This window comes from Hyaena hyaena, unplaced genomic scaffold, assembly GCF_003009895.1.
Source record: "Hyaena hyaena isolate Hyena2069 unplaced genomic scaffold, ASM300989v1 scaffold_1015, whole genome shotgun sequence".
Lineage (NCBI taxonomy): Eukaryota > Metazoa > Chordata > Mammalia > Carnivora > Hyaenidae > Hyaena > Hyaena hyaena.
The window spans coordinates 1-144,179 of record NW_024081652.1 but is presented as its reverse complement, the minus strand read 5'-3'; the positions used below and the strand labels follow the sequence as shown (position 1 = coordinate 144,179).

General features: G+C 39.0%; 2 protein-coding genes across 2 annotated transcripts in view; both read left to right on the top strand.

Annotated features, from left to right (window-relative positions):
• The window catches only part of IFT74 (intraflagellar transport 74), an 83,046-nt gene extending 60,991 nt beyond the window's left edge, over positions 1 to 22,055 (top strand). Inside the window, exons 14-20 of the mRNA XM_039221802.1 lie at positions 969 to 1,022; positions 3,356 to 3,453; positions 4,269 to 4,395; positions 14,520 to 14,683; positions 16,026 to 16,151; positions 20,047 to 20,107; positions 21,750 to 22,055. Of these exons, the coding sequence (XP_039077733.1) occupies positions 969 to 1,022; positions 3,356 to 3,453; positions 4,269 to 4,395; positions 14,520 to 14,683; positions 16,026 to 16,151; positions 20,047 to 20,107; positions 21,750 to 21,868 (749 nt within the window). The 3' untranslated portion in view covers positions 21,869 to 22,055. The remainder of the gene's footprint in view (positions 1 to 968; positions 1,023 to 3,355; positions 3,454 to 4,268; positions 4,396 to 14,519; positions 14,684 to 16,025; positions 16,152 to 20,046; positions 20,108 to 21,749) is intronic.
• A 29,816-nt stretch (positions 22,056 to 51,871) lies between these two features.
• TEK (TEK receptor tyrosine kinase) lies at positions 51,872 to 144,175 on the top strand (the record flags this gene model as incomplete). The annotated part of the gene is made up of 17 exons (XM_039221801.1): positions 51,872 to 51,976; positions 52,275 to 52,395; positions 53,437 to 53,596; positions 101,339 to 101,650; positions 111,848 to 111,958; positions 112,842 to 112,994; positions 116,438 to 116,569; positions 116,890 to 117,030; positions 118,071 to 118,199; positions 121,310 to 121,461; positions 123,279 to 123,423; positions 128,220 to 128,381; positions 130,381 to 130,515; positions 135,057 to 135,344; positions 140,320 to 140,619; positions 142,419 to 142,573; positions 144,086 to 144,175. Coding segments are annotated over exons 2-17 (2,571 nt in total), but the record flags the coding sequence as incomplete, so codon positions are not given.
• Between the last annotated feature and the right edge of the window lie 4 nt (positions 144,176 to 144,179).

Here is a 144,179-nt window from a genome sequence, read left to right as displayed (position 1 = left end):
CTCTACTTCAGGAAACCTTCATCTTTTACCTGGATTACTGTGGCAACCTCCTAACTGGTCATACTGTCTCCAAAATTTATTTCCCTTTTATTCACTCAACCAGAAACATTTTTCAAACATGCAAATTGATCATTTTATTCCTCTGCTTAAAATTTGTTAGCAATTTTACTATTGTCCTTACTTCTTTACCAAAGTCCACACTTATTTTAATATGTGTCTTTTAAGATCTCTCATTTTACCTTCTCTTTGTGCCACTTTTTCACTTCACATTCTCTGCCTCTGCCATACTGCTCTTTCACTTCCTTGTGCTACCATATTCATCCTTACTTTCAAGTTTCTCTCCTTGCAATGCTTTGACTTTGAACCCCTTCTTCTCTGTTTCAACCAGGTAACTCTTATTAATTTATTCTTTATATAACACAATTTAAATATTTCTTCTTGAGAGAAAATTTCTGAGAATTCCTTAACTAGGTAAGTTGTCCATGTTCTGTGCTCTTATAAGCACCCTTTATCAGGAGGTAGCACTTAGTACATTTTAATTACATGTTCAATCTTTAGACTTTAAATTCTGTGAGGGAGCTAACTTTGCTATTTTGCTTGCTGTTGTGAGTTATTCAAAGATGGAATATGAGCTTCCTTGGGAGCTTATATTTCCCATCAGCAGTAATATTCATGTGCAGGTTGAATAGCTCCAAGTTGGGACTAAAATAGGGAACCATTAGAAAGCCTCTAAGTCCTTTCCGGTCAGGAGATTGTTTCTTCCATATAGTCAAACATACGTACATAGCTATTTTAAAAGATTCTATGTTAATTAAAAGAATTGAAAATAATGAATTTTCAGTGATTAATGGTCACTGAAGAGTAACCATTGGTATATAGAGAACCTAAGAAATATTTTATATTTAGAACACCATCTAAATATGTTGAGGAGTTTGTGAAATTAATGTTATTTTTTGTATCTCTTATAGGTGAAATGAATCAGAAGTATAAGGAACTAAAAAAACGAGAGGAAAATATGGACAGTAAGTGATCGCCTTGCTGATAATGAAAATATTCTCAGATATCTGTTTGTTTATACCGAATCAGAGATCTCATTTTGGGAAGATACAATGGCTAATAATAAGTCCAGGAGTGTGGACATTCAAAGCATTTGCCTTGAAGAAATAATAAATATCAAGCAGAGTTTAGGGATTGGTAGAGAATTTTAGAAAGGTTTTTTATGTTTGTGTGTGTATATTTGTGCTAGGGATAGATTCTGAAATTAATACTTAAATTAATTGTATAGAAACTAATTATTGATTGAATGTTGAATGTTCTTTTTTACATGTTTCACTGCATTCATCTTTAGTATCTTTCACCTTTTTTTTTTTAACCCTTTATAATACTTCTCTCATTAGATATCAGTCCTTAACTCAGATCTTGCTACTTGGTTCTGTCACTGATTATAGTTTTGGTAGCCTTCTGTTGCAGCTTTTAATCAACTTTTTAAAAATCTTAACATTGTAAGTATATCTTCACTTAAAATTGTGTTGTACATTCAGAAAATTTCCAAAATTGATTGATACTACTGGTTTCCTTTTTTATAATTTTACTAGAATCTGAAGTTTTATAGGTGTGATGTCACTTGTTATCTTCATCGAAGCATGCCATAAAGCAGTAATTGCCAATTCTGATTTAACAACATCCCAAGATTTCTTTAAAATCTCAGCAAGTACCAAAAATTATCTCAAAATTAATTCATAGTTTCAATGTAACAGTAAAGTTATTTTTAACTTACTGTAAGTTTTTATTTGAGGGAAAGCCATAGAATATATTTTTAAGAATATAAATAAGAGTAGAGGTGCCTGGTTGGCTCAGTCAGTTAAGCTTCCAACTTCAGGTCAGGTCATGAACTTGTGGTTTGGGAGTTTGAGACCTGCACTGAGCTCTGTGCTGACATCTCAGAGCCTGGAGCCTGCTTCAGATTCTGTGTCTTCCTCTCTCTCTCTCTCTGTTCCTCTCCCATTGTTCTCTCTCTCTCTCTCTCAAAAATAAATAAAGATTAAAAAAAATTTTAATTAATTATTTATTTACTTAATGTTTTTTATTTCTGAGAGAGAGAGACAGCATGAGCAGGGGAGAGTCAGAGAGAGAGGGAGACACGGTATCTGAAGCAGGCTCCAGGCTCTGAGCTAGTTGTCAGCACAGAGCCTGATGCGGGGCTCAAACCCATGAACTGTGAGATCATGACCTGAGCCGAAGTCAGATGCTCAACCGACTGAGCCACCCAGGCACCCCCAAAAAAATTTTTTTAAATATAAAGAAGTAAATTATGTACTGATTCTATATTGGACAAGAGAAGGACAGTTTCTTAGAATACTTACAATGTGAATCATTAAATTTATTTATTTGAAATTAATGCAATATTATAAGTAAAGTGCTTTCAGATAAAATAGGTAATTAGTAACTATTTTCAGTATAGAAATTAGTGACTAATTATAAACGTGGATAATTATAGATAAAGGAGATCCTATGTAAGAACAAAGTTTTTCTCTTCTTCTTTATATCAACTATTATTTCTGAGCCCGAATTTGTAACTTTTAGTTTATTTGTATTAAGATCACAACAGTTAAGCTTTAAAAGTTTGAAAGTATGTAGGGGCACCGGGGTGGTTCAGTTGGTTAAACGTCCAACGTTGGCTCAGGTCATGATCTCATGGTTTGTAGGTTCAGGCCCTGTGTTGGGCTCTGTGCTGACAGCTCAGAGCCTGGAACCTACTTTGGATTCTGTGTCTGCCTCTCTCTCTCTCTGCCCACCCTTGATCACATTCTGTTTCTCTGTCTCAAAAATAAACAAACATTAAAATTTTTTAATTTTGAAAGTATATAGAAATGTTATTACTGAATAATTTAATTACCCTTTGGTTAATAAAAGATTAAACGGATAATTTAAAATTTCCTTTGACATAGCGGAAGGGAAAGAAAAATAAGATAAAAAGAGAGAGGGAGGCAAACCATAAGAGACTTGAAAATACAGAGAACAAACTGAGGGTTGCTGGAAGAGTTTAGGATGGGGGGATGGGCTAAATGGGTGATGGTCATTAAGGAGGGCACTTGTTGGAAAGAGCACTGGGTGTTATATATAAGTGATGAATCACTGAATTCTACTCCTGAAATCATTATTATACTCCATGTTAACTAGCTGTGATTGAAATGAAATTTAAAAGTTAAAAAAATTTATAAATAAATTGGAAAAACAAACCAAAAATGAAGTTTCCTTTGAATTTCTAAAAAGTATTGTTAAGACCTACAAATCAGAGTTTATATAGTATTAACTATATTAACAGTAGCTTCTCATTGTATTTTTGAATCTGCAGCTTTTATTGAGACTTTTGAGGAAACAAAGAATCAGGAACTGGAGCGGAAGGCACAGATAGAAGCCAGCATTGTTACACTTTTGGAGCACTGTAGTAGAGTAAGTACCATGTGCCTGTCTTAGTGTTCTCATTAGTTTTACTATGATTAGCTTTCCAAATACAGCTCAGAAAATGCAGTGGTTCACTATGACGTCTGCTCATTTAATCTGTTTCCTTTAAATTCCCTTGCTTATTATTCTTTTAATTGGTGTATTTATAGCAAAATTCACCTAAGGACAGTAGGGGAAAAGGATAACATATATGATGTCAATATTTAGCAATAACTGAGGGACTAATTCAGAGTAATTATTAATGTGATTTTCTTCCATTGTTGATGTATCTGAACTTAAAGAAGTGTTCGTAAAGATAACTTCAAAATCTAGGTATCATAATGGAAAATGTTGGTATATTTTTACAGTGTAATTTGTATTATAAATAGAAGAGATTCTTTTCTTATAAGACTCTGTAAGAGTGTAGGATACCAAGGCGTATCTTCATTTATTTAAAAAAAAAAAAAGTTTATTGAGCAGCTACTAATGAGTGGTAGCATAGAAGAAAAAATGCAGTTTCTTTTAAATATTTTAAGTGTCATAAGACCCCAAATAATTCTTAAAATAGTGTAGTTCAATTTCTTCTACAGTGAAATAAAATTCAGAATTCTCTTACATTTCCTTTAGTTTCTCATATTGAGAAAGTCTGACTTTGAATCTCACTATACTCTTCTAAACATACTTAAAACATATATAATGAGTGATGTATTTCAAAAAAGAATACCAATTCATAACATCTAGTCCTTTGGCAGTGCCCTCCCAAGAGTTTCTTGAAGGGTGAAATCAGTGGAACTTTTTCCATTTTTGTTTCCCTACAAATACAGAATATAAATCGTATGAAGCAAATATCCTCTATCACCAATCAAGAGCTGAAGATGATGCAGGATGATCTCAATTTTAAATCTACTGAAATGCAGAAATCACAAAGTACAGCTAGAAATTTGACTTCAGGTGAGAAAACATAGATTTTAATTTTTTTTCTGTAACAAATTGAAACTTTAAAAATTTAGTTTTTATTTTATTTTTTTGAAAGGCTGAGAATATAATATATGATTGCTTATTGCTCCAGTCATTTATAGACTCAGAATTGTGTCTGACTTTTCACATCAACTTAATAGTATTTTATTGGGACATTCTGATTCATTTTTAACATTTACTGAATACCTGTTCTATAACATGGGTATACAGAGATTTAAAAAAAAAAAAAAAAAGTTCGCTCTCTTTCCTCAAGGAACTTTGAACAACTAAAATATAATGAAGCAGTACTATGACAGAGGCATAAGGAGCAACAGAATTACATTGGGTTTGGATCCACCCCTGTAGTGGTATCCTAAAGGAAGTAATGTTTTAATTAGAATTAGTTTCAGCCGTTATGACTAACATGCTATTAGGGCAACACTCTCCTATAGAAATGTAATGCTAGCCACATACATAATTTTAAATTTCCTCTTAAGGGGTGCCAGGGTGGCTCAGTCGGTTAAGCATCTGACGTTGGCTTAGGTCATGATCTCACGGTTCATGGGTTCAAGACCCGTGTTAGGCTCTGTGCTGACAGCTAGCTCAGAGCCTGAAGCCTGGTTTATATTCTGTGTCTCCCTCTCTCTCTGACCCTCCCCTGCTCACGCTGTCTCTCTCTCTCTCTCTCTCTCAGAAAAAAAAAAAAGATTAAAAAATTAAAAAAACCTCCCTCTTTAAAAACTTTAATAATATATTTTATTTAATCCAGTGTATCCAAAAGATTATTATTATTTTTTTATTTCTAGGAGAGAGAGAGATAGCGTGAGCAGGGGAGGGTCAGAGAGAGAGGGAGATACAGACTCTGAAACAGGCTCCAGGCTCTGAGCTGGCAGTCAGCACAGAGCCCGACACGGGGCTCGAACCCTCAAACCGCGAGATCATGACCTAAGCGAAAGTCGGACGCTTAACCGACTAAGCCACCCAGGCGCCCCTAAAAGATTACTGTTTAAACATGTAATCAGTATAAAAATGATCCATGAGATTTTGCGGTTACAGTCCATCTCAACTTGGGACTAGACATAGTCAAATGTTCAAAAGCCATAATTGGCCAATGGCTGCCATTTGGACAGTGCAGATAGAGATTAAAAACAAATACAAAAAAACAGATTTTAAAGAGTTAAGGATAGCGTTTCAACTGCACTCAAAAGAAAAGAAGAGTTTAGGATAAAGTCAAAATTGTATGGAAGCTTTGAGTTTTTAGCTGATAGATTCTAACTATGGATATTTTTTAAGCTGGTGTGTGGTGACTTTGAATTAGCTATGTTTTTATTTGTCTACTTGGAATTACACTGGCAGTTTGTAAAATTATAAGGAATAAATAAAATTTGCTAATGTAAAGATGTTGAGATTCTTGAAATGGAATAATAGATCCATAGCACTCATTTATCTGGAATCCCAAGTCTAAAAGCCCCGGGCAACAAAACCTGACCTGATCTGAACTGACATATGGCTATGTATAGTTTTTAATTATCCTACCTAACATGACTGTTCATACTTTTTGCTGCAGAAATAGTCATGTACTTGATGACAGGATGCTGCCTTAGACCCTTCTGTGGGAGTTCGCTTGTAATCATATGTGTGCTATATCATTCTCTTAAAATCTGAAGAATTCTGCATTCTAAAACACAATAACCTAGGGTTTTTTTTTAATAAGGATTATGGATATATAAATGTATACTGAATGTTATTCGTGTATAGTTGAATTTAGATTAAGGATATAGTTGGACAATTATCATTATTTTATACATTCAAGTATATTTTATCTGTCCAGATTTGTTTGATTTGTTTAGAGTTTGTTTGCTATAGTTTTATTTGTATATCTGAATATAGGCTAAGCAACTAGAGGAGGTATGTTCTAAATTTCATTTACACCTATTAAAATTTTTTTAATTGTGATAAAAACACAGAACATAAAATTTGCCATCTTAACCATTAATTGTATGCACAGTGTTGAACAACAGATGTCTAAAACTCTTTTCATCTTGCAAAACTGAAACTTACACCCATTAAACAGCTGTCCATTTCCCTCTCAATTTCTCTCTTCTGCTAACCGTATTCTACTTTCTGTCTCTAGACGTTTGACTACTTTAAATACCTCTTATAGTAGAATCATGCAATATTTGTCTCTTTGTGTATGGATATTTTACTTATCATAATGTCCTCAAAGTTCATCAGTGTTATAACATGTAACAGGATTTCCTTTTTTTAAAGGCTGAATAATATTCTATAGTATGTACACATACTACATTTTTTTTATTCATTTGGTGATAGACATTTAGGTTGTTTTACCCCGGGGCTGTTGTGATTCATGCTGTAGTGTACATAGGTGTGCAAATACCTCTCCGAGATCTTTTCAAATATGAGTATTTTTACATCTTAATTTTCTTTTTTCTGTAAGATAAAGAATTTTATCTTTAATTGTTCCATCTAGGAAATTTCTGTTTTGTGTTTCAAACTATAGATTTAATTTACCTAATTTGTCTAATAATTTTAATTTAAAAAGTTTTTTACTCCTTTAAGCTGTCTTCATAAAATGGTTGTCAAGAAACATATTTTTAAAAAAATAAATATCAATACTAGGAAATTAATTCAATTATAAGGACTTTGAATTCCTTTCATACTTTTATACTTTGTGTTTACATTTTCTTTGAAAAACTACCCATTATATTTTCTCTAGTGATGTAAGGTTGAAAAAAATGAGAGGGTTTAAAAGAATTTTCTTAGTATGATAAGAATTTTACTGAAAAAAGTCCTTATTAATAATGGTTTCAATTTTCTGGCCCCTACAATTAGTTGCATTTACTCAGTTATTTTTAAATGTTAATTTTAACCAAGCATATATAATTATTTTTCCTCTTTCCTTAATACTGTCCTCCACAAGAAATTTCTTTTATCTACCAGTCATGATAAGAAGTCTATGATAATCTCCTTCACCTTTCAGACATAATGAATTTTACATTTCCCTTTTGTGAATTGCCTCCCCATTTGCTCTTGAGTTTATGATTGGAAATCGCCTGATCTTCTTAGTGTATTCTATTTTTCAGTGGAACAGTATTATTCTCAAAGGGGTAAAATTATTTCTTGGGGGAGAGTAAAAAATCTTGATTATAATGGCTTGTGGCCCTCCAAAAGGTCATTGTTCATTAACAGATATACATTATATCTGTAATATAAAAGTTTCATGAGGGCAGTGATAAGGAAAAAAATTATTTACCAAAAGCTCCTTAGGGGGACAATAATGAAAAAAAAAAAAAAGATTGCACAACAGTGCTCTCTTTCATGAGTAAAGAGGCAAGAAATCTGTCAGCAATAGTTTTTATTTATATTTTTGGAAAGGAAACTCCAGGGAATAAACAAATGCACTGATGGCAGAATATTTCAGAAACATTTCCCCATGTCAAAGTGGTTCCTTCTGAGATTTTGCTACTATGTACACACTGCTTAGTAAACTTTGCAACTTCATAGCATATCAGAAGGAACTAGTCTGCATCCTCTTCCTGTCTCTTCCCTTGGAGAAGTTTTTAGCTTTTTCAAGGGGACCCACTGTTAAAGGAAGATAAACTTTACCTCATACCAACCAACCATTTTCTCCCTTTCTCTAGGAAACGCAGTTTCTATAGCTCCTAAATGTATGTCTCTAATATATCTTCAAATGAAACCTGTAGTTAGAGTTGAATAACATTTTCACTGAACAGTCGAAATATAGAAGCTATGTTCTTTTCCTTTTTGGAGCATTGAAACATTATAAGCCTCAGGGACTCTGATTCAGCACTTTGGTTTTTTCATTTTAACTGTTTCCAACCCTAGTAGAGACGTGCATCTAACAAAACAAAATCTAACCTGCAACATTTAAGTCCATATATATACACACATGTTTTTTAAGAACGTATATGTTACTGTGATTGAGTCTTGTGACTCTTAAAGGGACAAAAGGAAATGTTCAAGCTTAATTATATCAACTTTAATTTGGTTGGTAAAATCCTCCCCTCTCAAATCAGTCTTTTGAAGACTTTTAAAACTATTTGATATTGTAGGCCCTGTGATAATTGTTATATGTAGGGAGGCATTCCTTTTTTTGAACATGATATTTTTATTATAATGTCACCTTCCACCATTTTAATCTATAACCTTTTGGTTTTATAGGTACAGGTAGAAAGTTTAATATTTAAACTTTGTTGTATTTTAAACAACGTTATATTTTATTTTTCCATTAGAGAATCTGTATAGATAATAAATCTGAATTACAAGTAAATTTTGCTAAATTTTATATGAAGAAATCAACTTACTTATTGCCTGCCCACATATAAGGAAGATATCCTGGTAAGAGGGCAACTAAATGCCAAGATCCATGCATAAACTCTGTTCAGATCCTAATCTGACCAGTGAACTAAGTATGCATTGAGTAAACTTTAAGGGACCTAGGAAAAAGTAGCAGTTAAAAGTTGAAAGAACTGCATACAGAGATTTTTTTACATACTGTCTACTCCAAAGGAGAAAAGTTTAGAATTGAGCAAAGTTTATTGCTCATTTAATAAAAATCAACACTTTTCAAAGTAGGACGGCATAATCCAGAATCTCTACAATGTATCACTTAAAGTTTCCATTATACTATAAAATTTACTAGATATTGCAGCAAATAGGAAAATATGAATCAAGGGGAAAAGCAATCAGTGCACACTGAACCAGAGATAATCCAGATGTTGAAATGAACAGAAAAGACTTTAAATGTTTATAAACATATTTAATAGTTTAAAGGAAAATAAAATAATAATAAATGAACAGATGGAGAATCCCACAGAGAAAATAAAAATTACAAAAAGAACCAAGTGGAAATTCTAGTGTAGAAAGTATAATTCAGATGAAAAATTGATTGAATGACCTTAATAGAAGATTGAAGTCAGCAGAGTCAGTGAACTTGAAGATTAAAAAAAAAAAGTGAACAGAGCCTGTGGGGTACCTGGGTGGCTCAGTCGGTTAAGTGTCCTACTCTTGATTTTGGCTCAGGTCATGATCTCACCGTGTGGTTTGTGAGTTTCAAGCCCCACATAGGGCTCTGCACTCTCAGCACAGGATTCTCTTGGGATTCTCTCTCTCCCTTTTTCTTTGCCCCTCCGCTGCACACACTCACCAGTGCATGCACACATTCTCTCTTTGAAAATATATACATAAACTTAAAAAAAATGAACAGTACCTAAATGACCTGTGGGTCAGTTTCAGGCATTCTGACGCACATGTAATTGAAGTCCCAGAAGGAGTGGAAGGACAGAGAATGGGGGAGAAAAGATAATTTTAGAAGTAATGGCTGAAAATTTCCCAAATTTGAAAAAACAAACAAAACAAGATCTAAGAAGTTCATTGAACCCTCAACAGGATTGCTATAAAAATCTCTTAAGCACATCATACTACTAAAATGCAACATAAAGGAAAAACAGTGAAGGTGCCAGAGAAAAATAACAGAGGAAACAATACATCCCACTCTAAGATTAAGTTTTATGTTATTTTATTTTAAAAATCTTCTACCCCTAAGTCTCTAAGTAATAAAATGAATATGTTCATGTTTGTCTTTTAATACTCTGAAATCTTTTTCTGAGGCTATTCATATCTCTACTTTGAAATAGAGGTAAAATGAAAGCTAAATGTTCAAAGAGGAAAAGTGTATCACTATATACGCCTCTATCTATAAACAAGTAACTACAGGATGTTTAGGATTATTACCATACCCTGGGAACACAGGAGAGAGGAAACTAGCTTAGGCAGGTTGAATTCAGATATCTTTATCTGGATGTGCATGTTATGTATTGCAGTTCCATGTTATCCATTTTTGAGTTTGTTCTAGTCATGGTTTACTTTGATAGCTATAAGAAAAGTAAAACAAACAATGGTGCCTAGGGAAGTCTGAATAGCAAAATTGAGCAAGTGTTATGTTCCTCTTCTCATAGCTCACTGTTCCCCATTGAGGGATCTTCTTGGATAATTAACATTTGCTGTCTTAAATATGAATCTTTCATAAACATGATAATATCCCTCTGCACCAAAGCCTGACTGGTTGTATGACCTTGGACACAATACCTTTCTAAGCTTCAGTTTTCTCATAACATACCTCCTAAGGCTGTTGAAAAGTAAAAGAAATAACATAAAGTCAGGCACATTTCAGGTACTCAGTAATATTGGTTCCTTCCATACCTTTCTCTCACTTTGAAAAAGGACTTTTAAATTCAGAACCACAATGTTAAAAAGCCTCTGAAATAGAGAAGGTGGATATTACAGCATTCTTTGTGAACAGAATGTTTTTGGAGGTGCCTGCGTGGCTCAGTTGATTAAGCATCCAACTTCAGCTCAGGTCATGATCTTGTGGTTCCATTAGTTTGAGCCCAGCATTGGGCTCTGTGCTGATAGCTGAGGCTGGAGCCTGCCTTGGATTCTGTGTGTCCCTCTCTCTCTGCCCCTCACCCACTCACACTCTGTCTCTCTCTCAAAAAAAAAAAAAAAAACATTAAAAATTTTTTTAAAAAAGAAAAGAATATTTTTTAAAATATTGCCTTCTTATAGTGATTTGTATTTATTGTAGAGGATTTTGGAAATACAGAAGAGCATAAATAAGAGAATTTAAAATATTAAATTCTCACTGTCAAGAATTTGTGACTATTAAAGTGTTGGTATTTACCTTTCCAGTCTTTTTTCTTTTCTTTTTAATTTTAATTCCAGTATAGTTAACATATAATGTTATATAAGTTTCAGGTGTACAATTTAGTGATTCAGCAATTCTGTGCATTACTCAGCACTCATCACGGTAAGTGCACTCTTTAATCCCCATCATCTATTTCATCCATCCCTCTACTCACCTCCCTTCTATTTACTATCTGAATATTTTTTTTCTCTGTAACTGAGTCTGGTTTTTTTTCTCTCTCTCTTTGTCTCCTTTTCCCCCCTTATTCATTTGTTTCCTAAATTGCCCATATAAGTGAAATCATATGGTATTTGGTTTTTTCTGACTGACTTATTTCACTTAGTAGTATATGCTCTCTAGTTCCATCCATGTTATTGCAAATGGCAAGATCCCATTCTTTTTTATAACTGAATAATATTGATATCGTCTTTATCCTTTCATCTATCAGTGGACACTTGGGTTGATTCCATAATTTGGCTGTTGTAAATAATGCTGCAGTAAACATAGGGAGGGGTGCATGTATCCCTTTGAATTACTCTTTTTGTATTTTTTGGGTAAATACCCACTAGTGTGATTACTGGTTTATAGTGAAGTTCTATTTTTAACTTTCTGAGGAACCTCTATACTGTTTTCCATAGTGGCTGTACCAGTTTGCATTCCCAACCATGGTACACAGGGGTCCCTTTTTCCCCCACATCCTCACCAATACTTGTTTCTCCTATATTTCTTTTAGCCATCTGACAGCTGTGAGGTGATATCTCATGGTAGTTTTTGCATTTCCCTGACATTGAATGATGTTGAGCATCTTTTGCCTATTGACCATTTGTATGTCTTCTTTAGAAAAATGTCTGTTCCTGTCTTCTCCCCATTTTTAATTGGATTATTTGGGATCTTTTAGTGTTGAGTTTTATCAGTTCTTTATATATTTTGGATACTAACCCTTTATCAGATATGTCATTTGCCAATATCTTCTTTAGTCTTTTTCAAATATTTCATCCTGGCAAAAAAAAGAAAAGCCTCTTCCAAGTATTCTCTGCCCAGCTCTCATCCCAAATGAGACCAAATGTCTTTGGTCATTTCTTCTCCTTTATAGAATCCCTCATGTCAGTTTATTCTTTAAAAATTTGTTGTTCTTATAGGTTTTGTCATGAATTCTTTTCTTTTGATTATGTCAACTACACCCATAGCTTCAGGTGCCATCTCTATGTGGATAATTTCACAGTCTGTATCTTCAGATTTCTCTCAGGGCTTTAGATGCCTGCATATGTCTTTACATGTCATGTTTACTATCTGGGTGTTTCTGAGGTAATTCAAACAACATATCCTAAGTTGACTTGAACCCTTCATTTCACTCTCTCCTACAAACAAAAGTTTGAACTTCCCTCTGCCTCCCCTACCATCGACTCCTTTACTTTTAAGTTAGAAATGGTACTCTGTATTGACTCTTCTTGCTTAACTGCTGTGTCTGGTCAATTGCCTGTTTTGTTAAACACAGATCCCTAATATCTCTTGAGTCCCTCCACATCTTCCCTCTATTTTTTCCTAATTTACTTCCATGTGACATAACTTTAGTATTCATATATATAGTTATCTTTCACTGGAATATATGTTCTATAAAGGATGGGGATTTTCATATTTGCAGCATTTTATTTATTGCTGTATCCCCTATGCCTAGAAGTTTGCCTGGCACACAGAAAGCACTTAATAAATACTGCTTAGTGAAAAACAAATCCCCAAAGTGTTATACCAGTCTAAGATTTCTTATGTAGATCACTGAATCAACATTTAACTGGTCTTTCTGTATGTTAGTAATGCTTTTCTAATTAATTACCCATATTGAAACCAGAGTGAACTTTCTAAAATTTAATTATGCCACACTCTGATTTGAAATTCATTGATTACTTACCATTGCCCTTTGGAGAAACTTTCAACTCTCTTTTTTCATTTATAAAGCCTTTCATGAACTGAAATTCTTCCCACTTTGAACTTTGGGTTCTAGTCATACTGAAATTTTATTATTTGCTTAGATGTACCATGTTTTTTCACCTCTAGAATTAGCATATGTTGGTTGTATTGCCTGGAACACATTTGCTATCTCCTTGGTTTGGTGGATTCCGAATCCTTAAGGCCTCACTCAGTTAAAGTGGATGTATTTAGAGAGTTCCCTTAGTCCCATATGTCCTTATGGCACCCTATGTTATTCTTTTCATAGTAGTTACCTAGCTTATTATAAATGCTTATTTTAATATCTTGGTTCTATCTCTAGAACATAGCTCCTTGAGCAAAGGCAATGGCTCTGTTGATTTCCATTATATTCTTAGCACCTAGCATTTAGTAGATGCTCAATACTTTTGAATCAAATAATGAGACATACACACTTCCCCTTAAACACATATATATTTACAGTCAGTCCTCGTTATTCATGATTCTGTATTTGTGACTTTACCTACTCACCATAATTAACTTATAACCCCAAAATTAATACTTTTAGCACTTTTGTGGTCATTTGTGGACATGTGCAAAGTCATGAAATTTGAATTGTTGGAGATGCATTTTCAGTGAAGGTCAATAAGGCAACATCCTACCTTCTTGTTTTAATCCTCATACTGTTAACAAGTATCCTTTTTGTGGCATATTTGGTACCACTTTTTCCCACATTTTTGTACTTTTTATTGGTGATTTTCCTATATAATATGGCTCCCAAGCACAGTGCTGAAGTGTTGGTTTGTGTTCCTAAGCCCAGTATTTCTAAGACTGCAAGGTGACTTACAGAGAATATGTGAATTAGATTGGCTTTGTTCAGGCAAAAGCTGGTCTTGAATTCAATATGTATTAAATAAAGGTGTGTTTAAACAGAAACACACATAAAACAAGGTTATATATTAGTTGATGGATGAAAATATTGTGACCAGTGGCTCTCAGGAACCTAACCCCGTATCACCCATAGGAACAAATAATTTAGTATTTGCTAACTGTTATTTACAGTAACTTATAGAATATAACTATCATAAGTGATGAGAATTGACTGTATATGTAGTTATAAAATTTTGCTCAGCTATGTATATAATGTTTCAAATAATGGGTCTAATAATATACATTATATTATTAAGAACAAAAATCTGTGTTCTTAAATGTTTTTATGATAATGGAGACAAGTATGGTTGGTATACATTAGGTTATGCTGGTTACCTGGAGGAAGAGTATTTTTTTCTTCTTAATGTATCTTGTATTGCCTCACTGGTTACAATGAAACATATGTTTCTTTTGCAGATACTCTGTAAAACATGATTTTTTTAAAGGGTAAAACATGATTTTTTTAATGATTATATTGGATTTCTCTTTGTGAAAGGAATAAAGTTTTGACTGTGGTTTTGAATTTTCTGTATTTCAGATAGTCAACGTCTACAGTTGGATCTACAGAAAATGGAGCTTCTGGAAAGTAAGATGACTGAGGAACAGCATTCTCTGAAAAGCAAAATTAAGCAAATGACAGCTGATTTGGAAACATATAATGATTTGTCAGCTTTAAAATCATCAGGTGAAGAAAAGAAAAAGGTAAATGGCGACAGTCTTACAGAAATATAATATAAACATTTTTTCTTGATTAAATTTATTTATTATTTTTTAAATTTTTAAAAATGTTTTATTTATTTCTGAGAGAGAGAGACAGAGTACGCGAGGGAGGGTCAGAGAGAGAGAGAGACACAGAACTGAAATAGGCTCCAGGCTCTGAGCTGGCTGTCAGCACAGAGCCTGATGCGAGGCTTGAACCCATGAACCGTGAGATCATGACCTGAGCCGAAGTCGGACGCTTAACCGACTGAGCCATCCAGGCGCCCCAATTAAATTTAATATGTATGTAGTTTATAGAATTTACTATTTTCTGTTGATTATTTGATATTTAAATTAAGGAAAAAATAAAGATGTTTACATATATAGTAGGAATTTAGAGAGACGTAAGTTTTAAGCAAAAGGTAAAAGCAAGGGATAGAGCATTTCAACAGATATGAACTTTGTTAAATGCAGGTTTCATTATATTTCCCTACTTGAGACTTTTTTTGTCAGTGACTTTTCATTGCTATTTATATTAAAATAAATTATTTTTTTTTTTAACTTTTTTTTTTTTTTAATGTCTTATTTATTTCTAGGAGAGAGAGAGAGACAGCGTGAGCAGGGGAGGGTCAGAGAGAGAGGGAATGACAGACTCTGAAACAGGCTCCAGGCTCTGAGCTGGCAGTCAGCACAGAGCCCGACGCGGGGCTCGAACCCACGAACCGTGAGATCATGACCTTAGCTTAAGTCGGACGCTTAACCGACTAAGCCACCCAGGCGCCCCTAAAATAAATTATTTAAATTAAATTAAATTTGATTGGATAAGAACATGCATACACACACACACACATATATATATTATACACACACGCACATATATATATATATATATATATACACATATGATATATATATATATCAGCCTTAATAGAGTTAATAATACAGTTAACACTATTTCGCTTATTGTAACTCAAAAGGTAGGGACACCTGGCTGGCTCAGTTGGTTAAGCAGCCGACTTTGGCTCAGGCATGATCTCATGGTCCGTGGGTCCGTGTCGGTCTGTGTGCTGACAGCTCAGAGCCTGGAGCCTGGAGCCTGTTCAGATTCTGTGTCTCCCTCTCTCTCTGCACCTCCCCAGCTTATGTTCTGTTTCTCTCTCCTCCAAAGAAAAAAAAAAGTTATAAAATAAAAGGTAATTTTACAAACAGGTTTTAGAGTAATTATAATCTTGGTAGAATTTAACCAGAATATCATTGTAAGTAAATGTAAGTAAACAATGATTTATATAGGCTCACTAGACATTTGCTAAACTCTTATTATTTAATTCTATTTGCATCTATCTAGAAATTACATCAGGAGAGAACAGTACTAACAACTCGTAGAAATGCCTTTAAGAAAATAACGGAGAAGCTAAACGTAGAGTATGAGACACTAAAAACACAACTGCAAGAAAATGAGACACATTCTCAGGTAAAAAGAAAAAAAAGACTCTGAAATTTATTTCTGTTTTTAAACTGTCTGTTCTGTGCTTTTAATCTATATTTCTACCCCTAAATAATTTTTTTTGAGTTGCTTTGTTTACCTTCTAGACATTCTGGCTTTGAAGATAGCCAGACGGTTTACAGTCTCCACTCAGAAATGAGTTTACTTTTGCTCTCCTTCTATAAGCCTATATTGAAGGCTACTCTGTGCTAGGCCCTGTTCTAGCCACAGCTGTTATGACAGTAGCTTTTAAAAATTTCAAAACTCAAGCTTTTTTAATAGAGAAACTTTGCTAACTCATAAATACCACAAATAAAGAAAATAAACCTGAATGACTAATATCTCACAGAAGAAATAATTCTTGTCCTTTTTGTTTTTTTATTTATTTATTTTTAAATGTTTAATTTATTTCTAGGAGAGAGAGAGAGAGACAGCGTGAGCAGGGGAGGGTCAGAGAGAGAGGGAGACACAGATTCTGAAATAGGCTCCAGGCTCCGAGCTGGTAGTCAGCACAGAGCCTGACGCGGGGCTCGAACCCACTAACTGCGAGATCATGACCTGAGCGAAAGTCGGATGCTTAACCTACTAAGCCACCCAGGCGCCCTAGTTCTTGTCCTTTTTGTGTACGTCCTTCTAGTCTCTGTGTGTATATGTACACACTCTTTTATGTATAGATAAGTATATGTGTATATCTATATATTTATAGAAATGGTATCATATGGTACATATTATTTGGAAACTTGTTTTTCATTACTAACTGTACCAAATAAGCACTTTCCCTTGTCAGTAGGATTTTTGAAAAATATGATTCGATATAATATTTGACTTCATGGATATAATTTAATTTATGGAAGCAATTCCATATTGTTGCACATTTAGGTTATTTTTAGTTTTAAAACTGCTTAATGCTGTAAAAAGCAGTCCTGTCCTTGAACTACTTCATGTACATTTCTGATTATTTACATAGGATCCACAGACAGGCCCCCTTTTCTTATCATTCTTGCTACTGACAGAATTACCTGAACAATGTCAGAGATCTGCTAGATTGAGTGCCCTGTCTGAGAGGGAAGAGATGATTTCTTTTTCATTCACCTACATGGTACTGTAATAGGTGTTTAGAAAGTATGTGTTGAAGGATTAAGTGAAGCATGTGTGACATGTACAAAATCACTAATTATGGTCTAATAAAGATTAATCATTCTCATATGTAATTAGTATCCATTAGCAATTTGTAATTGATTTATTAACACTAAATGCATGAAAAATTATTTTCTTTATATGCTAATATGATCATGATAGACAACCATTGTTAATATTTTGGTATAATATCCTTGTCAACTTCTTTCCTGTGCAATTATATACCCATATTTTATTGTTTGTACAAAAAATCAAATTCTGTGCATACAGTCTTTAAACATTTTCTCACTTAAATATTTCAAGATCTTTTTTGATGATATTTTTATGACAGCTCTATATGGATTTACCATTTTAAAGACAAAGATATACCTTATATTCCTTTTGAAAGGAATGGAATCTCATCACAGTTTGCCATGACTACTAAAAGCTTAGAAATCACTAATTTACATACTCAAATTTATTAGTTATTCTGTCTCTACTTCATGATATACAGGTCTAGATACAGATTTGTAAGTGGCACAATTACTGTTTAGTAAAAAGGCTGTTTCGAGTGGGAATGGATGCTGGAGAAGAAATCTAAGAAAAAGTTTATGAGGCTATTGTCTTAAATGGTTCTTAGGAAAAAATATTGATATATTTAAGGAGGAAAACACTTGACAAACACAATTTCTTAGACCCAGTCAATGGCTACCTTGTTTATTCCCATATCCTGTACTAATCATATACTTAACCCTATATACTGATAACAGGAATTCATAACATAACTCACAATTTACAGTCCTTCTCTGTATTATTTCTTGCTTTTTGAGAATCCCCACTGATTACATAAAATCTAGCCCCTTTATCTTTTATAACTATCTTCTTGAAAACTTTTTTGACATCTAAAAATAATTTTCATAACAGACTTTTTTGAGGAATGGGTATTATTTATTTAATATCATTTAAATAATATTCATATTGAAACAAACTATAAAACTCCTAGTAGAAAACATAGGTATAAAGCTCCCATGGGGCATCTGGGTGGCTTAGTCAGTTAAGTGTCTGACTTTAGCTCAGGTCACGATCTCACGGTCGGTGAGTTTCAGTCCTGCATAGGGCTCTGTGCTGACAGCTCAGAGCCTGGAGCCTGCTTCAGATTCTGTGTTTCCTTCTCTCTCTGCCCCTCCTCTTCTCGTTCTCTGTCTGTCTCTCTCAAAAATAAATAAACATTTAAAAAATTATTTTTAAATATCCTTGACGTTAGTCTTGGCAGCAGTGTTTTGGCTATGATATTGAAAGTTGAAGCAACAAAGGCAAAAATAAATATGTATGCCTACATCAAACTAAAAATTAGCTTCTTCACAGCAAAAGAAACAATCAAAAAAATGAAAACAACTTACAGAATGTGAGAAAATATTTGCAAATCATATATCTGATAAGGGGTTAATATCTAGAATATTTAAAGAACACATAACAGACTGTTTAAGTAAGTTGTAGGAAAACAGATTCGTGCTTCAAGATGTCCTCAGAGGTTTAAAGGCAAGTCACTAATACAGATGTATAATACAGAAGGAAGTTGACCATTTACATAGTGTTGCTTTTATAGCATTATTCATTTAGCACTTAAGAGTTCTGCTGCATTCTAAGAAGGCCACCTCTTTGTATGAAACAAAGAGGAAAAGTTGGGCACTTGACTTTGCAAAAGGTTATTAGAGATTTATTGCTAAAAAGTGCTGACTGCTTCCTTAAGTCCATCTTAACTTTGAGTTCCCAGCTGGAGAGCTATATCTGATAAAATAGTGTTAACTCATGGTGCATACAGTTTATATAATTAATTAGTTAGGATTTATCATAATATTTAGATTTATCTCTTTAGAAGAAACAATGGGATAGATGCTACATTAAGACTGAACATATGCCCTTAAAATGATTTTAACATGAGAGTAGAAAGAAACATTAATGCTGCTTCAATTATCAGTTTCTTAAAAATGATCATTACCTCTTAGAAATGTCCATGCTCAATGTTATTTTAATGTTTCATTTTTCAGACAGTCTTTTGCTTGGGAAAAGTACTATGTGAATCTTAAAAAAGAAGGACCATAACCCAGAGTTACAAGGTTAATTAAATCAGAAAAACAATTTAATTCTATAACAGTAAAATTGTCTTCTGAGGAAGCAACCATCAATATAATATCCACATTAGTTTCCTGTTGATGCAGAAATTATTGTAACAGTGCCAGCTTTTTACCAACCCTCTTATAATCTTCACACTGCAGCTCTGCTCTTATCACAGCTTGTGGAATTAGACAGGAAATTTAGCCCTGGAAATAAGGAAGTTACTCCTATATAGTTGAACCTTTGACAGTGTTAGAATATATATCACATTTGTGGTATTAGACTTCCAGATTTCAAGGAGAGATTCCCATCATGCCCCATTTTTTCTTTCTAGTTCTTTTAGGAAAGGGAAAAACAGTAAATTGTCTTTCAGTTGGCACATTCATTGGTATAATAAATATTGTAAATGGTTTTCAATTAAAATAAACATATAGAGTAAAACCTGTTGTCAAGTTCAACATTGTATTTATTAATGTATTTACGGTTGTTTAATCTTTTCTAATTTTCTTTTTTGTGTACCATGGCTTTATCTCACTAAAATGCAAAGAGTTGATAAGACTTAAAATTGAATGCTTTTTCCTTATTCTCTTAAAAGGATATATAATTGTTTTGAATATGGGTACTGTTTAACGTTTTTATTTTGTGTTTTTAGCTTACAAATTTGGAGAGGAAGTGGCAACACCATGAGCAAAATAATTTTGTGATGAAAGAATGTATCCTTTAAAAAGCTGCAAATGAACTTGACGGAGTGATTTTTTTTCCCTAGGAATTTCTTTAAAGATTGAAATTAAATGAAATTTAACACACATCTATCAAATATCACCAAGCTGAACTATGTGATCATAAATCAATAAGACTGACTTAGTCTCTAGTCTACAATAATTAGGTTATGCCTGTACCTTAGATATTCGGGCAGGAGAGGGAGGTAAACCAAGTAGTCTCCTGAGAAATTTGACCTTCAGGCTCATCTGTGTTTCAGCCATTTCAACCTCACATTTCTACTAAGGTGGTACCTACATCCCATCTTCTTATCTTTTTGTGCTATTACATAGGAGAAGAAAGCTGCTACTGAGAGCATGTGAAGTTTTTTTTTTTTTTTTTTTAATTTTTATGTTTTATTTATTTCTAGGAGAGAGACAGCGTGAGCAGGGGAGGGTCAGAGAGAGAGGGAGTCACAGACTGAAAGAGGCTCCAGGCTCTGAGCTGGCAGTCAGCACAGAGCCCGACGCGGGGCTCGAACCCACAACCGCGAGATCATGACCTAAGCGAAAGTCGGACGCTTAACCGACTAAGCCACCCAGGCGCCCCGAGCATGTGAAGTTTTAAGAAACATTTCCGCAAAAGTTATTTTCTCTTCTCTTCCTTGACCCGTTAAGGACAGACATCTCTGCTTGGAATGTAGCTCAAGGTGGCATGGGTCCCAGCTTATCTCCAGATGAAATGCAACAGGAGCTCTATTCCCATCGTAGGGCAACTTAGGTTAAAAGTAGAAGACTCCCAGGGCACCTGGGTGGCTCAGTCCCTTAAGTGCCTTGCTCTTGGTTTTGGCTCAGGTCAGGTGATGATCATGAGATTGAGCCCCATGTCAGACTCTGCTCTGAGCATAGAGCCTGCTTGGGGTTCTCTCTCTCTCCCTCTCTCGCTGTCCCAATGTGCTTTCACTCTTCCCACCCCTCAAAATAAATTTTTTTTTAAAGCAGAAGATTCCCACACACAATATGTTTTAGTCCAGCAGTCTAGTTTTATGCAACACAAAGTAGGCAGTTTGGAAATAAAGTCTAAAGACTTCTGAAATTGTGTGGTACCCTAGAGAATATGGTTCTGAGCATTCAGTTGTTTTCAGACCAGAGTTAGATTGAGATGCATAATATACTATAAAAAAGCTTTTACAGTGTAGAGTGTAGATGTACCTTTCTTTTTTAGAATTAAATATGTTTTTTAATGTTTATTTTTGAGAGAGAGAGAGCACACATGAGCAGGGAAGAGGCAGAGAGAGAGAGAGAGAGAGGGAGACACAATCTAAAGAGGCTCCAAGCTCTGAGCTGTCAGCACAGAGCCCAATGCGGGGCTCGAACTCATGAACTACAAGATCATGACCTGAGCTAAAAGTTGGGACACTTAACTGACTGAGCCACCCAGGTGCCCCAGTAAGTGTACTTTTTTGAAACAAGTTTTGCTTGGCCTTTTAGGTTTCAAATGACCTTAATCTAATATATTTTTTATTTATATTCTAATTGTGCTTTTTCTGTGCTGTTTTTAATTTTCAATAAGAAAAATACCAGTATGACTTGGTTCCTTCAAAAGCAAAGTAGATTACTATTTTGATGAATGTTCTCCCTTAACTCATGTAATTAGTCATAGCAACCAAGAGTCAAGAGAGTGATTACCAGTCAATTATGAAGAACGTGACCAAGCAGATTGCAGAGTACAATAAAAACCTCATGGACGCTCTACACAGCATGAGCAGAAACTGAGTCTGAACCAAATGCAAGTCTCTGGTAGTGTCCTCTACTGCTAAACTTTGGACAAGCTGACTGAAAAAAAAAAGAATAGCTTACTTGAAGAGTTTTACCTAAAATGTTTGAGTGCTATAATTTTTCTGACCACTTTGAAGAGTGATATTTTAAATAGTTGAATAGTTCAATAAAAAGTTTGCATATATTAAAGTATCTCTTTATGATATATGTGTTTGTTCATGTGGGTGATAAAAATGTCTCAAACAACCAAGAGATAAACTACAAGTGGCCATTGAGATTCATTTAGTTGGTATAATCCATCCATGGCAGTAAATGACATTATTTTTTTGTGTGTCATCTCTAAGGGGGATACAAGGAGTGTGAATCTTATTTAGTACATATATCAATCTTGTCAGTTTTTGCATCTAGAAAAAGTAAGAATAGAAGGGAGATGTTTAGCTTTGAGCTTTATTTGTCAAATATGGTATATTTGATGTATTTTAAGGAATATAGTAAATATATTAACACATTTTTTGTATATCAGTTATCCATCAAGATTCAGAATTTAAAACTTTAACCTTTGCATTTTAAAAATATTTTCTAACATGTATATGCTAGGAAAAACAGGAAGTTTAAAAGAAATGGTACACTTAGGGCATTCTGCTTTAGACTATGGCTCTTGCTGTCCATTACCACTCTGGAGTATACATTTAGTCTTTTGGACTAGAAGTAGATTAATTTGTAAGTTTTGCCCAAACATTTGAAAAGAAAAACTAGGAGAGGTAGGTTTGTATAGTATAAATCTGGGAGACATTATAGTAACTAAAGATGTATCCTCTCTTGTGGTGAGAAATGAGTCATCTTGGCCAACATAAAATATTTCTTAAAACCATCTTTCTTTTGCTCTGATTTCATGTTCATCAGATATGTCCACTTCTCAGTACTCCCGAAACACAAGCAAATTGGTTTCTTTAAAAAGTGGGAGGGGAGGCTTTATTGAGATATAATTTACATAGTATCAGTTTACCCATACATATTGCTTCCTTGAAGTGAGTATCACCATAAATTCTTCAACTTTAGTCTGTTTGAGATTAGGTAGAGGGGTGAGCACTGTTGATTTTGGTTAACTCTCAAGTACTAGTATGGCTGAAGATCCTGGATGGGAATACATTCATTAAGGTGGAATTCCTAAAATGTGTTCCTCAGATCCTGAACTCCTCAGGTTATTAATAGGTGTTAGGCCACCAAAGGATTCATGGTCAAAGAAGTTTGGAAATCATGGTTTGAAACAAAGGTAGATTGCTTTCTTCTCTTTGACTGTTCAGAGACCTTAATATGGTCACGTGCAGTAAGATTCGGAAGAGTATATATTTTCTATTTAAGTTTTATTTTATTTTTTTCCCTGAGTGGCAGGATTGTTGTTGTTTTATTCTTCCTTGGATTTTTTGGTCTAAAATTTTTGGTGTAGAATCATCTATCATATACATAGAATATTTAGAAATGCAAAAAATTCAAATAAAGTTCTATATGTAGTTAGTACTTTACCTTGTGAAAAGAGATATGATAAGACAACTCTGTAGTACTGAACTAGATATGACCCAGTCTTCACCCAGAATGAAGGTAGGTGGAAGATTGACCTATATGTGTTTGAATTATAACAATGAGAAGCTTGGCAGAAAAAAAAAGAAATTTCTTAAAAAAAGCAAGGTTTCCAACCTTCGTTCTAAATTACTCATATATGATATTTGCGGAACATAATGGAGCAGGATTTCTTTAAAACGTGTTATCTGAGGGAAATTCTCACTAATGTCTCTTCCTTCCTCTCAGAGCTTTTCAACAAATCCAACAAGAATATTTCTCTGCTAGGATAGAATTAGAGGCTACTATCTGCATGAACCGGCTCTTCCTCAGTCAGTCACATTTGCTCAGTGAGTTCCATTCCTGTTAAAACAACACCTTGTAAGTCCTATGGAAAGAAGCTGCAGACTGAACAAACATGCTGAGTAGTTTTACTAATGAAAATCAACATGGGAAAGTTAGCAAGTCTTTGTTTTTCCCATCCTTATCCTTTATCAATAAATAAACATGAGTTCTTGATATTCTTTCACTAACTGTGGAGTCCTTGATTTGGACTACATTCTGATCTAATGTTAAAGTATAAAATTCAGTGCAAGTTTAGAGGATTAGGGCATAGAGTAACGCTATTCATGACCAGTTAGTAGAAGCTCCTAGGATTCTTGCTATCCCCTTGCCAGAAAATTAGAACATTTAGTCTTAAAAAGAAACCAAGGTGAACCACGAGAGAATTATTATCATCTATTTTAATACTTTTCTAAATAAAAGTAGGTTATGCCTTTAAATTGCAGATTCACAGTTTGAGAACTGATATTGGAAAAACATTTTTTTAAATGTTTATTTACTTTTGAGAGAGACTGTGCGAGCAGCAGCGGAAGGAGCGCAGACGGAGACAGAATCTGAACCAGGCTCCAGGCTCTGAGCTGTCCGCGCAGAGCCGGACCCAGGACTTGAATTTACAAACAGATCATGACCTGAGCTGAAGTCAGGCACAACTGACTGAGCCACCCAGAAGCCCCTGAAAATCTTTAAAAAGATAATTTTTTAAAGTAAGCTCGATGCCCAGCATGGGGCTCAAACTCATGACCCCAAGATCAAGAGTCACGTGTTTCACCGACTAAGCCAGGCCAGCAGCCTTAAAAGACAATTTTTATTGTATAGGTAGAAAATTTAGGAAAGACATAACAAAGAGAACAAATTACTTGTCATGTTTACGGTCTCTTTAGATGTTCATCTATAGATCTGTAACAAATATATCTGTATATTTATGAATTTTTAATAAAATTTAGATCATATTCTTAAACTTACTTTTGTTAATTTATAATTTTGTAAACATTTGTCCATGTCATTATATATTCTTATGCAACATGTCAAGTTGATGCATATTATTCTGTTATACAAATATTTTCTAAAAACAAATCCCATATTATCGAATGAGGTTTGTGGTGTAAGAGTTAAGCATAAGCTTTGGATTAGGTAACTGAATTGGAATCACAACTCCCCTACTAGTTATATGACCTTGGGAAGTTACTTAGTCTCTGAATTTCAGTTTCTTCACCTGTAAAATGAAATAATAGCGCTTAACTCATAAGATTGGGTCAAAGAGTAAGTAGAATCCAAGGCTTTTGACAAAACCAGCTTTCAGAAGGTGGCATGCTATTTGCAATGTGCAAGAGTGCTTGTTTCCCTGCACTCTCTCCAACACAGGTGTTATCCAGGTTGACAGTGCACTACCTCATTTGACTTAGTTTTTAAAAATAAACCAAACTGCCTCCATTACTATAGTTAGAAATGTTGTGTTTTAAATAATATGCAGGACGTATTTTCTTTTTTTTTTTTTACTTTTAAAATGCGGGTTTTTTTCTTGAATAGTTTATTGTCAGGTTGGTTTCCATATAACACCAGTGCTTATCCCTACAAATGCCCACCCCATACCCATCACTCCCTTCCCCTCCCCCCCACCCCATCAGCCCTCAGTTTGTTCTCAGCATTCAAGAGTCTCTCATGGTTTGCCTCCCTCCCTCTCCCCCACTATTTTTCCCCTTCTCCCCCATGGTCCTCCGTTAAGTTCCTCCTAATCCACCTATACGTGAATACATATGGTATCTGTCCTCTGCTTGACTTATTTCGCTCAGCATAACACCCTCAAGGTCCATCCATGTTGCTACACGTGGCCAGATTTCATTCTTTCTCATTGTAACGTAGTTTTCCATGGTATAGATAAACCACATCTTCTTGACCCATTCGTCCATTGATGGACACTTAGGCTCTTTCCATGTTTTAGCTATTGTTGAGAGTGCAGCTATGAACTTTGGGGTACATGTGCCCCTATGCATCAGCACTCCTGTATCCCTTGGGTAAATTCCTAGCAGTGCTATTGCTGGGTCATAGGGGAGTTCTATTGTTAAGTTTTTGAGGAACCTCCACACTGTTTTCCAGAGGGGCTGCACCAGTTTACATTCCCACCAACAGTGTAGGAGGGTGCCTGTTTCTCCACATCCTCGCCAGCATCTAGAGTCTCCTGATTTGTTCATTTTAGCCACTCTGACCAGCGTGAGGTGGTATCTCAGTGTGGTTTTGATTTGTATTGCAAGATATATTTTCATATTAAAAAACTGATTTTTAAAATTATGTTTTTAAAGTATTATAGTTTTGTAATTAAAAAAGTTTAATGCTTGATGCTGCTTTTTAAAAGATACTAGATTATAATTTGCTGCCTCGGTATCTTCTTTCATAATATATTGTAATGAATTGTCAGGAAAACCTGACTGTATAAACTTAAGGGGAATAGGAACAATCTGTGTAGAAATAATCTATTTGATAATAACTGCAGGTGTTCTGTTGGGTCATTTTCTGTCTTCCTAGAAGTCAGAGCAATTACACATAAGGACAAGCTTAGTTAGAGGAGGGATAATAATATCCATTGCAGAGTCCGGTGCACAAGAGAGTTTGGAGAAAGCACGATCCTGAAGAATTCTGTGGTCTGCTACCTAAAAATGGTTTAGACACACTAGGGAAGTCTTTCCCAAGAGAAATATAAAAACTAAAATGAGATTTTTCAAAATTCACTTTTGTTTTATTTCCAAATCTTTCTGTAAAACAGTATTCTTATTGTGACAACAACATGGTAATACCATGGAAGAAAGACAAACTTAATCTGTTAAAACTTTATTTGACACAAGGTCAAGAAAAAACTACTACTAACCAAACTGAAATATTACCTTCTTTTCTGTGTTTTCATTTTCAACAGATAAATTCACCCTATTAGAGGAAGTTCAGACTGACATGAAAGTGAAAATATTTGATATAATCCATAAATTCAACCTGAGCTTTTTTTTTTAATCAAAGGAAACTGTAGTTCATTTTTAAAGGTGTCTTTCTTTTATTTGCTTCTTGTTAAAGTGAACTTTCCCTTAGTTTACTGGAGATGGAGGGCGGATGCCTTAGAGATTGACCAGCCACACTCCACCCCCTCTGCCAAGGATAAAGCAGGTACCTGTGTCTCAGGATTAGGGGAAATGGTTAAGAAGGAGAGGAAAAGAAAATTGCTTTTCCAGCTTCTCTAACTTCCCATGTAGCCTACAGAGAAAAGCAAGCATCCCTTGGGAGGAAATAACAAAAGTGCTTAATAGTAGATGGATGGATGAAGCCTGCATCCCTGCAATGTAATGTCCCTTGCTCATGGTTCTCAGAAGGCCAAATGGATGTTTACTGCCAGTTGACCCTACCCTCCTGGGCTCCTCTACCTTTGAAGCTGTTCCTTGGCTCAGTTCCTTTCCTGCCAGAAGTGTCAAAGTCAGAAAAGAGGGTCTGGTAAAAATGTAAAAGTCCAGTTGCCTTGTTTCCTTTTCCAAGGGCACACTTGAGGTAGCTGGTTAGACCATAAGAGGTATTCATTACATACTCTAAGAGACAACTAATTGCCTGGGTGGCTCTGTTGATTAAGTGTCCGACTCTTGATTTTGGCTCCAGTCATGAGCTCATAGATGGTAGGGTTGGGCCCCACAACGGGCTCTGTGCTGACAGTGTGGAGCCAGCTTAGCATGGTTTCTCTCCCTCTCTCTTCCCCCTCTCACACACTCATGCACAAATACACCTACACACGCTTTCTCTCAAAATAAATAAACTTTAAAAAAAAGTGAGAGCTAATTGTAAGAAGTGTCAAGCAATAAAGGATAAGCCTCTTCTTACAAGACCACTCATCACTAGATTATCTTTCAGGTGCCCCCACCTCAGCAAAAAAAAAAAAAAAAAAAAAACTCCCATGAAATAAACATTCTAAATTTAGAATGCTTTCCGTTAAGCATAGATTGGTTTTCCTTACCAAATACAGTACTATGATATTTCAGACTTGATTCTTAAAATACTTCATGACCCCCCTGTGTATTGCCATTCCCCTCCCTCTCTCAACAATAACCTCAACAAACATGGCAGGTATTAATGCCATATTTGCTTAATTATCTTCTCAGTAGGAATTAGGGTGTGTCCTGAAGAAAAGAATTTTTAAGAGTTTGTATCAGTTTGTCTGAAATTCCATACCAAGCTAATGCTTTGACATTGTGTAATCACAGCCTCAGAAATTCTAATGTAAACAAAAAGGACATTGATTATGAGCTGAAACTTGCATTAACACATTATACACTCATAAGGAAAAGTCCTTGGGATCTCAACTACCACATGGGTTAGACTCTTTGACGTATAATAATCTGACTTTATTTCATTCATTGTGATAAAAGCATCCACCAAACAAATGTGGTTAGACATTTCTTTAACATTTCTTCATTGAAGGAGTTAGATAAATCTATTCACTGAAAAGATTTCCCTCCCTTACTGGAAGAGATACATTTCTTCATAATACCCAAGCTGGTCACATAATTCTCATGGATCTTTCCTTCACCACTTCCTCTGCTTGGACATAATTACTGAAACTTACCTGAAAGGGTATGGGACCTTTGAATTTGAAAAAGTTCTTCCTATGCAGCCCACCAGCTGAAGGCCTTTGGGCAACTCAGTCAGTCTTCCTGAGCCTATTCACAGGGTTATTATAAGATTCCTATGCATATAATATGGCATGTGAAATTGTTTTAATGTATCAAGTGCCAAATAAATAAAGCAGTTTACTATATTTCTTTAACTTGTTCTCATCCCCACTGCCTGCATACAAGCATTTTCATTGGTGCCCATTCTTCCCCCTCAGAAGTGTTAAATGTCCCATCTCAGAAGAAAATGTCTTAGAAGCATAGTTTCTACGTCCTTCTAAAAGAAGGTCCCTTTCTGTTTAAGGCTAATTCCTCCCCGGGTGCTTACATATCCACTGCAGTTTCCTTATGAATCTTTTTTCATTCTCTACCATCCCATTTCTCCTGTGGCTTTAGCCTCTCTTCCATTGATTTTATCCTCTCAGTATAGAAACACATTCATCTTCTTCCCATTACTTTCACATTCGATGTCTGTAAAAGACTGGTCTTCTTCACACCCCCAGTCTCTTCCAAACACGGCTCTCTCTACTGCACTGAAACTGCTTTGTTAACATAACCAATGATATTTTAATTACCAAATTAATGGACTCCTTTAGGTTGTATTCCAATAAACTTTCTATATAGGTTTTAAAATTATTAACCACTCTTTCCTTGAAACTTTTTCTTCATTTGGATTTTTAGTACCTCACTTTCACTTAATTCTTCTACCTTTTTGTCCCCTGTTCAGTCTTTTTCCTAGGCATCTCTTCTTTTCTAATTCTACAAGAGGCTAGCTTGCCAAATTAAATAAATTCTTTCCCCATGGCTATTGGAATCATCTCAAAGATCCCTTTGTGTTAGGCATATTTGATACTGTGGTAGTGATTTTGTTGTTGGGATAACTATATAATGAAAACTGGATCATGACTACTTATTTTCCATAGACTTCTAAAGTGTCACTAGATGTAGATAATTTTTAGTAACAGCTAACATGAATTCAGTTTAAGTCTCATCTAAAAGCATGAAAAACTACAGTAGCAGAAATATAAACAACAAAAACTTCATTATTAAACACTGTTTAATGCTAATTGTGTAACTGCCATGTACCAAGGTCACTTGAGTTTCTTGTCCTCATCTAGTACTACTAGGCCACAAGAATGTTCTCCCTCCCTCTCTAAGGCAGGTACCAGGTAGTAAGAACAACTCCTTATTTCTACTAAACTATGAGATTTTTCATCACACTGTGGGCTCCCTGCAGACAGGGATGATGTCTTAGTCATCTGTGTCCTCTCTGCCAGGCAGACCACTTGACATGTAAGTTCAGAGTGAATGCTTATTGAATTGATTTAGCTTGGGTGGGATACACTGAACCAAATTAAAATGGCATGGGAGATGCTTTGGAAAGCAGTTTGGAAGTTTCTTAAGAAGTTAAACATAGATTACCATATGCCTTAACAATTCCACTTGTAAGTACGTATCCATGAGATGAAACATATTCATACCAAAATTTGAACATGAAGTTCACAGCAGCAGTATTCATAATAGTCTAAAAGTAGAAACATTCAAATGTCCATCAATTGATAAAAAGAAAGTAGTATGTGTATACACACACACTGGAACATTATTCCGTCATTAAAAGGAGTAAAGCACTAAAATATTTGCTACAACATGGATGAAACTTGAAAACATGCTGAAAGAAGCCAGTCATAAAAGGCTACAAAATATTGTGTGATTCTACTTACATGAAGTATCCAGAATAGACAAATTAATAGAGACAAAGTATATTAGTGGTTGCCTAAAGATGAGAAGAGAGAGTCAAAGGAGTGATAATAAAGGTACAGTGTTTATTTTGGTGTGATGAAAATGTTCTAAAATTGACTGGAGTGATGTTTATACAACTGAATATTTAAAAAATTTAATTATACACTTCAAGTGGATTTTGTGATATGTAAATTACATCTCATGTTTTTAAAACACAGAAAAATTAAGCGAACCACAAAAAATCATAAATCTAGACTTTGGTTAATGTGGAAGTGACTTTTCATAAAATTACTCATTTTTTTTGAAAAAGGAAGGGACCTAGAAGTTGTGGAATACAGTTACTCAAGGGACCTTTGAACATTCTGTTGTATTCTGCTGAGAAACAGAAATGTCTAAAACTCCATTTTTCTTCCCTAGCATCACTATTGTAGTTCAGAGGGAACTTTTTGAAGCTTATTCAAAGATAGGCCACGTTACTGTTCCTCTGGGAATGTTTAGATAGATAGATAGATAGATAGATAGATAGATAGATAGATAGAGTGGTGATTTCACCTTTCACCTGTTGGGGGGAAAAAACAAGTATAAAACTTGCCCTTCTATAAATATAATTCAGAAAGAGTACTGTGGAGTCCATTCTGTGGAGTATTGGACTGGGTGAGAACATTGATAACTTTTCTATTATACTTTCTATTATATAGAAATAATATATAATACTATATAATAATCAGCAGCAGTTGATTGAGTTTTCCCTTGTCTTTTACTGTGGTTGAGGCAACATCTGTTGAAATTCATCATTTAAACTCCCATTTGCTCCCTCGCCATTTTTCAAGGGTCAATGAGTTGGTTATTCCTAGGCAGGTTTGTTTTTTCTTTAATGGCCAGATTGTTTCTTCTCTAAGAATGTACACAAAGGAAAGCAAATGTGAAGGCACTGTAACTTGGTCTGGGTACAGACTTAGGGCCCCTGTACATCTTGTACACTTTAATGTCATGTCAGTCATTTTAATGTCTGTGGAATTGTATTTAGAAACTGGGGGACATAACTGTCTACTTTCTGAAAGAGAGCTAGTGATTAAATAGATAATGCTTTAAAGATATTTTGAATTAAAGACATTTTAATACATAAATATACTGTAAGTCATTCACACATTCAGAAATGAAGCTCTTTGATCTTATAGGAGGAAATACTGCCCTGCTGATTTCTATTAGAACAGTACTGTCCAATAGAAATATAGTGTGAAGTACAAATGTAAGCCAGATATGTAAATTTTTAATTTTTTAGTACCTACATTTAAAAACAAAAAAGAAACAGGTGAAATCCATTTTAATAATATGTTTATTTACCTTAGTATATTCAAAGTACCATGTCAACATGTAATTTTATTTAAAAATTTTTTTTAACTTTTTTTTATTTATTTATTTTTTCTGAGAGAGAGAGAGAGAGACAGCGTGAGAAGGGAAGGGTCAGAGAGAGAGGGAGACACAGAATCTGAAACAGGCTCCAGGCTCTGGGCTGGCTGTCAGCACAGTGCCTGATGCGGGGCTCTAACCCATGAACCATGAGATCATGACCTGAGCCAAAGTCGGATGTCCAACTGACTGAGCCACCTAGGCGCCCCTTGTCAATATGTAATTAACAAACAATTATTGATATATATTATGTTCTTTTTTTGTTCTAAATCTTCAAGATTTTTATGGTATAAAAGGTTTACACTTAAAATTCAGGCTGGTCACAATTCAAGTGCTCAATAGGAACATTTTGATAGTGGCTACAAATTGGACAGCATAGATTTAGAATTTAAAACTTTTTATTCTGATTATATCAAGAGGATGAGTCATGGGAGAAAGCCAAATAGCAGTTTTGTTAAAGGAAAATTGTTTCATAAGGAAAACAAAAAAAACCTTTCCTATGTGAGATTAAAATCTAACGTAGGACTTTCTGTGTTGTTTTTGATTAGTCATAAGTTACTTTTACAAACTTATTTTCTTTGAAAAGTAACCTCAATTGGTCCAATGAAGAAAAAATATATGTGGTAGTTAGGAACATTTTAGAGAATTTGTTTTGAATGGGACCTCTAAAAGATTCTGATTGGCCGGATATTCTTAACTTCAGATATTGATAATATTAGAGGGTTTGTGAATTGTGCTTACATTTAATAACACCAATATTCAAAAACATTGTATAGCCTGTATTGTATATATTGCTAATTAATCTATATTATTAATATTTATGTATAATTCTAGAATATTTTATATCATTTCATATGATGCCATTATCGATTATAGTTCTTCATTTATCTATGTATCTAAACAGTAAGCTTTAATTGCCTGTGTCAAGAAGCTTTGAATTATAGAGCTATTCTCTAAAAGCCTGTAAACTGAGACCTCCTTTGGAAGAAGATCAGTAAAGGAAAGAGTTTTTTTCTAGTCTCTCCTCCTAGGCCCTCACGTCCCTTGTCAAACAGTAATATATTGAAAAGTCTATTTGGCCATGTATACCTTTTAATTTAAAATAATACATTGGGAACTAATAGAAGTTTAGAGGAAGCTACAGACATTTCTCAACAGGGATTTATTTTAACAACATGAATTTTGACACAGTGGATTATCAAATACTGTTATTTAACAATGTTTCAAATAGGCTGGGTCACACAAATAAACTTAAAATTGCAGTTTGCTGCACCTCTTGAGCTCTGCACGAAATTCTCCCTGCCCCTTTTCAGCCACACTCCCTCTCCCCAGGCCTTCCTCTCAACTTCACAGATCTCTGGCACTAATATCTGCAGAGGAAGGAGTGGGGATGAAGGCAAGTGGAGTAAAACAATGGGGAAGGGAAGAAGACAGAGTAGGCAGAGTACCTTGTGACCTTAAAATAACGAGCCGTGTTTTCCTGTGTGTCTGGTAAACTGTCTCTAAAGACAATTCCAAAAAGAAGCTATAAAAATGTTTAGAATAAAGACAACATCCTTGGGCTCAAAGCCTGCGCTACCAAGTTTGCTACCATGAAGCTTGTTACACTTGTAAATGTAACTGAAAAGCAGATTTTGGTGTTTGGAAGGTGAGGAATGGGCGTGACGTGAGGTCAGTGTCACTACTTGAAAGCTATTTTTTATAATGCATTACAACTTTTTGAAAGAATTGAGACAAGAAGTAGTGCTCCCCCTGCTCCCATCTGTTCTAAAAAATAATGAGGACTTCTTTGTTGAGATAAAAAGAAGTTTCCAATTTTGTTGATTCAGGGTAAAACTCTGCTGCGTGCCTCTAAATTTTTCAATTTTTTTTTTACAGTGAAGTAACAATATAGTGAATGAGCAAAGAGTGAAAATTTCTATGCAAGTAAGATTTCTAAATAGCTATAGTACATACTATAAGGCAAGTATATTGCCTTCCAAAGATATTCACATCCTACTCCCCACAACCTGTGAATATGTTACCTTACTTGTCAAAAGACACATTATATTTGTGATTAAATTAAGGATCTTGAGATGGGAAGATTATTCTGGATTATCTAGGTATGCTCAATGAAATCACAAACATCACTGTAAAAAGGAAGCAAGAAGGCCAAAATCAGAGAAAATGTGGGGAATAGAAGCAAAGGTTGGAATAGTGTGATTTGAAGACTGAAGAAGGGCTGGGAGCCAAGAAATGCAGGGAACCTCTAAAAGCTGGGTAAAGAAAGGAAACAAACTCTTCTAGAGCCTTCATAAAGATTTTAGCCTCAGACCTCTCAAACTTGTGATTTAAAAGAGCTGTAGAAACAATACATTTGTGTTGCTTTAAGGCCACAGAGTTTGTGGTAATTTATTTTAGCAGCAGTATGTGCAACATACGCCTTTGCATTTCATTTTTATCAACTATAGTTTCTGTCCTCCCGTTTATCATAATTGTTCATTGCCAACAACAGGAACTACTAATGATGTGAAGCCTATCATGGGGAAAGCAAATCATACCTGACCTGCAAGTAAGGCTCCCTATTTCCATTTATCAAATTCACTCATCAAATACATATTGAATAAAGGAGGGACCAAGGACCAAGACCAACAAAATTCATGCCCGGTTGGAGCCTACATTCTAATGGAGGAGACAGACAGTAAACAAATAATGCAACTTCATACGATGATAACTTTTCATGGTAAAAGTAAATACTGGCTGATTTTGGAAGAGTTAACCAAGTGTCTCTTTATAAACCCACCTGTCAAGTTCATGAATCCTTTACTACTGTAAGGTATTTTTTCTGAAGTATTCAAGTAAAACCTTCAGAGGTTCCTTAAGAAATGGCATTTCGTCTGTTTCATACCAATTTTCTCAAATGTTGTGGGATAATCACTTTACAGTCTCTGTCCCTATGATCCATGTCTAGCCTTAATGCCATGTTCTGGGCAACATCCTAGAATAACCCATGACTGTTGAGTCTCAAGTTGACTCCAGAACTTTTGTCTGAGAGTGTTTTAAGGATGGTAATTTCATTAAAAGTGTGGTTAAGAGACTTGTCTTAAATCTTTGTTTGAAAAGCAAGGACCCTGCCTAGAGTAGTGCTTGCTAGATACGTACCTGGTAGGTACTCAACAGATATTTTTAAACAAATTAATGATTATTTTTAAAAATTTTTTAATGTTTATTTTTGAGACCGAGAGCGAGAGAGAGAGAGAGAGAGAGAGAGAGCACGAGTGGGGGAGGGGCAGAGAGAGAGGGAGACACAGAACCTGAAGCAGGCTCCAGGCTCCGAGCTGTCAGCACACAGCCCAATGCGGGGCTCAAACTCACAAACCGTGAGATCATGACCTGAGCTGAAGTAGGACACTTAACTGACTGAGCCACCCAGGCGGCCCCCCAATGATTATTTTTATCATTGCCATAAAATCCTGTATTGAGAAACTTACGCTTACTGTTGGATGGTCAAAAAAAAAATGTTGGACAGACAACAAAACTAGATAAGCAGCATTTACATATCAAAGAAGCCCCACAACCAGACTTACATTAGCTAAGAAGATTGGGATATCACCACAACACTCTTTCCAGGAGAAGAAAGGGTTACAATACAGAGGAAATCTGGTTTCAGAACAATGGGGGAACTAGTAATATAGAATACTGGTTAAAAGTATGGGCTCTGGAGTCAGACAAATCGGAGTTTTAATTCTGTCTGCCACTTGCTAGCTGGGTAACCCTGGACTACCACCCAGTTGCTCTTATTCTCCATTTTAGCAACTACAAAATAAGGAATAAAATGTCTCCCTCATAGCATATAGATGAAATGGACTAAGAAGGATAAGGCCTCTGCACAGTTCCTGCCGCCAAAGTGTTCAGTAAATAGTAGCAGTAATATTATCAAATGGTTGTTATTATATATTCCCAGATATTCTATAATGAAAATACAGAGATTTTAAATTTTAGTGGCATTTAAGACTACAGTATGGTTATAATGTACTAAGAAATATTTTTTCATGCTGAGACCAAATTGCCTCAGATGATTTACTTCCTATTTTTACTTCTGGTTTCCACTGATTAATTGCTATATATTTCTGCAAATTTCAAGTATTATCACCTAAGCTTTTATTTATAAAAAATGTTCATTTCTTTTGAAAAAATTTTTAATGTTTTTATTATTTATTTTTGAGAGAGAAAGAGGCAGAGCATGTGGGGGAGGGACCGAGAGAGAGGAAGACACAGGATCTGAAGCAGCTCCAGGCACTGAGCTGTCAGCACAGAGCCTGATGCAGGGCTTGAACTCATGAACCACAAGATCATGATCTGAGCGGAAGTCGGATGCTTAACTGACTGAGCCACCCAAGCACCCCTTCATTTCTTTATTAGCATAGCACATATATATATAATTTTGGATAGTGCATTAATATGAACACATACATCTTTACTAGTGACTATTTTTTAAAATCTCTTCTCCTCTCTTCTCCCACTTCAGTTTCTTTTTCAGTTAACCATGTTAACATGGGTTTCCATTTCCATTATAACCCATGTTAACAGCCTAATATGTATCCATCCATTTTTTAAAATTTATTTATTATTATTATTTTTTTTATTTTAGAGAGACAAAGAGAGAGAGAACACCAGTGGGGGACATGAACAGAAGGAAAGAGAGCCCCGCTTAACCAACTGAACCAGCCAGGCGACCCTCTCTTGATTTATAATTCTATGGAGACCTATTCATAATATACTTATATACATATGAAAATACAGGGTTATTTTGATCATTAACTTAAAAAAAGGGACCATATTTTCAAGCGTGTTGCTTTTCTCACCCAACAATAGAGGAAATACCTTCAATTCTTTTGAGTATAATAGCACAGTGTTCCATAATTTATATGTAATATTATCTATGTAGTATTTCCTCAATTACTGAGCACTTATTTTGTTTCCATTTTCTGGCACTACAAATTAATCTACAATAAACATCCTTATATATCTTTATCTACTGATATGTTTATTTCTTTGGGATGGATTCACAGGAGTAGGGAATGTACATTTTTAATTTTAATAGATATTTGATACATCTTTTCCACTAGAAGCAAGAAATGTAAAACATTTTCTGTCACTTTTACCTAAAATGTCACTTGTACATAACAGTTATGTAGTGATAAATGTGAAATCGTAACCAAAAAAAAAAAAAAAGGAAAAAAAAGAACAAACTTCTGGTAAGGAAGTTTCAAACAAAGATGCATTCCACTGGGATATGTCCTCCTTTTTAATTACTGTAATTGGGAAGTGAAGTTGAGTAGGGTATGGGGGAGGGGCAGGAGACTTTAAAAAGAAAGGATACTGAAATAGAAATCTCTCCAAGTTTACTTTCATCAGTAGGTGACTTTCCCCTCTGTAAGTGTGCGGTTCTCAAACAGGATGTCTGAGAACGTGGTAATACACAATCATGTGGCTGTTACACACTTTTTCTTGCATGTTCATTGGCTTCTTATTCTTTGGGCTAAAAGTGTTGCAGTGTGTAGCATACTGATTTTTACCACTTAAACATTTTTGTTTAAAAATGCAAATTATTATTTGCTGTAGTAAGGAGTGGAGGAAGGGGAGAGAGTTCCATGGACAAAGGCTGCCTTGTGAAAGTACAGACATGTTATCAAGTATTTCAGCAAGTGCAAATGAAGTCTTAGCACAGTTAATTGCTCAGTTCACTAAGTTTACAGTGCATCTTTGTAGGGAGCAGAATAAAATACATGATTTACAAGATGGAATGAAAAAAGAATCTTCATAAAACAAAGTTATCAGGCCTTTCCTTTTAATAAGAGGAATACTAAGAAAGGCTAGTATGCATTTTAAATATTTCTTGATTAGTAATTTCTGTTAAGAAATATGAATTTTGTGCAAGGTAGATATAAAATAAGTCAGAAAGATTGACATATTTTGTACATTTAAAAATATGATAGAAAGATGAAAATTGGCTAAAAAGAAACTGTTTAGAATGGCAAAAAGCTTATAACTGCAAGACCTTTCTCCTACAGACCAACCGGAAAAGAGCCTGATTAATTCATGGCCAAGTGAGCTAATTTAAAAAGACAACACAAAGATGACATTTGAGACAAAGTAGATACAAACTTTTACATTATTTTAAGAATAAATAAAATTAAAAAAAAAAAGAATAAATAAAATTACCCTATAGATATGTTTCATTAAACAAGAAAATATTGAGAAATTTAGGTGATGGGAATACCACATTAATGTTTCATTTTCTTCTTACATCACAATTATTGTGCTTGAGATGAAAGCATTCTGAAAAAAATATATATATATTTTCATTTTTACTGAGAAATTTGTCATCTTAAAAGCTGAAACAGACTAAATGTTATTGTTTTTTAAAAATATAACTTTAACTCAAATTAAGTGGGTAATATGTTCTAAAAAGAGAGATTCCTCCTCAATTCCTGGAAAAAGTCAGGCAGGATATATAACATTCTTTTACAGTAACATTGGAATTGTCTTACTTCATCAGCTCTAGGTTTGGACAAGCTCTAGGCCTGGTCTTTATCAGGTTTTCACAGAACTGAAGAGAAGGGGGTGAAGGTACAGACCCGGCATATCTCCCAGTGTGTGAGTGACCAAGAAGTACTGTATCTCTTCTTTTAAGTCTAAATCTTCAAAGAGAGCAATGATTAGAGGGCGATTTAAACTATCAAGCCAAAGAAATGCACACACCTAATACCTAACTGTCAAAGGGATGATTTCACAACTTGGCTGCATACCTGGAAGAAAAAAAAGAAACTTTGGAATTAGGATAAATGAATATATACACAAACAGTTGTACAAGATCTGCTGAAACTCCCAAGTGGTTCCTCCCATAATTTGGAGAATTTTTTGACAAGGGTGCCCTGGAAATCCAAAGCTTATCTTGCAGCAACTCAAATTCAACACAAACCAGACAGAAACATCTTTCTCCCTGGTCTCCCTTCTGCTATTGATGTCATTTCTATATGACTGAGCCTGTTAGCTGTGTCCTATTTATATTTTGTATTCTGTTATCTTATATTTACTTTTAGAGAAATCACAACAGGAAAACCCCATTGAACTTACTCTTTAATAAATTCATGTAATATGACTTCTCCAGACTAGAGTTCTTGTTTGTAAATGAGAAATCAAACTATGCTATGTAGGTGGAAAGATGACAGACTCAGAAACCAGAGATGTCTGTTCATATCCCAACTCAGCCTCTTACCATGTATGTTGTCCTGGAAAATTTTAACAACTCATCTGCATCACAGTGCCCTTGTTCTTACCTTCTTTGACTTAGTGATTTATTTAACGATGTTTCCATATTTCCATATCCTTTTGAAGAAAGAGAACTACTAGCTTAAAGAGAACTGCTGATCCTTTCACCCACTTTCTACAAGGGTAAGTGGGGAGAAAGCCAAGGCTTGAATTCGCTTCAGAACTTTAGCTTATACTTACTGCTTAAAACTGTATGGTCCAAAGAACCTTTCTCTTATACCTCCTTCAGAGAAAAGGACTCCCCACCCCCACACCAGTCCTCTATAGGGTAGAAAAAGTATGATTGCTCCACTATGTGCAGTGCAAGAAAAATGCCTTGAGGGTCTACCTGTTGTATTTTTATTGGAATAGTTTTATTGAAATATAATCCACATGCCATACAATTCACACTTTAAAGTACATAACTCAGTGTTTTCAATATATTCACAGAGTTGTGCAACTCACACCACATCAATTTTAGAACATTCTGATCACTTCATGAAGGAGCCCTGAGTCCCTAGCAGCCACCTGTCCACCCTTCCTATCATCCTCCACTGCCCTTGACCCTAGTCCTGAGCAAGCACTAACGTACTTTATATGTCTATGGATTTACCTAGTTGGGACATTTCATGTTAATGGGTTCTTACAATATGTGGCCTTTTCTGACTGGATTCTTTCACTTTGTGTAATGTTTTCAAGATCCATCCATGTTGTAGCACGTATCACCTTTTTTTTTTTTTTTTTACCAAATAATATCCCATTGTGTGGATATACTCTGTTTTATTTATTCATTTGTCAGTTGATGGTTTGGGGTTGTTTCTACTTTGGGGCTATTATAAATAATACTTCTGTGAACAATTATGTACAAGTTTTTTATATGGACATGTTTTTATTTCTCTTGAGTATATACATACGAGTGGAATTGCTGGTAACTCTGTGTTTAGCCTTTTGAAGAACTGTTGGTCTGTTTTCCAAAGTAGCTGCACCATGATAAACATCTACACCATTTACATTACTGCCAACAATGTATGAGTACTCCAATTCTCCACATCCTAGATGACCTTGTTATTATCTGACTTTTTTATTATACCACTCTAGTGTATTGGAAGTGGCATCTTGTTTTGTCTGATTTTAAAACATACTTTAACATGGAAAGAGACTAAGTGTCCATCATCGGACGAATGGATCAAAAAGATGTGGTTTATCTACACCATGGAATACTACATGGCAATGAGAAACAATGAAATCTGGCCATGTGTAGCAACATGGATGGACCTTGAGGGTGTTACGCTGAATGAAATAAGTCAGGCAGAGAAGGACAATATCATATGTTTGCACATATAGGAGGATTAGGAGGAACTTAACTGAGGAACAAGGGGGAGAAGAAGGGGGGAAATGGTGGGGGAAAGGGAGAGAGGCAAACCATGAGAGACTCTTGAATGCTGACAAAAACTGAGGACTGATGGGTGGGGGGGGGGGGGGGGGATGGGCATGGAGGAGGGCACTTGTGGGGATGAGCACTGAGTGTTATGCGGAAACTAATTTGACAATAAACTATTCGTAAAAAAAAAATAAAAATAAAAATAAAACATACTTTAAACTAGTCTTAATTTTTTAAATATTTGAGAGAGAGGCAGTGTGAGTACAGATAATTATAATCAACTAACATTAAAAAAATACTTTAACGTTTATTTACTATTGAGTGACAGAGCATGAGCGTGGGAGGGGCAGAGAGAGGGAGAGACACAGAATCTGAAGCGGGCTCCAAGCTGTCAGTACAGAGCTGGATGCGGGGCTCAAACTCACAAACCACAAGATCATGACCTGAGCTGAATTCTGACACTTAACTGACTGAGCCACCTAAGCACCACAGTATAATCAACTAACATTAATTTAATGTGTGATGCTGCAATGCCAATTTCAGAAGTCAATTTAAATATGGGCTGTCCAGTGTCAAGAAATTTGTAGCACAAAGCGACTCCATGTTCCTGCCTTAAAGAGTATTTTGCCAAATGCAGGGGGAAAACAAAACAAAACCTTCTTACTTAAAAAAATTAGTTTCTATTTTGAGTTGTTTTGTTAAATTCCTCATTACAATTTTTTTTTTTTTGGTTTGCTTTTGTATCTGATAAGAAGGATTGCAGATTACTATCTCAGTGTGGGTGTGGCTGAAGAGATGATACACAATCTAACATTCTTTCCATGTTAATTTGCTCTCTTTCTCCATCTCTTTTCCATCTGACTAGAGTGACTAACAGCATTTACACGATAATGGGAAAACTTATTACAAAGGCCTCAAGAGGGGAATGGATTATGGGGTTATGAGTCTAGAATGTTCCAGGAATAGTGAGGAGGCCATTGTGCCTAATTGCAGAGGGCAAGGGGAAGGCAGCTCCTGATAAAGGTGGAGAGACTGGCAGAATGGCACTTCAGGCCACACCAAGAGTTCACAATACAGAGCTGATGAGTAGCCGTGAGTCACAAAGGGCAGGGCCTTCCATGTGGCCAATGCCAGGCGCTAGAGAGCACCTCATGGCCCCTTGCTCTTTTACTCTCAAGAAATCAAAAGAAAGATTTGGCCTTGAGTGTATGGAAGTTTTGCAGATAGTTCTAGAAGTCAAAGAATTACTATTGAGTTATTTTATAGTGAGATGCCTTTATGCCTGACTGGCCTGGCACAGGTAGCTTCAATTTCATCTATGGACACATACATGTGGACATCATAAATCTTAGGTACCAAAAACAGCCTCTATTCAGAGAGTTTATCCTGGACATTTAATCCATCAGCACTAACGGCACTGAATTGAACAAACCCCTGCTCACGTAGGAACTAGTGAAACTGCTTTTATTTGGTTTTTCCAAGATATTAAAATAAAGTTCTCCAAACTGGAATGTCTCCTAGATAGTGTTTAAGGGCTCTGTATTCATGTTTCAACTCTATGAACCTTTATAGAATAGCTGCTGGAGATATAAATGACGCGATTCCTGCTCTCAGGGAGCCTATGACCTGGTATGAGAGAAAGATGGGCACATCATTTTTCTGCCTTGAAGCATGGTAGATTCCCCAGTGGAGACCTGACTTCACTTTTTCTGTGGTTGTCACAGGTGGATGTTGACGCTTTTTACCGGTGAAATATATGGGTTGTATTTGATGATAATGATGATCATCATCAGGCATTATGCCAGATGCTTTACACAAATTACATGTTATTTCAAAGTAGATGTCCTTCTCCCCCTTCCTCTGAAGCTGAGGAAACCAAGTTTCAGAGAACTAAATTAGCCCAAGGCAAAAGAGCTAGTGAGTGGGGTGCCTGTGATTCCCCTGTCAGTGATTCTGCACTTTTTGCTTTTCTACAAGCCAACTCCTTGAAGACTGATTTCTATGGTGCATATGTGGATTGAACCAGAGGCAATTTGAGAACCACCTTACCACCAATCCTCTAAAGACATTTGTACTGGTTTTGTTTTCAATGGTCAAACTGATCTCTAAAACGTCAGCCCTTTGGAACGCCTGGGTGGCTTAGTCGGTTACACATCCGACTTTGGCTCAGGTCATGATCTCATGGTTCATGAGTTTGAGCCCCATGTCAGGCTCTGTGCTGACACCTCAGAGCCTGAAGCCTGCTTCACATTCTGCTGTCTATCTCTTTCTCTAAAAAATAAACATTAAAAAAAACCAAATAAACTACCACATGGGCCTCTGTATTCATTTGCCAAAACTCACTGAGTATCTGTGAGTGAAGCACTGTGCCAGTGGAGCTACACAGATGACTATGACATTGCCCTTCACTCTGAAGAGCTCCAAGTCCGGAAGGGAAACAAGGAGTGATAATGCAGAATGACAAATACTGTTAGAGTCATTTCAAAAACTCTCTTCCTACTTCTCAGCATCATGTCTCTCACACTCCTCTACTAACTCTTCCCCTTATCTGCTCCTTATGGTCCAGTCTTCTCTGGGATCCTTCTCTTTGCAGGCCGTCTGAGTGATCTCAGTCATCCCCACAGCAATGCTCAGATTTCTCTCTTGAGCTTCATACCTATGTATCCACTGCAAGCTAAGTGTCTATCCATACTTGTCTATCCAATATCTAACTTAAACCTATGTATCCATAATATAATTTTATACTGAATTTTTAGTATTTCCCCACCAATGAGCTTCATGTCTGATGGCCCTTTCACAGTATTACCATGTCCATACTGTTATACAAAATAGCAACACTGGATTTATCTTAATCTCCTCTCTCCATGTCAACCCCCAACAGTCATTATATTAATATTTCTATCACTTTAACACTTGTCTTTCTGTGTACCTCTGATGCTACTGTAGCCTTAGTTCAGACTTTCATGATCTCTAAATGCCACATTGCAATATTTATCTATTATGAGTTTTCCTAGCTTTAAACTCTACAAATTTAACATATCCATTGCTTCCAGAGTGATCTTCCTAAAATGAAAGTTTGGTCATGACAGTCCTTGATTTAAAGCTTTTTATTTCCGATTATTATAGACCTCAGTAGGGTGTACCAAATCTGAAAACAGTTTGATTAAAGCACCTTCTCTCTTGCCAAGCCCCTTGTCACCCTTATTTCATCTTGCTCAATCAGTCATTTACATTTCCTCTAACATGGTATATTTTTTCACACCACCGTGTTTAGGCTCAGGCTACTGCTCCATTTGTCAAAATGCCTGTCCTTCCTCCCTCTTGTCCTTGTCATGGTTCACCTGGTAAACAGCTCAGCTTTCAGTACCTAGACCAAAATTCCCTTGAGCTATATGGCCCTTTCTAGGGTGGAGGTATGTAAATAAATAACTATAAAGAAGAGAAAATAAGTCTCCTATGACAAATTTCAAAAATATCAAAGTTGACTTCAGAAGAGGTATTATCAGAAATGAAGGTTAATATTAACTAAAGACAAGTGAGTCAATTTACGAAGACACATAACAATCCTAAATATGAACAAACCTAGAAAATGACCTTCAAAATACATGAAGAAAAATTGATAGAATTGAAAGGATAAATACAAATCCATAATTCTAGTTTATCACTCTGCTTTCAGAAACTGATATAACTGGGAGAAAGTAGTATTAAGTAGGGATATAGAAGATCTAAATAACATTATACTCCAGCTAGCCCCAATTCTGATTTTTGGAACGCTCCAGCCACTGACAGCAGAATACATATTCTTTCCAAGTGCACATGGAACATTCACAAGGAGACACCTTATTCTGGACCATAAAACAAACCTACACAAATGTAAAACAACTGAAATCATCCAAAGCATGTTTTCTGATCATTACAGAATTAAACTATATATCACTTAAAGAAAGATACCTGTAAAGTCCCCTAAATGTTTGGAAGTAATGGCTCTATGAGTTAAATGGAAACTAGAAAATATTGTGAAGAAAATGAAAATTCAACTTATTAAAATTTGTAGGACACAACTAAAGCAGCGCTTAGAGGGAAACTTATAGCATAACATGGTTATATCAAAAGAGAAAGATCTCAATTTAGTGATATAAATTTCTACCTTTAAAAACTAGAATAGGGACGCCTGGGTGGCTCAGTCAGTTAAGCATCCAGCTTTGGCTTAGGTCATGATCTCACTGTTTGTGTGTTCGAGCTCCGTGTCAGGCTCTGTGCTGACAGTTCAGAGCCTGGAGCCTGTTTCAGATTCCGTATCTCCCTCTCTCTCTGACCCTCCCCTGCTCATTCTGTCTCTCTCTCAGAAATAAATAAAACATTTAAAAAATTTTCAAGACAAAACTAGAATACAAGGAGCAAATTAAGCTCAAAGTAAGCAGAAGGATACAGAGGAACTAGAACAAGGAAAACAATTTTGAAATAGAAGAACAAAGTTAGAGGACTCACACTACCTGATATCAAGATTTACTATAAAGTTCGGGGCGCCTGGGTGGCTTAGTCGGTTAAGCGTCCGACTTTCGCTTGGGTCATGATCTCGCGTTCGTGGGTTCGAGCCCCGCGTCGGGCTCTGTGCTGACTGCCAGCTCAGAGCCTGGAGCCTGTTTCAGAGTCTGTGACTCCCTCTCTCTTTGACCTTCCCCTGCTCATGCGCTCTCTCTCTCTCTCCTAGAAATAAATAAAACATTAAAAAAAAAACCTTAATGAAAAAAAAATTTACTATAAAGTTCTAGGTACCAAGATAGTATAGCATTTACAAAAGAATAGACACATAGATTAATGGCATAGACTGGAGAGTCTAAAAATACACTCATAAAATACACTCATACATGTGTGGCCAATTGATTTTTATCAAAGGTGCAAAGCAAATTCAATGGAGAAAGGATAGTCTTTTCATCAAATGGTGCTGGAATGACTAGGCATCCACATGCAACAGCTCTCAACTTTTACATGACATGTTATACAGAAATTAAAATGGATTATTGAACTAAATAAAAAATCACAATACGTTTAGAAGAGAACATAGAAAATAATCTTTGTGACTTTGTGTTAGGTGCAGAAATAATATTTATAAAAGAAGATACAATACGAAAGCAATGTTTATAAAAGAAAAAGAGATAAATGGCATCTTTTCTCAAAATTAAAAGTTTTCCTCTGAAAAACACGATGTTAAGAAAATGGAAAGACAATCCACAGATTGAAAGAAGATATTTGCAAATCACCTATTTGACAGGAGTATATAAAAGACTCCCATGACTTAAGAAAAAGAAACAACTGAATTTTAAAAATGGGCAATTTTAACATTTTACCAAAGAAGAAAAGTGAATAGCAAATAAACATATGAAAAGATTCTCAGCATTGTTAGTTATTAAGAAAATAAGTATTAAAATCATAATTTTATATATATATATATAATGTTTATTTTTTGGGAGAGCGAGCTAGCGTGAGCACAAGCCGGGAAGGGGTAGAGAGAGGGGGACGGAGGACCTGAAGCGGGCTCTCTCCTCGAAGAGCTCAAATTCATGAATCACGAGATCATGACCTGAGCTGAAGTCGGATGCTTAACCTACTGAGCCACCCAAGAGCCCCTGAAAACAATTTTTTTTAAACCTTACAATACCAAGTGCTAGGATATAGCTCAAGCACCAAATTGGAAGCGGTTTGGGCTACCCCACTGTCAGCAGTACTGGGGAGCCAATTAGGCAGAGGTTTTTACAGAGAAGAGGAGGAAGCAAAGTAAGAATATTGTTGATTGGCTGTAGCTTAAGGTCTACTTGACTACAATTGGTTGTCCTTAGGGTTTTGAATTCATAATCTTCAGGCATTTACAGGCTTAGGTTTTAGTTTCCTTACTTAGACCTACAGTGCTTTAGAACCACCTCAGTCTAACGGACTCCTTGTTTAATGAATTTATGAGCCACAAGAAAACTTATATCCCTGACTACAGACAAATGAGGGAGGACAGGTGAGATCAGAATTGTCCAGGTGAGACTGAACTATCAACCTACAAAATCATGTAAATATTTATGTAAATATTTGTTGTTTTACCCAACAACTAAGTCATGGGGTGATTTATTGGGCATCATTAACTACATATTCAAAGAGTTTTTCATAGATGAAGTGACATTTGAATTGTTTTTTTTTTGAAGAATAAATAGGAGTTTCTTTTTCTTTTCTCTATTTTTTTTTCTTTTTTTGAAGGTTTTTTGGAGGGTGTGGGGGCAGGCGTCATGAAAAATACTCCCAGTCTATTCTGTCTGTGGCAAATTGGTCTCATAGTGGTTGCAGGTCATTCCAGTTAGTTTTTCCTTTAAGCCATTGAGAAAATAGTACAGGATCATCTAAAATGAAGCAGAGAGTCCCTGCCTTAATGGAAAGATGCCTCGTGTACCAAGGAAAGAGCAGAAAAAAGGCATGAGAATTGGTGCCTCCTGGGCTAAAGCAGAGACTACTAAAAATTTTACTGCCAGTACCACCCTATGGTATTTAACCACACAATGCCTGATTTTGTTACTTAACTTTTCCTGTTTTGATGCATTGTTGTCATGCTAGGATTGGGTAATTGTAAGGTTCAAAAGTAGAGAGTAAGTTTATCTTCTATATCTAAGTCTCTTCCTACAGAATGAGCATAGTCCTTGTCACTTAGATGATAAAAGAAAAAAAAAAGATTTAGAGTAAATAGGGTTCTTGGAGGGTCAGGTATTTTCCAGATTTTCCATAGCCATCAGCTCCCAGAATGGGTGTTGCCACTTTAATTGTGGTGTCCTGGCTGAAGGCCAGGACTTAATTGTTGATGACCCATCCTTTTCTGCTAGCCACTGTTAAGTACAGCGGGTTCACAAAAAAGTTCAGGGAAGTTCTTAAGAAGCTAGATGTGTTGGTGCTGGAGGTTCAGTGCTCATAGCCCTACACAAGGCAGGATGGCAAGGTTACCTTGCAGGAAGCCAGCAACCAAAATCTGTTTGCTCACCTCCTGGACACTGAGCTTCACTTGAATTCTGTTTCATATTTGCCCATGGGTGTTTTAAGGTTCATCCTATTGCCCTGGGTCAACTGTCTCAAGGATTTCCCCCAATCTTCTTCATTTGTACATATATGCTCATTGTATTTTTAAAAAAATATTTTTCTTTTCCTATTATCTTAGAGAAAGAGAGAGAGAGAGAGAGCACACGTTGAGGAAAGGGGCAGAGAGAGGGGAAGAGAATCCCAAGCAAGCTCCACACTTAGTGCTGAGCCAGATGCAGGGATCACGAGCTGAGCTGAGATCAAGAGTCAGATACTAAACTGACTGAGCCACCCAGATGCCCCTTTTAAAATGTTGAAACTATATAAAGTTATAAAGAAGAAAATAAAAATTATCAATTTTCCAACAACCTAGAAGTAATAACATTTGTTCAATGAGTATAACATTCTGGTATATATTTGTCATATATATTATAGTGTGTGAGTAAATGGGTGCACGTGTGCATATGTTTCATGAGTATAACATCTTGGTATATATTTGTCATATATATTGTAGTGTGCAGGTATATGTGTGCCGTTGTGCACATGTGTATACATTTCATGCTGTTCAAACTTGTTACCAATTGACAATGTCCTATAAACGTCTTTACATCTTTCATTGTCAATATGCTTCCACTACATTTTGACATTTGTCTATTTCATTGTGTACCATGATTCATAAAAACAATCCATTTTCCCTGGCTGTTTAGATTGTTTCCATGTTTTGTTTATTATCAGCAATATATTTATAATGCCTTTGTAAGGACACACGGGTGGCTCAATCTGTTAAGTGTTCATTTTCAGCTCAGGTTATGATCTCATGGTTTGTGAGTTCAAGCCCAGCATCAGATCCTCTGTCCCCTTCTTTCTGCCCCTACCCTGCTCGCACTCGGTCACACTTTCTCTCAAAAATAAACACTAGAATAAATTTATAATGCCTTTATAGATGTATTTTGGGGAACATCTATGACTTTGGCTTGGGGTATATCAAATATGTGTGAATTTTCTCAGCTAAAGGATATGCATCTGTGGCTTTTGCTACATATTTGTGATACTGGTCTCTAGATGTGTGATACCAGTGTATTAGTAACATTGTATACTTTCCATACCTCTTCACATTTTTAATGGTCCATTGATATTTTTATTAATCTGTTTCAAAGATGTTTAATGTGTTCTAAAGATATCTTTTCATATAGTAAGTGCAAAAACAAGAGAACAGAAAACAACAAATCAGCCAGGTGCCTTGTTTGTTTTCTCGTTGCTGGTTTGGCTTTCTTTTTTGTTCTGCTATAAGTAATGTCTGGAAAAATAAAATTAAACTGAGTGAGCTTGACTCATGAGGAAGCCTCTTTTCATTTCCCTGGAGCAAGGCTGTGGAGCACACACAGGTCCTGATATTAGTTATTACTATTTTGGAAGCACAATGAGAAGTAACTACATTTCTCAATGTTATCAAACTTTTTCCATTATCTGTCCAAGTTTCATTTCATATACTTTCCTAAGGTCTGAGTATACCATGTTGGTGTTTATGATATTTCCCATGTTTCTTTTTATCTACTTTTTTGCACGTTGTGGTCTAAAGATGAACTATGCAAAACAGAGTCATACATTAAACTTGCAAAAATTGGAAGCCAGGATCAGGATTCTAATACTCTCTTGGCTACCCATAGCTGAGCACATTACTTAGACTGTGTGAGACCTCATTTCCACATTGCAAATAGCTCTATATAACAGTTCAGGGGTGATGGTGGTAGCTGTGGATAGGGAAAGAATTTGTAGAGAGCTTTTATTAAATACTACTTTGTGCCAATTACTGTGTATATGTTATCTCACTAAATAGACATTATTTCCCTTTATTTAATTTTTTATTTATTAAAATTTTTTTTAATGTTTATTTAATTTTTGAGAGAGAGACAGAGTGTGAGCAGGGGAGGGGCAGAGAGAAAGGGAGACACAGAATCCAAAGCAGGCTCCAGGCTCTGAGATGTCAGCACAGAGGCCTATGTGAGGCTTGAATCCATGAACCATGAGATCATGGCCTGAGCCAAAGTTGGAGTGAGCCACCAAACGCCCCTCCCCTCATTGAAAGGTGAGGAATCTGAGGTTCAGGGATGTGAATTGCACAGGTCATACAGAGAGTCAATTACAGCTGTAACATGGAATCTAGGTTTGCCTGATTCCAAAGCCTTTTCTATGTGTGAGCATAGGAGTAATAATGAAAGTATTTTCATTTATTACCTCATGAAGTATTTATTTAAGACCCACTACATGCCAAACACCATGGTCAGGTCTGAGAATTCAGTGATGAATAAGTTAGATGTCGTTTCTAACTTATGAAGATTATAGTCAGCTGGGGGGAAAGAGACATTAAAAGGACAAGGACACAAAAGTATGATTACCACCTGTGATTAGTACCATGAACAAAAGGGCACGATGCTGTAAGAGAATGGGGGAAACCTAATTTTTTTCTCAAATAGTTTATTGTCAAGTTGGTTTCCATATAACACCCAGTGCTCATCCCAACAAGTGCCGTCTTCCATGCCTATCACCCCCTTTCCCCTCTTCCCCACTCCCATCAGCCCTCAGTTTGTTCTCAGCATTCAAGAGTCTCTCATGGTTTGCCTCCCTCCCTCTCCCCCACTATTTTTCCCCTTCTCCTCCCCCATGGTCCTCCGTTAAGTTCCTCCTAATCCACTTATACGTGCAAACATATGGTATCTGTCCTTCTCTGCCTGACTTATTTCGCTCAGCATAACACCCTCTAGTTCCATCCATATTGCTACACATGGCCAGATTTCACTCTTTCTCATTGCCATGAGTATTCCATTGTATAAAGATACCACATCTTCTTGATCTATTCATCAGTTGATGGACACTTAGGCTCTTTCCATGTTTTGGCTATTGTTGAGAGTGCTGCTATGAACATTGGGGTACATGTGCTCCTATGCCTCAGCATTTCTGTATCCCTTGGGTAAATTCCTAGCAGTGCTACTGCTGGGTCATAGGGGTGTTCTATTGTTAATTTTTTGAGGAACCTCCATACTGGGGGAAACATAATTTGGATTGAACAGTCAGAGAAGACTTTTCTGAGTCTAAAGGGATAGCTTGGAGTTCATCAGGCAAAGATGGGAAGATGATTTCAACCTGTCAGGTGGATGGAGCTGCTAAGGGTGGAGAGCTGATCCAGCTGGCCCCCACCAAGTCTCTTCAGGGAATGGAGTTGCCCTTACGTTGGCCATAGCCAGCTTTCTAGAGAAGGGTTGTGGCATGTCCAAGTATGTGGTATTTCCTTAATACGTTATGTACTGGGGAGAGTCCTGTCCAGACGTGGAAGTGGCCTCTCCCTTCCCTTGGAAATTCTGGCATGCCATCCAGTTTTGCAACTTCCCAACGTGTTGCCAGTCAGCTCTGCTGACCTATTGGCCCCGCAGTGCATGGAGAATCTCATATTATTGTTTCTTGATTGGTTCTTCATGTTCTAACATCCACAGGGCAGAAAGTTGGAGCAGAGAATATTTGGCCATGTTTGTCCACAGTAATCTTCACTTTACACCTGGAATTTACATGCTAATGATTCAGATATCCCAGAGAAAAGTTGCTCAGCCTTTTGCCTAGCTATATAATCATAGGCTCAGGAAATTTAGCAGTTGTTTATTAAATAGACTCCATACTCTGCACAGCATTAGAAAGGATTACATGGAAGATGAGATTAAACTACATAGCTCTTGTGGATAATGGAGTAACACTGCCTTTTCTAAAATGAGCAACATTATTGGGTTACAGAGTACAGAATGAAACCAAGTCACCCATTCTGAAGAAAGGAAGGAGTGAGAACTTAACAGTTCACAGTACAAGTAGATCTTTCTGGAGAAGCGGGGATGAAAGAAAATGAGGTGCTTTTCTGAATAACAGAGAGAGGCAGCCCAGAAAAGGAAGCAAGGTAGAAGCATCCTTGGCCCACACGAAGTAGCCAACGGGAGGGAATATGAGCAATGACTTCCTTGTGTGGCCATCAAGCACAAACAGAGGAAGCTGTGGCTGAGGAGACAGGTGCCCTGGAATTTGTTTATTTCCAAGGCTTTCCATTGCCACTCCATATGGCCTGGGGCTGGTGGACCTCACAAAGTCTCAGCCACCATGTTCTTAAAATAGAGTGCATTTGTGACCTTCCCAGATTTGGCAGTGACAGAGACACAAAGCTAGCATCTTTTCTGAACAGCCCAGAGGAAAGGACCTAGAAACCTAGGAAGAGATGCTGTAAGGGACAGCTTAGTCATTTAGACTTACAAGCTGTTACAATTGGAGGGAAATTAGTCACATCCAGTATAAACCCTTCATTTTACAGTTGAGGAAACTGAGGCCTACTGATGGGAAATGACTCGTCCAAGGCCTCACAGGAACAACAGAGCAGGGACTGGAGCCCAGAATCCCTAATTCCTAGTCTGGTTTGTTACAAAATCAGACATAAAGCCGTCTCATAAGATGAGAGAATGGCTTTCTAGAGAAATCGCTTGGGACCGAAATCAGAGATTGAAGGGAAAGACTCAAGGAAATGAATATATTAACATTTAACGAAAACCTTCGATGAATAAGGCACTGTGCCAGCCTCATTTAATCCTCTCTAAAAACCCCACATTGGAGATAATAGTGCTGTTGTAACAGCTGTTGAAACTGAGAATCAGAGAGATGAAGTAAACATGTGGCTGAGTAAGTAGCTGAACCCAGGTCTGCTTGCAAATAGCCTGCTCAGGGTGCCTGAGTGGCTCAGTCAGTTAGGCATCGGCTCTTGATTTCAGTGCAGGTCATGATCTCATGGTTTGTGGGTTTGACCTACGCGTTGGGCTCTGTGCTGAGGGTGAGGATGGAGCCTGCTTGGGGTTCTCTCTCTTCCTCTCTCTCTGCCTCTCCCCTGCTCTCAATCTCTCAAGATAAACAAGTAAACTTAAAAAAAATAAATAAAGCCTGCACTTTTCACCCCTGCTGGAAATATCCATTGGTTCTCAAGTCATCACTGATGTGGTAAAACCTGGGACAGAAATGAGGCAAGATCAGCGGCATGTGCGTTTTCCTGTGATGAGCAGTGAAAGCAGGCGCAGACGGCTCTTTCCTCAGACTCGGACATGAAGGTAGGGTGGACGGGAATAATGACACCCTATTCTGAAATTATAGTTTGTGTTATGAAGAAGCTATATTCTGGATAAATTTAAGATTCCTGATCTCATTTTAGATATGGTTATTCCAAAAGCTGTTTTTTCTTTTGGCCTGTGTACTCTCTGTGCTCTTAGGAATGCTATTTTTATCCCAAATCAAATCATTTACATTTGGTTTTGACACAGGTTATTTTTAAGGTTTTGTATATAATTTGCTTCTGGAACACTGTTGGCCAAGAACCATGAAATCCCTTTCATTACTAAAATCCTTCTAGGCCAAGTTCTTTAAGAAATGAGATCACCTTCAGATGAATTGTTAGCAAAAATTAAAGCTATAGCCAGTAGCATAGATACGTTTGGGCTCTTGGCCAAGAAACAAACCATGTGTGTGAAAGAAAACAGGCTAACAGTTCTGGACTCTGGTCTCCGTGGCTGCATTGCACATTGACCTCACCGGTAATTATCCAAATTAATTGCCTTTCGGGTTGTGTTCTCTCATCACGGAAACCTTCCTTTCCCAATTCAATCCACGTGGGTTAAAATGAGAAAACAAAAACAAAAATTCCTCCCCATACCCAAAATCCCCTTCTGTCAGGGATCCCAGGTGGACCCGGGAGAGCTGTTGGAGGCTGAGAAGGGCTGGTCATCACTGCATACCACACGTAGGTGGAGGGCTGTTATTCTATTTCCCGCCTAAGAGAGGATACCCCTATTGTTTCTGAAAACGCTGACCAGGACCCACACTTCCAACAAAAATTCCTCTATCCCCACAACAGCAGCAAAAGCAGCAGCAGAAGCAACAGCAATAGAGAAGTGTTTTGATGAATTGCAAGATGGATAGGGCTTTGAGTGCCCCCAGCCCTGCTGATACCAAATGCCTTTAAGATACAGCCTTTCCCATCCTAATCTACAAAGGAAACAGGAAAAAGGAACTTAAAACTCCCTGCGCTCAGACAGAAATGAGACTGTTACAGCCTGCTTCTGTGCTGTTCCTTCTTGCCTCTGACTTGTAAACAGGACCCAGTAGAACATGCGAATGGAAAGTCACAAACCTCTTGGTGTCTGAAAGGATCCTTGGGGCCTCATGCACATCTGCGGAAACTGGATGGAGAGATTTGGGGAAGCATGGACTCTTTAGCCGGCTTAGTTCTCTATGGAGTCAGCTTGCTCCTTTCTGGTAAGGTTTGGCTTTGTTTTTGTTTTTTTTTTTTTTTTTAATCTTTTTAGTTTTTTAGTTCTTTCTTTTCTTCTTTTTTTTTTTTTCAAGATAGAGTTAATGATACTGGGCTTTCTCACCAGTGTTTAGCGCTGCTTAACAAGGGACCGCTGTGTTATAGGCACTTTTTCTCTAGGACTTTCCATTTAATAGATGTGAGGAATAAAATGCAATGTCTTTGTGGCTTGGAACTGATTTTTTCGGGAGTTTCCCGTCTGCGTATTTGCCCCCTGTGTTGCCACAGTCTATGAGAACTGATCAGGTAACTTTATTTGTAGAGACTCACTTACTCTGGCACATTATTTCATTCTTCCTCATTTGAGATTGTTGCCTTATTTAAAAAACAAAAAAAAAAAAGAAATCCAGTTACCGGCTTCAAAATAAATCTTCCATAATTTTAAACAAATGAAATTCATGCAGAGAATTATGAGGACACACTTAAGGCATTGTATAGATTGTCATTTTTAAAGGAGAACAAAGATGGTTTTCTATAAAGATCTTCTATCCACATCCTATTTTTTAAAAAAAATTTTAATGTTTATTATTTTTTTAGAGAGAGAGAACTAGTGGGGGAGGGACAGCGGAGAGGGAGACCCAGAATTCGAAGCAGGCTCCAGGCTCTATCTAAGCTGTCAGCACAGAGCCCTACATGGGGCTCGAACCCTCGAACCACGAGATCATGACCTGAGCCGAAATCGGACGCTTAACTGACTGAGCCACCCAGGGGCTCCATCCATATCCCATTTTAATTAAAGCAACCAAAAGTTAGACTTTTTGGTTTTTTATTAGAGCTTGGGTCATGGCTATATAATTATTTTCTCTTTTGTTAAAAAAATATTTGGCATGAAGTAATTTATAAGACCTTTATTGGCCTAGTAAAATGAAAGTTGGGGCATTTATCCAGATCGCTGGGAACCGGAGAAGATCGAAGCCTGTTGAAGGGCTGAGGAATGGTTGACTTGCATGTTTTCAGATGTGGTGGGTCCGTTGCCGAGAATTTCCACACAGTGGCATGCCTCCGATGCTCACCCACCCTGTGGACCCTTGTCTGAAAGTGGTATCCAAACCTGAAGTACAAATTACAACTCAAATCTTCTTAGGTCTCTCCCTTTCAGTTTGAAAACATTCTAATTAGTGTAATGATGATAGAATTGATACTGGAAATGGAATTGGGCAAACATACTGAATTGAATGTTGCAGGCTATATTATATTAGTAGAATTTGATTCAAACGTACACATAAGTATGTGTTGCATTATTTTCATGTTTTCCTATATGTTTGGAATATTATCAAATACTCAAAAAATTAATCCAATAAGGTTACAGAATTGCATGTAACTTGTTTATAACTTTTCAGATCACTTTCAACACCTAATTATATTGAGGATTTAATCATCTTTTGAGACTAAGAATGTGTAATGTCAATTGCTGAGATGTTTTCAGTATTTTTGTAGAAATTATTTATATTAACATAGAAATGTCAATATCTCCTGTAATTTGCATCATTAAACCAAAGAATTATCATGATTCCATTTTTGTTTGGCTTTTTTGTATGTCTGTGTGACATACTTATCAGTAACATGAAATCTGGAACTAATTCTACACCAGGGATTCTAGTAATGCAAAGCCCAGGATCTACCATTGCTCTGAGATATTTTGTAAGTTAAATCACCTGCACGCATGCGTATGCCAACACACACACAGTTTTAATTCACTTTTTGCCCCTCAAAGTGACTGTGTCATGGCTCTTGGCAGTCTAGGCTTAGAAGAGTTGTTATAAAGTCAGACAAAAATATTATGTGGTTGAAATAGTTGCTCTGTGTCTAGACCTTAGTTCTGTGGAAACATAGCCCCGGCTTTAACGGGGAGAGGCCCAAGGAGAGAGATTTCATCCTCCTATTGAAAAGGAAAGGTGACACTAGCAGGGTTGTTGTGTGGGGTAGGTCTGTCATATTGGAATCCTAACTTCCCTTCCCAGTGTAACCCTCCATGGACATGCATACACAAGGCTTGGTAATTGCAACAAGAATCTAGCATGATTATGTCTCCGAGCATAGGAGCCCATTCTTTACACCAAAGTCCACTGGTAGACCACAGTAATGGAGCAAGGGAATTATGGATTATGGGTTTTTCTCTTTATTCCAATGGGTTATTTGATTCTTTTTTTTGTAACAAATAAGACTGATAAAATATGTCACATTTGTCTCAGTGAAGGTGGACTTGGGTGGCAGATACCCATAAGAGGTTTGGAAGAGGTGTATAATTTTCAGAAGACTTCCCCAACCTACCTAGATTCTGGTACATTCCCCTCCCAATTGAGATCACAGCCAATTTCAGCTTACAAACAAGTTCTAATAAACACACTAGCTTTTTCCTACTCCCCCATCCTCACCAAACCAGGCTGTTCTCTCTAAAGAGTTGTATATATAGAAATACAAAATAAAACAAATTACTCTTTCTGTTTTATAATAGTATGCCCTATATGATCAACACTGACCCACTGGGAAGTCTCTTGTAGAATGCCTTCATATCCCTTTGTTGTTTCATTGGACATTTTAAACAACAACCTGGGTTCAGAGATAGTGGATATCTTATCTGGAATGACAGTGGAAATTCGGTTATAAGGTCAGGGAAGTGGTCCCAGATGGAAGCTTCTCATTAGGGCTGGTCTTGGAAGGCTATATTGAGTCTGAGTAATCAAGGGTGGAGGTCTAGAAGCTGGGACCAGAGACACACCTGGGAATTATTCACACAGGGAGGAGTTTTGCTTTCTTCACAGATGCTCCCTCCTAAGCATTGTCTCTGTTGGAAATGTCAGCATTTCCCTTTCAGCTCTATGCTGGGAGAGCTTCCTGTAAGAGTTCCAATTCTTCTAAGACATCCCTCCAGGAGGGAAGGACTCTTCCAAGTCCATTTTAGAAGACTGTGCTATGTCCTCTGGGAGATTCATATGGGTGGGCTCCAAATTTTTCTTACATTATCTATTTGACTACTCCTAAAAAGATATGTATGTAATTGTGTAGCCCACTTATTCCCTGTAGATGGCTCATTGGTTAGAGCACAGAAGCTGGTTTCAAATGATTTCTGAGACTGGATGAGTGGACCAAACCCAAAAGAAAGCACTTCAAAATGGATGAATGTAAAGTTATGAGTTTGGTTTTAGTAAATGTATGTATGTATGTTCAGTGTGAGAGAGACTTGGTTTGTTGAATTTTCTTTTCTGAAATTTTTAAAAAAAATTTTTAAGTTTACTTATTTATTTTGAGGGAGAAAGAGAAAGCAAGTGGGGGAGGGGCAGAGGGAGGCAGAGAGTGAATTCCAAGCAGGCCTTGCCCTGTCAGCATAGAGCCTGATGTGAGGCTCAAACTCCCTAACCTCTAGATCATGACCTGAGCTGAAACCAAGAGTCAGACACTTAACCAACTGAGCCACTCAGGTGCCCTTGATTATTGAAATTTCTAGTGAATAACTCCTGCATTTTGGTGATACCCAAAATTCATAGATGCCACCATGTCTTCTGCTTGCTAAAAAAGTAATCTATAAGCTGCAATAAGGTCCAAATTAGAAATGGCAATCACTATAGTGCTCAGAGAATATCCATTAAATACTGAAGACATTGAGAAATTTGGCAGTAAACATAGTGGGCAAGCAGGAAGGTAAGTGTTTTCTATGGGAATTTTTAGCCAGGGAAAAGAGACGAAGACCAGTATTTTTAAGGGTTTCCATATACAAGAAACCAGAGATAGACATTGTTATTTTGCCAGATCTAGGATAGAGGGGGAGAGTTTGGCTTTATTGATGGAAACATTTTAAAAAGTGTATCACCATCCCCATGAAGGGTGAGCTCCCACACGGGAAAGTGTTCAGGCATAGGTTGGGTGATACCTATCAGGAACATCTAATGAATGCAGAGTGTGATGATTTCTATACTAGTCTTTCACATCCCTTCCATTTTATGAGTTCAGAAAAGCCACCAACATCTTTGCCCAATAAAACCAACTGGGTGTGTTTCCTGAATTTTAACTCAGTCAACATGACTTGTGAGAAACAAGCATACCTGCACATGTGCTATCATGTCTCTTTTGAAGCCACTCATGGGACTGAGGTGAAACTAATCAAGAATGCAGGAGAAAGATTTGAGTACGAATTGTATCTTCTTTTTTTTTAAAATGTTTTATTTATTTCTGAGAGAGACAGCATGAGCAGCAGAGGGTCAGAGAGAGAGGGAGACACAGAATCTGAAGCAGGCTCCAGACTCTGAGCTGTCAGCACAGAGCCCGATGCAGGGCTCGAACCCATGAACCGTGAGATCATGATCTGAGCCGAAGTCAGAAGCTTAACCGACTGAGCCACCCAGGCGCCCAAGAGTATGAATTGTGAAGCCACAGACCTGGGCTTAAGCTCAAATTGGATGACAATGGGAAAGTTATTTGATTTCTCAAAAATAGCATTTTCTCATCTTTTATGGATGAGGGTACCTATTTCCTAGAGTAATTATGAGGATCAGTATGGTAATGCAAGTAGAGAGCTTAACTAGTAAGAACTTTCTAAATAAATGAAATTAGTGTAATAAAAAAGGGAATGTTTCTATGAGGATCTCTGTGCTAGTACAAGAGGAGTTTAATCTTTTCCATCATGTAGGGGAGTCACTGCTCATGTAAGCAATCTCCTTCTAAAATAACTCAACTAAGTAGCACCTGGCTCAGTTGATTAAGTGTTGACTTCAGCTCAGGTCATGATCTTGGGGTTTGTGAGTTTGAGCCCCATGTCAGGCTCTGTGCTGACAGCTCAGAGTCTGGAGCCTGCTTCAGATTCTGTGTCTCCCTCTCTCTCTGCCCCTCTCCTGCTTGCTCTCTGTCTGTCTGTCTCTCAAAAATGAGAAAACATTAAACGAAATTTTTAAATAACTCAACATAATCAAATTCCTCAAATTATATGCTAGTCTCTCCCCACTTGGGCTACTATCCAGCGCTTCCCCTTACCTTCCCATTCATCCCTGCTCTTGACCCTTCTCCTTCCACCAGGCCCATATCTACAGTCTACACATTCTTTCCTTGAGGCTCTTGTTCGTGCTGTTCCATCCATTTGGAAATGACACCCTCCATGCCTGCTCTGCAAACACAGTTGAATTCAACTTGCCTGGCTCAGCTCTTCCTCATGATCTTTTTCCCTTAATTCTGAGTTTCCTTCTCATAGAGGTGGTGTCTTGAGCTTTGGGCATATAGATTAAGCTCCATTAGCCTTTAATATATTTAACAACAGATAACATCTTTTTTTAAATTCTCTATAGTACATTGCATTTAGTGTTCAGTAATCTTTTTTTTTTTTAATTTTTTTTACCACAGTAAGAAATTGTTGGTATGCCACAGCAGACCTGAAAGAAAGAATGTTCTACAAAGGGCTTTAGTCACTTTTAAATAAGAACAATAATAATAAATAATATCACAGTAGACAATATCATATAAATTGCAAGTGGTATTCACTCAAAAGGTTGGGTTATGTTAAATATACATTATGAATAAGGTCAAAAGAAAATTCCTTTGTTCCCCTAGGTGTGAGACATTAAAATACACTCATGAAAGTGGCTTTAACTAGACCTTTACCTAATACTAGGTATTGTACAGTTGTTGAATATTACCCAAAAGATATGTATACTTTTTTTTCAATAGACACTTGAGTTATTGGCCGCCTTTTGTTTATTCTTTTTTCCATTCCTTTACTCAACTATCATTTCACTCAGTGAAGACATATTGAAGATTTACTCGAAGTCAAGTCCTGTACTAGATACCAGGAATGCAAAAAAGGATGAGTCATTTTCCCCCCTTGCTAAATTCACATTTTAGTAGGAAATAAGACTATAGGCACATGAATTATATGATATTGTGATAAATGATATCCTAGGGATATATATAAAATCTAGCTTTTCAAGAGCTATAAACACTATTATTGGCTCCAATGATAAAAAAATGAAACTTTAAAATCTAAATTATATATAAATGTCTAAATGTCAAAAAACACAGAATATCAACTTCATTAGTTACTAAATTTAGTATAAATAAAATTGATAATATTTGAAATGAATCTGTAGCTTAGATGTTCCTCACTTTGCAAGAACCCCCTAAATAGTTGTGACTATTGCCAATTACTGCCACTTGTATTTATGAGTTGTTTGTAACCAAATGATTTGAAAACTAAGAAGATAAAAAGGAAAAGGGAAGAATGAACTTCCCACTAGAAGGAGCAGAGGGTGTGAAATAGCAGGTAAATGTCAAGGAAGTTGAGTAAGGCTGGAATGTAGGGTGGAAGTGGAGAATTAAGGTTGAGGTCAGATCAGGAAAGGCTTTGGAGGCCGTTTTAAGTAACTTTTACCTCATTCTGTACATGTTATGGTGTTTGTTCTATCATAGCTGATCTATATCTTGGAAAATTTACTATGATAATAGTGTGGAAGATAGGTTGAACTGGCAGAGACCATAGGCCTGAACTAATGTGGCTTTTCAACACTCTAGGAAGAAAGGCCTGGATGTACAGGGGCATTGAGAGTATTGAGGAGGTAAAAGTGTAAGAGTTGGTGATTGGTTGCATTTGGGAGATTGAGAACAATGGGAGAGAATAAGTATAGTTCCACGGTTCTGTTTTGGGTCATGGTGGTGACATTCATTGTGCTGGGAAACATGGCAGAAGGAGCTGGTTGGAGATGAGCCAGGATGGAGCAAACAGTTATTTTGTACATGTTGATTTTGAGGCTCCATGTAAAGAGCAATATTTAGCAAAATTTGGCTCTCTGAGTGTGAAGCTCAGATGAAGAAGATCAGGCAAGGACTTGAGACAAACACCCTTGGTTTATGGGAAGTGAAGGCATGGGCATGGATGTATATGAAGATAAAGTGAAGGGATGAGAAGGAGAAAGTAGCCAAGGGGAGGAAGCAGTTAGGGGATTGGTAGGAAAAGCAAATCCAATTAGATTTCTTTTCTGGAGTTTTACAGAATTGGTGTTGCAGTAGCTAAGGAAGAAGAAACTTTTAAAAAGAGGAGAGTAAGGGCACCTGGGTGACTCAGTCAGTTAAGCATCTGATTTTGGCTCAGGTCATGGTCTCATGGTTCGTGAGTTCCAGCTCCACTTCAGGTGAGCCCTGCTTCTCTCTCTCTCTCTCTCTCTCTCTCTCTCTCTCTCTCTTTCTCTCTCTCCCTCTCCCTCCCTGCCCCTTGCTCATTGTGCTCCCCCCTCAAAAAAAAAAAAAAGAGAGAGAGAGATAATAAAACAGTTTAAAAAATGTAGAGTAAGATGAGGGCAGCAGAGTGACAGCCTCTGGGTTTGGCACGGCAGCCCCAGATTACAGGTTTGTTGTTTTACAGAGAGAGAGCCAGCTGCACTCATAACAGTATCGACCAGAACTGGAAGGGATGTCAGAGGACCAGCTGGCGTCACTCCAAGCCTTCAGGAAAGGGAATGTCTAAAGTTGCCTCCCTTATTTCTGGAATTTCAAACTGATAACCCAATTCCCACCAGTCTGGCCAGACTCTTCCTTAACTCACAGCACACGTGCAGAATGTTTTTTAGATTGAGCCATGCCTCCTTTCCTCTGCATCCCACCCCCAACTACTTCTTCTTTTCCTTTAGGGAATTGGACCATCCTTCTCTTCATTTCCCAAGGCTGCAGGGGCAGATGTGGGGACATGGGTCTGCCAGATGGATAGAGTTCTGACTCTTTTCAACACACCCGTTGATGGGAGTGAGCGCATTCCTTCTGCCCGGTGGTTCCCTGTCTAACGTGGTATGGATGTGACAGGGAGCCTGTCAGGCAGCCAGATGAGGGACAGAGTGGGCGGCTGCTGTTCACTTTCTGCTTGCCACAGCCCTTGCTCTGGGCTTGACCAGTGAGGTGTATGTGGTGGTCACACCCATCTCAGCAGATCTGTCAGCTTTCCCGCTTTTGTTAGAGGGTGATATCATGCTTCCTGGGGGGAGTGCTGGAAGACAATGCTCGGCCACTTTTCTCCAGATACAATAGGCGGAGTCAGGAAGGCAGTATTGACATTGCTGGGGCTGGGGAGGCACTCACTGCTCTGCGGCCGTCAGATGGTGAACCAGCTTAACCTTGGCACACAGGGCCTGGGTTGTGCAAGGCGTCTGGCTGCAGAGCCAAAGGGGACTCCGCCCTGGGGACAGGGCTGCTTTAGACATCTGGGAATCTGGGATGGGCTTCAAATTCCGATCGCTGTGTCAAAAACAACCACAAAACAATAATAGTACCAGATAACAAAAATGACTACCGTAGATTGAATGTCTCTACGTGCCAAGTGTTTCATATGATTTTTAATAACGCACAGCACCCTTGCACAATAGATATTATTCCTTTTTTGAATAGATGGTGAAACAGGGGCTCAAAAAGTGACTTGTCCATGGTTAAAATGTAGTAGACATCCATTATTTTGGACTACCTAGCATCCCTATGTTTCAAGAGCTGCCGTTATTTCCCTCCACGTGACCCTGATTAGGACTGCCAATCACTAATGCCAGTCACAGATACCATTCATCCGACCACAGCAGTTGGTTCAGATGGAGAATGCATGACCCAACGGGGCCAGTTAGACTCTATCTCTGGGAATTTATGAGAGAACATTGTGTCTCTTTAGTGAGGACACTGGACACCCAGAGCTACCAGCTTCCCTGGGCACTTGGAAGGAAGCTAGTCCTTGGAAGGAGAGAATGAGGACAGTAGCACAGAGGAAACAGAACGATGACTGGTTCTCTGATATTATTGGAGTACTGAGTCCAGTGGTTTTAGATCAGAGACCCACTCCTGTACCTTCCAATTATGGGAGCCAGTTGCCTTTATTTGCTTCCACTATTTTGAGTTGGTTTCTGTCTCTTGAGTGTAAATAGTCCTGAGTGATGCCATGGTTTCAGTAGGAAGTGATAGAGACTGGAGTTAAACTGAAATTGACCTGAAGCCAATTCAGAATTCTTTTAAGCTCTTCACTGTGTGGTCTTCTAACTAGTGTTTCGTGGTCACCTCAGGCTGGTTCCTGGAAAATGAGGCTGATGACAGTACTTATTTTTGTGGTTTTAGGAAAGATTTTAAAGGAAACATTACTTCAAAGTACTTAGTATGGTGTTGGTACATGATGAGCACTCAAAAAAATCCAATGCTCTTAATTATTTGCTTATAAACAAAGCTGGAGACTCTTGGGTTGCTTTATGCTAGTCTTTTTAAGGCACATCTTCACCCTTGAGGGTAGGCAACTCCTATTCTATGCCACATGGAGCTCCCTGCTTCACTTGGTGAAATAAAGCACTTGTACCATTTGCTTGGCCTTGTTTCAGAGGAAGGAGAGAAAGTAGAGCTGCGATTTCTTACTTTTTTTTTTCTTTTTTCTAAAAATCTGGAGTGTCAGGTAGAAGAATTCCTTCCAGTGGATCTACCAGGTAGCAAGATAGTTCTTCCTGCTTTTCTCCTGCCAGTTACTGATTCCTTCTTTTCTCTTGTCTTGACTGAAGAGAGGCTCTAGGATAATTTGTCATCTGTAGGTCCCCAGCTCACTGATCGTAAGCCTAATTCCTAGTTCTTGACAATTTACTGAGGAATTTGTTAGTTCATCTTTGCCCCAATTATTCCTGCTCTTACTCTTAGTTCTCTTTATGTCCAGTACTTCTCACATCTGGAAAGTACCTTCTAATCTTCTGTGGTTGATTTAAATACCCACCTACATAATTACTCATTGGTACCACTTCAGAATCAAAGGGCAGGGTATAGTAGCTGCTGCTTGTGGTCAGCACCGTCAGTCTTTGCCTACTTCACAAAGCTTTTGTGATTCTCAGTCCGTCATGTCATATTGGAGGGGTATTTTATCCATACCAGGCTCTGCAATTTCTAAACATATACTTTTGAAGCCTCCATGCCTTTGTGTATGCTGTGTCTTCTGCCCAGAATGCCCTCTTCCCATCCCTATCTTCATGTGACTTACTCATGCTTCTAGGTTTATCTCAGGTGTCAGAGAAGTCTTCCTTAAACTTCTTGCATGGGTTTGGGCCCTACCTTTACCTGGGATTCCACCAAAAATGTGGCCTAAAGTAAAGGCATAGGTATAGGCAGATTATTTGGGAAGTGATCTCCAGGAGCAGGAGTGAGGGACTGGGGAAATAGAGTAGTAGTAGGAAGTGTTATCATGCTGGTCACTGCTATGGATGCCTGGTACCATAGATATCCCGAGGAGCCTTATGAAATGAGACTCAGAACTGTTTACCCACAAAGTAAAAGGAGAGGCATTCATCCATTGCTATCCTCCTCCTTTGTTCAAGGTTGTGTAGATATAAGAAACCAGTGGGTTACTGCTGGTATCTTGTACTGTTGTGCAGGAGGAAGTCCCAAGTGAGGAAATGCCTGGGCTCTGGGTGAGCTACTTTGACGCTGGCTGAAAGTGGCTGCTGCAGATGGAGCTGGAACAGTAGCTGGGATGGCATGGATTTGCACCACCTAAAAAGTGTCGCATATGGGCACCCTTATGCTTGCCTCTGTCCTCATACTTAGAACATTAAATTACAATGAACAGTTTGCTTGTTGGTTTCGCCCACTAGGCTATGAGCTGTGGTTGGCTTTTCAATATTCTCAGCACCAGACATAGTATACTGGCTGGCAGAGATAGGCTTTATTTATTTATTTGTTTGTTTATTTTTGAGAGAGCACTAGCCCAGGAGGGACTGAGAGAGGGGAACAGAGGATCCAAAATGGGCTTTGCACTGACAGCAGTGAACTCAACGTGGGGCTTGAATTCACGAACTGTGACATCATGGCCTAAGCCAAAGTCAAATGTTCAACTGACTGAGCCACCCAGGTGCCTCAAGAAATTTTTTAATACGTGGTTTTGCATTGGATTAAATGTTTCAAACTAGTGCTTCCCTATGTGTGCTCTCTATATTACTACTGGCCTGAAAAAATGATTTTATGTGCTTCTTGGAATCATATTTTAAATGATCTATTTTTATATGTAAGTATGAATGTATGTGTGTATATATCTATCATATCAATCATGTGATTTCATAATATTCTTAATATGAGGCTAAGAAAAAATGAGCTAAAGAGAATGGTTAATAGAATAATTTTAGAAGCAGCATGTAGATTCATCAAGGATCATGCCTGTGGTACATAAATTTAATGCAGTTGGGGAGATACTGCTCTAACTAAATGAGTTAGCTAATCCTTTTTAGAACTCTTTGTCCAAATAAAAAATAGAAAAGTAATTTGGCATGTAATGAATACTATTATAGTGAAATGAACCAAGTGAAAGTGTCTTATGGTGATCGACCTGTATCAACGGACTGTCTAGGACTCTAATTTTGCTTTTCCCAGTAAGCCTGGAAAATGGACATTTGTTATTAAATCATAGATAAGACCTAGTTTACCATTGGACATACTGGGCATCCCTCAAAATAGGTCCAGAAGTCAGCCAGCAAACCAGCAGGCATGGTGAGCCAGTAGAACAGGTAAGTCTGTTATATTCACTCATTCAAGCTAACATTTACTGAGCCCTTTCTATGTCCAGGGAATCTGCTAGGCATTGCAGTTAGAAAGATGGTTAAGAAGTGCCGTGTGTTGCAAAGCATTCTTGGTGGATGGTGCTGGGTTGGGGTTGAGGAGAAGTGGGAGGTGTGGAGTTGGTAAGCATGAATTCCTTTCTGGGAGATGCCCCTTTTCTGTCAGGTTCCTGTTACCACATGCTTTTCCATAAGCTTGATGCTGCATGATCTGGGAGGAGGAGGTGTGCGGTCCTCTCTGCTAACACTGGCAGAGGATGCATAGATGTCTGGGGGTAGTAGGTAGAGAACTCTTCCATTACAGACATGCTCTCTTGCCCCTGGATGTGGTCCCATTCATGAACATGATAATAAAGGTAGAAGTCTTCATGGCAGGGCCACACACTGGCTGTTACATAGAGTAACAGAGTAGTGGAACTGTCAAAGTCTTAAAAGATTATCTAGTCCAGTATTTCTGAAGACTAATTCCTAGGAGAATCATAGAACCCTTTATTTTTTGTCTTTGAGTATCATATGGAGCTAATGTTTGGTACCTTAGGAAATACCGATTTGATTCGACTTTCTCAGTTTACAGATGCCAACACTGTGGTTGTTTAAACCCACTCAGCTCATTAGAGGCTGAGTGTCTTCACTTTAGTAGAAAATGTGGAAGGCTATCTATAAGTTAGAGCAGACTCCATGTACAAGGACTGCCTATTCAGTTTAGGTCCAAGCCCCCCAAATCATTAACTTATAAATTCCTTTCCTTCTCTTTTAAGTGCTTAATGGACGCAGCTGTAAGTCCCCTGGCAGTGTTGGCTTGCTTTGTGCCTCCTAGCCCCCTTCCCCCTGTGTATCTCACACCCAGAGTCAGCAGCGCTTTTCACGCAAATAGTCTGCCAAGAGGTGTGGAACTGGAGTCAGAAGCAGACAACAGCTGCAGCAGGTCAGCCACATTTAGAGGACTGTGGTGATCTCCCGCAGGTCTGGACACAGCCCTGGCCACTGAGTGACTCCTGAGTCCACAGGCCATTAGCAAAGTGTGATTCCAACATGAGTAATACACGCATTCTGCCAGCTGCTGCTGGAATCAAACAAAAACCAGTGTTGTTGCCAGCCAGGGGGAAAAGAATCACCATAAATTGCATCACTGTCTTCCCACTAAGGCTGGAGAGCTTGTGGCTCAGGCTCACTTCTGTTAGAGAAACTCTCTTCCTCTCTGAGAGAGCACTTTCTGACGGAACTCATGGCTTATTACCGCTGCCAAGCCCACATTTTCACCTTACCCAGCTGGTTATGAACAGACTCTGGGGCAGATGGATCTTGATTGGAGCCCCCTCCACCACAGTGTGAAAATGGTGTGACCTTGGGCAATTTATTTCACCTTCCTGTAGAATTGGGATCATGTTACCCATACTGCAGAGTAGTGAGGATTCCATGGTATAAGTTAATCAAATGCCTAGCAAGTGCAGGCTCATAAAAAAGCTCAATAAATATTAACTATCATTATTATTTCTCATGTTTCCCTATGTTCCTAAGAGCACCCTGTTGCTAAGAACCTGTATAAATGTTATTCTATTCCATTCCATCCCATTTCAACATCTCCTTCCTTCCCAGACTGTTCTATTCTGTGAATATTTCTTGACTTTCTGCTCTGTGCCCCACCCTAGGTCAGCAGATGTAAAGATGAATAAAGTCTCTCCTGCTAAGGAGGGTGCTGTTGGCATGTGAGTTGCAGATGATGTACAGTACATTCGCATTGTTACTAATAGTTCTGTTTTATAAACCATGAACACAGGGTTAGATCCCTGTAAGTTGCAAGTTTTTTTTGTCAACCGATCAATACATACCTAGCTTTGTGTGTGTTTCCATGTAAAGGTAAATCATTTAATGCTCAAGGTTGATTTATTAGCATAGAACTCAGGGTCACCGGCATGAACTGCTGCCAGAACAGAGCTTATCTAACACATGTGTTTTCTCCTGAGGTACATCCCAGCTTTCTCATGCATAGGAATGCTAGATAGCACTTCAACACTATGCCTGGGAGCCATCTTTTTCTTTTTATCTTTTGGATTTTTCTTCTTCTCATTTTTTTTTACTTGAGTATAGTTGGCACACCGTGTAACAGGAGTGATCTGACATGTTGCTATATTATGCATGCTCATCACAAGTGTAGTAACCATGTGTCCTGTTACATCACTGTTACAATTGACTGTATTCCTTATGCACCTTTTAGTTGTTTGGGGCCCATTTTAAATGGTGAAACTGCCAACTAAAAGCACAAAAATGTGAAAAAAGTAGCACTAACTATACTGTGAAGAGGATACTGGTTTACAGTTGGTAACATGTGCATCTGAGGACTTAGGGTTTTTCCTGCTCTGCTGTGCATTCTAATGACTGGGAAGGCACCATGAGTGCTGTTTTTAAGGCTATAAATAAATTGTAGGCAAATTCAAGTATACGGAATCAACCAACAATGAGGATAGACCGTTGATACAAATGACTAAACTCAGGCGGTAACGAAGTTTCCACAGATGTACAGGACAGCACAGGAAAGAGAGAAGTGAGTTCATTCTGGGACAATCAGCTCCACTGATGGAAATCAGGCTTTCGGAGAGGCATTTCTCACAGAGCAGACAGCAGACGTGGATGCTTGGAGGGATGACAGGATGGCTGCCAGGGAGGAGAGGGTTCTGTCTCCGGCATCTTACCGGGCGGCCTGGAATTGATTGGATACCCTTAAGCAGATTTCTCACCCACCTTCATTTCAAAGCAAGACCCAGGCCTTGAGACACCAAAGCACACATGAAACGACCCACCTCTGTAGTGTTAGTGAGTAATAGTGTTTCCAGTAGGTCGAAGGGGAAGATGATTTGTATTGTACAGTGTGCAAAGTGTGTTAAGTTCCCATGTTGACATCTCTCTGTTTCTCTGACAAAGTTCATCTCCAGCTCCCAGCCTCCTGATGTCTCCTCCTCGCTCTCTTCCACTTGTCCTATTCCAAGCTGTTGCACTTTCACCCTCGCTCACACATACCTCTTAGCACACCAAAGGCCAGATAGTTAGTTGCCTGGGTCCCTCTCCTGTGGACTCTTTGCAGGAGCCCTGTATTATTAGGATAGCTGTGGGGAGTTTTTACTCCATACTTCATTGCTCACTTATCCAAATATTCAGTCTGTAAAATATTTTTTCCATATTTTGACATAAGCAATAAAGAAGTACAGTGTCCCAGATGAGTTACCACTCCCTAATGCTGCCACTTATTCTTGACACAGTACTTCTTCATCTTAGACATGTGAGCCATAGTTTCTACAGTTATTTTTATTATCATTATTTTTTATTTTAGAGACAATGGAGTGTGCAAGTAAGGGAAGGGGGTAGAGGGGGAGAGAGACTGAGAATCTTAAGCAGGCTCCACATTTAGTATGGAGCCCAACATGGGGCTCGATCCCACGATCCTGGGATCATGACCTGAGCTGAAATCAAGAGTCAAAGGCTTAACCAACTGAGCCACCCAGGCGCGCCAGTTTCTACGGTTTTTAAAGAGGCTAGTCTAGGACCTAACCACACTAGACATTTGATAAGTGAATAGATTTCCACTAAACAGACAACTTGTGGAAGGGAGACATTTTTGTAATGTTTTCCTTCACAAAACTGATTGGTACTTTTAATTACTTTCATTTCCTTACATATTTCATAGCAGGGTTTTATAATCCTCATCACCTTATGTTCTAAACATTTCTTTCTAATAATTTTCATCAGAATTGCCAATGATACTATTTTTGAAAATTAATTGTGAATTTTATCTTGAAGAATAAGGAGAAGGAGCAGTTGGGAAAATTCTGGAGAAAAAAAGTAATTCTTGGTAATAGCTCTATTAGCTTTTATTATTATTATTTTAAATGTTTATTTATTTATTTTAAGAGCAAGAGTGAGTGAGCAAGCATGTCATCAGAGGAAAGGTAGAGAGAGAGAGAGAGAGAGAGAGAGAGAGAGAGAGAGAATCCCAAGCAGACTCCATGTTCAGTACTGAGCCTGACATAGGGCTCTGTCCCATGACCATGAGATTCACGACCTGAGCTGAAATCATGAATCGGATGCTGAACTGACTGAGCTTCCCAGGTGCCCAGATAATAGCTCTATTAGCTCTCATGGTGGAGTATGATACTGTGGTAACAGTGGAGTATACTGTAAGAGTATGGAGACATAGATTAACAGACTTAGAAAAGCCAGAAGCAGACCCAAATTTACATGAAATTTTATTATCTTTAAAGGGCACAAATCAGTTGAGAAAAGATTAACAGTTATGGGAAATTTAGTTTTCTGTTTTGAAAAAAGAACTGTTTAAAAAAATCCATCTGTTACCATACACTAAAATAAATTTCAAAAGGATTAAAGAGTAATGTAAAAAATCAAGCCATCAAAAGAACGTGGAAGTGAAGACTTAATGATTTTTCATATGGATAAAGACTTGTTAAGCTTAATAACAGTGAAAGAAACCACAAAAATAAAAGTCAGTATGCTTAGCTACATAAATATTTAAACTGTTAATTTAATAAGCAAAATTAAAAGGCAAAGGAAAAATGAGAAAAATACTTGCAACAAATATGGCATATAAGAGACTAAAGTATTTTCTCCACCATGATCAAGTGGGTTCATTCCTCTGTTACAGGGCTGGTTCAATATTTGCAAATTAATTAAAGTGATACATCACATTAACAAAAGAAAAGAAACAAACCATATGATCCTGTTGATAGATGCGGAAAAAGCATTTGACAAAATACAGCATCCTTCTTAAAAAAGACCCTCGAGAAAGTCGGGATAGAAGGAACTTACTTAAACATCATAAAAGCCATCTATGAGAAGCCCACAGCTAACAACATCATCCTCAACGGGGAAAAACTGAGAGCTTCCCCCTGAGATCAGGAAAACGACAGGGATGTCCACTTTCACCACTCTTGTTTAACATAGTGCTGGAAGTCCTAGCATCAGCCATCAGACCAACAGGAAATAAAAGGCATCAGAATTGGCAAAGAGGAAGTCAAACTTTCACGTTTCGCAGATGACATGATACTCTACTTAGAAAAACTAACAGACTCCACCAGAAGGCTACTATGAATTCAGCAAAGTTGCAGGGTACAAAATCAACGTACAGAAATCGGTTGCACTTTTATACACCCAACAATGAAACAACAGAAAGAGAAATCAAGAAACTGATCCCATTCACAATGGCACAAAAACCCATAAAATACCTCGGAATAAACCTAACCAAGGATACAAGAGATCTGTATGATGAAAACTATAGAAAACTTATGATGGAAATTGAAGAAGACACAAAGAAATGGAAAAACATCCCATGCTCATGGATTGGAAGAATAAATATTGTTAAATATTGTTAAATACTACCCAAAACAATCTACACATTCAATGCAATCCCAATCAAAGTTGCACCAGCATTCTTCTCAAAGCTAGAACAAACTATCCTAAAATTTGTATGGAACCACAGAAGACCCCAACTAGCCAAAGTAATACTGAAGAAGAAAACCAAAACGGGAGGCATCACGATCCCAGACTTTAACCTCTACTACAAAGCTGTCATCATCAAGACATATGGTATTGGCACAGAAACAGACACATGGACCAATGGAACAGAATAGAGAACTCGGAATTGGACCCACAAATGTATTGCCAATTAATCTTTGACAAAGTGGGGAAGACTATCCAATGGAAACAAGACAGCCTTTTTAACAGATGGTGCTTGGAAAACTGGGCAGCAACATGCAGAAGAATGAAACTGGATCACTGTCTCACACCATACACAAAAATAAACTCAAAATGGATAAAGGACCTGAACGTGAGACAGGAAACTATCAAGACCCTAGAGAAGAAAGCAGGAAACCACCTCCTTGAACTCAACTGCAGCAACTTCTTACTTGACACATCCCCAAAGGCAAGGGAATCAAGAGCAAAAATGAACTATTGGGACCTCGTCAAGATAAAAAGCTTCTGCATGGCAAGGGAAACAATCGACAAAACTGATAGGCAACTGACGGAATGGGAAAAGATAGTTGCAAATGACATATCAGATAAAGGGCTAGTATCCAAAATCTATAAGGAACTCACCAAACTCCACACCTGAAAAACAAATAATCCAGTGAAGAAATGGACAGAAGACATGAACAGACACTTACCCAAAGAGGACATCCAGATGGCCAATGGACACATGAAATGATGCTCAGCATCACTTATCATCAGGGAAATACAGATCCAAACCACACTGAGATCCCACCTCACGCCGGTCAGAGTGGCTAAAATGAACAAAGCAGAGACCTTCGACGCTGGAGAGGATGTGGAGAAACGGGCACCCTCCTACACTGTTGATGGGAATGTAAACTGGTTCAGCCCCTCTGGAAAACAGTGTGGAGGTTCCTCAGGAAATTAACACTGTAACTCCCCTATGACCCAGCAATAGCACTGCTAGGAAGTTACCCAAGGGATACAGAAATGTTGATGCATAGGAGCACATGTACCCCAATGTTCATAGCAGCACTCTCCACAATAGCCAAAACATGGAAAGAGCCTAAGTGTCCCTCAACGGACGAATGGATCAAGAAGATGTGGTTTATCTACACAATGGAATACTACATGGCAATGAGAAAGAATGAAATCTGTCCATGTGTAGCAACATGGATGGACCTGTGGGTGTTATGCTGAGTGAAATAAGTCAGACAGAGAAAGACAAATACCATATGCTTCCACTTATAGGAGGATTAGGAGAAACTTAATGGAGGATCATGGGAGAGGATAAGGGGAAAAAAGCTGAGGAGAGGGAGGGAGGCACACCATGAGACAGCCTTGAATACTGAGAACAAACTGAGGGCTGATGGGGGGGAGAAGAGGAGAAAGGGGTGATGGGCATGGAGGAGGGCACTTGTGGGGATGAGCACTGGGTGTTATATGGAATCCAACTTGACAATAAACTATGAAAGAAAAAAAATAAAGCTGACTTCCATCCTTATTGGTAGAGGAAACCCATGGAGAAAGCAGGGATTGTATACAGCACAGAAATTATAGCATACATTAAACTTTAGATAGCTGCATAAATTGTCAACTCTTCCATATAACATCACTAAAAAAATACTTTGAAAATAAAATTTAAATTAAACAAACAAAAAAGACTATTTTCATAAAAGATGTTCATTGAAATTGATAGAAAAATTAAAATATCAACAGAAAAAGAGGAAGAAATAATTCACAGAGGAGGAAAAACAAATGCTAATAGTCTTGTGAAAAAATTCACTCTTTAAATTAAAATTAAATCAAAATAAGATACTATCTGTCTGTATCAAACTGGCAAAGATTAAAAAGCAAGTGAGAATATTTAATAATACATGTCTAGGGTTGGTGAAATGAGTGTGTATGAAAATACACTGCACCTTTCTATATGTTTTTATTTTTTTTAAGTTTATTTTATTTATTTTGAGAGAGAGAGAGATGGCGTGAGTAGGGGAGGGAAGAGAGAGAGGATCCCAGTCAGGCTTCACACTGCCATTGCAGAACCTGATGCGGGGCTTGAACTCACGAAACTGGGAGTTCATGACCAGATCCAAGGTCAAGAGTCAGAAGCTTAACTGAGCCACCCAGGTGCCCCAACACTGTATCTTTTTAGATTCAAATTTAGCGATGTAAACCAAAATGTTGGAAGCTTAAATAAAAATTCAGGATATCAAACTGTTCTGTTTTAACTTAGGAAGAAGTATGTATATTGGTTTCTGCCGTTTCTCTTTGTATACTCCGGGGAAAAAACAAAGACTATACATCAAAATGTTAGCTAGAGTAAAAATGTTTCTTTCTAATCATTTCTTCTTACTGTGTTTGGATAGGCTTGTTCTGGTGTTTAAAGAGAGAGATTTCATAATAAGATATATTTTTAAAAAATGTATATTCTGACTGTTCTAAAAAGAACATTAAATATAATACTTTCATAGTTTTAGAGAGTTTCTGTGATGATCAGTTTTATCCTTACATTATTTCCTAAAAGAAGAATAAATATAAAAGGACCCACATTTATCAGGACTGCTGGCTATTTTGCAGATATAAAATGTTTATGACTGTTAAGATATTTATTAATGTAGTATGATTATAGAAAAAAAGAGGTTTTAGGGACACTCTCTTGGATATTTTTATTGGGACATTCAGATGACCTGTTGAAATAAGACCAGGAGAGATGGTGAGAAATGTTTCTCTCACAGGAATTAGTTGTTTTTTGACGTTTGGGAATGAAAATACTATACAAATTGGAACTGTGGGTAATTACTTCAAATTACAGCATTTGCACGTATAAGCTTCCTTAAAATGTATATTTTTCTACAAAAATAATTTGATTACAAAGATGATGACAAAAAGGGGCGCCTGGGTGGCTCAGTCGGTTGAACTCCCACCTTTTATTTTGGCTTGGATCATGATCTCAGGGCTATGGGATCGAGCACCACGTCAGGCTCCATGCTGAGCATGCAGCCTGCTTAGGATTCTCTCTCTCGCTGTCTCTCTCTCTCTCTCTCCCTCTCTCTCCCTCTGCTCCTTTTCCCGGCTCACACACACTGTCTCTCTAAAATAAAAAAAAGTATTTTTAAAAGAGGACAAAAATAATTCATGTTCCTTTTGAAAAATTGGATATGCAGAGAAACATTTTAATATATAAATTAATTATATACTCTTTTAAGATATAAATATATTAAATACATTTTAATAAATGAATAATATAAAATAAATACATAAATTATACAGAAAGATTTCAAGAGAGGAAGAAAGATTAAGAGATAGATTGAGAAACAGAGAAATAGCTAGATTTGATTGTTTGGTTTTAAACATCTGTTAATACTGTCTTAAAGCATAAGTTTGTACAGGCTCCCTTTTAGGAGGGGAACTGAGAGTGGGGGGAAAAACGATCTCAACCACAGGATCATTGACCATAAACCAGAAGAGCTGTGGGAAGTGAAATCACAGAGCTAAGCCAGGTCTTCTGATGCTGCCATATTATAATCAAGTAAGGCCTGAAATGAATCCTTTCCTCTTATCCCTGGACCTCCTCTCATCACTTAGAACTTAACCATGAGGGATGAAGTGAAGATTCAGGGAAGTGTGATGGGTGGAGGGGTAAATATCAGAAATGGGGGTAGAATGTCATATGCACATTATTTGTTAATAAAGAAAAGGTATTACTATTAATGAAGAAGAGAGTCTTGGCTTGTTTTAGGGTCATGAAATAGCTGAGAATGCCCAAGAATGCTGGGTGTTAAAGGGCCTCTTTCAAAATGCTGTGTCCTTCAGGCTCTGTGTCTTTTGCTCTCCATTTCACCATCTTCCCTATAAACCTTAGGAGCCACAGTCAACTGAGTTCAAGAAAGGTGAGGATGACAGCCCACTAGTGCTCTCCACAGTCTTGCACCGTGGCTTCCTTTCCAGTGGCCGTGTGACATGTCCAATCCTGAAAGACAGAGTCTTCAGCTTACTGCTGCCCTTTAGTATTTGTATTTAAACTAATTACCTGAGTATGTGTGCTCTTTCTACAAACCTGCCATTAGACTGTAGGCTGGTGGCTCTCATGTTTGCATTATGGATCTCTGGGGTGCCAAAGGGAAACCTGTGTGGCTTGCACAGCCAGTGAAGGCGAGGTCTGTGCTTGCTGCCCTCGGGCCTCATGCCCCTACTTTAACGACTTCAATCAGGGTAACTATCCTTTTGTTTAGTTAACATATTATCTTTTATATGATATTCCATTTGGCAAATGGATGCCTTTGCTTTAATAAAGGCACATTGAGGAACTGCTGACATGAGTTATAAGCTATGCCTTGGCAAAGACAGCCCTCAGCTGGGTGTGATAGACATGTATCCCGTATGAGGAATTACTGGCTAAGCCAATACTGGTTAGAAGTATAGGTTTTGAAACTGAAATTTGAAAACTGATTTGTTTCTTCCATTTACTGTAGACTGGAAACTGGGTAATCACCCCTGTGTATAGAGGCTGATAAATAAAGGGGATGTATGTATATATATATATATAATTTTTTCTTAAGGTTCATTTTATTTTTGAGAGAGAGAGAGAGACAGACAGAGCATGAGTAGGGGAGGGGCAAAGAGAGAGGGAGACACGGAATCTGAAGCAGGCTCCAGGCCCTGACCTCTCAGCACAGAGCCTGATGCTGGGCTTGAATGCACGAACCACGAGATCATGACCTGAGCTGAAGTCAGATGCCCAACCAACTGAACTATCCAGGTGCCTTGAGAGGATATATTTTAAGTCATGAGCTTGGTAATGCAGATTTTTTGTCAATGTTATGGGAAAGATTGTTTGCAAAAAAGCAGAGTTTTAGGTGGGTGAACTGCTACTGTATTGATACTAATATTTTCTATACTTGAATTAGAAGTGAACATCATCTCATTTACTCTGTGAGATTTACTGCCAACAAACCCAAAATTGCATAAGTCCTTGGGGGAATCTATTGCATATGTGCAGGTATTTCCTTCCAAGTTGACATTTGAGTGTCGATTCCTTTCAAACATTAAAAATTTGAAATAAGCCACACAGACCTCAGCAATCAGTTTTAATTTCAAGCACACACAGTAGAGCAAAAAATTTTGGCTTCTTTTGAATACATCTTACATCATACAGTCTAAGGACTAAAGTCAGTTTGATCTAGTTTTTAACTCCTTTAGAAGCCAAACTTAGGAGTATCAAAAATTCTATTTGAAAACTAGGTTTTGGGACTCCTGAGTGGCTCAGTCGGTTGAGCATCCGACTTTGGCCAGGTCATGATCTCAGGGTCTGTGAATTCAAGCTCGGTTTTGGGCTCTGTGCTGCCAGCTCAGAGCCTGGAGCCTGCTTCAGTCCTGTCACTCTCTCTCTCGCCCCCCCCCCCCCCCCCCCCCCCCCAACCTCTCTCAAAAATAAATAACATTTAAAAAAAAGAAATCTAGGTCTTTGGCTGTTAGTCACATTTTAAAAATCTGAATCCAGGGACTGTGGACTTTAGTTCCTAGAGCACATGGTAAATCTTGTTTTCCAGCAGTGACCTTAGACTATGAATAATGTGTGTCATCCTTAGATGGAGTCAGACTTCGTCATTAAAGAAACTGCATGGCCCCTACCAGAAGTTAAGTCCTTTTGAAGATCTAAGAAACTGAGAGAACGGAGGCTTGAGATGCAACCCAGGATGCCGGGATGTAGAAGGAATGCAGTTGGGAGTTTTCAGAAGCAAATATACCGAGGGAGGCTCATTTCTTGTCTCTGTGTGTGCTGCTTTTCTGGGCTGTGACTATGTGGGAAAAAGAGAAACAAGGGTGTGAGATAAATTTTGTCATAGTGCACCATTATCATGCTGGGTGGTGTTCAATAGCTCACTCTTTGGACCCTGTTTTCTCTCGATATCAGATTAAAAACTACTACAAACTGTAGCTTTTACCTGTGATTGGCCCTGCAGGGAAGATCACCCGAAGGAGAGTCAGGTTGTGCCTATTTTGCATGGGTGAAGACTCTATTTTCTCTTCACTGGTCTCACCTCTTTAGGGAATCCTAAGTCATCACTATTATTATCACTATCATTATCAGCAGCAGCAACATCACTGTTTATTGGTCATTGCTATTGTCTCACACTCTTAACACACCATTCGTAGAATTTAGTAAAGATTTTCTCAAATGATGACATGCTAAAAGTCAGTATTATCGCCTCCATTTTACAGAGGACCAAGCTGAGGCGTAGGCGGCTGAGTTTTTTGTGTATGGTCCTGTGTTACATTAGTAATATGCGGCAGATCTGGGGTGCAAACCCAGGATGGCTTGATTCCCTAGCTTCTGACCGCATACTTCTTGGCTCTGCTGTTCAGCAAGGCTAACCTGCCTGACCTTTCACTGTGATGTGATCTGTGTTGGATGGACACAGCCCCGTGCAGGGCACCTGGAGACTGAAATATAGTTTAGACACAGCATCACCGTGAGAGCCATGACTAAATCCAAGGCTTAGTACGCAGAACACAAGACACTTGCCTTTCTTCCAATGAACTCATTTAAACATGTTTATCTTTGTATTCTCTGTGTACAGTACTACTATCCAGAGATAGCCACTGTTAACATTTTCCAGATAAGATTGAATTTTATATCCCTCCCTGTGGAATTCACATGCCCTCTACCAGGTTTCCCCTGTGAATTCCCAGGGTGCTTACATTCTGGGTCCCTCCCACATGGAGTTGGGCTTCAGTTTTGATTTAATTTATGCACTCCTCCCTTGCTGTCTCCTACTGCTACAGTCTCTGTTCAACTTGGTGCTGGGCCAGATGTGCAGCTCAGCCTTTTATCTCAAAAATAAGAAAGGCAACAATTTTTCGACACATACACACAGCTACAGATAGATATAAACAAAGAGACACACAGACAGATAATACATTTGTGAGTATAATGCACTTGACTACTGAGTTCAAACGGAGATGTGGTAATGCAAGCAGCTTCATTCACATGGAGTATGAGACATACCTATTTCTTGAAGCCCTTCAGCACTCATCATACTGCCTCTCCTTTTGTGACACCATTGGGGTTATTTTTTTGTTTGCCTCTTTCCTTTTGTGACACCCGCTGGGATTAGCTTAAATTTATGAATTGATTTAGGAAGAGTTATCTTTCCACTTAAGAACACTGAACATTTCTCCAGGTCTTCAAATTTTTCTTATCTTTTGGTAAAATTTCAGATATTTTCATAAAGTTTCCATACATTTCATGTTGGGCTATGAAGTGATACATTAATAGACTTGTGATCCACTATACCATCCTTGCCTGCTGGCAATCCAGAGAAGTATTTACAGAAGATGAATAATTTAGTAAAGTGCTGAACTGATTTGCTAATATTTTATTTGGGATTTTTTTGCTTTTTCATAAGTGAGATAAGGAGTAGTTTTCATATTCCAGCTAGTTATTTGAGGTTAAATAACAAGATTATTCGATTTTAAAAGAATTGGTAGATTTCTATTTTAAAAACATGTTTTTCTCTTACATAAACTCTGCAGCAAAATCAGAGAAAGAGAAAGACAGCATGAGCAAAGGAGGGTGGTGAAAGAGGGAGAGAGAGAATCTTATGCAGGCTCCACACCAAGCATGGATCCTGACACAGGGCTTGATCCCACCACCTTGGGATCATGACCTGAACTGAAATCAAGAGTTAGTTGGTTGCTTCACCAACTGAACCACCCAACCCTGTGAATTTTTGATGACATCATTCAGGCTTTGTATTTTTTTTTTTTGTTTGTTTAACTTTAGGATTTATATTTCCTAAGAAAATCATTGAATATATTTTTTTCAAATTTATTAGTTGAGAATTATACATGGGATTTTCTTGTGGTTTAGAGCGTCTTTTCACAAGATCTATTTTACCTCTTGTTTTATTATCAATTTTAGGTTTTTTTTTAATGTTTTATTTATTTCTAGGAGAGAGAGAGAGAGAGAGACAGCGTGAGCAGGGGAGGGTCAGAGAGAGAGAGGGAGTCACAGACTGAAACAGGCTCCAGGCTCTGAGCTGGCAGTCAGCACAGAGCCCGATGCGGGGCTCGAACCCACGAACCGTGAGATCATGACCTAAGCGAAAGTTGGACGCTTAACCGACTAAGCCACCCAGGCGCCCCTATCAATTTTAGTTTCTAAATAGACCTCAGAGACTGGCTATTGTGAATTCTACCCACATCAAGAACTAGCTCTTGGAATTCCCCTTTTTCTCTTTTTAAGTTTTTTAGTATCTATATTTAGCTTTATTTTTTCTTTCTCCCTGCCTTTCTTGAGTCTTATTAGTTCTTTTACAAGGTTTCCTTAGGAGAGTTCTCGATTTATTTATATTCATTAATAAGCCAAGTACTTAAAGCTATGTATTTGTCTCTCAAAGCAGTTTTGGACTCGTGTGATTTTGAAAGCCAGATTTCTTATCTTATATTTTCTAGAAGTCTTGTCTTTTTATTTATGATCTTTTCTGAGAATTGTCAATTATTTAGAAGATTGCTATGATTTTAAGAGTTTGTCTTTCCTTGTTAAGTGACGGATTGTTAAACTTGATTTAATACGTTGTGTAAGGATTGTTGTGGTTTGGAAATATTGCATAGGTGGTTTCTCTTTTTTTGATTTCACTGAATTGAGTGTGTTTCTGTGAGTCTGTGTGTGTGCGTGTGTGCATGCGTGCATGAGTTACAACAGGGCTGCTATTCCACTGTTTTGTATTGCTTCATCTGCACTGATAGTGAAAAGAGTGAAATAACTCTGTGCCGTCTGATAAATAATGGCTGCTTGCTCCTCCCCAATGCCCCCTGTCCTGCCATCTTGGCTGCCTAGGTCCTTCTAGACTTCCCAACCATCCACCAACTAGAGGGTTAATATCCTGCCTATCAGAGTCATTCAGAGCCTTTTCTGGCACTCAGACAGAATATATTTTAATCTGGCTGGCCCACGTTGTTAAATATTTTGAATGTTTACCTCTGAGCCAAACCAAACTTAAATTTGGCAGATCCAACTATATATACCTGGTCTAAAAGCATATAAAATTGCAGGTAATTTCACTTGCCCTCTCTCTTGCACTGAGAGTGGTCCCTGTTCCAGGTTTCTCATGCTCCAGTCGTGACCACTGTGTGTGGAGGTGCATTTTTTTTGCACTACTCGGTTCCCGAGTATCCGCCAGCTCCTTCATCTGGTTCTCACTCAAGGCAGTGGTGATCTGACCCAGTGCTGGAGGAAAGCCTACATGTTACAAGTGTGGGTTAATGATCTACTTCCACATTGTCTCTTGGGATTTTAAGGATTGTCAAGAGCAATTTTGTCTATATAGTTTTACCTCACACACTGATCTTTTAGAATGTGTTGCTCCATTGGGTATATACTCAGTTTTGGTAAATATTCTTTGGATAATTGGGGGGAAAAGAAGTTGAACTCCTTGTTTTAAGGTATGATTAGATATACCTGAAAGATACATGTATGTGTTTGTTTACACATGCATAGATATGTGTATAATTTATCATAATTATTAAATATGTTTCATTTTTATTTCATTCACAGTGAAAATTTGAGAGAGATGTGATGCTGTCTATCAAAACTATTGTGCTTTCCTCCCACTCTTTTTACTTTCATCTGTCTTTTTTTCTTTATATATTTTATTCTACATGATTTGGAGCACAACAATCCATAATAGTGTGCTTTCATTGTGGACTTGACTTTCCATCAACATAATATGATAGACTTTGTTCTGTTTCCATCTTGAGCTCCACTCTGTCTGAAACTAATATTATTACCCTTGTTTTCTTTATATTTCTTTTTTCTTTTCATTTCTTGATAAATTCTTTGTCCATCACTTTGTTTTTAAGATTGTGTGATTTTTTTTTAAATTTTTTAATGTTTTATTTATTTCTAGGAGAGAGAGAGAGAGAGAGAGAGACAGCGTGAGCAGGGGTGGGTCAGAGAGAGAGGGAGTCACAGACCGAAACAGGCTCCAGGCTCTGAGCTGGCAGTCAGCACAGAGCCCGACGCGGGGCCCGAACCCACGAACCGCGAGATCATGACCTAAGCGAAAGTCGGACGCTTAACCCACTAAGCCACCCAGGCGCCCCAAGATTGTGTGATTTTAAGTGAGTCTCCTTATAAGCATCATCTAGGAAGATTCAATTTTTTTTCTGAGAGTACTTGCCTATAGGTGATTTTAAACATTTATCTTTAAATCACAAGTAATATGTTTAATCTTAACTCCTGAATATATTTTTATGTTTCACTTTTTTACATTTCCCTGGTATTTCCTTTTAATGTTTTTTTTTCTATCCTTTGCCTATTTGACTTTATTTTGTTTACATTTATCTTCTCTAGTCATTTTTAGTATATATATCCTGTTTTTTATTTTATTAGCGGTTACCCTCAGGTTTTTCAAAAACATTCTTTAACCTATACTTCTGTATTTGTAACAATAAATAGTGAAACCATACCTTGAATATTTGGGTACCAATGAGGAACTCAGCACCCTTAAACTTTCTCCCATTCTTCCTTTTCCCTTCTAAATCTTTGCTTATTTAATATGGAATTTGAGATCCAAGTTATACATTTTCAATTTTAAGAGGTACTTTTGATATTAAAAATATTTTTTCCTATTTCTTTTTTAAAATTCAAATTCAAGTGAGTTAACATACAGTGTAGTCTTGGCTTCAGGAGTAGAATCCAGTGATTCATCTTTTACATTAAAAATATTTTAGGGGCACCTGGGTGGCTCAGTTGGTTAAGCATCAGACTTGAGCTCAGGTTGTGATCTTACAGTTTGTGGGTTCGAGCCCCATATCGGGCTCTGTGCTGACAGCTCAGAACCTGGAGCCTGCTTTGAATTCTGTGTCTACCTCTCTCTCTGCCCCTCCCCTGCTCATGTTCTGTCTCTCTCTGTCTCTCAAATATGAATAAATATTTAAAAATGTTTTTAATCTTTTAGTAATAGAAAGAAATACATTTCCAGTCTAATTTTATTAGACTTTGGGGTTATTAAATGCTGATAAAAGGTTGATCAGCAATCTTGGTTATCACTATAGCTACAATTCTTCATTTGTTTTCTCATCTTTAGTGGAAAGTTAGGAGAGCCCATACCAAAGGTACTAGTCAGATGACACTTTAAATCTGAGATGCTCCAAACTATGGAAGTAGCCCAGGTGTATATTAATAGATGAATGGATAAAGAAGAAGTGGATAAAGAAGAAGTTTACACACACACACACACACACCATGGAATATTATTCATACATAAAAAAACTGAAGTCTTGCCATTTGCAACAACATGGATGGGTCAAGAGAGTACTGTGCTAAGTGAAGTAAGCCAGTCAGAGAAAGATATGATTTCACTCATATGTGAAATTAAAGAAACAAAACAAATGAGTTTAGGAAGAAAAACAGAGGGAGGGAAGGAGAGGGGAGAGAGAGAGAGAGAGAGAGAACCAAGAAATAGACTCTTAACTGTAGAGAACAAACTGATGGTTACCAGTGGAGGGATGGGTGAGATGAGGATTAAAGAGTACACTAAATATGGTTAAAAAATAAAATAATTAAAACTAAAAAATTCTGAGATCCAGAGATTTATTTCTCTTTCACGATGTTGTTAATTAAATATGACTTCACATTTGGTATATCTTTTTTTAAAGTTTATTTATTTTGAGAGAGAGAGAGAGAGAGAGAGAGAGAGAGAAAACACATGCACACATGAATGTGCAAGTAGGAGAGAGACAGAGAGAAAGGGAAAGAGAGAGAATCCCAAGCAGAGCCCACGCTTTTACCATGGAGCCCGACCTGGGACTCGACCTCATGATCTGTGAGATCAAGACCTGAGCTGAAATCAAGAGTTGGATGCTTAATTGATTCAGCCACCCAGGCTTCCCTCCATTTGGCGTATCTTAAAGTCCTCTCTATTCTTTAATTTAAAAAAAAATAGGTGTAGTGGGTTTGAATTGTCAGTTATGGCGATCTGCAAATCTGAACTTTATTTCTAGAGCTGTGCAAAATAATGGAAGACAAATTCCTGTTACCACTGAAACTTGAGCTGAGTCTCACAAGAGACTGGACTTGAACAGAAAAATGAATGTAGGGAAGGGGCGTCCTTGACAGAAGCAGCAACATCAGCAGTGGCCAGGAAGGAAACTGCAGAGTCTGAGGCTACAGAGACCAATGGGACTATAATTCTGCGGCAGTTCAAGTGAGAAAGAATGAGGGTGTGAAAGGAGTTGAGTGTGAGAGACAGAGCAGAGAGAGCTGGGATGGGCAGAACGCGATGACTGACTATAAACAGGGAAAGGCAGTTGTCAGTAATTCAGAGTTTTCAGGCATCTGTGATTGGAAAGGTGGAAGCTTTAGAGATTATGAGGGAGAGGAGCTTAAGACAGGAGAAGATGCTGAGGTCACGATGCTCATACTACACTCAAGATGCCTGTCTCGGTGTCTGCAGACATTTTCATCACCTGTGTTTGTAGCTGGGAAAAGGTTAGAGCTGGAGACCTAGGTCGGGAACAAGTGATAACTGAAGCCTTGGGAGTTGGTGAGCTCACTGTGAACACGGAAATGGGGTCTTCCGTAGCCCTGGTCAGGCCATAATCTCTGGGCGAAGGCCATGGCCACTTGCTGAGTTTTGGCAAGGAGGGTGAATAGGAAATTAGATCCAAGGGAAACCTGCTATTTTAGATTCATGGTGTTGCCCGTGGAGTGCTCCCGTACCTCCACGGGGATGACTGAGTACCAAGGCGTACGGCTCCTGAAACAATACATATGGTGAGCCTCCCGTGCCAAGCTCTCATCAGGGAAAAGGAAGAGCTATGAGTTTTCATTCTGCTCCCAATGTCTTACATTTAAGATCTTATGTAGTCACCCCATTTGCCTGGCTTGTCTGCGTCTGTTTCCTCGCCCTTGACGTGGAGATATAAATGACTAATTGATACGGTTCTTGGGAGAATTATGTAAAACAATGCATTTAAAGTTCTGAATGATAGTAGGTACTTGATAAGCTGTAGCTATTATATTACTAGCAACTCTAAGTAATTACTCGTGTGTGCTTGATACACTGCTATTGAAACACCAAACTAGTAAATACTTAATAATACTGATTTGCAAGTTTGCAAATTTGCTTTATTTCTTAAAACAGCTCTAGGGAGGTGCCCAAGGGCCTGCTTCCAAGGTAGGAGAGTGGGTACAAAGCGGGGCTCCAGTCTCCAGGCCCAGCCACAGGAAGCGTGGTTTTATCTGTTTTAGTTATCGGACATCAGCACCAAATTGCGTTTACATAAAGGCCTCGTCTGAAAAATGAGAATTGTTTGAAATGAGTGTACACTTGAAGGCACAAAGGGAGGAAACAGTTATGGAACCCAGTGGCAAGAGAGGACTATCCACCGAGAGCTGTGGCTTTTGTGGGTGGCTTCAGCCCGGGCGGCGCTGGAGGAACAAACTCGTTCCTTCCACCCTCCTCTCTCCTTCTGGGGCTTCCTACTAGCTGAACCCAGTGGAACACAAATAGCCTCCATGGACCCAGAGCAGGGTGGAGGAGGTAGGAGCCTGGTTGGTGAGGGCCACACCTGGTCAAAATAGACCTGAGGAATAGCCTGGCCTTAGCAGGTGAGTCTCTCACACTAAGACTTTTACATTCGAGTTCTAAATTTGATTGAAAAATGCACCCTGCTAATCTATGCCCAGAGTATCTGACTAGAGTATTGAATGAAATTGCTTCTCTGCCTTGCTTGTTTTTGGACTGCTTTCCCTCAAGTGATGGAACAGACAGGCTGTCTCCTGGCTGCCAGAACAATCTAAGTACATCCCACATTGTCTAACTGGGCAGGTAAAGGAATCATTCTCCTAACACATTACAGTGATCAGCTTCCCAGCAGCTGCTATAAAGAGGATCCCAGTCTGTCACACAGCATAAATCTGTGCTACCCATGAGACACAGCCCCCTGCCCTGTGGCATCTAGGAGGCTTCCCAGGGTATGTGAGAGCATAAGCCAGTGTATGTGCAGACTAAACAAGAGTTAGTCAGTTGAATGTGGGCATGGAAGCCTGGAGCAGGGCAGTATAGACACAGAGTATAGCTCATGTACAGAGAATCCAAAGATGAGCCCTTAACAGCTGCCCACATGTTTGAAATGATGTCATTGTCACTGGACTAAATGGGCTTTTGGCAGGGGCCCAAGGTGATCCATTAACTATGACACCCAGGGTGTCTCAAGAACCCTCTTTTAAGGAAGACACATAGAATAGCACCTCTTGAGACATTCAGGCCTGTAGTTTGATAGGGGAAAAGCCAACATAAAGTGTAACTGGTATTCCACCTGGCAAATGTGTCTGTAGTCTGGAAGTACAAAGGAGTTTTTAAAATATTAAAAAAATATTTTTAGGGAGTGAGACAGAGTGTGAGTTGAGGAAAAGAGCAAAATGTGGGGGGGGGGGAGGGGAAGAGAGAAAGAGAGAGAGAGAGAGAGAGGGAATCTTAAGCATGCTCCATGCTCAGTGCAGAGGCGGAAGTAGGGTTCGATCCCATGACCCTGAGATCATGACCTGAGGTGAAATCAAGATTTGGATGCTCAACTGACTGAGCCACCCAGGCATCCCAGGAATATTTATTTTAATGGAAGGGAGAGAATGTGACCAGACAAGCTGCTTTGCTTCCAGAAGTAGGTGACTTCCAATTACAGAAATAATTCATGTAAGGCCCAGAGGACAACAGATTCCAGAATTGTAATGAAGGAATAGAGGCCCTTGAGCCCTCTTCTACAATGAAGGGCTGCTGAGCCAAGAGCGTTCGATCCTTCAGAAGGGCAGGAGGCTTCAACGCTGTCCTGTTGAAGGGTAAAGAGGAGCAAAGTATAGGAACTATGCTTTCAGTAGACTGTGCACAGGCTCACCTCTAAAGACAGTGAAGAAGGGGCAGCTGGGTGGCTCAGTCGGTTAAGCATCTGACTGCAGTCCATGATCTCACGACTCATAGGTTTGGGCCCTACATGAACTATGTGCTGACAGCTCAGAGCCTGGATCCTCCTTTGGATTCTGTGTTTCCCTCTTTCTCTGCCCCTCCCCTGCTCGCACCTTTTCTCTCTCAAAAATAAAAACATAAAAAAAAAAAAAAAGACAATGAAGAAAATGTAAAAGCAGATTCTCTGGCTCAGAGACAAGGGTGGGGGCGGTGGCATTTGGTTAGATGAGTGGTTTCCCAGAAGGTCAGCCAGCAAAGGTATGTGAAACCACAGCTTATGTTATCTCCAAGTAGCCCCAGACCCCTCCAAGGCCACCACTATGCCACCAAGCTGCTTGTGAAAATGCTTTTCCAGAATCACTTGTATGTGGAGAGAATTGGTTTCCTGCTAAGGTCAGTTCTGTAAGAAAGGGGACAAGAATCAAAGTACTTTTGAAGGAAACAAAGGGAATCTTCATTAGCTCAGGATCGGCCTGTTTCCTGCCTGTGTGGGTTTGAAGTGTGTGGGAGGGTAGGCGCACAGCGGGACACAAAGCCATTAGCACTTCTTCCTTTGTAGGTGCTCTAGCTCCAAGGGGACTTAGGGGAAAAAAACGAAAAACAAAAACAAAACATCTTTCCTTGAGGCCAACACAGACCCTAGTTTGATACAGATTCACGTGGTCAAACTGGCTTTGTGCCATACTGATAGAAATGGTCCTTGATAGAGAAGTCATTGATTTGGATGTTGGTCTCCCATTTTACAGTTGAGTAGAATGAGACAAAATTTCAAGACCAAAGCTTGTAACTAATCCGCTCTCCTGTTGATGTTGCCAGGCAATTAACAATTCATAAAAGAGTCACCTGCATTTAAGATGTTTACTTTCAGGGCACCTGATTTCAGCTTAGGTCATGATCTCACTGTTCGTGAGTTTGAGCCCTGCATCAAGCTCTGTGCTGACAGCTCAAGCCTGCTTCTGATCCTGTCTCCCTCTGTCTCTGCCCGTCCCCTGCTCACACTCTGTCTCTCTCAAAAATAAACAGCAAAAAAAAAAAAAGAAAAAAGAAAAAGAAAAAAATTTAAAAAAGATGAATTACTTTCAATGACTGTGGAATTCTTCCACTTCCACTTAAACAGATGGAGAACATGAGCCATCTGTCAAACATAGTGCTTGATGCTGGAGAGTTGAACAAAATAGTTCTTTTCTTCAGGAAGCTCATGGAGACAGACATGTCAACTATTAATTAGAACCCTGCCGGTAGATTGATTCATTGTATATGCTTTTCTATAAATAAAAATATTTATTTTCAAGTTACAACACTAAGTATGTGAAGGAGTAAGCGAATATTTACCTTCTTTGTCACCCTAGTCTTCATTTCTAAGCCTGACAATTTCCTTATCCAGAGGTACCACTGTTATGGCATTGGTGTATGACTTCTAGGCCTTTCTCTGTATTTTGGCAAAAATGAGATCATGGGTGTTGTTCTGTGATGTCTTTACTTTTCTTTACTTTTTATTATTTTTTCACAACTTCTTTTCTTAATATATCAGGGGCATAACTACATGCAAACTTACAATATTCCATTATACGTAAGGGCCATCATTTATTTAGCCATGTTCCTTTCATGAACTTTGTATTATTTCCAATTTGTGGCATAGCCTGCAGTGAATATCCTTACCATGTCTTTGCATATTTCTACTGGTCATTATGTAAGATACATTTTGAATATAATTTTAAAAATTAATATACAGTATAATTGACTTTGTATGTGTACAGCCCTATGAGTTTTAATGTGTATATAGATTTGTGCAACTGCTACCAAAATCAGAATACAAAACTATTCCATCACCCCATAAATCTTATTGTACTGCCACATTGTAGGCACATCCCTCCCACTCCTATTCCCCGGATCTAATCTCTGCTCTTCATCCTTAAAAGGCTTTCCTTTTCCAGAATGTCATATAAATAGTCATACAATATATGGCCTTCTGATAGTACCTTATGTTACTCGGCATAATGCCATGTTGTTGTAAGTGTCAATAGTTTGTTCCTTTCTGCTGTTGAGTAGTATTCGATTGTGTGGCTGTACCACAGCTAGTTAATGCATTCATTTATTGAAAGACATTTGGATGTTTCTAGTGTTGAGTGATTATAAATAAATACTACTACTGTCATCAACATTCATTGTATGAGCATACATTTTCATTTCTCTAGGGTAAATACCTAGGAGTAGCATTGTTGGGTGAAAGGATAAATGTTAAGTTTCACTTTATAAAAAAATGTTGAAACATTTCCCCCAGCGATTGAACCATCAATTTTATATTACCACTAGCAACGCATGAGGGGTACAGTTGCTATGCATGTTAGCTAGCACTTAGTATTACCAGGTGTTTTTGTTTGTTTTGATTTTAGTCATTCTCATAGGTATGTAATAATATCTCACTGTAATTTTAATTGGAATTTCCCTAATGGCTAATGAAATTAGACATCTTTCTGCATACTTTTTTGCCATCCGTATGTCTTCTTTGGTGTAGTGTCTTAAGTCTTTTGCCCATTAAAAAAAATGAGTTGTTTTCTTACTGATAAGTTTTAAAAGTTTTTTTATACATTCTGTATACAAGTTGTTTGTCAGATATGTGATTTGCAAATATCTTCTCCCAGCTATAGTTTGTCTTCTTATTTTAACATTGTCATTTATAGACCAAAGTTTTATGTTTTTATAAAATTGAATTTGTCCATTTTTTTCTTTATGGGTCACATTTTTGGTGTCATAGCTAACACCTCACGACCTAATACCAACATCATGAAGATTTTTCTCCCAGGGTTCAGTTATTTTTGCATATGGATGCCCAATTGTTCCTACCTTGTTTGTGGAAAAGACCAACCTCTTGTCACTAAATTGTTGAAGATACATTAAAAAATTCTTTTTAAATGTTTATTTATTATTGAGAGACCGAGAGAAACAGAGCATGAGCATGGGAAGGGCAGAGAGATGAGGAGACACAGGTCAGCACAGAGCCCAGCGTGGGGCTTGAACTCACAAACTGTGAGATCATGACCTGACCCGAAGTCGGACACTCAACTGACTGAGCCACCCAGCCACCCTGAAAGATACATTTTTGATGTGAAATGGTGTCATATGAGTACAGTTTAATTGTTAATGGGTTTTGAGGCCAGTCTGCTTAAATTTGAACCTCAGTTTTACCACTAATTACCTGTGTGACAATGACCAAGTACTTAACCTCCCTTTGCCTTCATGTTCTTTCCTAGAAAACAAAGATAGTACTTACTCCATAAGATTGCTATGATGATTATTATGTAGAATACACTTGAAGCAGGGCCTGACATAGAATAAGTGATGAATTAGGGTTAGCTTTTGTGTAACTTTACAATTATTGTAGATATTGGGAGCATGTCCTACGAATGCATTTCCAAGAAAATAAAAAATATTGCAACCACATTGTCTTCAACCTACAAGTTAGCTATTTGTAAGTGAATTACCACTAACTTTATTTTTTATAAAATTTATGTATTATATGTATTAGCTCTTCAATTTTACATACAACAATGTTTTTTCCATTAGAGTGTTGGAACTTTAAGTTTCACTTCCTAACCTCTGGGGAGGGGCGACTTACTGGAGGTTGAATCAGCCAATGTTCAATGACTTTGGCAATCATGAGTATGTGATGAAGCCTCTAGAAAAACCCAAAAGGACTGGGTTTAGAGAGCATCTGGGTTGGTAGCATGGAGCTGGTGACTCTGGGAGAGTGGTGATCCTAAAGAAGGCATGGAAGCTTCTGGCTCTTTCCCCATACCGTGCCCTAGGTACCTCTTCATTGAGCTGTTGGTTTATATCATCATATCCTTTATTGTGTCTTTTAATAAACTGGTAAAAGTGTTTCTCTGAGTTCTGTGAGCCGTTCTAGCAAATTAGGAGAACCTAAGGAGGTCCAGGGAACCTCAGATTTCTAGCGAGTCAGTCAGGAGTACAAGTATCAGCTGGCATCTCAAGTCCAAGGAAGAGGGTTTTGGAGCCTCCAGTCTGTAGCCCAATGGAGATACACAGATAACAGCCTGGACTTGTGACTACTATCTGAAACAGGGAGGGGGTGGATAGTGGGCAGTTTTACAGGACTGAGCCCTTACTCAATGAAATCTGATGCTTTCTCCGGGTGAATAATGTCAGAACTGGGTTGAGTCTCAGACACCTTGCTGATGTACAAGCGTTGCTTGGTGTGGTATGTTGAGGAGCTCCTCCCCTCACTTTGGAATTGGGTCCAGGAAACCCAAAAGAGTCATTGTCAGTAGACCTATAAATGGAATACAAGTACCTCTCTTCACTAATGTTATAAGAAAGTTTAAAAGTACCTAGCATAGTACCTATTAAGTGTATGATAGTATACACTCATATGAGTGTATGATAAGGAGTGCTAGGTGTTGTCCCTGCGTGGTATAATCTAAGGCCTGCTGGCGAAGCTAACCCTCTTCCTCTATCAGTCTTTTGTAGAGACTATCGTGATCCTGAACTTTTTCCATTACAGACTCATTTCTTTGGTTTGCTCTTCTAATAGTTCTCAGTGGGTTGTCACTTTAGGCTCTTCTTGATTATTCTCTTTTTTGTGCAGGCAAATCAGCCAAATTGGCTTCTCAGCTGGGAGGTGGAGATCAGGGCACAGAGGAGTTAAAGAGTTTTGTTTAATTCCGTCTTGGAGGGTATAGCTATTTAGTTGTAGAAGGAGATACACCCACCTTTGGGCAGCATAAGGGTGGAGGGGAACTTGGCAGGTGATTGAATCTGGATGAGAGCCAGAGAAAAAAGGTGGTCTGGCACCAAATGTGGATTCCTCTCACACCAGACACATTTCCTGGCACTGGATGAACATGGTTGATTTAGAGAGCATTCTTCTCTCGGGGTGAAGTGGACAGGAAAGATTCTAAGACAGCATTGCAAGGCACGGGGGCATTTGTGAGGTAAGCAAACTTCATTTCTGGGTATTCCCAATCTCTCTGTCCTGTACCCTTCCAGACTTTTGGCTGCCTCTCCTCAGTGGCTTTCCTCCCTTGCCCTAGTTTCTACCAAGTTCCAGGATTTTCCAGGTACCATTCTGCCAGATTTGTAACCATTTCAAAATCCTTCCTGTTAAAAATGTGTCCATTTACACTGACTGCTACCCCCAGTGACAGAAAGGGCCCTGGAGATAAATCAGCACTTGGGACCTGGCTTTTCTACCGTCTTTCACGTGACCCCTGAACAGTCTCTTTTCTTTGGGTCTCAGTTTACCCTTTATGTATTGTGAGGCTTGCACCAGGCAATCTCTGAAGTCCCTTCCAGTTTAAACAAGACTTGATTTGGTGATATGATGCTTCCTCCACCGCTACCTTACAGAATAGAGTTCACATTTAAGTGCACATATGTGCTTGATGATTAGTGAAGTCTCACTGTGTAGATGTTCTGCCTATTCCCTGAAAATAAAGTTTCCTGCCAACCAACTAATGCTAAATCATTTTTTTTGGCCTGATACTAATTCTAACTAGAACATGTGTTATTTATCCTGGATGGAAAATTTCTGGTGTTCTAAGATGGGGAGAGGATGCCATTTCCTCCAAGAGACAGACAAGGACCCTATTTGGCTGGGAAGCAGGGATGGGAAACGGGCATGCCCTCTGGGTAAATTGTCTTGGCACAGTTCGTGGGTGAGAGCAGTTTGTTGTTAGACACAGCCTATTCACATTAGGAACATTCTTGTCTAACTCCAAATCCCCAGTTATACAATAAACTAACTTCCTTTAGTTATTTCCAGTCCTGTGCATTTTGGTATCTTCTCATTAATTATCCAATACCTTCTTGGAAGGAAACTTGAGCCTAAAGTTATTGCTCAGAGAGTTATTACATACATAAAAGGATCATGGAGAGCAAAAAGAGATTGAAGTATTGGGAGTATGCCTGGGAACTGGATTTCTTCTGAGGAGACAAGAGAGCAGAAAGGATGATAAAAATGTTTTAACATAGACATCTAGAAATGGCCCTAGTAGTCCTTAGGATCCAATAAGAAGAAACTAATGTCGGGACGCCTGGGTGGCTTAGTCGGTTAAGCGTCCGACTTTCGCTTAGGTCATGATCTCGCGGTTCGTGGGTTCGAGCCCCGCGTCGGGCTCTGTGCTGACTGCCAGCTCAGAGCCTGGAGTCTGAGTCTGTGACTCCCTCTCTCTCTGACCCTCCCCTGCTCACGCGCTCTCTCTCTCTCTCCTAGAAATAAATAAAACATTAAAAAAATTTAAAAAATAAAAAAGAAGAAACTAATGTCAACTTTAGGGTAGACTTAAGAAAGAACATTCTAGAAGTGAGTCCTATTAAACACTTATTAATTCTTTTTTTTTTTTTAAATGTTTATTTATTTCTAGGAGACAGAGAGAGAGACAGCGTGTGCAGGGGAGGGTCAGAGAGAGAGGGAGTCACAGACTGAAACAGGCTCCAGGCTCTGAGCTGGCAGTCAGCACAGAGCCCGTCGCGGGGCTCGAACCCACGAACCGCGAGACCATGACCTAAGCGAAAGTCGGACGCTTAACCTACTAAGCCACCCAGGCACCCCAAACACTTATTAATTCTTAAAACACTGCTCAGTAGTTTCTCTTTTGGGGAAAACGTTTCTGTCTTCTCCTATCCCTTTTGCTTTGCCTTGGTAAGTCAAACTCTCCTCCAGGCCAAATGTCACTTCTTGAGGGAGCTTTGCCTGATCCACAAACCCTTCCCCTACTCCAGCCAAGTCTGATTAAGTTGACCATTATGCTATCCCATAGCACCTTGCAATTCTCTCTCATAGTATTTATCATAGTTCCAGTGTTATATTTATGTGCGTGCTTAGTTTCTCACATCTGTTTTTCACATTTGCCTATAAACTACATGAGGATGGAGATTATCTGTTTTATTCATTGTAATATCTCCAGGACTAAGTACAGCACAAGGAAGGTGCTCAGTAAATTTGTTCAGTGGATGGGTGGTCATAGAAATGACGTAATGACAGGTTTTTAAACTATAGAGAATTTTCCTTTTTTTGGACAGCATTAAAAAAAACAGAAGTAAACTAAAACCCAAATGATTCCACCAAATATCTTGGATAGTGTGTGGGTTGTCTCAGTTTCTTTGGCTCTTTGCTAATCCCCTTGATACCAGAAATTCTCTTGGCTAAGGTAGTACTCATTGACATTTTAAGTATTTGAGGTTTAAGATATTTACTGCTATTACAAAGGTGGGACATTCAAGAATGCCTTGGAAGGTTTTAAATGTAGTCAGTACCAGACTTCCAAGAAATCATACAGATTGTTTTTCTGAAGACACGCTGTCTTATTCCAAACCTATATCAGTGAAACTGTACCACTACTACAATTCTAAGGTGATAAGTAGCACAAGAAAATGGCCTCAGTATGCAATGATTTAACTTACTTTTTACGCTTAGCCTGTCAGTGGGGAGCTGGGTTAATCAGAGCTTCGCTCTCTGCAGCAGTACTGAACTTGAATGTGGGAAGAGAGGCTAATTGGAATAAGCCTGTTGTGTTGCATTGGAATGTATTTTCATTGATAATCGTATTTAACGTTTCATTTGTTTGGTAAGAAGTAAAGTAATTAAAAGTGATAGCCTTTGAGTTTTTATGTTTTTATTTTAGCAAAATCATTTTTCCCCCAAATGAAAGCTAATGTGAAGTGTAAATGTAAAAAACAGATAAAAGTTGAGCTTCTTCTTGGGAGCATGTATCTATGTTCATTTCTTAGGAACTTCTCACCAGTCTCAGGAACTTCTGGAAAAATATTAGAGAATGAGAACTCCTTGAAATACAGTTTGAAAAATAGCTTGGTCTCTAATTTCTAATTCAATTAAGTTCTATTATATGGATATTGATTTAGGTCCACAATCCTTTTTATGACTATCTTTATTTTTTTATTATTATATTTAAATTTTTAATTCCAGTGTAGTTAGCATACAGTGTTATATTAGTGTTATACTAGTTTCAGGTGTACAATACAGTGATTCATTAATTCCACATATGACTCATTACTCATCAAAATATGTATACTCTTACTCCCCTTCCCCTATTTCACTCATACTCCCACTCACCTCCCCTCTGGTAACCATCTGTTTGTTTCCTATAATGAAGAGTTTGTTTTATGTTTTGTCTCTTTTTTCCTCCCTTTGTTCATTTATTTCTTAAATTCCACATATAAATGAAATTATATGGTATTTGTCTTTCTCTGACCAGCTTACTTAGCTTTATACTCTCTAGCTCCATCCCTGTTGTTGCAAATGGCAAGATTTCATTCTTTTTGAGGGCTGAGAAATATTCCATTGTGTATACAGCAAAACCTTGGTTTGTGAGCATAATTCGTTCCAAAAACATGCTTGTAGTCCAAAGAACTTATATATCAAAGCAAATTCCACAACCCAAAAATATTCATATAAAAATGATTACAATACTGTAATATAATACAAAATAATAAAGAAAATACAAAATGGGAAGAAAAAGAAACAAATTAACCTGCACTACCTTTGAAAATCTTTGTGGCTGGTGTGAGGGAGACAAGAGAGAGGAGAGTTATTGTGTAGGCAGAATTTCACTATCACTAATGGAATCACTGCAGTCGATTGGCTCAATGGAATTTTTTTCTGCATGGAGACCATTGTATACGCTTGTACAATGCTGACTAAAGTACAGTATTAATAAACTCTTGTCATATACTGTTTTTAATGTAACTGGCAATAAGGCAGCAGAGGAAAGGGTCTGTATCTGGAATGAAGTGAAGGACCCCCAAGCTTACTCCTGTATGGAAAAGCAAAGGACTGTCCATAAGTGCTTAGAAATGACAAAAAATACACTAGAGCCAGTCATGGACACCTTCCAACATTCCAAAAAATCACTGATTTTTGCCAAACACCATGGCCTGAGATTGATCATCCAAGCATGGGAGATGATCACCCACAATCCCGCAGAGAGAGAGAGAGAGAAAAAGAGAGAGAGAGAACCTTTGGCTTAGTTGTGATTATGTGATGTTTGGTGTCCTGTACGACTCATATTGAAAAAAATCGCTTGCTTAGCAAACTAAAATTTATTAGAAATGTTAGCTCACCTTGCGGAACACTCACAGAACAAGTTACTTTGCAATCCAAGGTTTTACTGTGTATACCACATCTTCTTCTGCTTTAAAAAATTTTTTTTCTATAGTTTATTTATTTTTGAGGCAGAGACAGAGTATGAGCAGGGGAGAGGCAGAGAGAGAGGGAGACACAGAATCTGAAACAGGCTCCAGGCTTCGAGCTGCCAGCACAGAACCCGTCGCGGGGCTCGAATCCACGAACCGCAAGATCATGATGGGAGCCGAAGTTGAATGCTTAACTGACTGAGCCACCCAGGTGCCCTTATACCACATCTTCTTTATCCATTCACCTGTCTGTGAACACTTGGGCCATTTCTGTAATTTGGCTATTGTAGATAATGCTGCTATAAACATCAGGGTGCATGTATCCCTTTGAATTAATGTTTTTGCATTCTTAGGGTAAATACCCAGTAGTGCAGCTACTAAATCATAGAGTCGTTCTTTTTGATGAAACTCTATTTTGTCTTCCACAGTAGCTGCACCAATTTGCATTCCCGGCAACAGTGCACAAGTTTTTTTTTTTTTGTTTTTCCACTTGTTCACTGATACTTATTCCTTGAGTTTCAAAAAAAATTTTTTTTAGTGTTTTATTTATTTCTGAGAGAGAGAGATAGCGTGAGCAGGGGAGAGTCAGAGAGAGAGGGAGATACAGAATCTGAAGCAGGCTCCAGGCTCTGAGCTGGCTGTCAACAGAGCCCGACTTGGGGCTTGAATCCACGAACCATGAGATCATGGCCTGAGCTGAAGTCAGATACTTAACTGACTGAGTCACCCAGGCACCCCTTAAAAACTTTTTTTAATGTTTATTTTTTAGAGAGAGAGAGACAGAGACATGCTTCAGGCTCTGAGCTGTCAACACAGAACCTGACGTGGGGCTCAAACTCACAAACTGTGAGATCATGACCTTAGCCAAAGTCAGACACTTAACTGACTGAGCCATCCAGGAGCCCCATTCCTTGAGTTTTTGATATTAGCCCTTCTGACAGGTGTGAGGTGATATCTCATTGTGGTTTTGATTTGTATTTCCCTGAGGATGAGTGACGTTGCACGTCTTATCCTGTGTCTGTTGGCTGTCTGTATGTCTTCAGAGACACGTTTGTTTATGTCTTCTGCTTATTTTTTAATTGGATTATTATTGTGATTTTTTGGTATTGAGTTGTATAGGTTCTTTATATATTTTGGGTACTAACCCTTTATCTGATAGGTCATTTGCAAATAACTTCTCCCTTTCTGTCTTTTAGTTTTGTTGGTTGTTTGCTTTGCTGTACAGAGCTTTTTTTTATTTTAATGTAATCCTAGTAGTTAATTTCTGCATTTGTTTCCCTAGCCTCAGGAGATGTATCTAAAAAGAGGCTGTTCTAGCTGATATCAGAGAAATTACTGTTTATGTTCCCTTATTGGATTTTTATGGTTTCAGGCCTCACATTTAGGTCCTTAAAGCATATTGAATTTATTTTTGTGTATGGTGTAAGAAAGTGGTCCAGTTTCATTCATGCATGTTGCTGTCCAATTTTCTCAGCACCATTTGTTGAAGAGACTGTCAGACGGTCTTTTTCCCATGGCATATTCTTGCCCTCTTTGTTGAAGATTAATTGACCATATAATTGTGAGTTTATTTCTGGGCTTTCTATTCTGTTCCATTGATCTATGCATCTATTTTTCTGTGGCCTTTTTTAAAGAAAAATCTTTCTATTTCTTGGTTTTTGAGTCATTATTCAGAGTAATACTGAATACAAGAAAATTGAAGTGCAAAAACAATAAACATTTTCAGTGCACCATGAGGCAATTTAATAAGCAAATGTTACTGTGAAAGATTAGATGATGGGCTGTATAGCACAGCAAAAATAGAATGAGCAAAATGACATTTTAGGATATTATTGTGCCTCCACTGTAATGGACAATCATTTGTTAATTTGGCGGGTGCTATGTCATGATGGAAAGTAAATAAGACACATTTTAGGCAAATATTGACAAGTGTTTGCAAGGTCTTTGCTAAGGAAAAATAGTACCAATTCCCAGAATATAAAAGATGTGTGAAATTCAACATGCAAACTTAGCCTTGATTATAGAAGTGTAATGAGCTAAGTACTGAATTTGAGCAGAGCTCTCAGACTACGCTTGTGGCAAAATAACTAATCCCGGTCCCCAACAGGACTTAGAAGACCGTGCTGAGATGGAGGAAAAGATGTGAGGCACGGGAGCTGATTCTGGTCTGAGACCAGATGGGGTCTGTCTTTTGGCCATTTTTCTGAGGAAAGTGTCCCTGGCAGCAGATTCCTCTGTGGCACCAGCTATGTGACTGTAGTCATGCCGTCCAGTGTCAGTGGCTGAACTCTTTCAAGAAGCTACAGGCCACAGCTATACCCATTGCATTAGGGCCTTCACTCCTTTATTCTCTTTGAGAGGCTAAGTGCATGGGGCACTTAGGTGGCTCAGTCGGTTAAGCGTCTAACTCTTGGTTTTGGCTCAGGTCATGATCTCACGGTTCGGTTCATAGGATTGAGTCCCACATTGAGCTCTGTGCTGACAGTGTGGAGCCTGCTTGGGATTCTTTCTCTCTCCCTGTCTCTCTCTGCCCCTCTCTCACTTGCTCGTGTGTGTGTGTTTGTATGTGTACATGTATCCCACCCCCTCAAAATAAATAAATTTTATTTTTTTTTAATTTTTATTTTATTTTTTTTAAATAAATAAATTTTAAAAACTTAAAAAGTAATAATTTCAAACAGAAAGAAAGATTAAGTGTGGCTGTTGTTCTCTCTGTTCTTAAACTTTTTTAAACCCATATTTCCCCCCACCCCCAGCATTGTGGAATGGCATCACATTTCCTATTAGTACAAAAAAGAAAGAAAGAGAGAATGCATTACCTGGATACAGTCCAAGGAGATCTGAGATGGATGTAGGGACCGATGACTAGAGATGTACATATTTCTGTGGCTCTTGATTCCCTTCCAAATGCATCTTTTTAAGGGAAGAGGAATTACATTTACTTTTTACATTTAATTTTTATGTGTAGGTATTATTCAAATGGTTCAAAAGCCAGCATATATAAGTACATGGTGAAAAACCTCCCCTTTTCCCTGTCTCCTAACCACCCCACCTTCCTCTAATGGATCCCTCTTGTTCTCAGTTTCATGTGTCACCTTCCAGAATTTCTTCAGGCATACACAGACAAGTACAAATATGTGCCCTTGTTTGGGGAAAACTACAAGATTTTTAAGATCCATGCCAGGAATCTGGTAGTTATTTCTTCTCATTCCCAAAGCTCATATACAAATCCTTGTAATTCTTTATTGTAAATGCCATTTCCAAGGGCAGAGAACTCACTGGTGGGAGAGGGCTTCCTGTCACTGGCATGCTGAGTAAGGATAGGAAAGTGTCGCCAAGTCTGGACGCTCGCAGCACACAGTCTCCCCTTCCGTCACTGAAAGTAAAGGGAGAGAACTGGGAGGAACAAAAGGAAAAAGAAACCAAATCCATACCCAGAAAGAATTTACAGATGAGGTATGGCTGTCTCTTCAAATCAACTGCTTTCTCTATTATTTCCTAAAGTCATTAACTAAACCACAGCCAGTGCCAGTGCAGTTCAATGAGTTTGGAGCAGATCCCTCGGTGTTGGCAAGTCATTCCACTGGTTCTAGAAAATGAGGCTGGATTGAACCGGAGCTGAAAGAATTACAGTGTTTCCTTCCTCTGATGACTCTCTCAGGGGACATGCCTGGAATGAGTGAGCATGAGAGATGAGGTGGTGTTCACTCTGAGGCACAGCTGGATATACATGTGGAAGAGGGGGCTGTGCTCTGGTGTTATTTTTGGAGGCTGTAATTCCACTGCTAGTTTTCCTAGCTTACCCTTTCTTACATATTCCTTATCTCAACCCGTCTCTTCTCTGGAGATCTTAAAGTTACTGTTGAGGCTTGAAGCAAGATGGGTGCTACAGGGTCATGCTTGGAAATTCATTCTAGGCAAGATTTTCTCCCTCAAACCCATGTATTGAGTTAAGATTACAAGGAAACAAATACAGCTCTGATTCCCATTTACTTTAAGACTCACTCTGGCATTCTTCCTAATTGATTAGATAAAAATGTAACTCTCAACCGACTCATTCTCAGAACATCATTGCCTACACCCAACATTGACAGTTGCCATGAGAAAAAATTGTATGAGGACTTCATGGCAGATGTAATGCTTGGCATAAGTAGATGCTTGAAAAAGTTCTCATAAATGAATACTAGTCAACCCTCATTACTCAGCAACAATTGATCACCTCTCTGTGACATTTTATAAAAATTGTAGCATTTGCTTTTTCCTTTTTTAAACTCTGTAATTCTCAAAACAGCCTTTAAGTATGGACAAGGAGGAGAGTTTAGACTAAGAAGGGTACTTTCACTTTTAACCTCATTATTCTAAAAGTGGGAATGGTGAACTTGAATCAGATAGATCTCGGATAAAATTTGCCCATCCATCCATCCATCTACCCACCCATCCATCCAACAAATATGTATTAATCCTTTACATAAGGGGACTAGGCAGGGTATTCCTGTATATGTCAATGTGAACAAAATAGCTTCAATCCTTGTATTTATGGAACTTACCATCTAAGAGAAGAGAATGAACAAAATAGTCCCAGATTGTGGCAACCTTTATGAGGGAAACAAACAGGAGGCTGAGTTAGAGGATAACAGGATGAGAGTGTATAGATAGTATAGATCAAGTATGTAGGGAAGCCATCTGTGAGACAGTTATTTAGGCCAAGACTCTCAGGGTATGCAGAAGTGAGCCATGCAAGGAGTGGAGCCAGGTGCAGAGATCAGCATGTGCAGTCTTTGAAGTAGGAAAGGGCATGGTGTATGTATCTAAGGAACTGAAGATCCGTGGGACTTTGAATTGTAGCTAGCACTTCAGTAGCTGTGGGAGATAGAATTGCTACTCAATCAGTTGAGCCTTCATTTCTTCATACTGAAATATAAGATAATGGTGCACACCTCGCAGGGCTGTTCGGAGAATTTAATGGGTATTAAAGGAAATAACATCTTGTCTACTTGAATTGCTCTACATCTTCACAAAGGTTCCTGAGACTCCAGTTGGTCCTTGTCACCAAATGTGCTTGACCTGTCCAGCCTCCTGATCATTGTATATAGACCTGGGGATCAATCATCACTTGAACAAGAGAACATTCTCCATCCCTAGTTTTCCAAACTCAACAAGAGGAGAGAATAGGCACATATTTCATTTGTTCATCTTAAAAACTTTGGACATCAAAAGAGAAGTAGGTGGAGGGAAGGAAGAGGAGGGACAAAAAGTGAAAAAAAAAAAGGATTTTCTTTTCTAAAACGTGCTTCATCATTTATGGAATAACTTTTAAAGGCCAGATAGGATTTCTTAACTACATTTGGAGACAGTTGAGGTTTGGGCCTAGGTGTTCAGAAAACAATAAAGAGAGCTGAAATATTGGTCATTGTATACCCCACTTATAGCAGACACAGTAATTTGTATGTTTTGTACTTTATCTCCTTTAATCTTCCTAAGAATCCTGCAAGATGGGTCTTATTAGCCTTGTTTTATTTTATTTTATTTTTTATAGTTTATTTATTTTTGAAACAGAGAGAAACAGAGCATGAGTTGGGTAGGGGCAGAGAGAGAGGGAGACACAGAATCCGAAACAGGCTCCAGGCTCTGAGCTGTCAGCAGAGAGCCCAATGCGGGGCTCAAACCCACGAACCATGAGATCGGACCTGAGCCAAAGTTGGGCACTTAACCGACTGAGCTGCCCAGGTGCCCCTAGCCTTGTTTTAAAGATGAGGCAAATGAAGCTCAGATGGAAAGGTGGATCTCACTCAGTTCCTCTCTTGTGGGATTTAATATGGGATTGGACAAGTCTTTGGTAACAACGAGAGTCTATAAAGTTAGCATGCCATGTATATAGTTGATATATTTCTTTAGAATGCTTTATTGTGGCAGTACCACATTATCATTAAGTTTTTTTTGATTTGATTTTTTTTTTTCGAAAGGAAGAGCAGATGGCCATGTGAGCAGGGTAAGTGCAGAGGGAGAGGGAGAGAGGGAGAGAGAAAATCTTGAGCAGGCTCCATGTCTAGTGTGGGCTCTGTCTTAATGACCGTGAGATCACATATTGAGATGAAATCAAGAGTTGAATGATTAACTGACTGTGTCGCCCAGGTGGCCCTATCATTAATTTTTAAGAATTCATGATAATTATTATCAATAATTAATGATAAGAATGCTATTATCATGAATTTATCTCAACTCAACTAGCATTTGCTGAATTCCTAACTAATGTCACAGACACTCTAGTGGGCAGAGTTATATAATACACAGCTTTTTCTTGGGGATGGAGAATAACTGATGGTTCATTGCAGTTAGGGTGTGCAGTGGAGCAGGAGTGGTTCGTAGTGTCTGGGTGATGCCATGACAAAGAGTTTTGGATCTTGTCCTGTGGAAAAGTAGTATTTTAGAAACACTGCTCCCAAGCTACGTTTAGATAGGGCTTTGTAAGCACAAGTTCATCTGTGGGGCCATGTTAATAACCTTCCTCATAGATTATGTGCTTTCTTTTTAGGAACAGTGGACAGTGCCATGGACCTGATCTTGATCAATTCCCTACCTCTCGTGTCTGATGCAGAAACATCCCTCACCTGCATTGCCACTGGATGGCGCCCCCATGAGCCCATCACCATAGGAAGGGACTTTGAAGCCTTAATGAACCAGCACCAGGATCCACTGGAAGTTACTCAAGATGTGACCAGGGAGTGGGCTAAAAAAGTCGTTTGGAAGAGAGAAAAGGCTAGCAAAATCAATGGCGCATATTTCTGTGAAGGACGAGTTCGAGGAGAAGCAATAAGGATACGGACCATGAAGATGCGCCAGCAAGGTAACAGGCCCCTTAGTCCGGGGCAGGTGAGGTCTGCTGAGACTCACACACAGCTTTTGTTTTGGCATTTGATGGCTCAGAGACTGGACATGGGCTGTGTGAGTGTGGAACTTGAAGACCTTGTCTGCCTCTTTCCAGACATTACGTGTCTTTAATATATATATAGCATTAGAGATAAAAGAGACTGGCCAGTCCACTTCTCGCCCATTCAACCCCTTCACTAGAAATTGTCATGAGATGAAATGTATTATATTTTCTACTAAGAACTTCATGACCCTTATGGAGATATGAACATGTTACATGTATGTAATATGAAAATCACAGTGATAAAGACATCTTTCCATGACAAAATATTGGCCATTTTGAGCTTTCTCATTGATCATTTGATTCTTTGTTTTGCTTGCCCCTGAGTATTCCTCACAGAAGTTAATCTTTTCAGGGGAAAATGTGGTAGAAAAAATTTTAAGGGGAAACATCTATCAATAACTCAGCTTCATCGGTGACTTAGTGTATCGGCTTTCTGTTGCCACAATAATGCTGTGTGTCACATGACCACAGACCACAGTGGCATACAACAATAAGCATGGATGGCTTATGCATGTAAGTCAGCGGGGCTGGTAGGTGGCTCTGCCATTCTCCACTGGGCTTTCCCACACATGGATGTTAGGTGACTGTAGGCTTATTATGCTGGCCTTGGCTGAGCCAGCCTGGCTCTGTTCCATGTGTCTGTCGTTCTTTGGCAGGCTACTCTATGTATATTCTCACAGAGATGGCAGAAGAGCAAGAGAGCAAATGGAGATGCACAAGGCTTCTTGAAACCCAGCATACTCTCACTTCTGTCTCATTTTATTGCCCAAAGAAAGTCAGACAGCTGAGCCTAAAGTCAGAATGGATGGTCAATCACACAGCTAAATGGGAAAGATTATGGTGACAGGGAGGGATGAAGAATTGGGGACTTTTTTGTAGGCAGTATATCATTCTTGGAAAAGAGGCCGTGATTTCATACTAAAAGTTGAATTACTGCACTTAGCTCACAGAACACCACATCTTTGAAGGGAAACATTGAGGGCCTTTTGCAAAGGGTGCAGGGAGTGGAGTGAGGGGTCAGGTATTACTCTTTGCTACCACCTAACAACGCAGTGATGTGATGGAGCCTTTCTCCCAAACTACAAGTGGCTCTAAGCTAAATCTTTAGGCAGATCCTGATGGCAACTGGAGAAGACAGTGTCGTGAACATTATTTAATGATTCTGTTTTGTCCTAAGGCTCCCAGGTCTGGACAGGCAGGTAGACTTCTGGTACCGTGGTGCTGCCTGCTGGGAGGAGGGTACAGAATTCCAGCAGAGATGACCTCTCCTTGTTCTGACTGGAATGATCTGGCCACTCAGTTATCAGCCCTTTTTACTGGGCCAGTCATACCTTTAATGAAGGAGTCCTTTCCAAATAGGTGTCATCATAACCACAGGGACTGTGGCCTGAGAATGTGTCATTTCATGAAACCATGACTGTGAACTCTTCAGGGTTTGGTTTGTAATCATAAAACTGATCCAGATAAAACACACTTCTACACATTTCTCTGATTGGCAGGTTTTTGTTGTTGTTTTTGTTTATTTGTGTTTTTTGTTGTTTTAAAATATAGGAGTCTACATTGTTTTAGACAAGTGTTTCTCAACACTGATGTGCTTATAAATTGCCCGTGGGTCTTGGTAAAATGTGGATTCTGATTCAGTAGGTCCTTGAGGAGAGCTCTGAGATCATGCATGTCTAACAACATCCCAGGTGATAAGGTGCCTCTGAGTAGCAAGGGTGGAGAGTCCACCGCTAGCTGGGGTCCACCTGAAAATAGTTCTTTGAATTTGCTAACATTGGTAATTAGAAGCCTTGAAGGCAGCAAGCTCATTTTCAAGTAAAAAATGATAAAATCGCTATTCATGACAAATGAAGGAAAAGGTTTTCTTAGCAAAACTGCAATATTCACCTTTACATGACACGAGGTGAGTGGGAAAAGTGCACAGCAGACATTCCCAGGAAGGCAGCTCTCCGGTGAGGGAAGAGAGTTTGAACAAAGGGATGTGAGGTGTGCCAAAGCTATCATGGCTAAAAAGTCAACTCTATTATTTTTTGCATGTGTCATTCAGGATTTGACCTGCATAGAGAGTTATGTCTCTGCTGATAATTCCACATTCTGAATGAAGATAATCTGAGATTTGTCCCCCAGTGGCTTCATAGGAATGAAATGTGAAGTGCTATTGTGTTCTTTCCAGGATGGCCTGGGGCTGAACTTGACAGCATAGAAATAAGAACCTGTAGAGAGTATTAAATCAGTACATTGGGAGTCAAAGACCAATGGCTGCTCCATCCTGACAGGTTAGGCCAGCACAGGTAAAGGACTTAAATTCAGTTACATGAGGTGAAGGTAGACTTGGCAGTGGAGAGATGATGCCTTTTAGATTCCTTTCACCTGACTTTTAATTCTGTCTCTACCATTTACCAGCTCTGTGGCCTTGGACAAGTTACGTGGCACCCATTTGTCTTGTTTTTCATCATCTGTGTAATGAGGACAATAACAATACCTTCAAAATTGTCTTCACTTTCAAATAAGATGGTATCTACCAAAAGTCAGTTCCCATGAGCGCATTCAAATTAAGCTTTGATTGACACCATAGGTGTGTTGCTAAAAGCTGGGTGAAGTGAAACATTATAGAATAAGTTATATATAACAATAGCAGTTTGTAAATGTTGGGAATGGGATTTGAAGCCAAGTGATCTGACTGCAGAGTCTGTATGGATGACCACTGCAACACCCTGGGTGTTTCCCCACGTCTGCTGTGAACCACCCTCCCCCACTCTGAACACTTGTTTTATAAAATAGAACAACTCCAACGGAAACCCTACAAAGCAGCCCAGGGCACAGTGGGTGTAGGGACGTGGGTTGGAGCCTGACTCTGTAACTAAATGGTATGCTGAAGGCAAGTTTCTTCACTGAAATCATTTTTCCTCTTTTGAAAAATACAACGGAGATAGAGATGCTACCCCATAGATTTGAGAATCAAATGAGACCACCAACCTATTTGGCTCAATGTAAATGTTCAGTAATTGTCATAGTTCCCTGGAATAAGCAGTAATTGAGTGAGACTATTTTTCTACTCAATTGTAGAAAAAATTGAATACCATCCATTAACGTAATTGGTATACAAAATTTATACAAAAGAGGTAGTTTTATTTTATTTATACAAAAATAGGTAGTACTTTCTTTCCTACATTTGTTTTTGTTAATGTTTATTTATCTTAGAGAGAGAGAGAGAGAGCATGTGCATGAGGGGGAGGGGCAGAGAGAGGGAGAGGAAGAATCCTAAGCAGTGGGTTGGTGAACCCACGAACCGTGAGATCATGACCTGAGCTGAAATCATGAATCAGATGCTTAAATGACTGAGCCAGTGAGACGCCCCCTTCCTACGCTGTAATAACAACATCTCAGTCTGTTGAACAGATTCTGCTTCTTTTGCTGACCATCCAGTAGCTGAAATACAGTGCAAGGAAAGTGATATCCTTTATGGTAAATCAGGAAAACCTCAACAACGGTGTCTTCATGATACTATTAATTCCCTAGTAAAACATCATGGGATCTCAGAGGTGCCTGCCCAGAGACACAGCAGGATAGGGTAAACATCCATGTATTCCTGCTTGCTGCTGACTCGTGCATCTGGGGAGGAAGTGGAAAATCCATTTGAGATGTGCCAAAACATGCTTAAATTGGCTCGCACACTCCAAATGGCCAAACTGTTTTTTATCAATGGCATCATGCAAAAAAATCAAAAGCAATTTGTTCAAACCTCCCTGGTGATTTCATTTGGGGGTAGGGAGGTATAAATGATGTTTGAAACATTTTCACATCCAAGCGTCTGCCGGAGTGTCCCCTTGGGAGGAAACATAGGTTATTTACTTCCTATTTTCATTCGAGAAATAACTTGAAGAACGTCAAATCTTCCAAACACGATTTGTGAAGTTGATAGAGAGAAGCCATTTATATCTAAATAACACAAATGAATATGTTAAAAGCCTAAAGAAAATAGGAAAATTTGAAATCCGATCCATTCATTTATTCTTTCATTTCACAAGTACTCTTAGGCCTCTACTCGCGTCACACATGGGAGATAAAGCAATGGTAACATGTCCTGAGTATTTACCCGCCTGACATTCCCCTAGCAGCTTTATATACATTACTGTATACTTTAGTCTTTACCAAGCATGTGTCTGGTGGGGACTATGATGTGACCTTGTGTCCTGGAGGGCTCAGTCTAGCCGGGGAGCCGTGCTGTGGGTGGCTGTAAGGGGAAAGTGCAGGACATTTGGAGAACAGCCTTGGAGCACTTACCCTGGATCCCAGGGCATGAGTAAGGCCCCTGGAGAAAGGGACATCTACCTGGAGACCAAAGAGGAGTGGGACATGGTGAGACCCAGGGAAAAGGCAGGGGCAGAGGAGAAGGGAGGGGGCCCATGGCTTGCATGTGAGTGACCACTCGGTCCATTGCAGGCCTGAATATAGTTCAGAATGGCTGCAGTTGAGAGCTAAGGCTATACGGAAGGAGTAAGATCAACCCAGAAGGCTGATGGGGTTGAACAAGTGTGGGCATCTTGAGTTTGTGTCTCAATTTTCACTTTACTCACTGTCAGGAGGCCTTGAGTAAGGGACTAAGTCACCCTTAACTCCATATCCCACATGTGCAGACAGAGGATACACCACTTCACAGCACTGTTGTGAAATTGTACAAAATAATAATGGACATGAAACTACCCTTAGTCTTTATCATTAAAGGAGATACCCAAAATTGAACTTAATTACTTTACATCCATGAGAAGACTCTTTTTTTTAATCTTTTTAATGTTTTATTTATTTTTGAGAGAGAGAGACAGCATGAGCAGGGGAGGGTCAGAAAGAGAAGGAGTCATAGAATCCAAAGACAGGCTCCAGGCTCTGAGCTAGTTGTCAGCACAGAGCCCGACACGGGGCTCGAACCCACGAGCCATGAGATCATGACCTGAGCCGAAGTTGGACGCTTAACCGATGGAGCTACCCAGGCACCCCAAGAAGCCTCTTTATTTATAACTTAGTATCATCAATTCTCTTGTCCAGCCCTTAAGGAAAAAGTGGATCATGTTCTTAGTTAAGTTCTGTCAGTTAATTAGCCCATCCAAATGATGTTACACAACTCATCTTCGAATTCAGGCCTTAGCAATCTCATTTATAAATGACGTAATAGGACTTCAGAGCCTTTTGAGTGCTAACGTTATATAACCTATGAGAGACTTCCAGAGCCAAGATACCTAGTTCAAATCCTGACTCTCCCATGAACTTGATGTGTGATTTTGGACAAATTACTTAGCCTCTTTGTATTTTAATTTCCTCATTGGTAAAATTAGGATAATTGTAGTAACTATCTGATAGAAATATTATGAACGTTAGCTATGTGTTAAGTGCTTAGAAAAAGTAGTGCCTAATAGTAGGCACTATTTTTATTTATTTATTTAATTTATTAAAATCCAAGTTAGTTAACATATAGTGTAATAATGGTTTCAGGAGTAGAATTTAGTGTTTCATCTCTTACATATAACACCCTGTGCTCATCCCAACAAGTGCCCTCCTTAATGCCCATCACCCATTTAGCCCATCCCCCCACCAACCTCCCCTCCAACAACCCTCAGTTTCTTCTCTGTAGTTAAGTATACCTTATGGATTGCTTCCCTTTCTCTTTTTATCTTCTTTTTCCTTCCCTTCCCCCATGTTCATCTGTTTTCTCTCTTAAATTCCACATATGAGTGAAATCATATATTTGTCTGCCTCTGACTGACTTATTTCCCTTAGCATAATACACTCTAGTTCCATCTACGTTGTTACAAATGGCAAGATTTCATTCTTTTTAATTGCCAAGTAGTATTCTCGTGTGTGCATATAAGGTATGTAGTGCCTGGTACTAGGCACTATTAAAAGGTGCTTATTGTTTTCATGGTCCAGTCAAGTCACATGAAGTTAGTCTGTGTGTACTATGCACAAGCTGGGCTCCTGTGTCATCAAAATTCAGCGTGGAAGGTTGTAGACCCCGTTAGAAGCACTCGGCAGAGAAGGATGAACCTCGAGCCGTGAATGCAGGAGGTGACAGTGAACAGCAGTGGAACTCTGCTAGGATGGTTTCTACCTAAGAAAACAGGAGCTTAAAAGGTACAAGGTCTGAAATAATAAAGAGCCACAGAGTGGGGTGGGGTGGGGAGGAAAAGCCCCATTGGAGTTGAGCCTCAGGGAATCTCTACTCCTTTTCAGCATACAGTGCTGAGAAGTCCCTGGTCATCTAAAGAGTCTTCACTCAAAGGGGCAGAAAATATAAACAAACCAGGTAGAAAGGCACAACAGCATAAAATGGTCAGAAAAGATTCTGGCAGGAGCCCAGGATCGCATCACAAGGAGCAAGAACTGCACACGTCAGGGTTACTCACAGAAGCACCTTGTCACAGTGAGTGGGAGCCCCGGCAAGTTCCCTGCCAGTCCCTGCCTGCCTTCCCTGCGTGGCTGATCTATTTCAGCACCAGTGAGCAAGCTGCCACTCGTGTCTGTCCTGCACAGCTCAGCACAGCAGTGTTGCCATTTGTTTATATTTGGGAAGGATACTGACCTCTGCCAAGTACCCACAGGCTTGACATCCATCATTTAATATTCCTAACAACTCTTCAAAGTAAATACTTTTGGGGTGCTTGGGTGGCTCAGTCAGTTAAGTGTTCAACTTTGGCTCAGGTCATGATCTCGTGGTTCACAAGTTCAAGCCCCTGGTGGGGCTCTGTGCTGTCAGCTCAGAGCCTAGAGTCTGCTTTGGATTCTGTGTCTCCATTTCTCTTTGCCCCTCGCCTGCTCCTACTCAATCTGTCTCTCTCTCAAAAGTGGATAAACAATAAAGAATAAATAAACAAAGTAAATACTTTTACTTCCAGAGATGTTCACAGGTTAAGTAACTCATTCAAAGTGGTCTACTCATCAGCAGAGGGTGGCTTCAAGCCCAGGACTGTCTTCTTCCAGAGCTCACGGTGTCCTTTGATCCATACCATTCTCCTTCTAGCATTGCCCCATGTCACCGTGTCATCGTCTGCACCAAGGGCATTTATGTGGGTGTCCCAGCAGGGTACCAGGCCTGGGTCAGCAGGCACAGAGGAGAATGGGCAGATGAACCGAAAGCCAAGACCTTCTGAGTGTAGTTCAAGGCATCTTCTGTGTCCACAGGATAGCCCTCTAAGCCCCTGGTATGCAGAGTACTGGATCCGCCTCTCTCAAGCCACCTGTCTGAAGGCCACAGAGTAGGCAGGAAGGAAGGCTGATTCACCCCATGGTCCTCAGCAGGCTTGGTCCTAGGCTAAAACTCCATGGTGATCCAAACCTTAGGATACAGGGTGCTCTGCTATTGATTTCTAATTTAGGTGCCTCCTGGTCTGAGAATTTGTTCTATAGGATATTGTGTCTTTTTACTTAAAGAGATGTGATTTATGGCTTAATAAGGGAGGCAATATGCCTGAATGTATGCTCATAAAGCTGGTTACAGGGATCCATGAATTTCTAACAGGTCTTTAATTGTGTTTTTCAGATTTTCTTTATTTGTCCTTAGTAATTTTTGGTTTGTTTGATGAATCGGCTTCTGAAAGTTTCTACTATGCTTGTGGATTTGTCGATTTCTTTAATTCTGTCAATTTCTGTTTTGTGGGTTTTGAAGCACTGTTGTTAGATGCATATGCAAGTTTAAGATTACTCCATATTTCATTTTTTTAAAGTTTATTTATTTATTTTGAGAGAGAGGGAGAAAGAGAACTGCAAGTAAGCTCTGTGCTGTTAGCGCAGAGCCTGACACAGGACTCAATCCCGCAAACTGTTGTTGTACCCAGATTGCATTATCCTCAAACCGGGGAGACCGAGTCACGCATGCAGAGACAAAGGGCTTTATTACGGGCTCGAGCTCGGGCTCACAGACCTCACCAACACAGTGGATCCGTGCTGTGAGCCCTGAACAAAGGCAGAGTAGGGTTTTTATGGGGTTTGTGACGGGGGAGTTACAGAAGTTGTTGACATAGGAACAGTGATCCAATCAAAATTATACAACATTATTGACAGCGGGTTTAACCATACACATTGTCTAGAGTATTTGTTACTTTTGGCGAGACCCAATTACAACATTTAGAGTACTTTTAAATTCAACCAATTACAGAGCGAGCCTAGGGTCTTGTTCGGCGCCTAATGGGTTAACTTTAACATTAGGTAACAGAGTTTTATCTATAGTTGCTGGCCTTTCTAGATTCGGTGTTGCCAAGGTAGTGTGGTGGAGTGATGTGGTGGGCAGTTTCTTTGGCCTTGGGCAGTGTGTAGCTGCCTGATAGTTCCAGCGAACTGAAACTTAGGCCTTCTAGTTTAGAGGGGAAACTTAAAGCCTGTCATGGAGTCAGTCTGGTTTAGACTTGTGTCCTTACACTGTGAGATCATGACCTGAGCCGAAGTAAGAGTCAGACATGGAACTGACTAAGCCACCCAGATGCCTCCCATTTTTCAGTCATTATGTAAAGATCATATTTATCTCTAAAGTTTTGTTTTGACTTGAAAGTAAATTATTTTTTTCTGATATAAATATTGCAATACCAGCTTCTTTCAAATAGTATACGTCTGGTATCTATTTTTCTTACCCTTATTCTCAATCTTATGTGTCATTACATTTAATGTATAGCTCATGAAAAAAAAATATATTTTAATTCACTCTGATATTCTCTGGCTTTTGACATGTATTTGGCATAATCTAACTTTTCTTTATGCTGTGATTTTTATTTGGACTCTTTCCTCTCTTTTATGTGTTTTTACTTCCATTCTCTCCTGCCCTCCATGTTTAGGAAAGTTATATATTCTTTTAATTTATTTTTTATTTTAGAGCGAGTGAGCAAGAGAGAGCGAGAGAGAGAGCAAGAGAGAGAATCTTAAGCAGGCTCCACGTGCAGAGCTGGACTTGGGGCTCGATCCCATGACCCTGGGATCATAACCTGAGCCAAAATCAAGAGTTGGACACTCAACCAACTGAGCCAGCGAGGCGCCTCAGAAAGTTATATATTATTCTGATTATCTTCTCTTAGTGGTGATCCTTAAATTTTAAAAAGTGGCTTAACTTGTATGTTAATTATATCTCAATAAAGCTGAAAAAATGTTAAATTGGCTTACCTTAAAGTTAATCCCACTCCCCCACCCCATCCTTGTAATTGTGGCTCTCTGTAGATTATGGTATAAATTAAGGGAATTCAGAAACTGTTGTGGCTAGAAGAATGTTAGAACATTTTATTCACACATCTTGTTCCACAAACCAAAGAACTCAGGCCATGTCATGTTCTAAGACTGACACAAAGACAGATGTTTCCAAAAATGGTTTATGAGCCAAATACTGAGTAGCTTCCTCAGTGTCCTTCCAGTACTGCTCAGTCCCATAACTGTGTCAGTGTGTGTGTGTGTTTATATTATATATTTATATAGTAATATATATTTAATTATATATTGATAATTATATAACAAATATATCATTATATATATACTTAAAGGGAAGATAGTGGGCCCCATCGTTGCTTCATTGTTCAAAAATACAATATTTACACCATTAGTAATAAGTCCAGCATGGTTCTAATTCCATTTGAGAAATGCTTGGGGCATTCTAAAGCAATTAGAATGACCTGGATCCACACAACTGAAAAGGACCACCACCCAGAAGGGACAAGTCATTTGGCAAATGTCTAATCATTTCTATTCTTTCCCACTTTGAGAAAACTTGATAGGGATTGGAAAAGGATGGCTGATTCATCGTTAATATAATTTATGGTTAATCTCAGGTCTTAGTTTGAAACAGATATTAATCAACATAAAGTCCTTTCTCCCCCACTAGTTGTATGGAAAACAATGTGTATATATAGATGGTGTGTATATACTTACAGATTTAGGGAGAAAATGACTATTCCATTCGTCACATTCTTCAAAACCTTAACAAAGTTTGAAACCCATTAGCTGCCATTGTTTTTCAGATCCTATAGTAGAGCTGACTCCTGGCAAATGCCAGCCCTCATCCTCCGTGTTCATAGTTCAGTTGCTTCTGGAGAAAGTGTGTCCCCTCATCTTCTTACTTGTCTGTTTTCTCTCTTTTGAAAGCTTCCTTCCTACCAGCTACTTTAACCATGACTGTGGACAGGGGAGATAATGTGAACATATCTTTCAAAAAGGTGTTGATTAAAGAAGAAGATGCAGTGATTTACAAAAATGGTAAGTATGTGCTTCGTTTCTTTCCAGCACCATGATGTGAGACATCAGAGAGTGCAAAACATGTTGGGTCATTACCCTGGTGTAGTCTGCTGGGCAGGTGTTTGAAGCAAAGCGCTATGATGCAAGCCCATTGAATTTTATTAAAGAAGCTCTATTAGGCAGTGTGGTTGGTTGCTTAATCAAGCTAAGAAGATTATCCTATATTATCACATATCCTATACACATATGAATGTATGTACATTCTATATTTATGAATGTATAATACAAAATTGTGAATGTATAATAAAACCTCATCATGATGTGATAAATGAGGTCCCAAATCCAGCCACGTAAAACGTGAGGTTGTTTGATTGCGAGGTTAAGGAATGACCACACCGACCCTAGGAAGCCAGCTGGCAGTGGTTCTGGGAGCCCATCTGCGCTGTACAAATCTGTCCAGGTCCAACTATGGTTTGGCGCCACCTGGTGGCAGTTGCCCGACCCAGGTGAGATATTGATGGGGACCATTCTGAGTCCTGTGGACGGATAGGACTTCCAGGTTGGTGTTTGTTTCCAGATATCTCCTGGTTACTTGATGAGCTGGCAGGGGTGCCTTTGCCTGTTCATCTCTTCCCGCAGAAGAGAAGCACTTCAGCTTTACCTCTGTCTTTGTAAGTTTGGTGGTAGATCATGTAGACTAACCTGTCTGCTCTATCATCATACGTTTCTCAATTTTGGGGACGGTATGGAGTAGCTCAGCCTTTTCCTTCTTCTCCTACACCCAGTATGCTAGAGCACATTTTCTATATCTGGTCAGGGAGAGCTGAGGAAGTGGATGGGCCAGACAGGGAAACAGGAGTGTCTGTGTGTAACCTGCTGTTCTCCACCCTTCTCCCTTTACCAGGTTCCTTCATCCACTCAGTGCCCCGGCACGAAGTACCTGATATTTTGGAAGTGCATCTGCCTCATGCTCAGCCCCAGGATGCTGGAGTGTACTCAGCCAGGTACATAGGAGGAAACCTCTTCACCTCGGCCTTCACCAGGCTGATAGTCCGGAGTAAGTGATTGAGAGGCCACAGTCTGTGATGATTTGGTTGTTAGCATTTATAGCTACGAGTTAACAGAAGCTGATTCTGGCTACTTAAGCAAAAACCAAGGACTGGTAGGAAGTGTATTAAGGAATCTCAAAAATTGGTGGAACAGCTGACAAGCAAGTCTCCAGAAAAGACAGGCCCCAGGGAGATCTGGGGCTCAACATGGGCGGGGGCAGATGGACTTTCTCTCTAGGATGCTACTCTTAGCCTAACTGTACTTCAGCAATGTTTCTTTTACTTCCAAAATTTGAATTCCCAGAGTAAAGAATCAGACTGGCCTATCATATGCCACATGTCTACTGGTCAAGACGAATGAGCTCTAGTCAAAGGTGGTACCACATACAGCAGTGCAGGCCCTAGGACCTCACACTTGAATAAGAGCAGGATTCCATAGAAAGGGGGAATCACAGTGAGTTGGGCAGTCTCCCAAAAGGTATCTGCTACCTTTCTGGGGAGGAATAGGGTCTTTTAGGTAGGCCTAATATATGAACATTAAGTCTCTTATAAATCCCACTATTTAACACTCAAATGGGATTTCTGTTTTCACGTCTGAAAAATGTGCAAGAATTAGAACTAGTAAAAGCTCTCCCACCGTATGACAACTACCAAAGTGGGGAGTAACCATCCGCCATTAGTTTTTATAAGACATTGATTTATAGAAAGAAAAACCTGCCTTGAATTTTCCCAGCTGTACTGAGTATTTGTGCTCTTAAATACTCAGGCTCAAGCATTTGGCTGCTCTGTCATTCTTTTAATGATCGGAATCTCTAACTTGTGAACAGTTTTGCTTTTGCTTTGCATTATATTCATTTATTCATTCATCTGTTTGTTCATTCAACAAATGCATATTGATCATAACCCTGTGCCCAGCACTGTGTTGGTATGAAAATGCAAGGATAATAAGATGAGTCATGTCCCTTGGGTAGCTCTCAGAACAGCTGCATAGGTAAACAGATAAATGGTTTTGCATTATGACAGTAGAAGTATGAAAAGTGTGGTTGATCTGGTTTGGGCAGGTGAAATCTCCTTTTATTCCACTGCTCTCACTGAGAGTCCAAATGGCCAGAGCACGATTTGCCTTCATTTCATTTAGATGCTTTCTCTCCAGTCTAGTATAGCACCACGTACCAGCAGTACTGAAGTCTGGGGTATATAGGCACATTTTCTAGCAATCTCAGAAACATCAGATGTTGACATATGGTAAAAGGCTTAATTTTCTTTTATTTTTCTTTTTAAAGTTTATTTATTGTGTGTGTGTGAGAGACTGAGAGAACATGCAAGTGGGGAATGGACAGAGAGAGAGAGAGAGAGAGAGAACGTGCAAGTGGGAAAGGTACAGAGAGAGAGAGAGAGGGACAGAGAGAGAATCCCAAGTAGACTCTGTGCTGTCAGTGCAGAGCCTGATGTGGGACTTGATCTCACAAACCACGAGATGGTGGCCTGAGCTGAAACCAAGAGTCAGACGCTTAACTGACTGAGCCACGCAGGAATCCCTAACTTTTTTTTTTAGATGTGAAAACAAACACAATGTAATATATACTAGAATTTGAAACTCACCTGATTTTTAAAGTTAAAGATTTCAAACACATTTTGATCTCTAGCTTATCTCGTGAGATTGCTAGGAACACGTGTTCATTCCTTTGCTGTTAGGAGTATTTTGGTGGAACTATTTGAGAAGCATGGCTAATATGTAAAATAATTCTAAGAAAGTCTGAGTTGGGCTACAACCATCCCATTTAAGAGTACTTTTACCCAGCATGATTTATTTGATGTTTTACGAAATGCGGTACAGCTGAAGGCACTTGTTCATTTCTCATAACTGTAGGATGTCTCTCCAGGACAGATTGAAACCTAGGAATAATCGGTACATAACGATGTTGCGTTAAAAATCACACTGGTTATATTTATAGGATTTCTCTCCAATATAAATTCTCTCTCTGACAAAAGATCTCTCACAACCACTGAGTTTACAGGATTTCTCTCTGCATGCATGAATATTTGGTTTCCTGAAATATAAAACCTCAGGGCTTTTGAAATCACAGAAGCCTGATTGTATACTTGTTGCTTAACAAACTCTTTTCCTGGCTCCTCCATCCCCAAGAGGTCACCCCAGTTTCTTCCCCAATCTTTATTCTTTCATCCTTCCCAGGATTAGGGGAGAGGCTGGGACAGGTCTATAGATAAGTAAACAGCTAGAGACATAGTTTAATATGAGGAAGCTCATTATCATCTCCATAGGCTGCCATCGTTTGTTTTCAACATGTGCAGATAACCTGTGGTCTGGCTGTCAAGAAATCACTAATCGTGCAGAATTATTTTTCCCTTTATATATTAAGACATGTAAATACTAGCTTTTAGACATTTTGTAGCTTTATCTATTAAGTGGAAGTCTGTAAGAAAGGGTCTGGGTAGACAGTCTTCCTGATTATTTTAGAGAAAATACTGATAACCAGGAGTTCTTGCCAAAGCAATTATAAAGTTACATCAGCTGTAGGCACAGGTCCAAGCTTACCACCGTGAGACTACTATTCAGGGACAAAGACACTAGTTCCTTTCAGATGAGAAATTAAATTCCTGACCACAAAGGGTCATCCCAATCCCCCTGAGTTTTTTCCTTGTATCAGAAGGTGTCCTTGGATGTAATTAACCATCTAAAATCGCCAAGTGTTAGAAAAAGTATCCATGTAAAAGAATCTAGAAGCATTTTACCATTCTTGTATTTTAGGTTCTATGTGTCTTGTTTCACTTCTTCTATGTTTTTGAAAAAATAAGTGGATGCTCCTGGCTTCTGCTTTCTTTTTTAGCTGAATCTTTTCTCTAGATAACTGTAGACTGGAGGTTCTCATACTCTGGCATGCAGTGCCTGGAGAACTTGGTAAGCATAGGTTGCCAGGCCACCTGAGAATTCTCATTCAGTAGGTCATGGATGGGGAGTACGTTTGAGATTTGCCTCTTTAGCAGATTTCCAGATACTGGAGAAGCTTTTGGTCAGTGATCGCACTTTGAAAACCATTGCTCTGTCTCTAACCATTCATGCAGCTCTTGAACACACCAGGCTCTTCTCCCCTGTCTCACCTTTGCTTGGAACATACTCTGCAGCCTGCCTTTCTTGCTAACTGTATGGTCCTCCAGATTCAGCTCACATACACTTCCTCTGGGAAGCCTTCCTGTATGTCCTCTTCCATCCCCAAGACAGGATTAGATACTCCTTGTCTTTGTTTCCATCCTTATTTCCTGTTTACATGTCTGTTTTGCATATAAGACCATTGGCTTTTAGAGAACAAAGATTATATTCTGTTTATCTTCATTTGCCAGTGTCCACTAAAATGACTGACAAGTCGTGGGTGCTCAGTAAGCCTACTGAGTTAATGTGCTCTACTCACCAGAGCCTTGTTTTCCTTAAAAGGATGTGAAGCTCAGAAGTGGGGACCTGAATGTAACCGCATCTGCACTGTTTGTATGAACAACGGTATCTGCCATGAAGATACAGGAGAGTGCATTTGCCCACCTGGGTTTATGGGGAGAACATGTGAGAAGGGTAAGTCAAGAGTACTTGCTGAGTGAGTTGTAGATTTCAAAAGCCATCATGGCCTGATTCAGAATTTGAACTCTGGGTACAATTGGGAACAGAAGTTAAATGGCCTTTGTTAGGCCATATGGTAACTTGGTGTGAATTAGAAAAAGGTACCCTTTCCTAGGGGTTCTTGATTGCCAGTTGCTGAAAAGCTGTCCATGCCACAGCTGAGATCGGCTTATTTTCCATTCTCCAAAGTCTAGGAGAGACCCTTTAAGAGAAGACTCCTACATTCCATGGGGTTGACTCTTTGACTCTGAGTCCTCTTTTTCTCCCCCTCCAAGCTTGCGAACTGCACACATTTGGCAGAACTTGTAAAGAAAGGTGTAGTGGACCAGAGGGATGCAAGTCGTACGTGTTCTGTCTCCCAGACCCCTATGGGTGTTCCTGTGCCACAGGGTGGCAGGGTCTGCAGTGCAATGAAGGTACGTACCAGTCTCACCCCTGAACAGAGAAAGTTCTAGCAGGTATACCAGGGAGGTCCAGCTTGCTGGAAATAACAGTGCGGGATATACCTGGGCTGTCCAGCCAGCCATCCACTGCTGAGCTACAGGGTTTTCAATCATGGATGTTTTCATCTAGATTAATTATGTTTTCGTAATTAAGACTCAGACGTTATAGAATGTGCTTCTCATGCACATCATCTGGAGTTCTTATTAGAATACTGATGTTGTTTCCATAGGTTCGGACTGGCACCTGGGGCTCTGTATTTCTAACAAGCTCCCAGGTGGTGCTCATGCTGTTGGTTTTAGACCGCACTTGGAGTTGGAAGGCTATAGAGGATTTGTTTTTTCAGTGGGATAGATATCAGGGCTCTTAGGTCCGATCCAGACAAGATATGGGATTTGAAAATAGAGGAAGATCTTTTCTTCTGTGGACCTTACTTAGGCAGTACTGGTTGCATATTTTTGGTATTAAGATGTTTTAATTGTTGAGCTTGAATGCCTTCTTAAGTGATGGCTTTAACTTTACCTACTCAAAGAGTCCCTCTTCCCTTCCTAAAATATACCTTCCTGTTCAGTGAGGCTGAGTGGTATGTGTTTCACATCTTTCCATTCTGGGTTTCCCATGTCCTACGGTACAGTAGCTTGCCACGAATATGCAGTCAAGGTTGCCAGACCCTCTCTCATGAATGCTAATGTGGTGAATTAACCAGAGCTCCAAGATTTGTCAGTGTTTACCTCACAAAGTCAGCTGCTTCCACATCTGGCATATTGAGAGCTATGATGGAGTCCCAGCAACTCGGTAACAATGCTCTGGGGCTGAGCAGTTCTGTACAAATAGAAGAAAGCCACATATGTAATTGAAAGCTTTCTAGTAGTCCCTTTTAATAAAAGCTAAAAGCAACAGTGGAGATAATTTTTAGGATTTTATCTTACCCAATCAATAGCTTGGAGAGCCACCCACAGCCTTAGTTTTCTCCCTTCCCCTGTGTTAACCATGGTTCTGCTGTCTTTGTCTACAGCATGCCAGCCTGGTTATTACGGGCCAGACTGTAAGCTTACTTGCAGGTGCAGCCATGGGGAGACGTGTGATCGGTTCCAAGGATGTCTCTGCTCTCCAGAACGTCAAGGGCTCCAGTGTGAGAAAGAAGGTAAAGCAAGGTAACACTGTAGTTCGGGCCATGTTCAGCATGTCTAAACTGAGCTTTGCTGGCTATAATTCTCGCCTCAGCAGCCCACATTCCTCAAGCCATTTCTATTTCCTTCCGGAAGTTGGGAAGAATATATCCCAAGTCCTAAAGGACAATATCCTAGTTCTTTCCCCCAGGCCCTCATACTGGCCTTCGTTTCTCCTTCCTCTAGGAGTAAACCATAGGCACTCTGTGACACATTAAGTGATGATTGGCTAGTTGAGGGCTCTGCCTGTCTCTTTTCCCTTCCTGGGACGGGTCTTTTCCCTTGATATGCACAACAGGGAAGAACTACTTTGGAGGGATTTGGATGAAGGCTATTTTTGAAAAGAAAGATATAAAAAAGAAGGAAAAACAAAAAGATTACCCTCAAGATGAAACTTTAAATAATTCTAGTTCAGCAATTACCCTAGAAGAAAGCCTGACCCACAGACCAAATCCAACTCACTTTTTAAAAAATTTTATTTATTTGTTTTGAGATAGAACCAGCAGGGAATGGGCAGAGAGAGAGGGGGACAGAGGATCTGAAGCAGGCTCTGTGCTAAGAGCAGAGAGCTCGTTGTGGGGCTTGAACTCATGAACCTTGTGATCATGACCTGAGCCGAAGTCAGATGCTTAACTGACTGAACCACCCGGGTGTCCCCCAATCCACTATTTTTAACAGCTATATTGAGATAGAATTTTTATACCATGAAGTTTATCCCTTTTAAAAGTACAATTAAATAATTTTTTTTATATATTTAGGGTTGTGCAACCATCACCATAATCTAATTTTATAATGTTTTCGCCATACCAAAACAAACCTTGTACCTATTGGCTGTAACTCCCATTTTCTGCTCCTCCCAGCCCCTGGCAATCATTAATTTACTTTCTGTCTTTATAGATGTACTTATTCTTGACATTTCATAAACTATAAATGGGATCATACATTATGTGGTCTTTTGTGGCTGGTTTCATTCACTGACTATTTTAAAGTTTAGTTGTATTGTAGCATGTATCACTATATTGTTCCTTTTTATTTGCCTACCATCTGTTGTGATAAAGAAAATTTTACTGGAACACAGCCACACTAAATCCTTTAGAACGTATAATGTATGGCTGCTTTCACACCACAGCAGAGCTGAGTAGTTACTTACTACAGAACTTTCGGCTTGCAAAGCTGAAAATATGTACTGTCTAGTCCTTTTAGAAAATGTTGACTAGCTCCTGCCCTAGAATATACTTTTTAAAATTAAAAGAAGCATACTTTTGCATATTTTCAAAATTTAAAAATAATAAATACATAGTACCTTCTCAATCCTATAAATGTCAGTGTTATAGAAAGAAATCTACAGTCAGAGCAGCAAGACCAAGAGCTTCACAGCTTTGTTCGCTTTTAAAATCAGAACCGATATAGGAGGAAAATACCAACAATTGTTTTCTCAAGGCTTTGGCTTAGCTCTACATGTTCACTTCTTTCCCCCACGTTCAGACTCTGCTTCAGAGCAGGAGCCTGGGAGGGTGTAGGAAGGGAGGGGGAGGTGTTGGACTTGCCAGAGGATTGCATTGAAAATAGGCAACTGACAAGCCGAAGGATTTGAATTTTAAATTTTATACCCGCTTTCCTGTTCTGAGCCTGAAGTTGCAAAAGGCATGAGAAACTCAGACCCGGACCCCTGCCCTTGGGCTTTCAGAGAACAGTCTCCTTCCCCCCAGTTCTGCTCTACCTCCCCTGCACCTCTGACCAAAGGCAAGACAAAGCGATAATGAAGGAAAGACATAACTGGCTTAAAAGTATCAAAGCACTTTTGGGACACCTGGGTGGCTCAGGCGGTTAAACATCTGACTCTTGGTTTTTTTGGCTCACGTAATGATCTCACGGTTCTCGAGTTCAAGCCCTCCATCGGGCTCCATGCTGACAGTGTGGAGCCTGCTTGGGATTCTCTCTCTCCCTCTCTGTCAGCCCCTCCAAAACTCACTCTCTCTGTCCCTCTCTCAAAAATAAATACACTTTATAAAAAATAAAAATGGAAAAAAGTATCAAAGCACTTTTTACAATCCCTACTCGAATACCTTCTGAGGCTGAAAAATCTGGTAGATTCTAGTCACAATCTTTTCAAGTCTATAGATGTATCAAGGAATTACCTTTAGAGTTATTAGACCTTTTCTCCTTCTCCTCCATACTATTTCCTCATCATATTTAGGCCTTAGAAAGAGGATATCAATATAAAATATCAATATTGTATTTACCACGCCCTCCTCCCCTCCCCCGATAAAAGAGCTTGTAAGTCACTGTTGCTCTGGGGGCACTTACATCACCCACATTCCTCACTAAGTGCTGGACTGCTTTCTGCCTCATTTCACGTTTACTTACAAAGGGTCTGAGGTTCTCTAAGACCCCACAATTCAGAATAAAATTGTTCTATTTCAGGATTATCCATTCTCTACTGCATAGATATTAGGCAAGGAGCCTTGATACCTTCGTTGTTACCAGAGACCTTTTCTTTTGGTGTTGTCAGCCATACTTTTCCTTTGGCTGTTGCCTAGAAACCAATCTGGGGCAGTTACAGTCTACTTCCTGCATGTAAATGTGAATGTTTTTAATCTCCTTCTACTTGGAGATTCCCAATCAATGAGTTATGTCTTGTATATCAAAACGGAGGATCAGCAATGGGTGGGATTGTTGGCTGAGTCAATTAGAACCTAGTTTTGGGTTTTTTTTTCTTTGCTTTTGTTTCTCTTAAAAAGTAAAAGAAGCTGAAAATTAAGGCTGGGGGTGTGGCCATGATGATCATTTTAATATAGAGACTGTCCATCTCAGATCCATTGAGGGGAACACAGCATTAGGACTGAGTGTAGACTCTGGATTCATACAGATCTGATCTTGATTCTGGATTCAGAGCCTCAGTCTCCTCATCTGTAAAATGGAGACTACAATAGCTTGCCCCTACAAGTTTATTACATGATGATAAAATGATATAACATTTGCAGAGTTCTTACCTGGGGCATGACTTGCTAAATGGTAGCTGCTTTTATTATTTCTTGCTGTTATGTTAAAGACTAGATGTCACAGTGCTGTTTTCTTCATGCAGGTATGCCAAGGATGGTCCCAAAGATAGAGGATTTGCCAGAGCACATAGAAGTAAACAGTGGTAAATTTAATCCCATCTGCAAAGCGTCTGGCTGGCCACTACCTGCTAATGAAGAAATGACTCTCGTGAAGCCGGATGGGACAGTGCTCCATGTAAGAGTTATTCTTAATCTGTCTCCTGATATCACTAGATGCTTTCTACACAGTAATCTCCTCATTGAAGGCTAGGTTCCACACAGGGCTTGCGTCTTCTTAAGCTAGTCTGTTTGACAAAATGCTTTAACAAAATGCCATGTCTCTGAGGAGGTAGAGCAGATTCAACACAGTGTGGCCAGTGCTATGGTGCCAGGTTGGAAAGAGACCACCACAGTCTATCTACCAAGGCTGGCACTTATCCTGCAGAACTTTCCAGCTGTGTGTGTTGAGAAGTATATGTCAGCCTGTGCAAGGCTTTGCCCTCCCCGCAATATCCCCATGTTCTAACTTCTATCAGGAAGAATGAGGTGGTCTTGTGGCAACGTAGGCGTGGCCTCATGAAGCAGCAGGAGATTCATAGCACCTGCCAGGTGCTATTAGGAAATGGTGCTTTGATGACTGGTCTACTTCTATTCTCTTTGGAGCAAAAATTAGCAGAGTGTAAAAGAGGGGAGGTCAGGACAGCCCTTCTGACTCTAGGGAAATCTCCCACATTTCCTGTTCAGAAACCATGATCCATGGAATCCCTTGGGTCTGAGGACAATTCCTTGGCCTCCCTACTTCTCCACTCTGCCCTTGATGCTGGTGCTCAGCAGTGGTTAGTGTGCTCTCATAGCAGTTCATCTCTGCTGAAAGGACTAAGCAACTTTTCCAGTATGTTTGCTTTCTTTCTCCCAGCAATCCCAAATGCAGCACAGAGGAGTTCTCCAAATTTCTCTGTGTCACAAGTGATCCTCAGGAAGTTGATGTGTTTTCTTATCTAAAGAATTTGATGTTTTTTAATGTTTTATTTAGTTCTAGGAGAGAGAGAGAGACAGCGTGAGCAGGGGAGGGTCAGAGAGAGAGGGAGTCACAGACTGAAACAGGCTCCGGGCTCCAAGCTGGCAGTCAGCACAGAGCCCGACGCGGGGCTCGAACCCACGAACCGCGAGATCATGACCTAAGCGAAAGTCTGACGCTTAACCGACTAAGCCACCCAGGCGCCCCTTATCTAAAGATTTTGAAGTGGTTATCTTTTTCTCTCTCAAAGATGATTGAACATCAACTTGACAATAGAGTAGATGCGAGTGACCTCTTGAGGGCAGGATAGGTAAAAAATGTGCCATTATTGGTGTCTGCACATCAGATATTCTTGATTCCACCCAAAGAACTCATTAGTTAGTGAAACCAGTTAACAGCTTCCTAAAATCTTGTTGGCCTTTTCATGAATTAATGGAAATAAGAGCTACCATTTAGTAAGGGTCAACCATACTGTATATTGCTTAATTTTACCTGTCCCCTTTTTGTAGAAGTGGAAATGGGCTGGGTGAAGTTGAGTAACTAAGAAGTTGGTGAAAAGTGACAGAGCAGGGATGTGAATTGAGGTCCGTGTGTCTCCAGAGCCCTGTTTTCCCTAAAACACCACACTTGACAGCTCAATTGTTTTGGAAAGCCATTTTGTCGTCTCTGTAATTCAGCCATCGCTGTATTAAATTGGGAAGGAACAAACGTTACCAGAAGCACTTTAAAAGAGCTAGATTCCTAGCTTGTGTTTACCCCACACTCCCAAACATACAAACACAACAGCAGGATCTGAGAGGGCATCAATCCAATATAAACTTTCAGGGCTACTACAATAGCTTTGGAAATAAGCCAATGATTATACTAGCATTGCATTTGGCTTCTTAATCTCTCCTAGAAAACTTCTTATCAAACAATGAGGTGGGGTCAGTGTTATGAACCTTTTGTGTGTTTATGCCTCCCTACAAGCTTTTATTTGTATTTGACCCTTCTAGCCAAAAGACTTCAACCATACGGGTCATCTGTCCGTGGCCACATTCACCATCCACCGGGTCCTCCCTCCTGACTCAGGGGTCTGGGTCTGCAGCGTGAACACAGTGGCTGGGATGGTGGAAAAGCCTTTCAACATTTCTGTTAAAGGTAAGCTCCATTTTCTAGAGGTAGAGCTTGCATCCTTGATGCATTGTGCTTATGTCTCACTGGGTGCTGCTCCAAGACAGAAATGTTATCTGAGCACTAAAATGCCTTTTGGATATTTTCCAGGAGAGAAAATCTTATTTTTTTTTTATATGCATGAAATGGAAGGGAGGGATTAAGTATATGACCTGTGGAGTCACACAGCCCTGGGTTTGACTTTTGTCCCTACTAGCCAGACACCTGTCTATGGCCCTGAGCAAATGAGTTTAACCTCTCTGAGCCTTTCTTTATCCGAAAATAAAGCTTAGTTTATCTGCCTCTCAGAGTTACTGTGAAAATTTGTTAAATATGTAAAAACACTTGGAGTTGTGTCTGGAACAACATGTCTCCTAGTGTTTATAGTTCATGAAAAGTTTGACTTCATCATTGTTGTGACTTCCTATTCACTATTGCAGAGAATAGTTTGGAAAATACTCTGAGGATTACTCACTTATTATGAAGCCCAGACTATGCTATATAATGAACATGAATTCACATATTCAGAATTGTGAGTAGTCTTCCTGCTATGAATTAGTATTTCAAAATTCAGATTAATCTAAGTGGATGTGTGTATACTTGTGACTGGAGTGGAGGAAGCAACGTGGAGGTCAATCCAAGTTAGCTTGGCTGGTATACATGGACACCACTAGGAATTTTTAATTTGTCAGTTTATTATGAACCCATTTAGAGAGAAAGAGCTAACAGCTCTCTGATACATGTTGTAGAAAGGCATTGGGCTAAGTGCCTCACATACCTCATCTTATTTAATTTTTGTAAGAACTATGTGTGATAGATGTTATCACCACTTCACCTGTCAGAAAACAGGTTCAGAAGGTTTAGTTAACGTGTGTAAGGTAGCATATCTGTTAAGGAGTAAATCTTAGTTTTGAACCTGAGTCTCCTGACTCCAAATACTGCACCATCTTTTCTAGACCATTTTATTTTCTGAGACTCTTGTGTTAAAGATTAAGAAGCAAGATAACCAACGTTGACTTGTATTTCTCCCATTTTGTTACCTGATTTAGAAATCTTTGGGCTATCCCAGATGTAATGCCCATAAATGAAATAAATGTAAATGCTCCGAACATAATCCTTTTTTGAAAGACCAATAGAAACATTAGCCTGAATACAACCTTATAGATTTGGATTCTCTACCCTGAGAATCCATGTAAACTGCCACAAAATCTCTAATATATTTTGGATTACTGGAAAAAAGCCCTGATCTGCTTTATTCAGTAGAATGTTCACATGACCAAAATAATTTCTTATATCTTGCATGTTCTTGAAAGGAAGGAAACGATATGCAGACAAGACAAATTACCTTATTTTTAAGTTGTTGGAATGTTTGCTGCCCATGGAAAATAAATAATTCAAAAATAACCATGTTGCTAAGATTCAGAAGAGTCAGTAGTTCTCATTTTTATTTTTAGTGGAAGTCACAGCACACAACATCAGTGCATAGAAACATTTGTATTATGAGGGTATGGGTACCTCTTTATATCATATTTACTGATATCCATAAAATGGAAATCACCATTAAGTAAATTAATCAGTGTCTTTAATCGTAGTATATACATATATTTAAAAAAAAAAAAGATGCAAGGCTTTTACTACCAGAATATATGTTGGTACAACCACTTTGGAAAACTGAAAATATATACTGAAACTAATCATTCACATACCTATAACCTAGCAATGCTTCTATATACATGCTCTAAAGAAATGAGTGTGTATGTTCAAAAAGACATCTTCAATAATGTTCAGAGCAGTTTTATTCATAATAGCCCCAAATTTATATTAACCCAAGCATCTATCAACTTTATAAGGGATACATGTATTGTAGTATCCTCATATGTAATGGTTTGCTAGAGCTACCATACAAAGTACCACGGACTAGGTGGCTTAAACAACAGAAATTTATTTTCTCAAGTGCTGGAGGCCAGGTGAGTGATTAAGGTTTCAGCAGAGTTGATTTCTCCTAAAGCTTACTCTTTGGCTTATGAATGGCTATCTTTTCCCTGTATTTTTCATATGGTCATCCCTCTGTGTGTGTCCTGATTGAATCTTCTAAGGACAACAGTTACATAGGATTAGGAACAGACCTAATGATGTCATTTTAACTTAATTACCTCTTTAAAGACCCTATCTCCAAATGTACTTACATTCTGAGGTACCTAGGGGTTAAGAATTCAGCGTAAGAGTTTTGGGGGAATACAGTTCAGCTCATAACATCTTACAATGGAATATTAAATAGCAAAAAAAAAAATGAATTCCTGCAACGATATGGATATCATAGACAAAATATTGAGGAAACAAAATAAATGCTTTGTGATTCCATATCAAGTTTATATTCCACATAAATTTATATTCTATATAAATATGAAGTTAAAAACAGACAAAACTAATTGACAATGACAGAAACCAGGATAATAATTCCCTATTGATAAGGCAGGGGCACAAGAGTGGCTTCTGGGGTGGTGGGGATGCTGGAAATGTACTCTGTCTCTGTCTGGGTCATGGTGACATGGGTATGTGCCCAGGTGAAGTCCTTTGAGCTAAATATTAAGATTTTTGGACTTGACATTATGTATGCCTCAATAAAAATTTTTAAAAGACAAAAAATAAAATGATAAATTACTAAGAGGAAGCTTTGGGGCAATTTGTTTCATGCTTGTGAAAGTATCCCTTTTGTAATATAGGGTATTAATAGCTATAATAAAGTAAGCACTTGGTGGTTTAAGCAAACAGGTGGTCTTCTTTGATCATACAAGGGAAACATGACTTAATGAATGAATTTACTCACAGAGGTGCCCTCTTCTCAGACACTGCCCTAAGCAAAAACATTGGCAGAATCTGGAAGATTCTTGGGGAGGAAAACAACAGGGGTGCATTTTTAAGAAGGATGGTTTAATGGAGCTACAGAACTCACTAGAAATTCAATCAATAAACATTTACCCAGCACTTGCTAAACCTCCATGGTCTTTGCCCTTTTGGGGTTCAGAGTCCAGTGCAGTGTTTTACAACCTTTTTATCATTATCACCTAACCAAGGAGTCTCTTTAGAAATTTATTCCCCAACTCTCCTCCCATCACCATAAAATGTTAATATCATGAATGTACTGCATATCTGTTTATGTACTGAGGCTCTTTGGTGGGCCACAAACCATTGTATTATCTGAGGCTTTTTCAAAATCCCACAATAATCAATTTTAACCACCTTAGGGTTGTTATTTCACCCCATTGAGAATAGTTGGTCTTTGAGATGGGGAGATTATTCAGGAGGATCTGGGTGGACCTACTGTAATCACATGAGTCCTTAAAGCAGAGAATTTTTCTTAGCTATAATCAGAAAGAGATAGCACAATGGAAGAAAAGAGTTAAAGAGACATGATATTGTTGTCTTTGAGGATGGAGGAAGGGGCCACGAGCCAAGGAACGTAGGTGATTTCTAGAAGTTGGAAAGAACAAGGAAACAGAGTCTCCCCTAGAGCTCCCTTACTGCCCTGCTAACACCTTGATCTTAGCCCAGTGAGACCCATGTCTGACTTCTGACCTCTAGAACTGTAAGAATAAGTTTGCATTGCTCTACACCAGAGAGAGAGAGAGAGAGAGAGAGAGAGAGAGAGAGTGCGCATGCATAGTCTAGAGGGAAGATTGCTGAATGGTGAGTTAAGAGGTACCAGAGAAGAGTGGGAGGTCTGGAGCATTGCTGGCAGAACAACATTTACAAAGAACCTGAGACAGAAGGGAGCTTGGTGTATTGTCAGTTGGATGAACTGAAAGGTCATTGGCACTGGAGGGTACTGGGTAGGGCAAGAGGAGGCAGGGGTTCAATTGTGCAAGGCCTGACAGGTCATAGTATGAATCTTATATTTTACTTTAGACATGATAGGATCCACAGTTAGGTCTTGAGCAGGGGACTGAGCATATTTTAAGGAGTACTTTGTGGATAATGTGTTGGAGGGCAAGATCAAAGCTGGGAAACCACACCGCAGGCAAATGCATTGAATCTGATCAAAGAACTCTAAGAATGATATGGGAAATGGGAGGAGTTCTCTGGCCCTGAAACCTCAACCACCAGCCTAGTGCCACGTTCCTGACTCCGTTGTGAGAAAGAATTCAAAGAGTCAAAGTAGAACAGGAGAAGCGTTATTGGAAAGCAAAAGTGCACACTGACAGGGGATGGGTGGAGTGCAGGTGCAGTCGGATACAGGATCTGAGTCGGTTGGGTAGAGACAGGGTTCTACTCTCTATGGGTAGTCATAACTAGGGGATGGTGTGTTCTTGTAGGGTTCTGGGAATAGGCGGGGACTTCTAAAACCTCAGCATATTATTTCGCATAGTCCATGTCAGCTACTATACACAGGTGCAATCTGATTTTTCTCTTGTGGCTTCTCCATAGTCAGGAGGGACTAGGAGCACTTTAGCACCCCCAGTGCTGGAGTCATTCTTGGTCATTTGCAGGCTAACAGGGTCTGTGTGCATGTGTGCCATGAGCTTGAGCAACAACAGGATTCTTATGGCCGTGAGAAACCACAGAGCTGTCACAGGGGTTACCCAGATGTCACACTCTGTCAGGTGTCAGACTCAGTTCCCTGTCTTTGGTTGCTCTTGCAGTTACCAGCGTTTCCCTTTTGCACCTGCTTCAAGAGGGTTTTGTTCGAAATGTAAGGGCACTCATCCTCCACCAAAGAATCTCTGCCAAAGAATGATAAACTCCAGAGTGTTAAGGACTAATCTGATTGTTGAAATTTTGTTTAGTTCTTCCAAAGCCCCTGAATGCCCCAAACGTGATTGATACTGGACATAATTTTGCTGTCATCAACATCAGCTCTGAGCCTTACTTCGGGGATGGACCAATCAAATCCAAGAAGCTCCTATACAAACCCGTTAATCATTATGAGGCTTGGCGGCCTATTCAAGGTAAGGTGTGAACAGGAAAGAATCCAACTATGGAAGTGGCATGGGTAGAGAAAAAAATTCCTCAAATACAGAAATCCTCTCTCCCACTCCCATTCCTCTGCCCCAGGGTAGCAGCTATAGCAGAGGGTTCCATTTCAGAGTATTCAGGACAGAGTGCATATGGGTCCTGAGTTCTTGGGCTAACTTTCTGGAAGCCGTGGTGTGCTTCAGGACACAGAACCGGGCTGTGTCAGGTGTCACTATCAGTATTTCTTTCCCAAACTTCTCTGGATCTTCAGTCCTCTTTTTAACTACTCTATATGGCTTGGTCATGGTGGAAGATACATGCTTATGCCATGAATATGGTAATAGGAAAGTCCAGGGCCTGCTCAAAAGGCAGAGACTGTCTTAAATCTGAAGCGTGATTGTTGCTGATGTAGTGAGTTGTTCATTCTTTTCCTCATTTGAGTCTTGCCCTGTTCTGCAGGCTCCTAACACACAGAGATTTTGAAAGGAATTTGGACCTGAAAAGTTTGGGCTGTAGCATACTAAACTGGTGTTAGCGGGGGCGGGGGGGAGGGGTTAGGTATGTGGGCAAAGAGCTGCCCCTCCCCCCAACTAAAGAACCCAAAATGTGATCAAATGTCAACAGTTCACGGAAACAGTTACATCTATTTTGAAACACAAATTGCAGCTCCTTGTGTTCTGTGATGATGTAAATCAGTTTTTAAAAAGAAAGCTGAGCATTGTCAATTGACTGGCTGTATTCACACCATCTTGTAGAGAAAGCTCTCACTACCCTGCTTGTAGACAACATGCATCCTTTAGTCTCACTATGCTTGTGATTTCCTAAAAAGGGCCCTCCACACACTCTATGTAGGTAATTGATGAAGTTACAAGAAGGAGAAAAAAAGGAGGTTTGAGCTGACCTGGGTATGTTAAATTAAGTCATTGCTTTGTTACTGACCTCTTCACATTCTATTCTAGACTCAGCTGAAATTCAGAATCCCAGTGACTGTAAGGCTGATTTGCTAAGTTGCTGTTTACAGTAGCAATGGCTAGGTCTCATTAAAAAGCTTTTTTTTTTTTTTCATACGGTGGTACTAATCCATCATCATTTTTTGCAAGTGGGCATCCATAAAGTGTTCTAAGAACTCTTAAACGCAGCCCAATTCTTGTTTCTTACCAACTGGGAATTTATCATACGGTAAGGCAATCATTTGCAATAGCTATGGAGGAGAGAGGCTGGCTAAAGCTAATAGCTAAACATGCATATACTATTTGTTTATGGGCTCTGTTTTCAAGTACTTGAGAGCCCTTCATGTGTAAGTAGTATAACTATTACAAATCTGTTATCTGGTCTTTGTTTTTGTTTTTTTTTAATTTTTTAACGTTTATTTTTTGAGATACAGAGAGACAGAGCACAGGCAAGGGAGGAGCAGAGGAGAGGGAGATACAGAATCAAAAAGCAGGTTCCAGGCTCTGAGCTGTCATCACAGAGCCCAATGCAGGGCTCGAACTCACAAACCATGAGATCATGACCTGAGCCGAGGTCAGAAGCTTAACCAACCAAGCCACCCAGGCGCCTCTGTTATCCGGTCTTTGTAAACAAACTCCCAAAGATTGTCTCTGTTGAGAGCCTGACTGCAATCACTATATATTTAAAAACAGTGGCAATTAAATTATGTCATATTGTAATTGGGATTTTCCCCCCTTAAATCTAATTGTTATTTCTTATAGTTGAATATTTGTGTGGTTTTACCCTACAAATGAAAAGACAAAGGCCCTAATGCAAGAGTGATTAACTGGCTCAGAGAGACCTACATTAAATGTATACATCGTAACCTGGAAACTTTTTTAAAAAAGCCTTTTTCCCATATGTTAGGAATGGCTTGCCTGTTTCACTTAGACGTTGTACTTCTGAAAACCAAACTCTAGTTCACATCGCAATAACAACATTCCGCTTTAAACAATGTACTAGAATGCCAACTTAAGTTTCCTGGACTTTCCCTCTTCTCAGTGACAAATGAGATTGTTACACTCAACTATTTGGAACCTCGCACAGAATACGAGCTCTGCGTGCAGCTGGTCCGTCGTGGAGAGGGCGGGGAAGGGCATCCGGGACCCGTGAGACGCTTCACCACTGCTTCTATCGGTCAGTGGAAGCAAACAGCATTTATTCCTGCGCTGGGTGGGAGCGGGGAGGAAGGGGAGAGAGGAAGGAAGACCAGGAAGGGTGGTGGTGGGCGAGTGGGTGGGTGGGGGTGCAGGGGGAAGGAGTTTACTTTTGAATGGGTGGGAAAGTGACAGGAAGGTTGACAGCTTGGAGCCAAATCGTTTTTTATTTGGGCTGCACTCCTGGTTTATCTCCCTGGGGGAGGGTGTCTGCAGCAGTCAGGGACGGAGGAGGAAGCAGATGAGCCTTCAGGAAGGCAGGGACATCCCTTAGGAGTTGGGATTTACTTAGCAGCAACTGCTTGGTTCCTGAGTTTTACCAACAGCTTCCTGTTTCCATCTTAAGGGCTTAGGACTCTTGCCATATTCCTACTTCAGAAAGCCCAGTTGATTTATTTTCAAAACTAATTTCTAATGTTTCAAACTAATTCATGCACATAGTTAAAACGGCAAATAGAACGAAAGGCTGTTATGTAAAGAACAGCAGACCCCTGTTCCGCCTCCCCATCTCTGAGTGCTTCTTCCTACAGGCAGCCAGTTTCACCTCCGTAAGCTACTTTCTGGTTTTTGTTGTTTGTTGTTTGTGTTTTTTTTTCTTTTTGGAGAAAGTGCAAGTGAGTAAGGGGCAGAGGAAGAGAAAGAAAGAGAGAGAGAAGTGGGGCTCTTGTTTACCCAAAGCAGGACTTGAGCTCATCTGATGTGGGATTAGAACTCACCAAGAGTGAGATCATTACCTGAGTGGAAGTCAGATGCTTAACACCTGAGCCACCCAGGTGTCCAAGCTGCTTATTATTACATATACCTCAGTGGTTCTCAAACATTAGTGTCCATAAGAATTACCTGGAAAGCTTGTTAAAACAGATCTCTGAGCCCCACCCACAGACTTTCCAATTCAGTAGGTTTGGAGTCAGAGTCAGGCTCAAGATTTTGCAGTTCTAATAAGTTGGTGAGTTGTACTGGATGTTGCAGATCCTTGGACTATACTTTCTGAGTAATATAGTGATATTTCTTTGGTTGGTCATTGTTAGTATCTACTGGCCTTCTATTGTGTTATTTGAGGATCCCTTGAATTTGTGAAGTTTCCTCGATGCTAACCTAGGCTCCAGCTTTCTGCTACCCAGGTACCCCTCTCAGAAACAAAGGAGTGATCTCTTGTAAAGTTTGCCTTTCTAGTTGTGACTGGGTATAAGCAGTTGTTACTGTCTCCTGGTCAATGCTTTATAGTTTGTAGTTCACATATATTTAATTCATATTACCGTAAGGATAAGAGTTATCGTCCCCATTTTATTGTTGACAAGTAGTGGTTAATAAGTTGATCTTCCTACTTAACATCATTTTACTTCTCTGATTATTATTATTATTATCATTTATTTACCTAGGAGCCCAAAGACACCATTTATCTCAATTGATCAATTTTCCCATTTTTAGTCCAGAAGGATCTAGAATGAGTGTAAATATGAAAGAATATCTAGGTCTCCTGCAGGGGTGGTGTATCCCTTAACAGAGGCAGCCCCCTTCACTCACCCCACCTAGTTTCACGTGACTAGCAGTATCCTTAGAGAAGCAAAGGGAACTCAAGAACTACTCTCGTGCTTATAGAAGCATTGTGCAAATGAGGAATGGTTTCCTGGGAACTCAGCAGATAGCAAATACCAAAAATCACACCAGAAACTATATATAAATTAGAAGATAAAGAGATCAAGGGGGCCTCTGCTCTGTGATCAGGTTGCTGCTAGAAGGCAAATGGTAGTTAATTCTCTCTCCGCCAGTGTTGATGAATCAAAGGGGAAGGTCATAATCTGACTCAGATGGAAAGTATTTATGGAACAGATCATAAAACATTTCACAGATTCACACTGCACTGTCTTCAGTGCTCAGAATATGTTCCAGCCAGGATGTATTTAGAAGTCTCTTGGAATATTTCAAAGGAGTTCTCAGGGATAGGTGGGGAGGGAATTCTTGACGGTTCTTCTTTTCCCATCGTTTGAAATTTGCTGATGTTTGGTTTCTAATTTATCTGGCAGTTGCACTATTCATAAGTGTGTTGACTAAATGGAGAAGGCCAGAGGGCCAGGTGAGGAGGGAAGAGGTTGCTCTCTGAACACATGGCACAAAGAGGGCAGGTAGAGAGGGCTGAAGGCTAAGTCATGTTCCCGAAGGAAAGGCAAAGGGAAACTGATCCAGTTACTCCACTGTACCAGGCATAGGCTTGGAAGGTTTAGACGTGTGCTCCAAGACATCAGCCCTCTTTTCTGTTGTGTCAATACAAGCTTGCCTATCCCCTCTGGGTGGCTTCATGGACCTTAAACCACAGAGATGAGCAAAAGGAGCTGACCTCACCTCTTTCAGTTTGTAAAGGTTATAGAGAATAATAACTATGCAGAGTAATAAATGTATTCATATTAAATAGTTATAATAATAATTTAATTTGCAAAGGCTATAGAGAATAACTATTGCTTTAGCATAATGACAAGCAAATTATGGGACCTGACTGTTGATTTTCCCTAGTGTAACAGCAGTCACAACTGGCTGGTGGGAGTTGCTGTCTTGGTGTATGAAAATAGACCCTTTTCAACAAGAAGAGTTAGAGCAGTGTTTCTTAATATTCTCTCCCTTTCCTTCCCCCTCCCCCTCCTCCTTCTTCAATTATTGCCCTCTTTTTAGATATCTGTGTCCTTAGGACAAAATGTCTAAGCCATTGTAATGTCTAAAATGTTCTCCTATCCCAGGAACCAATTATTGCCCCCCTTAGGGGCAATAATGTCCTCACTGAGAATGCACATAGACGATCCCTAGTCTATGTTTTAAAAATACTTAGGGGCGCCTGGATGGCTTAGTCGGTTGAGCGTCCGACTTTCGCTTAGGTCATGATCTCGCGGTTCGTGGGTTCGAGCCCCGCGTCGGGCTCTGTGCTGACTGCCAGCTCAGAGCCTGGAGCCTATTTCGGAGTCTGTGACTCCCTCTCTCTCTGACCCTCCCCTGCTCACGCTCTCTCTCTCTCTAGAAATAAAAAAAAAAAACCTTAAAAAAAAAAGTAAAAATACTTAATATCTGGAATTGAAAAATCAATTTACTATTATTAGCTGAAAATATGCAGATTCCTTCTGTGTCTATTGACACAAGATAAGACAGGAAGAAAGGGAGGAAGGAAGGAAGGGAGGGAGGGAGGGAGGGAAGTAGGTTATGTTAATAGAGTCCCCGCTACCTTCCAAGCATTTTCACATCCATTATCCCATTTAGTCCTCCTAAGTCTGGAAGATTAGTATTTCCATCTTGTGTTACATGTAAACTTGGAGAGCTTATGAATTTTCCCAAGGCCACAAAGCATTGTCTCTTTCATCTCAAAACTCATTGTTTCTATTCAGGTACCTGTCTGGTAGCCTAGGTTCTTGGCTGAGACAGCATGTGGTTGTAGCTGATACCTTGATGTGTTCAGAGCAGGGCTGGTCCAGGCCCTGCCACCACAGCGGTTACAGTGTTTGAAATTCTAAGGAGAAGTAACCCTTAAATTGCTTTAAAATATGTTGCTCAAAAGCATAACAGAAACACTGAATAGTTACCTGCCATCCAACAGCCTTAGAAAATCTACTGTTTTAATTTTTTTAAATTTTTAAATGTTTATTCGTTTTAGAGAGAAAGAGAGAGAGGGGCACAGAGAGAGAGAGGGAGACACAGAATCTGAAGCAGGCTCCAGTCTCTGAACTATCAGCACAGAGCCCAACATGGGGCTCAAACTCAGGAGCCACAAGATCATGACCTGAGCCAAAGTTGGATGCTCAGCCAACTGAGCCACCCAAGCGCCCTCCACTGTTTTCATTTTATCACTTTCCTCCTTATCCTTCACCAATTATAAACATGACTTTGACCACGTTGCAGTTTTTGTCTCATGCATTATAAATATTTTATTGGCTTTCCATCCTTTTCCCCATGATCTATTTTAATCCATTGGATGGCCATATCATAATTTATGAAAGCATTTTCCTATTTTGAGTATTTAGGATTGTTTGCTATTTAAATAATGCTATAATGAACATCTTCATGTACATAGGTTTTCTTTTTCCCTTCCTTTGGATTATTTCTTCAATATAAATCCCTGGTGTGGTCAGATTATAGGGCCAAAGCATCTGGTCATTTCTAGGGCTATTGAAAAATATTCCCAAGTTGTTCTCTCAAGGGCTTCCTGTATTATAATTATTCAAACTACAGATTAGAGTTATTACAAAGATCTGCAATTTTTAAAGAAAAAAAAAAGTCTTGCATGGTTGCTAGCTTGTGTTTTTTTTGATGGCTTGTGAAGTTGCATATTATTCTAGAAACTAAAGTTGTTAGGTAAAGCTGTGCTTTGGGGCTGTTTGTGCTTTACCTTATGTAAAAATCATGATGTAAGGGCACCTGGCTGGTTCAGTCAGTAGAACATGTGACTCTTGATCTCGGGGTTTTAAGTGTGAGTCCATGTTGGGTATAGAGCTTCCTTAAAAATAAAATCTTTCAAAGAATCATAATCTTTCTGGTTTCTCCCAGGTCTCCCTCCTCCAAGAGGTCTCATCCTCCTACCAAAAAGTCAGACCACTCTAAATTTGACCTGGCAACCAATATTTCCAAGCTCAGAAGATGATTTTTATGTTGAAGTGGAGAGGAGATCTGTGCAAATGAATAGTGACCAGCAGAACATCAAAGTGCCAGGCAACTTGACCTCAGTGCTACTTAACAATTTACACCCTAGGGAGCAATACATAGTCCGAGCCAGAGTCAACACCAAGGCCCAGGGGGAATGGAGTGAAGATCTCATCGCTTGGACTCTGAGCGACAGTAAGTAACTCATGTGGCTCCAGCCTTGCCTGAAAGACATTTGGCTACTGCTGTGTGGCCTTATCTACCATCAAGTCAAGACTGTTTGCTAGAAATCATAAAAGGTAGTTAATTGTGAATGGAAGCTAATTAACCCCACTCCAGCATACCAAATCATTTTAGTAACCTGTAATGCATAAGAAATCTCTATGTATTTGGGTTTGCAATAATTCGGACAGGACTGTGTTAAAGTTTATCTTTCCTTGGTATGGAGTTATATGTATTAAGTAAACTAATATCATTAATAAGGTTTTCTAGGGTTTGTTACATTTGTTACAGGACACTCTTTAGGATTGTCCTGTTTCTTGGGGAACCTGAGTGGCTTAATCAGTTAAGTGATTGCCTTTGGCTCAGGTCATGATGTTGCAATTCATGAGTTCAAGCCCTGCATCGGGTTGTCTGCTGTCAGCACAGAGCCTGCTGCAGATCCTCTGCCCACCCCCCCCTCCTCCCCCACTTTTCTCTCTCTCTAAAAAAAAAAAAAAAAGGATTGTTCTATTTCTTTAGGCACACAAATGCTGGTTATTTAGGTCTTTCCTTATCTTAAAAGCCAAAATAACTTGGCTTGAAAAATCTTCATAATAGATAATTCCTGGGGTTCTAAAATATAATTGAGATATAACCTTTTACTCGAGATAAAACCTTTTCTTTCAAAATATTCTGCAGCTCAGGATTTTCTCTATTTCAAATTGGTCATTTAGAATTAGTTGGGACTTCTTGGGTTTTCTGATAGTATTGAAAGATTTTCATCATTAAGCTAAGAGTCCTCTTTTGATTCACTGCATTAGAACTGTATCTGTGCATTTTGGAGTCCTTGGAAAGATTAAATATTTCTTGGCACTACCGACCACCACTTATGTTAGGATCTTGTGGTCCCTTGCCAACACCTGATGTCTGAGACTCTTCTGGAGCTCTGTCCCAACTTCCTCAGTACCAGGTGTAGAAACTGGCTCTGTGTTTCTCCAGCCACTCTCTTTTATCAGTGAGGTGGGAAGTCACCTGTTTTGTTCAGTGTTGAGGGATTCTTCATTTTGTAAAAAATTCTGTGAAGTTTAAAAGTTACAGCAGAAAGTACATCAAACACTTACATTCCTACCACCCAGAATGAAATAATGGTGCCCCACTGTTAATTTCAATTTTGTTTTTCTTGGGAACTAGCAATTTTGAATATCTTTTCTTGGGCATTTGGACTTTCTCCTTTTTTGGACGTATTTGTTGATACACTTTGCCCGTTTTCTCTTGGTTGTCTTTTCTTATTGATTTGTAAAAAAGCTGTTTATATAATTTGGATACTATTCTTATTATGCACGTTGCAAATATTATTCTCCTTTTTATTTTCACCTTGTCTATGGTGACTTCTACTCCACAGATACTTTAAATTTTGAAGTAATGAGACCTCTCAATATTTGCCTTTATGGTTTATAGTTTTGTTTTGTGGGTATTCTCCATCCCAAGGTCATAATCACATTGTCTGTATTTTTTTCTAGTAATTCTAGTTGTTTTGCTTATTTAGGTCTTTAAATATATGGATGTTATTTTGGTGTATTTAAAAAAATGTTTTATTTGAGAGACAGACAGACAGACAGACAGAACCAATGAGAACAAGCAGGGGAAGGGCAGAAAGAGAGGGAGACATAGAATCCAAAGCAGGATCCTGGCTCAGCGCTGTCAGCACAGAGTCTGATGCGGGGCTCAAACCCACAAACTATGAGATCATGACCTGAGCCAAAGTCAGACACTCAACTGACTGAGCCACTCAAGTGACCCTATTTTGTTGTATTTTAATCTTTTTTAATTTTAATCTTATTTATTCACATAGAGCAAGCTAATGGTCACAATGCCATACTTTGAATAGTCCCCCTAGTGACTTGTGATGCTTTCTTTATCATATGCCTGGTTCCCATATTGGCATGCATCTCTTTCTGGGCACTGTTTTCATTTCCACTGATCTCTTTTTTAAAAATAATTTTCTAATGTTTATTTATTTTTGAGAGAGAGAGCGAGAGAGCATGAGCGAGCAGGGGAGGGACAGAGAGAGAGACAAACACAGAATTCAAATCAGGCTCTGAGCTGTCAGCACAGAGCCCGGTGCAGGGCTTGAACTCACACACTATAAGATTATGACCTGAGCTGAAGTTGAACGCTCAACCGACTGAGCCACCCAGGTGCCCCAATCTCTTTTTGTTTTTGATCTGTGTGTATGTGTTCCTGTACCCTTTCCACCTGTTGAAGTTACTATAGGTTTATGAAATGTCTTGAAAACTGTAGAGTGAATCACTATTTTCTTTTTCCAAGTTGTCTTAGATGTCCATTCACTATTCTAAATAAATTTTACCCTCATTAGAATTATAAGTGATCAAAGTCATGACATCAGTATCATAGCTATACGATTAAATGAGAAGTAGCTAGTAGTCATTGAATGTGGACTTACCTTGGGAAGTTATTTGGAATGTGATGAGGGTGAGAGGTATTATACTGATGGCATTGGTAGAGATGTTAATTGGCAGGGTAGCAGTTGGTCACTGTAGGATCAGGGGATTAGGGCAAGGAGCATGTGGATGAGAATATTTCAGTTTTAACTGAGGTAATTTGTTAATATGCTATGTTGTCATTGTCTAATCATGTGTATAGGTTCTTCAGAAGTAAATCTAATGCTTTCAGTTATAAAGCTTATGTTGGTGCCCAGTCTGTCAATTTCATCTGGTCCAAGTGTAGAGTGGAATGAATTAAATTTGGCATATGGCCCCAAACATATGTAAAAAGAGTATATGTGTGTAATTTTTTTCTGCATGTATATGCAGAGTGTATCATTTGACACTGAACAATTACTTTGTAAGGAAATTAGAATAGGAACCATCATCACAGTTAACAGTTAAGGAACCTGAGGCAGAGGAAGGTAAGTGACTTGACCAAAGTTATTCAGTTAGTAAATTGTGGGGTTAGGACTCAAAATCACATATTTTAATTCTATGTTTTGTTCACTTTTGCCAAACCAGGATACCCATTTGTCTCTTTGGATGGGCAATGGACAATTTCAAAGACAGATCGCTTCTTGGAGAAGTTTATTTTGCAGTCATACCCCCACTTCTAAATTGTTTATGTTCTGACTAGATTTTCCTAAAGTGTTTTAAAATCTGCTTTAGACCCTACTTGGGGAAACTGCTAAAATATAGATTTCTGGATTCAGACTCACTGCATCTAAATCACAGATCCACTAAGCTAGTCCAAAGGGTGACTTCCTTCAGGAATAATGTGAATAGATTGGTAGACATAAATTTATGCTTTTTAGTTGGCATTAAAATTAGCAGGTGTCTGCAAGGCACTGCTTCTTTTTGTGACAGGTTTAGATCTACCACTGCTTTATCACGTTGAATATTTTTTTGAGGCACAACTATATAAACATTAATCATGTGTTAATAGTAGTCTGAAAATGGTAAGAATCCAAATATCCTGTCCTCTCCTTATGGAAAGGAAGAATATTCTATATTTTTATAAAAATATACAAAACATTGGTAGTGGAGGAAAACGAAGTTAAGACATACTGTTGATGAATTAATTGCGATTTGGGACATAGAAAATGGCCATCAGATTTGGGAAGGCTCAAAATCCAATATTTAATCCTCATAAATTGCCACAGTTACCAAAGGATTATGATCAACATCATGGAAAGAGAAAATTTAGAATGAAGAAGAATCTCTGAGAATTTAAGATAGAAAGAATATACCTTAAGACATTTCTCGAAGGTTCTATTTTGCTTCTAAGCTGTAACATTTTATGGAAAGACAGTAGTATGTGGGGTGAAGTGGCTTGGGCCTACTACTTACTTACTGGGCAGTACAAGTCCTTTCATTTTTGAAATCTCAGTTTTTTCATCTCTGAAACTTAGATAATAAAAATCTCAGCACTACTCACCTACCCATGTGGTTATGAAGGCCAAGAAAGAACCTACATATGGAAGCACCTTGTCAACAGCCTCGCAGATGGAAGGTATAACTGATACCAGGGGCAAGACCTTGGATTCCTTCTTCCCAGGGGTCATACAGTGTAGCTCTATTGTATAGAGTCAGTGACATTCCTCTTTCAGGATCCCTTTACCAGACAACACTTTGAGTGAAAGTGCAGGGACAATTCTGTGCAGAGAACAACATAGGATCAAGCAACCCAACCTTTTCTCATGAACTGATGACCCTTTCTAAATCTCAATGTTGGTAGAGGGGACAGGTATTTACATAGGATTATTTCTGGAGATTATCAGGAAAGTCCCACTATCTTCACATCTGGAAAACCTCAGGGCCTCTCTTTCTCATCCTCCCCCAGAATAGAATGTGATCTCTATTTTCCCCAAATCCCAGTAGCACTTTGTCTATTAAGTCCTTGACACATTTTCTCATGTATACACTGACTCGTTACTGCTCCATAAATACATTTAGGGCAAGGATAGGGTTTTTGGGAAAGTGGCTAAGATGATGGACTATGGAGTAAGACTGCCAGAAGTTGAATCCTATTTCTTCTACATAATAGCTGTGTAACCTTGGTCAAGTCACTTCACCTCTCTGGGACTGAATATTTATAAGAGGAAATGAGTTACTGTATGGAAGAGCCTATATAAGTGTAGTGTCAACTCATAATCTTTCTGTTCTCCCCAACATCAAAAACAGTATAATAGATGTTTGTGAGTAACAGAATTTGAAGTCTTAATTTAATGCAAGGATAAGCAAATATGTGATATGCGTGATGATGTTTTTCCTGTCTTATGCCATTTTGTCATGTCTGCATGGAGTCCACTTCCAATTGATTGGAATTACCATCTCAGAAAACACCTATTTGCCATTTATGGTTTATGAGCTGACGTTAAGTATCTCTTAAGAACAGAATAATCGAAGAGATGATAGTATATCCTAAGTGAGTTAAAAAAAATATTTTTTTACATTTCTAGTTCTCCCTCCTCAACCAGAAAACATCAAGATTTCTAACATCACAGACTCCTCAGCCATGATTTCTTGGACAATCTTGGATGGCTATTCTATTTCTTCTATTATCATTCGTTACAAGGTTCAGGGCAAGAATGAAGACCAGCACATTGATGTGAAGATCAAGAATGCCACCATTACCCAATATCACCTCAAGGGCCTAGAGCCTGAAACAGCTTACCAGGTGGACATTTTTGCAGAGAACAACATAGGGTCAAGCAACCCAACCTTTTCTCACGAACTGATGACTCTTTCTAAATCTCAAGGTTGGTAGAGTGGACAGGTATTTACAGAGGACTATTTCTGGAGATTATCAGGAAAGCCCTACTATCTTAGGCTATTTACCTGATATGTATGCTTTGTGACATAACTCATTTGTGCAGATAGGTTTCACCATCGATAGGTTCTTAAAATGAAAAGGCCCCTGGGAAGGAGTCCCTGTTGATCCATCTTCTTTTGTTAAGGCTTAGACTAAATTAGCCCATCGCACTCCCTATCCAGCAGTGGAAGCTCTGAGGAATAGGAAATTGATTCCGTGGAAAAAGAATGTGGAACCCGCTTAGTGGAGGCGGGCCTGCACTGATGCTTCAGTGGGAGTCTCCAAGAACCACCACCATTCTTTCTCAAATGAACTCCTCTTTTAGCTTGGATGACACTATGCCCTTCTGAGTTGTTGTTGTTGTTTTTTAAACTTTTTGGGTCCAAGTTATGATATCTCCACATCCCCCACTAACCCCCACTCCAGCAAGAGTAATCTCTTTGAGGTAGATGGAGATCCATCAGAGTGTCAGACATAGGATTGCCCAGGGATTGAGATTGGTAACACCTGTTGAATGTAGTTAAGTGAACAAGGGACTCAGGGTGGGGGTGGGGAGCTGCAGCTCCTGGGACACCTTCCCTTTGAATTCTGTCTGCAGTGGCACCTCCCAGCCCTCTGTCCTGTGCAACAAGTGCGAGGGAACATAAAGTGATGCTAGATGGAAATGTTGGCAGATTTATAACCTGGACTAGTGTTTATTTTCACAGAAAATCTTACAGTAGTAAAAACCTCTTGGTTTCAAGGGCCACCTAGGGCTTAAGAAATAAGATGAAATAGGCATATTTTCAGTGTTGATTCTTTGGAATATTTTTGAAATGTTAGAGGAATGAGAAGTCTACCAATTACAGAGAATTGGAGTTTTCAGATGACATGCCTAATAAATGCATTACTTTTATAATTTTTGTGTTTTGGTAAAATGTGTACAGGTCCTAAATCCAAGCTCTATATAAAATACAAGCAGAAAAATTAAAAACAAGACAAAAAAAAAACCCCACAAAATCTTCACCATTCCATTCCAGACATGTCTTTATGCACCCATGGGTAGAGACAAAAGGAAGGAAAGAGAGAATCACAAAAGAATACTTGTAAAAAGATGGGGTCATGCTCTACATACTGTTTTTCATAAAAATATATTGCATTTAATTTTATTTGAGTTTAAATAAGGGAAACAGATGGAAGGATTAGACCATAATCTTTAAATTCATTTTGACCTTAGCCCTAAATTTAATGGTTTTTCTCTTGTCTCTCCCTCCTTCCCCTCCTCCTTTCCTTCATTCTCCCATTGGTATTCTCAGATTTTCTCCATAAGTTTTTTAAATAAGAAAGAAAAAAGCAAAATATCTTAGAGACTCTAAGCTCAGCTTAGAACAAGAGAGCTTTTCTAGGTGGGGAAATTGTTCCGGGAACTCTAGCTACTTTACCAAAGTTCTGCATCTAGTCAGCCATTTTCCCTGTTGTTTGACAATGTATAGCCCCTTGGGCTTCTACTTGGAAGTAAAAGTTGGACAAATGAGGAGAACTAATAATTAGCATTTTTGCATTTTTTTTGTAGGTCTTAATAACAACCCTGTGAGGCAGACTCCTCTCCATCGAGTTTCAGAACATATGAATGAGTAGCCCAAGGTGCAATTAGGTGGCGGAGTCAGGGTTACCATGACATTTCCATTACCCTGCAATGTCTCACATAGGTGGTCTTGCCCTATCTCTCCAAAACTAACCCTGCTGCTTCTCCTGTGTTCTGCGCAGCACCAGCGGACCTTGGAGGCGGGAAGATGCTGCTTATAGCCATTCTTGGCTCAGCAGGAATGACCTGCCTGACGGTGCTGTTGGCCTTCCTGATCATGTTGCAGTTGAAGAGGGCAAATGTCCAAAGGAGAATGGCACAGGCTTTCCAAAACGTGGTAGTGTCTCATCTTCCTACTTACTAATACATACAAGTCTGCATGTATGCAGAACCTTCACTTGAAAGATGTGGACCAGGAAATTTACTTTTAAAGCAAATATTTTCATTAGGCAGGCCTCATCTTCTTTTTGACTTCCATAATGAAATGGGAGATAAGCAGCATGACTTTATAATTGTTGTCTAAACTGGAACAGTTGTGAGAGTGAAAATCTTGCTCTTAGTAATTATTCAGGAAGCCAGGCCTAAAACAGTCCCTAACAAAATGAGATGTATGGTCATCCTAGTGATAAATCACCAAGGAGACTAATCTTGTAGTATGAAGAATTGAATACTGTTGGTAAGGAAGGACATGAGTGTGGTCAGACCTCAGTGTCATGGATAATGATGTAGTGTGCTAGAAATTTCCTATTTCCAGTTTCCATTTCCTACTTCTAATATCTTCCACAATCTTATTATCCCTCATATATATTGTATGTATAATATATGTGAATTAAATGTACATGTGTGTATCTCCATTCCTATGTACCCCTCAGTCTGCAGTCATAGTTCTTAATGCCTGGCACTGCCTCATTCTTTCATCTAGAAATTTTGACCAGTAACCAAAGTTCACAAAATTATACTTGACCAATATGCACCCTGTTTGAGCCCTTTGGTTTTACTAGAGCCTGAAGGTTTTTCTTGTTTGTGGCTTTAAGTTCTGTAAAATGAATTTGTACCCAGCTTTATCAATTGCATGTATACAACATTGAGTACAGTTACACATTCCAGATAAGGAATGTCCACAAATCCCTGAGATTCCCCTCAGTAGAAGACAAGGGGGAGCTTTGTTATCTGATTCCATGCCAGAGGTGGCTCAACTCAAGATGTTCCTGGAGAGGAAGGGCCAGCAAGGGGCTGAGAGCACTGGAGCTCCTGCGGTGCTGGTGCTTTGTCATTATATGTGCCAGCCTCTCAAACTCAGGAGAAAAGGTGATGCTTTCTAGGGCTTTGTTATAGGCCTCTGTTATCCTGGGGCCAGAATCTGCTCCAGAGTGGGCTTGAGAGGTGTCAAGTTTAGGATAAGCCAGAGCGAGTGAGTAACAGTCCAGAATAGATCAAGACTAAGCAAGAAAAGCTCTTGTGGAGGCACGGCCTCTTACTGCCCCAGATAGGATTTCTGTGTTCTTTTCCAAACCAGAACTGAGTACCTGCTTATTTCACAGCTCAGTAGAAACTCAAATGTGACTAAATCAGGGATGTGCCATCCTGTGGCATTCCTGTTGTTATTCCCTCCCACCACCCCCCGCCTTGCTCTCTGCAGACATTGCTAATTGATTGTAGCATGTCTTCCCCCTGATGCCTGGCAATGTCCCATGAAGCTCTAGGCAGCCTGTTAGATGAAACCTATTTCCATCTGCATTCTAGAATTAGTTTCTTGTTTCGCCTGGTATGGATACAAACCAGAAGTATTTATGCTTGTCAGAATTATGAAAAATCCTGACCTAAAACTTTTAAAATATGATTTCTCCAGAGGGAAGAACCAGCTGTGCAGTTCAACTCAGGAACTCTGGCCCTGAACAGGAAGGCCAAAAACAACCCAGATCCTACAATTTATCCAGTGCTTG